Raw genomic sequence first — 103,062 nt, 5'->3', positions numbered from 1 at the left:
CAGGCCTCCTGGAAGAGGGGATGCACAGAGAGAGGGAGGGAGGTTATTCCCTCCTGCTGCTGCATGTCAAGCTGCCACCTTGGATTTCACGCTTGCAAAAGCATGAGACAAACAGCTCCCCAGCAGCGGCCGACGACAGGCACTGCACATCCCCGCACTGCTGCGGATGAGCATCCTCCGCTCTGTGGTGGCCAGAGAGGACAGGAGGGTGGGCATCACATGGGCATCCCTCGCTCTCTGCTGCATCTCAGTCTGGAGACTGGTCCAAGTGCTGCAGCAGTGGTCAAAGGATGGTGAGGTGTTTGGAGAAGATCAGTGTGTGAACACCTCTGCCATCCCAGGGGAGGATCTCTAGCACATGTGAATGAGTAACGTTTGTGGAAGCAGCCAGTAAAGTCTACTTTTTACTGATAAACGCTAGTTAGCAATGAGGTGTCAATATGATCCCACATCCTATAGCAATCTGCACCTGCTTCCCAGCCTGCGAACCAACCCCGGCAGCTATGCCGTAGGCAAAATTCCCATTCAAGTCAGCAGGACTGAGGCTCTGGGTTCTGCTCATGAATAACTCAGCTATCCCCGGCCTGTGCCAGAAACCTTACTCCAGCCCCAGTCTCTGCAGGCATTTCTGTGCCAGCCACAGAGGGAAATGCCCAGAGCAGCAACAGAACACACTCGGGCTCTGCTGGAGGTGTTTGCTGAGATGAACCGGGGCACGTGTCAGGCTACAGCCTCTGGGTCCCTTCAGACTCTGCCCACGTGGGTAGCTCTGCGGGTGACCCCATCCGTGCCAGAAGATGCTCCTGGGCAGGGGTTTACTAGGAGGTAGGGTTGAGGTTACCACCAGTCTACATGCTCTGCTATCCTGATTTAGCTGCTCCAGGGACAGCCAGAAGCTTCTGGGACCACCCAAAGTGGGCATTGCCTGGGCTGCAATGGGGCTGCAGACCAGCCCCAGTCACCACAGCTTGGACATGAGTCCTCTTTGCTCAGCTGGGTCACACCATTTCTCCCGGCCATGTGAAAGCTGGTGGTCCTGAGGCCATCCTAGATAATGATGGCAAAGGCACTCACCCCGTTTAACCTCCTAGTGCCTGGGATGGACTCTGATGCAAACTGTGTCTGGGGTGCCCTGAGGTGGGGAGGCACCAAGTCACCAGCACATCCATCCCATGGGGCCCCCACTCCTCTCACCCCCTCTGGCTAGGAACTCCTTGCTCCCTGGGGCATAAAGAAATAATTTGGTAAATAATAATTATTTTCTCTTGAGCGAGGAGCCTCTGGCCAAAAGGCAGCCCCATGACATGAGCTGCAGGAGGGATCCCCAAAATGTGACTTTTCCCCAGGCAGGCAGCTCCCCAGGCATCGGGAGGCTGGGCCGTTCACAGCCTCGTGGCTCCCAGATTGCTTCATTGATTTGGACTTTTTCTCATGCTTCCACTATATCAAGGACTTGCCAAGTCAGAAGGAAGATGGTGTTTGGGTTTGCCTCACACACACATGCAAATGAGGAGATTTGGGAAATGATTCCACTTGTGCAACTTGGCTGGTTTGTTTGTGTCTTGCCAGCGAAGCCACACTGAAAACCCTGTCAAATGTAACAGCTCTGAGGATGCCAACAAGCCTTGACGGCCCCAACCAGACTTACCTGGGACCCCCACCAACACCCACGGGCCCAGGACAGCTATTTAAGCTTGGCCCCAGGCTTTTACTCTTTTCCTGAGCTGTGCTGGAGGAGCTGGTCTCCAGCTCAGCCCCAGCTTCTGCCTGGCTATGGAGCCCTTTGATGGGGACCTGAATTTGTAGGTTGACTTTGTCATTATGGATCTGCCTGATGCTCCTCACCCATGGACTGACTTCCCAGCTTGACATTGGACCTGCCTCATCACTGTGGTATTGCCTTACGATCTGGACTCTGGGTTGGACCTGGCCACCACCTCTGTGTCTGCCCTTCTTCCCTTGCTTGGGTAACGTGGGGCCAGGTCCTGATGAGTCTGGGATCCCCCTTGGCTCACCTTCCTGAAGGGAGCAGCCCTGCTGTCACTGCGTACAAAAGTCCTCTGCCAGGAGCATCAAACAAGAAGAAATGCCTGAAAAAAATGAGGTAGGTTGATGCATGGAGCATGTTCTTTTATGAAAGTGCTTGACATCTTCTGTAAAGACAAAAAGCGTTCCATTGAATGAAACAAGGTTTTTGTCCAGAGTAAGGCAGAAAAAATAAATGCAACCAGCCACACCTCCTGCTTTCTCATTAACTTTCCAGCTACATCCCAGCTCTCCCTCCTTGGCTAGATGCTTAGACATTAGTATGATTAGCTGGGTGGAAATAGTAGCTTGCAGCCACTACCAAGGAAATCTCTTTTGGGATGTTATGAACACTGTTATCTTTCAGCTACATACTAAAATGCTTTGATTTCTGGACATCTGAAGTCCTCTTTTTGTTGCAGAATATATAGGGTATGGCTTATCATATTTATGAACCCCACTATGGCAGGGGCCTGCTCTGTCATAAGAGGTAAGGGCTGGCCTCTTAGGGACCATCCAGACTCTTATGTCTCACTGGAAGGATATTTTTTATTAACAGGTAACAACAGACAAAGTGTTTCATGTTATCCACTGCTCTCCTCTCCCAACCACTGCTGAGCTAGAGGAGGAACCAAAGACTTCAGTCCTTGCCAAATCCCTTGAGCTCTCTTCAGCAACTAGGATGTATCAACCCATTAATGAATATAGATAGAATTTTATGAAAAATGCATGATGAATGTGCATCTCATGTCACAAAAGAGAATGTACAACTCTTTCAAGCCTGGAAATGCATGAGAACCTTGAGGAAGGTACCTGAAGTTTACCTGAATGACCTTGTAAATACAGAGAAATTATTCTGCTCATACAGCTAAGGACTTGAGTTTGCTTTGCCATATCTGGCTTACACAGTCAAGAAGTAGAATCATCATCATAAAATGGTTTGGGTTGAAAGGGACTGAAAGCCCATCTAGTTCCAACCTCCTGCCATGGGCAGGGACCCCTCCCCCCAGCCCAGGCTGCTCCCAGCCCCGTCCAGCCTGGCCTTGGGCACTGCCAGGGATGGGGCACCCACAGCTGCTCTGGGCAGCCTGGGTCAGTGTCTCACCACCCTCACGGTGAAGAATTTCTGCCTTGTATCTAATCCAAACTGACCCTCTTTCAGTTTAAAGCCGTTCCCCCTTGTCCTGCCACTACAGGCCCTTGTAAAAAGTCCCTCCCCAGCTTTCTTGGCAGCCCCTTTATGTACTGGCAGGCTGCTCTATGGTCTGCCTGGAGCCTTCTCCTCTCCAGTCTGAACCACCCCAGCTCCCTCAGCCTGTCTTCCTGGGAGAGGTGCTCCAGCCCTCTGATCACCTTCATGGCCTCCTCTGGACTCGCTCCAACAGGTCTGTGTCCTTCTCATGTTGGGGGCCCCAGAGCTGGATGCAGCCCTGCAGGTGGGGTCTCAGGAGAGCAGAGCAGAGGGTGGAGAATCACCTCCTCACCCTGCTGGCCACGCTGCTTTTGATGCAGCCCAAGATCCGGCTGGCTTTCTGAGCTGCAAGCACACATTGCTTGTCATGTTGAGCTTCTTGTCAACCAACATCCCCAAGTCCTTCTCAGAGTTGCTCTCAATCCATTCTCCATCCAACCTGTATTCATGCTTGGAATTGCCCTAACCCACGTGTAGGACCTTGCACTTGGCCTTGTTGAACTTCATGAGGTCCACACGGGCCCATCTCCAGCCTTTCAAGGTCCCTCTGGATGGCATCCCTACCCTCCAGAGGGTTGATTGCACCACTCAGGTTTGTGTCATTGGAAAACTTGCTGAGGGTGTGCTCAACCCCACTGTCTGTGTCACCAACAAAGATGTTAAACAACACTGGTCCCAGTACTGACCCCTGAAGAACACCACTCATCACTAGTTTCCACATGGACATTGAGCTGTTGATGGCAACTCTCACAGTGTGACCATCCCGCCAATTCCTTATCTACATCCATGCCTCTCCAATTTAGACACAAGGATGCTTTGCACAAGTCTAGGTAGATGATGCCAGTTGCTCTCCCTTTACCTACCAATGCTGTAAAATGCATAGTGTTGTCTTGCGAGCATCTCCAATTTCAGGGGCACATCTAAGCCCTTCTGTAATAAAGGTGGTGGTAGGAAAGGCAGAGTCACTTCCATTCAAGGGTGGAGTCACGCTCTTGGCACCTTACTGTCTTTTCTGGAGGCAGAGCCTTTGCCCTTGTGGGGAGGGACTCCTGGGTATGAGCTTGAGAAACTGGACTCTACCTGGAGACCAGCAGCAAGTGGAATACTTCAAAGGTCTGTCCTAGTCAATGCCTTTAATAACCTGGAGGGGATGGAATACTTGCTTAAGGTTTGCAGGTGACATTAAATTGGGAGGAGCTATGGATATGCTCAAGGGCAGCATTATAGTGACTGAGCATCTCAGTCTGTTCCTTTCTTGGGAAGTTCCTGAGCCCTGGAAATTAAAATAATCAGGAAAGCTGATCCTGCAGCCACAGACTGTATAATAAAACGCTGTGTACGCCCTGAGATGTGCACAAGTAGGTATTTTCTCCTCTTTTCTGATTGTTTGGAAAATGTCAGGATCCTGGCTTTCTGTGGTAGAAGTCGTCCAGCCGGCTGGCAGTGCTGGGGGAGGAGGGCAGGAGCTTTGCCATGGACCTGCTGAACAAAGCCAGCAGCGCAGGCTGGGGAGATGGCACAAGGGCTGCAAGCTTCACACTGAGTCTCTCTATTATACGCTGGTCAATGGCTTATTGCTTCATTGACCAAGGTGATGGCCGGGTGTGAATCACAAAGCCAAGCAGGCAGGGACAAATCAATATGCTGTAACTCCTCCCTTCCTGCCTCTGCAGAGCACATAGGAACGTGGTGCAGTTGGCGCTGATGCTGGCAGTGAGGGAAGCATGGGAAAGGGACACTTGCTCCCTGGGAGGTCTCTGGCTGCGGGTCAGTGGTGCCTCCACATCACAGCTGCTGCATTGCTTACTTGACTGTGCCAAGAGCTACATATAGCCTTAACCCCTCGGGTATTCCGTGCTACTGAACTTGGTCTCAATGACTTACCATTTTAAGGCCGACCTTGAGCAGCTCACTCCATGCAGGTTGTTTAGATATTCCCACAGCAGGTATCAGCCTGCAGTCAGCGCTAGCTGGTGGCTGGCTGTAGCTTACATGGCACGTTTGGTCAGCCACTTCTGTGCTCCTGGCTACACAGTTCATCCCTGGATTTAATTCCCCTCAGATTCTTAATATAATCATACTTCAGACATTAATTCATTTCAGGGCTGGAGCACTTGTATGCGCAGAGGACAGTTGTCCTTTTGTTGCAGGAGCATCTTCAGGCCATCCTGCCTCCCCTGGGGGTGGCAAGGCACTGGCAGACCCTCTGTCCTAGAGCTACACTGGGGCCAAACATGTGCTTCTGCTGCCCAGAGCTGTTAAAGAGCTCAGTCCTGCAGCTGAATTGATCTACAATGCATCTAATTGAGTTGTAGGAGGCACTGTTTGCTTCAAATCCCACAAGTGTCTCCGGCTCTTCTCTCCATCCTGAATTTCAATAGACTACTGATCTACTATCTGTCTTGCTTGCTGTGATTCTGGATGGCCTCATCTGAAGGCCATCTGTTGAAAAGAGAGTCCCCCCCTGCCCCCACCCCCTACCCCCCACGCCGCCAACCGTGGATCTTCCAACCAGTAAGCAAGCATTGCACGCCTTCCTAACATCACCAGGTAAGAGCCAGGCTGATCTTGTTCCATGACATCTTTTTTGCACTTCTAAGAGGGAGAATTATCCTGCAAAGGATTGCTTGAGCATCCAGTCGCTTAAATACCTTTGTTAGCTTAGTAACATATCAAGAATGGTCCTGGCTTTCTATTGCGTTTCTCTCATGAAAGATAACAGGTGAACATTTGCATATTCTTATTCAGGTTTTTGTTTGGTCCTGAGACTGCTCTGTGTATTGCTGCTCCTGCCCAGGGCACTAGGTCCCCAGAAGGAAGTCATTCAGAGGTCCCCACAAACCGATTCTTTTAACTGACAAATAAACATACACGTTTCTCACTTTTTAAAAGAAAACCTCGAGAAAATTAACTTTTTTTTTGCCTGCCTGGCTAAGTCAACAAAACTTGTCACCGCGCTAGCCACCTGTATCTCTCTGTCAATCATTCCCTGCCTCAAAGAGCACCCAAACCAGAGCACTACTTTCACCCGGTTTGAGTAGAGGTGCAGAAGACTTGAGGACAGTCAGGCTCTTACCTGCCTCATGCAAAACAGTAGGTTAGAGTGTTTGATCCACCTGGTTGTCCTAATATGTTTTTTCCCCCTCCAGATTTTACTGGGGTAAGAAAGGCTTCTAACAGTGAAAAATGTCATAGGCTGGGTTTAGTTTTCTGCAAAAGTTTAAGACAAATGTTCCATTTCTGCACCAGCTCTAATCAATAAATAAGACTTAAAGCCTCAGACTTAGCTAGAAGTGTTATTAATAACTGGGAAATCTCAGGGTTTTTCCTGCTCACTCTTGCTGAGAGAAACAAATCTCAGTTTCCAATAGAAAAACAGCAAAGCTAATGCATATCCACTGCCAGCCCAAGCCAGAAGGGTAAACTTTTTGGCCGTGGGACTTCGGATGAAGCTGTCCCTGTGGCTCCTGTCTTTGCGGGAGGTGAGTTTCATTCAGACCCTTCTGTGTGGTTCTGCTCCATTTCTTAGCTCTGTTCTTTACTCTGACAGTTGGAGCAGGTCTATAGTGCAAGAGATAAGGCAGGGTGTTAGAGTGATTTCTAACAGTCTGGGAGCCCAAACAGGGAATTCATTACTTTCCTGTCATAAATTCAATACTACTGCCGCAAAACCAGCAATACTACTGCTTACATCCCAAGAGGTGGACAGTGGGGCTATCTTCATGACATCCACTTCAGGCTGCATCAGGCATCTAACACAGGATGCTGCAACACTCTTGGCTGAAGCACCAGCTTTCTGCATGACCTTCATGGTGGCTTTGGCTGCCTGACCTGTCCACATCCACTTGATTGGATTTTAGTATTTTGCTTCTCTCAGGTGATGGCAGGGCTCCTGCTGGCAGCCCCACTGCTGCTGGGTCTGGTCTTAGGAGAGGGGGTACTACCTCAGAAGTGCTACTGCCCTGTAATGGCACTAAGGGCTGCTCATATACCCTCTGCAGCTTCAGCTGTTATTTCATCTTGCTCCAAAAGGGGAGGCTTTTTGTAGGAGCTTTTGTGCCAGGTCACCATTTCCCACTTCCACGGCTGCGAGAGGAGATGGGGTTTCACCCACAATCTGGAGCTGAACAGAGGGATTCTGCTCAAGAGGAACTGGCTGCTGAGGCAATGCAGCTCTCAGCTGACACTTTCATCCACCCATTCATCCCTCACAGTCTTCAAGGTGGATTAGGTTAAATTCCAGGCCAATATGGATTATTTCCACCAACAGAAGCATGGAACAAGCTTTTTATGCATCATACATGGGATTGCTGTGCACAATGACTGCACCAATGACTTTGGGCTTGAGGAGAAAGCCGTTTCCTGCAGCTAACTCACCTCTTGTTCTTCCTCTTGGAGTGTAGGGAGAGAGAGAGGAAGGACATATGGAAAATTCTGGACAGGACATCTTTTAATGTCATGCAAACTAGCAGTACTTCGAAGCCTGGCTGTACTAACCCAGCAGAAGGGGGAACTGGCTGAGGTTTAAGGACTCTTCCCTTGCTGATGCAGCCAAAACAGCCTTCACCCTCCAGCGGGCAGCATCCACGTGTGTAGTCCCAGGAACCAGGATCCCTGCCTGGGACACTGCCAGAACAACCTTTGTCTTTGGACAAAGCATAAGCCAGCTGGGAAATGAAAGCTGGTGGGTCACAAGTCATCTTCAGTGGGATGGTTTTCCTGTTGAGCAGGAAAATAGGGCAAAACTACAGCAACACAGTAAGGAAAAGAAAAAGCTCCATCTTTGTGGGGCAGGCTATAAAGATCAACAGGCTTCAAAGTCTGGCTGCTTCCACCTATTCATAAATCAGCAGCACTAAAGTCAGCAGCCACCTCTGGCAGAGAAACTGGAAGGTGACTTTATGAAATCAGGCTTTCGAGAGACCCTCATCTGAGTCGAGAAGCCTGCTCCCTGCCTGCCGCATACATTAGCATTGAAAAGGCCTCTGCTGAAGTGCAGGGCGACCTTTGCAGCCGCTGATTGCTTTTATAATTCACCAGGGCTGCAAAAACCAGCCACTTTCATCCATGGCTGTGATGCACAGCTCGGGCAAGGGAGCGCCCTGCCTGTGCAGAGCCTCCACCTCGCTGCTGGCATCCCTGTTTGTGTTCCCAGGCCAAGTGTCCTGGGAGCCAGAGGCACAGGACGCTCGTGTAAGCCATTCCCTGGGCTGCCAGACCAATGTAGAAAACGAAAAGGTTGCTTTAAAATATGTGTAATTTTAATGTGTGCTCTACCATCTCCACAAAATCAGATGTTCTGCAATGGAACTCTCCTGGTACCCCATCGACGTGCAGGTTAAAATGTACATGTCTGGGGTTTGGATTCTAAATTTCACTCATTTTGAGTGGGAGATGGTGATGATTGTTGGCGAAGTGACTGGCTCAGGACCCAGAATTGAAGATGCTCTGAAAAAACCACCATCAGGATGAGGATTAACGAAGGAGGAAAAGGCAGGCTGGAGCAGACCCCTATGTGTATGATCCTCTGCAAGGGAGTTCTTGAGGGCTAATTTGTTTCATAGCCTGTTGAAGGAGCTTGCGCCAAGCAGCTGTAGCCCAGGGCCAGATCTGCAGGAGCTTTAATTCATGTTGTTCTGCTCTGGAGGAAGAGTTGGGTGGTCATTTGCTGTTCACCACTGCATTGAATGACTCTCCCTCCTGCAAAACATGTAGTTACAAATCAAGATAGCCTATGGAATGAAATTGTTAAAACACTGGAAGTCTTCACCCAATTCCTGACCACCCAGGGAGGTTGGAGAAGAATCTGAGCTGGGATGACAAGAGCCAGGATGTGGCTGATGGACCTGGCTACGTCAAAGAGAAACAGAAGATACAGCTTTTTCATCCTAAAGAAGTTTTAAAGAGAAACCAGAAAATGCTGAAAATGTGGAGGAAAAAAGTGAATAGGCAACTGGAGACCCTTTGGGTGAGCTGTTGGCTTTCCTTGCTTCTTGAAACCTCACCTCCAGTCACCTAGAGCCTCCAGTCACAACTATTTAATCAGGGAAGAGCAATCCATCCCTTCCACAAGCCCTTGGAGAGAGGATGAAGGTAGAGGACCCTTGGGAGACTGCTGCAGAAGAGGTATCTGCTCCCATCAGCAGCACTGGGTGGGACTAGTCTCTGCTAGCACCTTTCATCGTCAAAAATGAAGCCTTTATTGAACCCTTGTAACCAATAGCCAGTGATCTGGTTTTCTGGAACATGAGCATACATGGCAAAGATTTAACTTGGTATTCGCAAAAGCACCACTGGAAGTGCCAGTAGCCTGGCCTGGGCCAGCAGACCGCATGCATCAGCCTGGAGAACATGAGAATTGATCTGAAGACTCAGCGTTGCCATCAACAACCCCCGGGGATTCATTCTGGGGTCTCCTCTGCTGACCACTGTTTTCAGCAGGTTACAGTGCTCAGAGGAAAGGCTGTTGGTGAGGCCCAGTAACACCTAATTAAAAGTATATAATCCAAGAGGACAGTCCCACAGCTTGTGGCATTTGAGACCACAACAGACAAGGAAGCTGAAGCAGGGAGAGCCAGCATTGCTGGTGCCCACCATATCTTGCTCCATAGCACTTGCTGCAGCAGCAGAGGTTGATGTCTCCAGTGTCAGCTTTGAAAGAAGGCCGCTACCCCTGCCATGAAAGGTCAGCAAAGACCCAAATGGGGTTACTGGGAATCACAGACTGGGAAGACAGGAGCTGCCAGGGCAGGCTGCTCTGAGGGCTGACATAAAACTGAGATTTTGGCAGGAGGTCTGTCTCTGTGACAGCCTGACCCAGGAGAGGTGACAGAGCAGCGGCAGGGTGCACCTGACAGGGCTGTAGCAGGAAGAGGCTGTGTCTGAGCACAAGCGACAACCAAAGCCTGATGCATCCAGCTGGAGAACTGCCTCGTACAGCTCCAGCCTGACGCCCTCGCTGGTTCTCGTAGGGGCTACTGCAGGAGCAGCGCTGCCGTGGGCAGACACCCAGGCAGCTTGCTCCAGCCTGGTGCCTTTCCTTGGCTGCTGGGGGGGGCACAGTGCTGGGGGGTGAGCTGGAGAGTGTCACTGAGAATGACCTCAACTCACACAACATACTGAAATGTCTTCTCCTTTCTTTCAAAGACTTCACTCATGCATAAAACAAGAAGCTGGGCATGATGGTTTTATGCTTATGAGGCTCTCGGGAGGGAAGCCTGGGAGCCTGAGGTTGGGGATAAGGGAGGAAGGACGAGACCCAAGCTAGCAGCAGAGGTGGAAGAGTGGTGACAAGTCATGGCTCTGCAAGATGGGTTTCTGCCAGCAGTAAGAGGAGCAGGGGAAAATGTCGAGGAGTTTTTCTTGGAGGGTCACTCGGTAGCTTGTGTTAGTCTCTTCTATTTCTGCTTCAGTTGTTTTTTTATTTTCTTTTCACTTAGAGAATTGACTCTCCCCACCCTCAATTGCCCTGCTCAGGCAGTTGTTTCCTAGAAAGCTGAGGAAATTGGGTAAAATTGAAGTTTTGGCTGTGCTTCTGTAATCAAGCAATGCAGAAAACACTGTGACTGGGGGCAGGAGTGCTGGTTTGGAAAAATCACAGCTGAGCCCCAGAGCAGTTAAAAACACCCTCCAGAAAACTCTGCTTCCTTCTTCCTCCCCGGCAGCAGAAGAATGGGTCCTCCTCCTCCTCCTCCTTTTCCTCCTCCCAGCTTGCTTGGTTTCAGATTTAAGTCTGTGTTCTCAATTGTACCCCTTTACGGCTGGCTAAGAGTGTTTACCCTATTATAAAAAAATTGAGAAATAAATTCAACCACCAAGGAGTTTCTTTGCTGTTTTTTTTAATCCCTGCAAAATTCCCCAGCTTGGTTGGTCTTGAGCTTCATTATGTCATTTCTGGCTCACCAAAAGATGAAAGTGAAGTGATGAATACCCCTGAGGAGACATGAAGCCACCATGCTGCTACCTTCACAAAGCTACATCCAGTGTAGGCTCATGGGGATAACACTAAGATGAAGACGGTCCTTGGGGCTTCCCAGGAACATCTCTCCCATGTTATCCCTCTGGCCAGAGAAGCTGTCAGACACCAGGAATAATGTGTGTTTGTGTGTGTGCAGGGAGATGTACTTCTTGCAAGGCTTTCCTGCCTGTTGATGCCTCCGAGACTGCTCTGTGCATGCCATTAGGCCAAGCTGTGAAAGCAGCTCTGTCTTCCTCAGGCTTTGCCCAAGAGGATGGAGAGTGTTAATGCGGCACTGGAAACCTCGTGTTCTTGTCAAACCCCCGGTGATTAGTGTTCCCAGATTAATAGATACAGCTCTACTTAAAACCAGATCAATAGTTTTCACTCACTTTTTTGGTCCCGTTCCCTGGAGCTGAGGCATTAAGTGATCGCTCCTGGAGATATATTGCACGAGGTGCAGTTCTGTATGGAAATGAGCTTCCCGAGGAGAGCAAATGTTCAGATAATAGCTCATGCCTTTGACCATGCCTTTATGGATGGCAACTGCCCGATCAGAGGTATGTATTATTTCAGGGCTGTGAATAATTTCTAACTTCATTCAGCAACTGATGTAACTAGAAAAGTTTCTTTCTGGGGACACAACTAAGTGTTGGTGAATAAAGGAATGTGTATCACTTGCTGTTCACAAATACAGGGACTTTAATCATCCTGTCCAGAGATAAGCATGGTGCACGTCAGGTGCAATCAGGGGTGTTCTGCTGTTGTCCATCCCCCTCACATCCATTTTAGACACAGATTTGTCTCCCTGAGACACCCTTTGCCCAGGCACCAGCTCACTGCAGCAGCCTTGCGAGCAAACTCAGAGCACAGGAGTCGTCTGGCTTTTCCTGCAGTTTGGTGACAAACCTGGGCTGTGTGGCATCCTGTACCTCTCAAATTCGAAGATGAAATACCCTTTGTACAAGCACATCTGGGTAGCAAAGAGGGTTGTTGTGTTTCTGTGTTTTCCCAGGCAGGAATAATGCCAGATAGAGACCATTGTCACAGGAGAATGGGTCCCCCGCTGATGCATCAGCACCAAGGCAAAGCTGAGACACTTATTTTCCAAGCAGGAGATGCTCATCTTGTGACAGAGCTTCTTGTCTAATGACACTAAATGATTGATGCCACAGATGCAATCATTTGCTTCGTTGGACATTGCAGGAGCTGCGGCGATATACACCAAAACCCATTACTGAACTGCTCCGTCCTCATCGTCTCTCTCGCACGACAGGACTCCTGCCTTGAACAGGCATCACCCCATCTATAAAACAACTCATCCAAAATGCATCTTGAGTCAGTATCGAGAGGGTACCTGACTGACTAAGCTTTATTTTATCTTTTAAAATGCTCCACTGGTCTGCTTCTCTTCTTTTTGCAGGGTGGCAATGTGTCCCTTGGAAGATCTTGCACTCAAAGCAAGATGGTGGGAACTCCAAAATAACAGGCTTGTGCATGGGGACTGCTCCTTGTGCAGAAGCATTGCACAAAACAATAAAACCTTCCTGCCCTGGGGGAGCAAAAAGCCCCCCAAAACTAATTTCTGCCGTGTAAATGTTGACAGAATGGGGGTTTTCCCTCTGTTTGGCTATGATGGTCTCTTTTTGGAGGACGTAAACTTTGAATCTGTGTAGATTTGCATATGTTGAAGGGCTTGTTTTCTGTAGGGAACGGCTTGGTTCTGACTGGACTCCAGACCTGCCCTGTCCTCACAAAGATGCCCAACGCCCTTGGCTGGGGGCTGCCTACCCTGCAGAGCGTTAACAGCATGTAATAATGCTAGAGAAGCAGGCAAGGGACTGGATATATATTTGTTATAGCAACACTGCAGCAGGGCAATCTGGTTTTAGACTTGCTTAAACACTGCGTGTCGGGAAGCAGGCAGGAGTTTTGGCAAATTATGGGGGGTTTGAGTCTTTTCTCCCCATGGGTGCTGCTGTGATGCTGCTTTGGATAAGGACCCTGCAGGAGCCAGTGAGGCTCACATGCTCGTGTAGTGGGGTGCAAGGTGCTCCACACATCCCTGGATGCAGTCATGGGGATGCTGGGCTCAGTCCTATGTCTTCAGGTGCTTTTCCCTCCCTGTGAACCTCTCTGCAGGGGATACATCAGCAATGGAAGGAGGGAGGGAGGCCAGGACAACTTCCATCCAAACCCCTGCACCCAAGCCTCGCCAAGAGGCTGCACGGCCCTTCCCCTTGCCCTGGAGTGGTCTCTGTGCCCACAGAAACACAGACCCATTGCCGAAGCCTGGCAGCCCTTCCTCCTTCTCCTTCCTCCACCCTTCTGGAGATGACAGATCACAGCCTGGGGCACAGGTACAAGCAAACAGCTGAGGCAACCCCTGGTCAAGGCTCAAAGCTCTGAGTTTCTTGAGGGCAGCAGGCAGTGAGGTGTCAGACTGGCCAGCCCTCTGTACCCCTGTTCTCTGCCCTACTCAGCACCCAGACACATTGGCAGCTCTAATCCCCCAGCAGCTGAACGTCCTGCCTGGAGCTGTACAGCTGTGCCTTGCTCCCTCCATCCCTGATTTGGTAGCCCCAGCCATGAGGTGGCACTGGGTGTGCTGAGCCTGCAGGAAGGAATGGGCTCTCGGAGGATGTCTGAGCACACAAAACAATGAAAGAAAACAGAATATCCCCCTGAGCTAGCAACCCTTTGCATTGAGGTGCACTGGGCTATTTGGTGCCTGCCCGAGATCACAGGTTTAATGGGTCTGAGAGATAAGGATGGACCTCAGAGGCTTTGGGCTTGGTCTCCAGCCCACAGCTGCTCAGGATGAGCTAGTCTGTCCATTCAAACCCCACCAAGCACCTCTGACAATATTCCAGAGCTAGAGCAGAGGCAGGTAATAAATACGATGTCTCACGTGAGCCTGGGTCCATAAAGCCTCTGTTCAGTTGTCACTTTCTGCACTCCTCCTCCCATTTTTGCTGCCACGTCTGGAGAAGCATTAAACTATCACAAGGAAAGCTGAGAGCTGGAAGCTGCCCTGCCAGGGGTAGGGCTGTGGCTTCATTTAGACGAGCACCATCTGCTGCACAGAGCGCAGAGGGCTGAAATGGGCTCATGGATTTGCTGATGACAGAAGAGCTCTTGGTACTTTGTCTGCTAGAGGAAGCACTGGGAAGAGGGGCTTCAAGAGCTGTGGCATCCTTGCTTTGCCTCTTCCCTTAGCCAGAGACATGGGAAGTGCTGGAGGTTTGGCTGATGCAGAAATCCCATTTACTGTGAAAAAAAAATCCTTGGAATCTGCATTTCCACCTAGTATTTCTGGAATTGCTTTTTATTATTTCCAGTAAGCACAAATTATATTTTTAATATAACACAAGCCACGCACTGCCATCGGCACAGCACTGCACTCCCGTCAATACCAGCTAACTGGGGAAGCAACTTCCCCTGATAAAACAGCGCAGGCTGAGACATGCTGCAGTTCTTATGCAATGGGCCAAACTTTTTGCATTGCCATTTAAAGTGATCAATGAGCCTGACGCATCCTCGTAATTAGATTTGGTTGCTGATATCTAAGCTTATACTAAATTAGACTAATCTCTTGCTTTCAGAAGCAGATGCGAGTTATCTACCATTGACGGCTCCTGAGTGCAGGAGGAACCAGTGGTTCCCAGAATGTTGATCTTGTGGTGCTTGTTTTGACGGAGTGATTCCCCGCAGGGAGCCGCCTCCCTGGGGTCTTGCAGTGTTTCTCTTTCCCCTGAAAACTCACAGATTTACAGTTCATGTGGTGCACAGCAAAGTACCAAGTACTCTGGGGGAGTTGCCAGCGGACCTGGCCAAAGGTGGCACGGCATGGTGTTCTTCCCCTCTAGCTGTCTCAGCTGAGATCCAGCCCCTGGGTGTCCAGGGCTTGGGAAATTGCATTTTTGCTGTGGCTGTAGGTGCAGCATCCTGGAGATGCAGGTTAGTGACAGGTCAGTGATAAAGAGGGTTAACGGATTGCTGAGTGATCTTGCCATTGAGTTATTCTGAGAGTATCAAGTTTTATCTCCCTCTACTTTGGGGCTTATCCCTGCAGCAGTGCATGGGTGTTATCACCCACCAGCTCTCACCACATGCTTTCTGCTCTGCAGCAGATGTGATGCTTTCTTCCGTGGGGTTATTGCTGTGGGGTTGCTCTTTTTGGTCTCTCTGCTCTAGCCACCTCTTTACAGCAGGCTCCAAGAAACTGGGAACTCCAGGGAAGAAACTCTGCCAGAGGCTAGAGGACCTGCAGCCAGAGATGGGAAAGGCACAACAGAAATCATCTTTCAGGATGGAGCTGAGGGTGGGCTCATAGTCTGCACCTCTGCTTGTAAGTAAATCAGCCGGGGTTCACCCCCGAGCCCTGGGGTCCTTGCCTGGGGCAGCGTTTGCATCTTCTGCTGGCTCCCCCCAGACAGGGTATCCTCAGCCACACTGACTTTTGGGAAGACACCCTGTTGGGATACGGGCTATCCTTTGGGAACGTGTCTTGCTGGGATAGCAGTCCCCAGAAAGGTGGCACAGCTCTGATCTGCCCCAGAGCGAACAAAACCAGCTCAGGTTCCAGAGGCAGGCAGGGAGGGGTGGCCATCAGCAGCAACATTCATTGCTATGTGTTTCAAGGTGTGTTATGTGATTTCCACAAACAAAAGCAGAACCCGGAATGGTTTAGAGAACAAAATAACATCTTCCTAGAGCAGTCAGAATTTCCCCTGCTGCGCTGTAAAGCAAACAATGTTTGGGTCGCAGCATTCACTCTCCGCTAGCTTCATCTGTCAAAGGAAGAATCTTTTCTGACCCGGAGGCAATAACAAAAGGAAAAAGCCTTGGGGAGAGTTTACAAAATGTTTTGGAATAGCAGGAGAAAGGGCTGAGCTGGAAAGCCTCCCCAAGTCCTGCCAGCTCCATCTGGAGATGGGAGCCTGGTGAAGGGGACCAGAAGCTGGCCTGGGTGCCTAGCCCAGGACCAGGAGCTGGGGACACGCAGCTGGCTCCCAGCTGGATTTGGTGCTCCTCAGGGATGGGTGATGCCTCTGGCTGCTGGAAATTTTCTCCAAAAAGGAAGAGGAGGGAAAGAGACTGCAAACTGAGGTCAAATCTGACAAATAGCTCCAGTGCAAAACATGAGGGGAACCTTTCTGAAAGTGTCAGGACATCTTTTGTTGACGTTTCTTTAAGTGTTTCCATTTGATCTCTTAATGATACTTCATGATTTCTTGGCTTCAGGGCAACATTTTCTTCCTTTAAAATGACATCTGCTCTTTTTTCTTTTTTAAGAGCTCCATAAAGCGCAGAACTCCAGTAACCTCAGCACAGTGCTTTGCTTTGGGCCACGTGAAGGGCTCTGGGATGACACAGTGGTTTCCTCCTCCTGCTGTTGCCAAACAACACCACTCCCTAAATTCTGCTTGATCGACCCAAGCCTTCTCTCTTTCCTTGTGCCTTGGCTGAGGGGTCATGCTACTGCAAACTGAGGCTTTCCAGGGGGTGGGCAGGGTGTGAAAGCTGGACCACCTTCCCTCTGAAGTGATGTACTGCTTCCCATCACGGCACAGCCAGGGCATTCCCAGCAGCTTTCCCTTGCCCTGGTTTGCCAAGCCTGGGGATTTAATTATGAACCTGGAGCTGCTTTCAAGCACAGCTGGAAGCTTGTTTGGTTCCTGCAGCTCATCACGGTTTGCATGGTCTGTGGGGCTGAGGGAGCCCAGGGGTCCTAACCCGGCAGCTCCTCTCCCTCAGGGTGTGCACAGCAGGTCTCCTCCGGCAGAGTATTGCCTGCTCTCGGTGTGTAGCCAGAGATAAAAAAAGTGAGAGGGAAGGAAAAGGGGGATGCGAACTGCAGGATCGTGGAGAGGCAGGATCGTGGAGAGGCAGGATCATCCCAGCATCCCTGCCAAAAGCAGGGTCAGGAGAAACCACAAACCATCTCTGTGATTGCAACAGGGAGAAGGGGAAATACCCCAGATAATGTTCCTTCCCTGGATACATCATCCCAGCGCAGAGTTGGGGAGGTGCAAGCAGGAATGGTGAAGTTCCACCAGCGGCACACATCCCCCTTCCACAGTCTCACCCATGGGTGCTGTGGGGTGCTGGGTTGCTCCCCACGGGCAGCAATCCCTTTCTGCTTGTTTAACTGAAAACAGATCACCAAATTTGACCCAAATCTTCCTTCTCAGAAATGCAGGTATTTGTGCCTGGAAGCACTTTGCCCTCCTTGCTCCCTCTTACAGCCCCATCCTGCCTCCCCATCTGCGGTGACCGCTCATTGCAGGGTCCCCAGCATCCTCGTTAGCACCCTGGTGCATGCTGACCCACCTCCCCTGCGCACAGAGACCTCGAGAAAAGCCACCTTAATGATGCTGCTGCTGCTTTCCCCAGCAGACTCAGCCTCCACACTCTCGGGCTCCCGGGGGAGCTCCCACCTGCAGGTGCCCTGGGCAGGGTTAATTGCAGCAGGAGCCCCGGCAGCTTTCCGAGGAGGCCTTTCCAGCAGGGTGTCAGCACAGTGGAAATCAAAACCTTTCCCTGTCTTGGTTGCTTTCCATAGAGCTCAATTATTCACAGGACGGCTGCCCTGCTGTTCCTGCAGCACGGATGGATGAGGTACCATGCAGCAGACACTGCTGCAAAAAACAGTTTAGTGTTTAATTGAATTTACAATTTCCAGCCTGGATGGGTCTGTGCAAAAAGCTCCTTTCACAGCATTTCTTTGTAAAAAGAAGTGCAGGGCAGGTGAAAGGATAAGTATTGTATATACTTGGATGATGACAAGGGACCAGAACAGGGAAGAGCCTTTTCTCCTGCCTCAATTAGACAATTCAGGTCACAGAAAACTGTCTCATTTCAGGACATGCTACATGGATGCTCTTGGTCCTCAGAGAACATGCCCACCCTTCCCAGCTCAGCAAAACTGCACCAAATGGGGAAAAGAGGGTCCCTTAAGCCTGAGGGTGCTTGAATATTTCAGTCTCCAGGACATCTGCAGAGATACATGGAGTTTGTCCAGACCTCTTGTCCTAAATTTCTCTTTTGTGGCCAGACACTCCCAAAGGAGCTGACACCCTCCCTCACCCAGCTCTGTCTGCATCATGGGAAGAACACTGTTATTTTATCAGCACATAGGTGATATCACGTTAAGTTAGAGAAATATTGGCTAAGGGAAAGGCTGGCAATGTGTCCAGTGCTGTCAGAGATCTAGGAAAGATACGGACCACCGCAGGTGTGCCCTGGGGTTAACTGGTATTCCTTGAAGTTATTAAATCTGAAAAAATACCTGTCAGGTGGCGTGTTGTGATTAGAGCTCTGCCCTCCTGGGGCGATAGGGATCTGTCAAGTGCTTATAGATTTGGAAATTCAAGAGCTTCTTCTGCTTCAGTTTAAAGCAGTCATGTACAGGTTCATCAGCAGAAGCTGTCTCCACCAGCACTGCCAGAAGTGGAGGTGCAGGTGAGCGGGGTAAGGGTGCTGGGCACGACTCCCTGTGCCAGGCAGAAGGTGAAGGCGCAGTGCAATGTGGCATTTCCCAGTCGAGAAGTTGAGGTTTTGGATGAATAGCAGCAGCAGGTAGGGGACAGGAGGTGCCGAAATGCTCCGGGACCAAAGCCAAGCCGGGCAAGGGCTCTGCATCATTCCCCAGCAGCGCACCGGGCTGGGGGAGCCATAAATGCCACTTGTGCGAGCCGCAGTCCCTGATTTATGAACCTCACATCCCTTCTTCCAAGCGACTCTCCTTTTTGCACAAGAAAGCAGCCGCCTGGCCACCCGGGAAGGCAGTGGCTGGGTGCCACTGCTCCCACCGGCTCGACTCAGGGGACCCTCACCCAGCTGGGTCCTGCCTGCCCCTCGCTGCTGCCAGGGTCCCCGAGCAGCAGGTCTGGCTCCGTGCTGCATCCCAGACACGCTGTCCGGCCGCGGGGATTAGGCAGAGTGGCCCCGTGGGTACCCCGACTGACCCCTCCACCTCCAGCCTCAGGCACGCTGCCAGCGCAGCTGACCGCCCCCACTGAGGACAAGCCCTAATGACTGCTCGTACCAAATCGTTTATTATTTATTACACTAGTAGCATCCTAAAATGCATGAGCAGCACCTTGCGGCTCTGCTCCGGACCAAGAGCCAATTGAGACTGCACCGCCCAGCTCTGCTTTATATAGAAATCTTCTCAGGCGTGTTTATTCAATGAGGCTGAATGGTATCTGCTCCTGGGGCATTTAATTTGTCCCTGTTTAACGGCAATCGTCCTGGGCTCTTTCTTGCTTTCAGGGCTGTTCTTGCTGAGTAACCCTGCCGGATAGGCTGGCTGAGCTCTGCAAATGCTGTCCTGCCTTGGCGTTTTCTGAGTGAGTGCAGAGAGCAATGCAACAGCGCGTTGCAGTGCAGATAAGAGCAAGCTACCTGCAAGCTGGTGCAGGGGACTCTGCCCTTTATTTCCTACAGGCCAGCAAACAGAGACAGACTCCCCCCTGCCACCCCCCTCTTTCTTTTTTTTTTTTTTTTATATGCAGTCTGCAAGTTATGTCTCAATAAATACCAGGCAAGTGACAGTGGCTGTGGTTCAACTTAAAGAGAGCAAAGGTTTCTAACTACTGTGGGGACACAACTGCTCTGCAGGGAGCTGTCTGAGTCCCCGTGTGATGCCAGCAGCCTCTCACGGCAGATGTGATACACCCCGGTGTCAGCAGTTCATGGGGAGAAGGGAGCTGGAGCTGGTGCAGTTGAAATATTGGGATGAAGAAGCAAAATGTATTCCCAGGACCGCAGTCCCATTCGACCCAGAGAAGTAATGCTCCCTTCCCGGGCACATGGGAAGAGAAACACGTGGTCCTGCCCACCAGTGCGATAGGTCTTAGATGCATCATGTGGGGAGAATTCACAAGACAACCTGTGAGTCAGCCCAGGGTAAGGCTCCTCTAAAAACAGCACCTGCACCTTTGTCCTGCTCCAGTTAGCTGAGGAAGGAGACCACCTCTTCAGGTTTCCCATACATTAACCCCTCCCAGACTCTCGTAGCAGGTCTGCAAGGGAAGATGCCAGGCTGCACCAGGGCAGCACGTTGACTGTGATGTGCATGAATGGGAGCAGATGCTGCAGCACAGGAACACACACCCGAGAAGTAACGTCACTGCTCAGCTGCCTCGGGAGAGCTCTGGCACGTCCCTGCAGCCGGCAGCATCGCAAGGCAGGCTGTGGAAGCAACCCTAGCTTCATCTCCTCGTGGTGGCTTCTGCCTGCTGACACCAGCAGCTTAGAGAGGGAGGTCAGCCACACTCCTTGGCCCCGCACAGCCACGGCCAGGTGGGAGCAGGTACCAGCAGATGTGGAGAACAGGCAGAGTGACCTGGAAATCCCAGCCTTTCATTTGCAACAGCAGCACCCCAAAGAGGAACCACACAGTCCCAGTGCCTCAGCTCTGCCTTCCCTCCCTGCTGGAGCTGTTGGAAGGACCAGAACACCCGTAACACGCTGCAGGCGGGGACAGGACTGCTGGCCAGCATCAGAGGAGATACCACATGGTGCCAGCCATGATGCAGCATGTCCTTCACAGGGTTACGGTCAAAATAACTCTTGCCAGCAAGGCCTGGTTGCATCGTTCCGGTCATCTCATGCAAATGCTTCTCCTTGCAGCGTGATCACATGAAGCACAGATCTTCCTGGGACCACCACAAGCCACTGCCCATCCCTCCAACCTGCTGCAGTGCTGCCAGGCAGCTCTTGGAGCTGTTGGAAAGGGGAGGACAGGGCAGGATGGGGGCAGCCAGGAGGAATATATGGATGCCTTGCCCACCTTGCCCTCTCCATCTCAACCAAGAGGTCCTCCAGGCTAGTGCTTTCTGAAGCACCATCTGCAGAACAGCACAGCTCCGTGAAACAGGTCTCCAAACCCAAAGGTGTCTGAGTTTAGCAGGACAAGGCAGAAAAGGGGGTGGCTGCTGACCCCACAGACCTTCTGTTCTCAAGGCTGAGCACAGCAAGTGATGGATGGCTTGCTGGGTGCTGCTGGGGAGAAGCAGAGGGTGGAGGAAGGGTGAAGATGATTTCCATCACCCTGCAAGCAGTCTGCAAGGAGCTCGCCAGGATCTGAGATGTTGGGGGTGGGGATGGAAAGTTATTTATTTGTTGCTTTCTTCCTCTCCACAAATCTAAAAATAAATCAATTGAAACAAATAGCAGGAGCAGATCAAGGCCAGCACAGGCTCCCAACACCTCTGAAGAGCAGCAGGAGTGAGCAGCTGATTTGGATGCAAAGCAGCCTGGCGGAGCTGGCATTTTACTGCCAACGGCCTTTCGCCCAGGATGTAAAGGTGACAGCATCTGCTGCTGCTTTGTCTGCCCACCCCTCTTCCCCCTGCCTGCTGGGATGAAGGCTCGCAGGCAGGCTTTGATCTTTCAGCATTTCAAGCTGAAACCTCAAGTGTCTCCTCTTGGATGTGAACCCCTCCAGGGGAAAGAGCTGCTGCAGGCACCCTTGTGCGGGAGATTGCAGCACCTCAAAGCTGCCACCGGCCCCCCTGCAGGCCTCCCAGCACTGTCCCAGTCACGGGGAGGTGCCTACATCATTCCCAAGCCTTTCTCAAATCCCCTCACCCGTTCCTGGCGCTGTAGCCACCCCTTGACCTGGAGCACTTGCTGCTTCAGTGCATGCTGAGGGTCTCCAGCCCACCCTTCCCATCCAGCTCCTCAGGGAAGCCCCCAGAGGTAAACTCATCTGTGATCCGTGGTCCGTTACAGCAAGGCTTGTGATGGACCTGGAGCCCAAGGAAAGGAGAAAGTGAGAATATTGTCTTTTCTCCTTGCATTTTGCATAGTTCACTGAAAGCTGAACTTTTCTGGGATTTTGGAGAAGAACTGGCACTTTGGGAGTTGATGGGACAATGCCTCCTGGCTGGTACATCTGCTCTTGGCTCCCAGAAGGCTTCTGCAAAGTGCATTGGCTCTACTGTCATTCCCCTTCCCCTGGTCAAACAGGGACCCAGGGATGCGATCCTTTGAGCACAGGTCCCTGGCATACAGATGACTGCAGGCAGCGGTGTGACAAACCCATGGTGCCTCCTCCAGCAAGGTCAAGGAGATGAGCGTTAGGGACAGCACAAGGCCCTGAAGACCAAAAATCCTGGGGATTAGTCCAAGATCTGGGGCTGAACTGTTGGCAAGCGCAACTACGAGTCCTTCTGCCACTTTCCCACTGGTAGAGAAAGGGTCTTGCTCCCTTTGTAGAAGACCGTTGCCACCTCTATAAATAGCAAAGGATCTTCTGATGAGCTTGTGCTAAGTGTCCTCCTTATGCCAAAGCTCTGTGACATTTAAACACTAATTCGCTACATGCCTTACATACATCGCTGCGTTCTCGTAGGGGAACCGCAGTCTGTTACAAGGCTCCTGCAAAATCCTCCTTTGCACAAGGTGATCTAGCTGCGAGATGGGGGTGTAGGTGCTCCAGAAGGATGGCAGGGTGGGTGCACAGCCCTGTACCACTGCCTCCCTGCAGGAATTCATTTGGATGCTCAAGACACAACTGAAGAGGTCCAGGGGCCTATTTTCCAAATCAGAACAAACACCTAGAAGCAGACACAAGAGATTTAGACCCCTTATTCCCTTGGCAGATGTGGATGGCAGGAGCTTCAGACTCAGAAGCAAGTCACTGGATTCAGATATTATGTCCCTCCTCTGCCCACAGCAGCACTAAACGATGCATGTTGCTCATCACCATTTTCAGAAGTGATTTTGTCATCTATCCATCCGCGACTAGCAGTCCCACAAAGCTCAGGGACTTGGGCCATGGCCAGGAGCCCCTCTGGGAAGAGGAACCAGTGCCTCTTAGGAGAGATGCTCCCCTCTTGCTTCAGGACTCTCAAAGCCGCTGCCTTACCTGGACCTCAAGACTTCTTCAGCCACTTTTCTTGCAGCCTCCAGATTTCTGCTGCGGGTGAGATTTCCCAGCACGGCAGTTCATGCCATGGAGAAAACTAAAAAAAGTGGGAAACTGCCTTTCGGTTTCCATTGCCAGCAGTCCTGGGCTAAGCCGATGGTCGAGCACGGAGGCTCCTCTGCCTTGCCGTGATGTGGGGGGCAGGAGGCTTGCCTGAGGCACGCAGCGTGCTCACCGTGCCTGCTCGCCGCTGCTCACTGCACGCCTGCTCTCCTCAATAACTCTCCAGTAACTCTCCCTGTCCTTCCCTGGCACTGTGATTTGTTCTGGGTGTCAGCGCAGCACTCCCTGGGAGCCATGAAGATGAATCTAATAAATATAAATACAACCTTGACAATTCCTCTGCCAGCCGAGGCTGGAAAGAAAAGAAAAAAAATACATTTATTTTACATTTCAGTAGCACGGAGGCCATGCAGCAAATGGCACTGCAGTCGCAGGTTTCAATAGGAAAGGTCCCTGCTGTCACTCAGCCAGACACCGCTCCCTGCAGTGAGGGTCACTTGCCCTGCTGGAAGTTAGGGGGGTCCCAGGCACCCCTCGTTATGATGGACCCCCTTAAGGCCCGCAGCAGCGACAGGGTGCAAGGGGGGCTGGTTGTGGCCATGGGATGCAGGGAGCACCACAGGGATGGTCCATTCCCATCCCATGGTGACCTGCAGCTGAAAGGGGTTTATAGAAAGTCCCCAGGCTTCTGCCAGCCCCCAGGAGCAGGACGGGTCTGTTGCTACACTGTGGGAAGAGCTGCCTGGGCTGGGGATGTTGCTAATTACAGTTCTACACAAAAAAAACAAAAACAAAAACAAGAAACCCAAAGTCTAAACCCATTCAGGACACGTGAAATACTTGGCTTTTTTACGTGAAATACTTGGCTTTTTTGTATGTTTTGACATCTACCACACTTAAAACCAGACTCAGATAGAAACACTGACATGTTTTCCTAAAAGTGCACTGAAGACCTTGAAGAGTTTTAGGGCGTTATTTCTCATGGGAGAAGGGTTGTTTCAGCCTCTTCTTGCCAACCTGAGATTGTCCCCCCTCCAGCCTCTGTGCACATCCACAGCTGGCCAGGCTGGTTTCAGTGGGACCACACAGTGGGGACACACTCTGAAAAATGTGTTGTTCTGGTCTGCATCATAAAAATGCATGGATTAATGATGGATGGATGGATGCATGGATGGAGAGACAGAAAGCCCCAAAAATGGCCCTTCTACAGAAAAAAGCATGCCTGGGTGGTATGAACATTGAGGAAGAAGGCTATCCCCATTTTGTTTGACCACATCTGGAATATGTTGTCCCGTTTTGGGCACCCAATACCAAGAAAGACATTGATAAACAGGAGTAACTTCAGCAGAGGACCGTGGAGATGCCCTGTGAAGGTGCTGCAGGACTGAGCCTTGCTCCGGCTGGAGAGGAGATGGCTCTGGGGGTCCTGACAGCAGACTTCTAGCCCCTGGGAGAAGAATTCCAGAAGATGGAGCCAGGCTATGACTGCAACATATGGCAGGAGAGGGAAAGACAACAGACACAAAAGAAACAAGAGGAGGAGACGCTGGATATAAAAGGCTTTTTCACAGTGAGGACCGTCAGGCAGTAGACCATGTCCCCAAAGGGGCTATGCTACCTGTTCCCCGGGAGGTTTCCAGGACCCAACTGGATCAAACCTTAAGCAGCCTGGTCAGACCTCACAGCCAACTGCCTAGGCCCTGAAGGCACTAATTGGCCTTAATGGCCCTCAGCTTTCCCCTCTGGTGCCTCCACCCATGCCCATGGTCCCAGGAGCCCATTTAAGCTCAGCTCAGGGCTGTCCCTCCTTCCCTGGGCAGTGCTGCAGGGGTGGTGCTCTACAGTTCTCCTCCAGCTGTGCCTGTCCTTGGACACTGATACTCCTGATCCAGGTCTTGACCCCATGGAGTGACTTCCCAGCTCAGCCTTGGACCTGCCTCACCACCATGAGCTTGTCTGTTGGGCTGGCTCCAGCTGATGTGCCTGTGGCTGCCCTGCCTGGAGATGGTGGGACTAGATCCCTGCCCTGCTGAGCTATCCTCGGGCAGATCTCCTGGGGGGTTCCAGAGGATTTTGTGCCTGAGACTTCTCCTTGCAGGAGACCCTGTCCTTGCTGCAGGAGGCAGAGCAGGTCCCTGGAGCTACACAGCATCTGCTCTAGCTTCTGGAACTGTCTCCAGAGACACAAACACAGGTGAGGAGAGGTACCACAGTGGGGGGTGTTGTGCTGCCCATGGTGGTGCTTCCAAAAGTGGAGAATATTTTAGACTGATGTTTGTGAGGTCTGGTTTTTGCTTTGCTAGGGTCACAAAGCTGCTGTAGAGGAGTTGGGGGGCGAAGGGAGTTTCACACTGGAGAGGGAAATGCAGAGCCCACTCAAGCAAGTGTGTGTTCAGAGAGACGATGGCAGCAGCCATGCCTGGTGGCTGAAGCTTTTCTGGCAGTCAGGGAGCACTTAAAGCAGTCCCACCACCTGCCAGGGAAGGGCTGAGTGCTGTGTGAGCTGTGCAGCCACTCTGGCCCCCTGGGGCTAAGGGCTGGATTGCTCTCTCCCCTGATGGCTGTAGTAATTAATACCACCAGGGAGGCAGTACACAGATATTAGTGTTTGATAGTGATTAATGGGTCTAATAGGATTCTAGCAGCCAGTCATTTTTGTTTTTTCACTGTGTCTTTCTGAGCCTGGCCAATATAATAAAAACTCTGAAGAAAAGACCATATTACTTTAATATTTCAGTGCTGTTATTGAAAACCATTAGCTGAGGCTTCTTGCCACTGTGGAGTCGTGCGCTAATGCAGCTCACCTCCCTGCGCTTGAGGGATCAGTATTTTCCCGTCCTGCAGAGCCAGGAGTTGCTCCCACGTGTGCATGGCCAAACCGCGGTGGTCCCTTTGATGTGAGCAGGGTTTGTGTCCCTGAGGCCAGAGGACCAAAGGGTACCTGCAAACTCAGGTCTATGAACCTGCCCTTCTGCAGAAATTCCTCCTTCTTCAGAAACTCTAAAGATCTTCACTTCCCCCCCAAAGCATATGTTAATCTAATTTAATTGTACCTAGTGATACTGAACATTAAGTCCTTGCTGAATTCCCACAGTGATTCTCTTTAGCAGTGCAGCAGCAGGGCTGCTCTGCTGAGCAACTCTAATTTCTCTGCTGGAGGCAGTCACCTGCTGCAAGTAAAACAGTTCATTTAATGCATAGCTCTGGGCTGCGTAGAGCTCTTGGCAAGAGCTGGTCTCTGGTAAACACCACAGAAGCTGGAACCAGGGCGGTGTGGGAGTCTGTGCCTGCACAGCAGTGTTGCATGCTAAACACCTCCTGCTGAAGCACCTGGTGGTTCCGGAGATCATGTTGGTAAGTGGGAACTTGATGCTCTGTGCAGGAAGACCACCCTGGGCCAGCAGTTCTGCAGTGAAAGTACAGACTGGCCCTCTGGGGTCTGCATCATGCTGGAGAGTGATGCTTCCTCCCTCAATTTCTGTTGCAGTCTGGGTTTTGCATCGCTTGTCCCTAAATGCATCATCTGGCTCTTTCCAAGCTATTCAAGAGGAATGTGGACACATCAGCTCCAAAACTGACCTTCCCAAACTGGGACTGGGGGTTCCTGCAGGTGATGCCCATCACCACTCCACCATGGCAGCTTGCTGCAGAAGGGGTTAACAGTAACCAGCTGCTGACAGCAACTCCTTGCCCATATTTCAAAGCTGTCCGTGTCCTCCCCTAAATGCCATCCAGCTAAGACGCAGCCTAATTGATTCTTTCTCCAGCCCCTGTTTTGTTCCTTGCTGATGAGTGTTATTAATTGTAGTCTGCTCTCCCTGTGGGTACATTCCACAGTGGTGCCCTTCGCTCCATGGCAGAGCCTTGTGAATCTTCTTGAAGGAGAAATGGGAAAGCCCTGGAGTACCACGAAATGAGCTTCAAAGAGAAGTTCAGGATGTTTTGCAAAACCTCCTATAGCCTTGGCGTGACCTTAAAGCAGTGGGGTGGGACTGGGATGGGAGCGGGAGCCTTGCATGCGCAAAGGAGACTAAAGCATCTGAAAGATGGGATGTACATGGAGTCCTTTCCCCATCCTGCCGTTGGACAGTGAGCTTATCTTCAGAGCCTCCCCTATTAGTACATCTCATGCAAGCTGCTGTTGTTTTCTCCTGGTGCTGGTCTTGGCAGGACTGTAAGTGCTATTTGTTTTAGAAGGGAAGTAAAACACATCCCTCAGCCCAAGAGATACAATCTGCTGAGGACTCCCCGCTGTCTGCTGACCCCATGCAGCGCTTCCCTGCTCGCCCCCACAGCCACGCAGAGCCTGCCGGGCTTCCCATGCTCGTCCTGCACCGAGCGATGGCTTGGGAATGCCTCAGGATCTGGCACTGGAGTCACCCAGGTGGCTCTCATAAGCGCATCAACCTAGTTAATCTCTTTTGGGTTCAGCCTTGAGTGCCACATGCCCGCTTGCAGCAGAGCTTTGCTGCACCCTCTGCATGTCCAGGCTGACACATTTCTGAGACCCCCCTCATCATATCAAGGTGGGCTCTGAAGCTGCTTGTGGGATGCTGGTGCAGGTGGTCTGGGGAGGTCTCTGGAAGCCCCTCTCCAAGCAAAACAGATCTTCAGTTCTCTTCCAGCAAATGTGTGAAAGTTCTGGAAAGAAGATCAATCAGCTCTGAAAGGATTATCCATGGGGCTTCGTGTTCAATTAATGCCCCAGATCTAACGACAGAGCTATTTTTCAAATGGGACGCCCCCTGCCTTAGGAGTAATGCAATAGCTGGTACAACCTAATCACACTTCCCGATGAGCCCTGTCGCTGCTGGTGATGGATAGTGTTAATTACAGCATGCCCTACAGCAGCCATGGCCCAGCCCAGGCGAGGGGTCCTCCCAGCACTCAGCAAGCCACTAAGCAAGGATATAAATGCTTCTTGCCAAAAAAACCTGAAGCCATCAGCATCAGGAAGAGTTGGCCTTGCATTGGCTGTGTGTGGTCTTTGTGGCAAGCTCTTGTTTGATGGGCGACTTTGGGATGTTTTGTTCTGCAGCTCTGAGGCTTCCAGTGTGAGGCAGGGCTTGTTCCTGTGCGTGAACTGGGGACATTTGCTGTGTCTCTGCAGTAAATGTCTGATACATGGTGGAAGAGGCTAGAGATTGCTCTTCTGCCCAGAAGCCTGTTACTTGACACAGTTGCTAATGTCTAAGAAAGTTTATCCATATTCGTGGCATCTCACTGAAATGAGGCATTTTGAGTGGCAGCATCTAACTTTGATGAGATCTCACAACAGACTTTTTCTGCTCGCTTTTAAAGCGACTCTTCAAACCCAAACTCTATCTGCTGTAGATAAGAAAACCAATAAATCAGCTTTTCCTTCCACAGGAGCGCTGCTGGCTCTAGGAAAGCAAGACCTTCCTCCACCTGAAATTCTAACTGGGTTGCAAGGAGTCGCAGCCCCCCATCTGAGCCAGAGCTGTCCCCTGCTACTGTTTTCCTCCACACGTTGCAGTGTTCTGCCCCAGACTCGCCTGTCTGGCCAGATCCCAGCCTGTTTGCCCTGGGAACAGGGATGGGAAGCGCACTCTGCCCTGGCACGTGCTGCCGGTGTCTGGCTGGAGCCGGGAGCTCTGCTTCAGTCCTCCGTGGTGGAGGGATGCACATGGGCTGTTTTCTGGTGGTGCACGCAGCAAATGCAGACCTTTGGAGCGGTCTGCATTTTTTTTTTTTTTTTTAAAGCAGATTCAATTATGAGAGCACAATGATGTTCCCTTATTAAGTGTTGCTCTCCAGGCAGCTTCTGGAAGCAGCCAAGCAATGGCACTAGCAGCTCTTCCTTTTTTTCCTGGCCCTCCTGGGTGGATACACGTACCCAGCGCTACCACAGCGTGGGGAGGGCTGGACTTGCAGTGTCCTGTCCGGCCCTGCCAGAGGGGACCCGACCTGCTGTCCCCTTCCCCCAGCTGGAAAGGGCTGTGGGGTAGAAATTGCCCCATAAGTGGGGTTATTCTGCCGCCGCTGGCCTGGGATATGTAAAATTAGAGTCTTGCCGGGGTATTGCAGGGGGCTGTGCTGGTGTCCCCAGCTCTAGAGGGATTTTCCCACTCAGGGAGCGGGGCCAGCATCCCACTAGGTGGCACAGCAGGACAACTGGGGCCACCGCCTCCTCCCTGGCTGCCAGCCCCCGGCAGCACTGGGGGGGTGAGGCCAGGGCAGCCTCCAGACCCCCTAACTGCTCCAGCCCCCAGTTTCCCTAGCTGGGAAACAAGGAAGGAATAGATCCCAGCCCCTCTGCATAAAGCTCTTCACTCTGCCAGGAGCCTGAGCAAACCTGCCAGCATGGATGGGCACTGCTGGTGCTATCCATCTCCAAGGTGATGCTTTAAATGACCGCACTGACCATGATTTGAGCCCCTGGCACAGCCAGGACCTCTTTCCACTTTGTATTCCTCCTTTTCCAGCATTGCATATTTATGCAATTTATACTTCTGACTGCTCTCCCACCCGGAGCAGCTGTGGGAGCCCGGGCAATGGGCTTTGAACATGGGGCTGAGTCCCTGATCTTGCTGGGGCTCTTCCTGCTGAAGCTGCAACTCATGGCGCTGCTTTCTGTGATGATGCTGCCCCGGCGCTTGTCCGAGCATCCTCCTGCAGAGCTCTTGCTGCATATAGACCCAACTGGAAAACATTGCCCACCGTCCTGCCACTTTCCACACCTCGCTCAGAGCCGGGCGGAGAGGAAGAGGAGCTCCTCGGGCAGGTATCGCCCCTGCTGTCCCCACTGCACGAGTTCCCCCTGAGCTGGCCCAGCTCCCCGGACTACGGCTGAAGCTCCAACCGAGAGCAGGGTTCTGCTGCCCCAAGCGCTGCACAGACGAACGGCATCGGCAGCCCGAGCCGGGAGAGCCACAGGCAAAGCGGGGGAGTTTGGGGAAGCTGAAGGAGCTGGGGTGAAGGTCTGGCTTCTGGCTCATCCTTGCCCCGGGCCAGCCAGAGATGTGGGAGGGAGACAGATCGCCTCTGCTTGTCCTCCCACCGTCACTACCGGCAGACGCATGCGTCCTGAGCGCAGAGACCTGTCATGGCAAAGGGGCTGGCATCACCCCCAGAAAGGACACCCCCTCCCAAAATGTACAGGCATCGAGCGAGGATGTCACCCCTTCCTCCGGCACCGTGAAACCGCAGCCCCTGGGCTCCGTCTCACCGGGACGGGCTGGAGGATGTGCAGCCCCATGGCCGGTTTGTTTGATCAGGGTGATCAGGGCACATTTGGCTCTGTGTCCCCTCCCGCGAGGCGTGCTGGCTCTGCCGCAGTGCCTGTTTGCTTAGGCCTCCCCCTCCGTGGCAGCTCTGGGCACTGCTGTGCCCAGGCACTCCGCATCTCCACGCCGGAGCTGTGCCAGCATCCCTGCCCTCGCGCCCAGCCCTTGTCTCTTTTGCAGGTTCCTTCCCCAAACATCAGCCCAGGTCATCTGCGGCCCCAGTACAGAATGAGGAACCAGGAGAGACAGAGATTACTGTGACCACTGGAAAAATTTGATTCACCAGTGCAATGAGTTGCAAGGTCTCTGCTGAACTGGTGTCTGGTGGAAGGTGGACATAGCTGTGGGTGCCCAGGATGGGCTTCAGGGGCTGAAGTGCCCTATTGCCCTGGTGAGTCAAAGAAGATGGGGGGAGTTAAAAAGGAGGGTCCTGTGCAGGGGGATGAACCCTTGCTCATACAAACTGTCAGGCAGTTTGCTCTCCTCTCCCTGAGCCCTTGGCAGTCACCGGAGAAAGCCTGGGGTGTTCAGAAGGCGAATGGTATGGCAAGGGGTTGAATCATCCTCTCCTGGCACATGTCCCCTCTGGGCTATGCAGGGACTCTCAGGGACGAACCTGGGCTCAATGTGCTGCTCTGCGTGGCTGTAGGGAAGCAAATGACACCCTGAATGTTTTGCATCCTCTGATGATCTCCAGCAAAGGGGTGTGTGTCCCCCTTTGCCATCTTTCTGGTGCTTGAAACAGCTCTGATATTCAGCAGGGCAGTTCTCCATCTGGTTTAGAGAACTCACAATCTTCCTGTTGCTAGCAGGGATTTCTTTTTCACCAAAATCTTACCCAGTTTGATTGCACCCAGCCACATCTCTCCCCAACCCACCCACAGTGGGGTTCAGGCAGAGCAGACCTCCCACCCTGGCAGATCAAGGTCCCCATTTTCTTCAAACCAAAGCCAGCCCCAGGGGACACCCCCCACCCTTGTGGGGCCAGAAAGACACCCTGGAGGAAGGTGCTTTGGTAAGCGGGGATGGTTAAACGCTGCTGATGCCTGGGCCAGGGGAATCAGTATGGGAATGGGTTGCGAAGCAGGAGGATGGGGTGGGCTGCAAGGAGGGTGATGGGGCTGTTTGCTGAAGCATCTCCTCTTTGGAGGAGCAGAGCAGCCATCTCTCTGGTCCTGCCCCCAGCCCTGCTCTGTCCAGCAGGAGCCTTTGAGGTGAGACAAAAAGTGACCCGCCTTGGCGGGGATGTTGGGAACCAGTTATCCTGCTCCAGGGGCCGTCTGCTTCCCACAGTGCCAGGTAATGCTCAGATCTCCTTGGTGATGGATTATGGGATTAGAGGGTTCAGGTGAGCCCTCCTGCACAGATTCGGTTACTCCCGGGAATGGCATAATTTCAGCGTGCTGTGGGAAGCCTCCCCGCTGTTGTCGTGCGCCCAGGAGGGACCATGCACCAGCCGAGGGAAGGACCAGGGCAGTGAAGGATCCGTCCCACTGCCTGATGCTGCGGTCATGGGTGCTGGGTGCTTGGGTCATGTCAGGTTGGGTCATGTCATCTTCAGGCCATGCACTGAAGAGCATAGGGCTGTCTCTGCCCTTCCCCACCTCTTCCACCCTGGAGCACACAGTCATGCCCCTGTGGAGGTTAGGGATGGAGGGATGTACTCGTGGGGCTGCAAAAGCCACCCACAAGGCTGGGGCTTCCCAGTCACTCCCTTCCCATTGCACTGGCTGCTCGCAGCAAGCCAAAACCAGTGTGAAATCAGTGCTCCCAGTACTTCCCTGCACTGGAGATGATCCAGGCCAAGCACCCACAGGGATGCGTCTCCATCACTGCAGGCAGCAGCCCCACTGTTCCTGCACCCCCAGATTCACTGTCTTGGGGGGCTTTGCCTGGATGGTGGCTCTGGATGGGGCTGTGGGTCTATGGGCAGGGACAGTGCATCCATGCATTGGGTCACACACCAGCAGAGCTCAGTGCCTTCAGTGCCTTCCCACCACCCTGGCATGTCTCTCCCAGTCAGACTCTGTCCCCCGGTGCCTCAGTGCTGGCCCTGCAGCCTGGGTGTTGCTGCCTACCTGCTGCCTGAGCCTTGCATCTCATCAAAAGCCACCTGCTTCACCAGGTCCACATCCTTTACAAGGCTTTCACAGACTGCCTTCATCCTGCTGCATCCCATCACCACTCTTCATCATCCTTCCTGAAGACCTTGGACACTTTCCTTTCTCTTCTGCTCTCCATGGTTTTCCCAAGGTCCTCCCAGAGCTGCCTGTGGGTTCCCCATTGGGATCCTCCTCCAAACCTCGCCCCGGGGCTCAGGCTGTGCAGACTGCCCTGTCTCCTCACAACATCCCCACCAGTCCGTACAGCCACTGCCACAGCAACGACACTGAGACCGCAGCATGTCTGTGTGCTACTCGAATTTCAGCAGGGGGACCTGGGATCATTTTTATCCCAAACCAAGTGACCGTAGTGGCTGTGAGAAGGGTCCCTTTCTCATCTCAGCTAGCAGGTTCCCCTGCCTTACAGCAGTGACTTGCATGGGGTCTACTCTGGGGAGAAGGGAGAGAAAGAAATGGTCTTGGGAGTGGAGAAAAAGGATTTATGGAGAAAAAGCAGTGACTGGTCTGGGGCAGAGTTGGGACTGGGGATCCCTCTGCTTTGGGGATATTCAGCTTCAGAGCTGAAGATGGGTGATGCCCCTCTGTGACCCAGGGAAAGGTCTGGATGTGGATATTCCCTACCCTGGCTCCTTCTTCTACCTGATACCTGCATGGATGTTGGGCGTAGGGAGTGGGACGTGCAGCCATCCAGGTGGAGATAACATGTGGTTGGAGATACAGCGTGGGTGTGTGCGTCAAAGGAGAAAATGTCTGGAAAGGGAAGATTTCTCCCCAAAGTTGCCCAATGACAAAGAGAGAGGGGAGAGCTTCTAGGGACCTGCCCTCCCACCAGTACAAGACAAACCCCCTGTACAGGGCTCCCCATGTGCTGGGGGGACACTAAGGTGTCCCAGCCGCTTGGCTGCAGCTCAGCAGCCATCGTGGTCAGGGCTCTCCCATCCCACCTCCCTGCAGCACTGTTTGCCATCTGTTATTTAAGCATTCATCTTGTTTAAGCACCACTTTAGCGCTGCGGGGCTAGTGATATCTTGTAGAAAAGAAACAAGAGCCTTCCTCCTCCCCTCCCTCACTTTCCCCCGGGGGCCTGTATTACCCCAAATAAACACTCACTTTGGGTAATAGTTAACTTTAATGGCTCAGTGCTGGCTTCGGCTGCATGATAGGGCACCATGGGGACACTCGAGGGGTTGATAGCCCTCAGGATAAAGCAGATAAGGTCTGGGTTTGAAGGGCAGCACTCGGGGCTCCTGTCACGGCAAGCATGGCCATTCCCACAGCGGTGGGCGCAGCCACCGGCACACTCACCTCTCCATCACCCTCCCCAAAATCCAGCCTGCCTTTGGCACTCCCTTCCCAGCCTTTGTGTTCTCCAGGCGATCGGAGCGAGGGAAGATGGCAGCACCTCGGGAGCTGGTTCCCTTGTCTCCCAGCTGCCAGGCACCATCCCAGCCCTGGGTGCCATCGGAGGCTTTGCCATGCCCATCGGCAGCCACATCTCTGGCCCACACCACGATCCTCTGCTGAGTTGCAGAGATACCTGAATAACCCGCCTGGCAGCTCTTTCTCTCCTAATTGTGTTTTCCCCAAGTCAATGGATAACTTTACAGCCCGGGCCATGAAAACATCAAACAGAATAACCTTGGGGAGACAGCTATCTGCCGCGGGGGAGATGCATGGGTTAGTCACTTGCAGGGGAAGGGACAATAAAGTTCAAAAATAAACCCATCCTGAAAGTCATTGCCGTGGCCAGCAGGCGCCCACGGGCAGCCGGCGCTGGGCTCGCTGCAAGGCCAGCGCCGCTTGGCCAGGCTGGGGACACAAGGTGGGCATCTACGGCATCTCCTCCAGATCCCAGGGGAAGCTGAGTTAAGTTTTCTCCCATCCCGTCCCACCCGACCTTGGGCATAGGGTGCTGCTGTGCAGGCACTTGGCTATCCCGTAGCAGTGGGACCTTCCAGCTTTCCCCTCCAAAATCACTCTGGAGGACAGAGGGAGACCAGACCCTCACTGAGCCTCTCCCAGCGAGCCTCGCATCTCCACCAAGCCCAGCAGACCCTCTGCCACGGCAACTCCCCTTGCTTGCTGGGTGCTAGGCACGGCATGGTGGCATCAGCATTGTTTCTGGATGCCAAGCTAAAAAAAACAAGAGGACCCTCGGCTCCTCTCCAGTTGGTGCCTTCACCTCCTGGCCATGCCACACGAGACCATGTGGCAGGACCCCCTCCAGGATTTCACCTCTGTTTTTTATCCCCCCTCTGCCTCCTCCTTCTCTCCCTGTCCTTGACCAGCTGCGATCTTGGCATTCCTGCACCTTTAACAGCCCCATAACTGCGCAGGAACAGTCAATGCGATCGAACCAAGGTTTTACAGCAGCATTGCTTCATCACCGGAGCACAAACAAGGCAAAGACAGTACTGGTGGCTGGGGGAACACAGCAGGCAGTGAAAGTCATGGGGTGAGTAACGGGGGTCCTCTCCCTGGCCAGGTCTGCAGAGAGAAGGGCTTTTAGCAGGATGAGGTCCTGCTCTGCTGAGGACCCTTTGGGGGATGAGCCTGAACTTCCGGCTCCACTTTGAGCTGTGTCCCAGATTTGCCACTGGTTGGAGAAAGAAGATTTATTTTTAATTGCTGCCTTCTCCTCTGTGTTTTGGGGAAAGAGCTGATCCAAAGGGACCTGAGCAGGGTCTTGCATCTCCCCCTCAGGGATGCCCAACACAAAACAGCTCCCCAGCACCCAAAGGGACTGTGTCCTCCCAGGACATCCCAGCCTGACTTTGAGATGGACTCATCACCCCGGGTCAGCAGGTGACCTTCAGAGTGGAGCAGGCCTTTCTCAGGTCCGTGATGCCATGTGGTGAAACAGAGCATCATCACCCCCAGGATAAAGGACCAGGGCTGGGAAAGGGTCAGGATGGGGAACCAGGGGATACGCAGCCCTGTGCTCCAACAGTGACAGTCCATGGCCACCACCACCACGCTCCAGCCAGCCCATACCTCAAAGCTGGGGATGGCACAAATCACTTTTGGCAATGGAGGTGGGGACAGGTGAGCACACAGCAGCGGGTGGGCTCAGCAGGCTGTTTTCCAAAAAAAGGTGGTTTGGAAATCTGACTGGGACTTTCCTGAAGGAGCATTTTAGCTTGAGTGACCCAAAGGGTGAGCCTCTCCCACCACCCCCTGAGTTATGTGTCCCCCCAATTCCACACACACATGCACTGTGGCCCATGGCTACAGGAAGCCCTTCTGGGACAGGAATGTCCCCATCCCACATGACAGCAGTGCCACCAAGGAGAAGCAGCCATGGCAGCCCCATCTACGCTCTCCTCTGATGCCCTCTCTGGAGTTTCCCCTGATGTAGCTCTGTTGAGGAAGGACATTTTAGTTTCACATGCAATAAAAGAGCCACTCTCTGGACTTTCCTGACGTCATGGCAGATCTCTCCCGTTATTCGCTATCTCAGTGATCTCGCCAGGAACAGCTTGGCCAGAGCAAAGTCCAGAGCACAACAGCGTGCCAAAGGACATGCTGGGTGGAAACAGAGGGTTCAAAGAGGTGTTCAGGTGTTCCATGGGAATGTGTTTAGCAAAGATGTATAGCATCCTGGCCTCATCTATACTGGCCAGCATGAAACCAAACATTACACACAAGTTTCCACAAATATGTGCAGGGCAGGAGATGGCCTCAAAGGAAGCATGTTGTAGCTAGCAGTCAGTCCACGATGGGTCCATGGTGATCTCAGCCCGCAGACCTCCCTAGCAGCTCCAGCCAGCAGCCCACGTCTTCCTAACACCTTGCTCTGCAAAGTACCCATCCCTTTTCCAGTCCCAGACCTCCCTCCCTGGCTGCAGGTGGCTCTGACATCCCCATGCACAAGGATGGGGGTCCCCGCCAGCATCCCCTTCCTCCACCACCTCCACTTCTGACATTATTTGCAAGCAGAAAAAATTGCAAAGGTAAAACTGAGGCTGTTCAGGAGTTGAACTCAACAAATAACTACAGGTCTCTTCTCCCCTTTGCCAGCTGTGCAGGGAAGGATCGGTTCCTGGTGCTGGTTTCTCTGACCTCCCCTGCCTATGGGATGCCCAGGTTTGCTGCAGCACCCAGCATCAAACACGCCATGGAGCGCTGCGGCCGCATCCTGCCCAGGCACGCCGCACTGCCCAGCGCTCCCTCTGGCTCTGCACGGGCGATCTGCAGCAAAACTCTGCGACTGCGGGGAGGTGACCCCAAGAGAAGGTGTCCTCAACGTCCTGCCCTGCCTGCCCCCCTAACCTTAATTAGGTCACGTTCCCCCAGTTATTTTTTGAAGTGATGGTGAAATCTGGAAACAGCCAAGTGAGGAGAAAGACTTGGAGAGTAAACCAGTGCGGTGCCTGGGGACTGCTAGCAGGTCTAAAAGCCACAGGAGAAGGATGTAAAACAACTTGCCTCAGCATCACAATGCAGTTCGACCTAAGAGAACCTAATCAGTAGGGAAAGAGGATTTTCTTTATGAAAAATGTAGCTGAAATGCAAAACCTTTGGAAAACAATAGGGAGTTGTTGATTTTAACATGGAGTAAAACTCACAATCCTGCAGGCATAACCAGGCCAGGAGGGGACTGCGGGAAGTGGTCACCAAGAAGATGCTGGAGAAAGCAGGTGGGATCCTGCCAGGAACAGCTTACAAAGAGCTGTTCAGTTCAGTCTGTATAGAGAGGGGGGGATGGGGGTGTTGGTAGGTGTTTGCGTATGTGCGGGCAGGCGTGTGCATGCAAAAGGCTTGAGCTCAACAGCCCTCACTGAACCCCTGCTGCCTGTTTGCCTACGTACAAATGTGTGTCCGTACACACTAGGGCACCCAGCAGGGATCCTGCGCGCTGTGTCCCCAGCCCAGCATTCCCTCCTGTCCCCCACTTCGCTTCCCCTCTGCCTGGCCCGGGGAGGGATGAGGCTCCCACCACCAGTGCCCCCTTCTCCCCTCACAGGGCAAAAAATGGGAGCACATAGTAAAGGCAGAGAGGATTAAAACCCAGACGTGTCCTGCCCCTCCTTTTTCTCTGCACGGCATTGCACCGTGGGTTTGAGAACGGGCTCGCCGGTCCTCCAAAGCACCAGCTTAGGCCATGAAACAACACTAATAGCATTGCCTGGCACTCCAGGCTTATGCCATGTACAGATCCTTGCTCAGATACCCATTTTCCTAATCCAACCTAATAAAAAAGCTTTTTTTTCCCCTTTCTTAAGCCTGTAAAATCAACACACGCACAGGTAGCAGTGGGTAAAGGCAAAAAGAGCATTTACAATGGGAGGGAACAGACGAAAGGCCACATCTCCATGTGATAAAATTTTATTACAAAATATGAGATGGATTAATAGTTGTAGGGGAGGTTCGGGGGCAGGGGGGGGGTTTATGTAACAAACAAAAGCATCACTGGAAAAATAAATCTTCCACCCAAGTTTTCCAGGTCCCAATTTTTTTTCACATTGTGTTCATCTCGGACAGTAAACAATCACTTTCAATCCACGCAGACCCGCGAAGCGATACAGTGCTCTTTTCCTATTTACAGCAATTTATTTTTTCCCCCCCACACTACGATACAGGTGCAGCAGACTGGCATTTGTTCTGCACCTAGCACAGGCTTGCAAAAGCTCCCGGGTTTGCAATCCTTGTCCAATGTCTCTGTCACCTAAGTGTCCCAGGGGACTGGGGGTGGAGGGACCTTCATTCGGCTGGGGTTCACACAGCCCAGCTATGTCGCTCAGCTCCAAGCCATCCCTCCTGTAGCAAAGAGGGGCTTTGCTCCACCAGCATCACTCCCTGTCTCCTGGGGAATAGCTGCCCTCGGCCACTGAGAGCTGCAGTGAAATGCAAGGCACTTCTGTACACACAAAAACTGAGAAACAAAAGCCAAGGCTTGTTGTGGTTTTCCTTCAGTCTTTTTTTTTTTTTTTAAAGTGTTGCCTTTGCACTAGTAAAACATTTGCATGTCAGCATTTTGCATACAGACCAGTGGTGCTGCTTGGGAAGCAGTACTGGATTGGAGTGTTTTTTTTGTTAAGACACTTCCTCCTCAGCCCCCCCATCAAATGAAAAAAAATAATATATATATATATATATACACACATATACACACACACACGTAGTCTATGTGAGGATGAGCAGATCTGTAGTGAAAAAAAAAATCATCAGGAAAATTATTTAAAATTCTCCTAAGATTTAAAGCTGCCTGTTGGTTGTTTTGGCTTTGTACTTTTTTCAGCAAACAGGATTTGGGCCCCATCGGCACAGCAGGGGAGGGAGAACTGGGGGGTGGGGGGCGGGGGGGCAACAAGGGAGGTTTCCTTCTCCACAAAAATGAAGGGGAGGTCATGAGAGCCCTCTAAGAGCGCCCTGGGGGAGGGCTAACCCCATGACCAGCTTGATGGCCCACACAGTGGCTGAGTCAACCCTCTGGCCTGTAGCTTGGCTCACACATTTAGGAGGTTCAACCACAACAGACACCCCCAAAAAAAACCATCTTCCCACACGGCGGGTGCAGTCACAGCCATTGGGGGCTACTGGGTCCCAGGGGGCTTGGGGACGGTGGTGCCACAGGCTCGCCGTGCCAGGGGCCACCCCGCAGAGGAGCTGAAGGGCTGCCAGTGGAGCGGGGTGGAGCCCAGCAGGTCCCAGCATGGCTGTGTTGGGTCCCCACCAGCCCCACCAAGCCAGCCTGAGCTTCCTGGAGACACTGGCGGAGACTGGCTGAAGCATCTCCACACTATTCTGAAATTCCTTTGACGTGAGCTCAACCCGCCCGCGCCGGCAGACACGCACGCTCCTACACCCTGCACCACCGCCGTTCTCCAGGGGGATTTTCCATAATCAGAGCCCTTCCCTGAGGCTCTCCAGACCCATCTCTAAGTAGAAGCAAGAAGTCAAACTGCTTCAGGCCGTGCACTACTCATACCCTCCCATATTTCCAGGGGGAGATGGCACTGCACACCCTTCTCACTCATATGGCTCAACCAACCTCCAAGGTGAGGTGGGAAAAAGAAGGAGCCCAGGTCACAGTGGTGGCATTGGCAAGGTCCTGCTCTGTGCCCTGAAGAGGAGCCAGACCCCACAGTCATCAAGGCAGATGGCAAACAAGCCCATTTGCTCCAGCACCTGCCGATCCCCAGCGAGCTGTGATGACAGGCAATGAAAGAGCTGGAAAACAGGCGTGGAGCACATGCACATGGTCAGAAAAAGCTGATTTGTAAGCCAGACTCTCCAATCCTCACTTCAACATGGTGTCAGGAGGGTGCCATCATCAAACCCTCCAGCCAGGCCAAGGCCCTAGTGCTGAGGTCTGGAAAGCCCTTCCCATACACCATTGGGGAAAGCCACCCAAGCCAGCTCCCAGCAGTTCAGCGGCCCAATTTCACCCTTCCATTCCCACCCTCCCTGGTGGCATGCAGAGAGGAGGAGGCTTCTTGCCAAAAAGCCACACAAAGGGTTCACTGCAGCACTGTACCACCAGCCCCAGGCACGTTATCCATTCCAAAGCCTACGCCACACCATGTGCCCCCCCAACCCCCTTCCTGCCCTCCTCTCCTGCCCACGTGTGCTGCAGGTGTGACCATTTTTATTTATCCAAGGAAAAGGACAACGAGGAACCCAGCTGCAGTTTTCAGCTAATGCGCAGTTTGGTAATAGCAGGGAGGGGTGGCCGTCAAATTTCCACCACCTCAAGGTGCCCTGGTTCAGCGTGGCCTTTCGTTTCTTGCTGCAGACACACGTCAGTCTGCGCATTACTTAAATTTGTTCAAGAATAAAAGAGGATGACGACGTAGAGGAAATCAATATTCTGTTGAAGGCACTGGGCCCATTATTTGTTCCTGATTTATTTATTACCTGCACGGCTGCTGTTTAAACTGGCATGGCCTGGTTCTTGTTCTGCCTAAGTTTAACCCCCGGTAGCCTTTGAAGAATGGCTGATGTGCCTCACGCGTCACGGCACCCCACAGAAGAAGAGGGAAAGTGCCTTACGGAGCCCAAGGTGGTGAACCTGTGAGGTAGGTAACATGAGTACAATCTGAACAGCAGGATTTATTGGAATTTGTTTCAAAGATGCTTTTTTCTTTTCTGCCTGAACGTGATGAAATGGCAACAGCAAAGGGCTGGTGTGATTGCTGATGGCTGATTCCTTGTGTGCATGTTCAAGGCTTGAGCAGAGCCTGCCCAGTGCTTTTTGAGAAAGGCACAGCATATTATGGCAAACCAGAGCTTTACCAGCAGCTTTTTTGCAGTCCCCTGGGTGGTTTTAAGACTGATGCTGGTTCACCCAGAGACGTCTGAAGTCAAAATTCATCTAGGAAGCAGAAATGCTAAGGACACAACCAAAAAACCTGGCCAAGCAGGGCAGATATTTGCAGCTCCGAGCGAGCTGGCTGCCAGAAAGCCACAGTTGGGCTCAACAGGACACAGATGATGGCTTTTGTCATCTGCTTTTGTGCTGTCCCTTGCTCGGAGGCTTGTCAGGTGAGTACGTCAAAGGCTCTTTCTTCTATGCCCCCATGGAGACTGGGATTGTCAACCCAAACAGCCCCAGGCATGTGCTGTTCCCACATGTCAGAGGTGCCACAGCCACGCTGTGGGGCAAGGTGCCACATCACGGCCATGCCGTGGGGCAGTCCAAGAGGCTTGCACTGACAGTTTGAAGTGGGACCTCTCACACACAGCCAGGCTACCAACCCATCACAGCCCTCCTCAGGCTCACCGAAGAGACCGCCCTGAAAAGGGGTAGAAAAAATCCCGAAGAGCTTGAGATACGAAGGACAGTTGCTCCTGAGTGACAAATAAATAGCAGGTTTGCTGGAAGAAAGCCCTTTGGAATCCAAGGTCCATCGCTCCAGTGCCGCCGGGAGCCTCGTCATGAGATCAGTCTGTAATTATAACTCTTTTTTAATGAGATTTCTTTTAAAACCAGAAACAGCTGGGGACAGGGCTTGCAGAGGGGGCTTGCTTCGCCACCCCTGCCGGTTGATCACAGCATGGGTTTGTTCCTATGTACGAGAAGAGGAGAGGCCCGTTGGAAAAGGAAAAGAGTTTCAGCTGCTCTTGGAGAAGTGGCAAACGTAGGCGGCTCTTAGTTCTGGTGCCGCTTCATGTGGAGAGCCAGATGGTCGGAGCGGGAGAAGCAGCGGCCGCAGGCTAGGCACTTGAAGGGTTTGGCACCCGTGTGCTTCCGGTAGTGCCGGGTCAGCTCGTCGGAGCGGGCAAAGCGCCAGTCGCAGCCTTCCCAGGTGCACTTGTAGGGCTTCTCACCTGCGGAGGAAGAGCCACAGGTCACGGGCACAGCACAGCCCCGCCACGCCACAGCCTACACGGACACGCGCCTGCCCTGCCTCCCAGACACCCCGTCCTCCAGCAGGACCCGGGGGGACACCCAGGGCTGCCCTGCCCTGAACAGGGCTGGTGGCCACGCTGATGCTTCCCGCTCCCAGGGTGTGCTTGCTGAGCACAGCCCATAGCCACCACGGGACCATCATCAGTCACAGAGCTGCAGTAAACCAGGGCTTGTCCGTGTGCCCCTCCCCCACCCCCGCTTTGCTTTCTAGGCTTGGTTCCTAGTACTGTTCAAGTTCCTGTTGGATTTTGGAGCATTTCTGGCTAAAAAAAAATCTATAAAAAAAAACCCAAAAAGCTAAGAATTATATTTATTTATATATATATAAAATATATTAAAAAAACAAAGGAAAGTGTTGCTGCTCATACAGGTGTGGGGAGCATCAGGAGGAAGAAAGGGGGTTGCGCCATATAGATTTTCCTCAAAACCTCGCATCTTTGAAAGCACCTTCTAACCCTCTCTGCCTCAAAGTTCAGCCCTGCAGCAGCTCACACAAAACACTGTTTTCTACAGGACATTTAGGTGACATCATGCCTCTGCCCTCTCCTCCCTCCCATCCATACACACCTATTCCCGAACTGAAATCAATTAAATTGTGCAACTTCTTGGCCAGCTGGGAATTGGGCTGGAAAAGCCCGTGCCTTCTTCCAACTGCCTGTGTGCCCAGGTTGTGGGGCTGAACCCTGGCTGCAGCCCTCTCCGTGCCTGGGTGTGGTGCTCTCAAATATTAGCCCTCACTCTTAACAGCCTGAACAAGCAGGCAGAGTTCAGGGAATGTGCTGACTTTCCCGACCTCAAATATTTACCATTTCATCGGCCAATTGCTGAGCACACCATCACGGCATGAATGCACGTACACATGCAGCATGCGTGCACAGGCATGTATGTCGTGCTCTGACACGTTTCCCAGTGAACGGCTGTTCCTCCCTGCAGCCTGTGTGCTAGGCAGGCGGTGCATTTGGCCAGGAAAATGAAAATATTCAGCCACAGAAACACCTACAGTGTCTTGCAGGCACCAGACAAAATATGAAAGCACAGACACATGACCCTGGAGGAGCCAGGGCACCAAGATCATCTCCAGCTCCTCAAAAAAACCCTGGGCTCTGCACCACAGGAAGGGGAGAGATGTGGTTTTTTATGGCTCAGGTAAATGGGGAACTTAAAGTCAATTTATGAGCAGCACACTGGATGTTTTACAGCATGCTGGGGATCTCGGGGTTTGTGTTAGCATGCTAAGACAAAGACGGGATTTGCACTGTGCAGCCACAGACATTGTCCCAGCCAGGTCACCTGGCTGGGTCAACCCTACCAAGGCCCTTTAGTTTCAAACAATAACAGGTTGATCTCCAGGATAGAAACAAAATGCTTTCCATTGTCCCACGAGCTGGCTCCATCTCCCAGGACAGCACGGCAGGGCAAGCTCAAACAAAGGACCCAAACTGGCATTCCCACCCCCGGGAGGCGGGTGAGCAGCCACCGGGTTATATATTTAATCTCACAATGGCACCCAGGAAATGAATGGTGTCTCCAGGAGATGAATACAGCCCAGCCCATAGCAACGGGCAAACCACAAGAAAAGATCTTGGAGATCATGTACTTCTCAGCCCAGCTGCCATCAGGCGAGGAATCGAGAGAAAGGGCATTATTAACCCTTCAAGTGATGGGGCTGAAGCAGCATCGACCTTACTCAGCTGGCAGGAGTTGGGATGGCCCTGCTGTTCCAGCTCCGGTGCTGTGCTCAGCGAGGTCGAGGCCTCAAAAGCAAAATGCAAAGCTTCAAAAACTGGACACAGACACCCCAAGCCTGCCTGTGTATGGCTCTCCATTTTGGGTTTCCTTCTTTTTACCCGCCCCACAACGCTACCAGTTTTCTTGCCTACTCGGGTCACGTCCTCCTTCACCGCTCTGCCCTCCCCTCTTATAGCAAGTGAAGTGGAAGGAGGCAAACACACTTGGATTTCCAGCCCAATTACTGGGAAACCTAGAAAAATGACTGCATTTTATTGGGTTCAAAAACTGCCCAAGTTTGCCTGCATACATCTTCATATCATGACTTGAAAGGACGTTGCCTGTCTCAGATGGGTCACGTCCCCAGGCACAGAGCTAAGCCCTGTGCTCCGAACAGGAGAAAAGAGATATTCAATTTTAAAGCGAGAGCCCTGCCATAGCCCTGAATACAAATTGCTGTTGTGACAAATGCTTATCACCACCAGCTCTCAGAGCTGGGACAATGTCCTTCCTGTTCCTCTCTTCCACCCCTTCCGTGTCGCCCTCCAGCCTGCTCCTACCCAGGCCCTGCCAAAAAAATATTGTACCTCATGCACAAAGAAAAATTCTTTGCTGGCTTGTTCGAAGGACTGATAAGATGAAAACGGAACAGAGCCAAGTGCAAGAACTGATTCCCAGCCTCAGGATGGGTTTTGTTCGTTGTTAATAAAAAAGAAAAGTGAACTCTGGGCCAGCTTAATTGCTTTCAGTAAAGATCAGCCCTTCTATAAAAGAGATTTATGAGGGCACTGATGGTTCCTGGACTACCTGGGGATCTGATAAAGTTTCAGGTATAATAAATGCCTTAATGAGAAGACCCGTGCTTGAATGCACGAGTGCCACTGAGCTAGGTTTACCCCAGGGAAGCTGGCTGTGGTGAGAGTGGTGGGAGCTCCCCTGTGCTAGTGACCCTGTTTACACCAGCAAGGGCAGCCCATGGCACCTTCGCCCTCAGGGATGAGGGCACAGCCCTTCTGTACATGTATTCAGAGCCCTCCTGTTACGTGTATTCAGAGTCCTGTACCTGTACTGGTGTATTCGGCAGCCCCAGCGATACACCACTGGCAGCTGCCAAGGGGACAACCACTAGGTGCGAGTGGTGTACGTGGCTGGTACACAAGGAGAAGCCAGGGGTTCCTTCCTCTCCCTGGGAACCACAGCAGCCCTTGACGCAAAAGAGACAGCCTTTGTCTCCTCAGAGGTCATATGTATGCACCACGTGCCTTGATGGAATCTTTCTGTAGGCTAAGCAGGAACAGACCTGGCTAGGATTTGAGAGATCTCAAAGGAAGAGCTCAGAGTAATAGAGGTTCTGAGGACACCTCCTCCCAATACATAGACTCGAGAGCCTCCAAGAGTTCTCCTAAATTTTAGACCACCCCTCCAGAAGGCAAGCAAGTGCACGCAGCAGTGTACACTCGCTATAAACCAGTGCAGCCATTGGACTTTTTTTAACATTAACATCAGTAGACTTAACCACGCTCCTTACCCCAATAACCACCCTAGATTAAGTTAATCAGCTATGTTATCACCCCTGTTAACAGGCACAGTATAAGACATGTAGGCTGGCAGTTTCCCCGATGATGTGGTGCTCGTTCTTACCTGTGTGAGTCCTCTGATGTGCCTTCAGGTGGGAGCTCTTGGTATAAACTTTTGAGCATCCTGCAAAACCAGAAAAGACAATTTCCCTGTGAGAAAGGGGCCCATGCTCGAACAAATCCAGAATATTTATATTCAAAGTTAGGGACAGAGCAGGCCTGAAAAGCACTCCAGGCACCTATGCAAATAAGCCTGGCTACGCCCGTTTTGTTTCAGCAGTAACTCAAGGGCATTTGTCCTCCAGGACAGACAGACCTTTACAACACACCATCTTTTGCCACGCAATCCTGACACCCATGAGCATGGGTGCTGGGAATTGGGAGGGAGGGGGAAAGATTCAGGCACAGACTTTCAAATCCCCCCTTCCTCAACCATGTCTTCAAGGCAGGATGAAAGCATTAAATTCACCACTGTTAGCTGCTAGCTTTTTGCTGCTATTTGTCTTTTCTGGATTCCAGACAAGACGTAAGTGATACTACTACCACAGGGCTGGAGGAAAGATGTATTTTGTAATCGTTTCAGCCCCAGCAGAAGTGGTAGAAACATTCCGGGAAGTGGGAAATGCCAGGTACGCTGTGGAGCCAGAGCCTGGCTTTCAGGATCCAGAATAAAGCCAGTGGGCAGTATTTTCAGAAGGTCAGCAACAAGAGGTTTAATCAAAGAAAGGCTCTTACAGAAACACCGTGACTTTGGCAGAAGTTTCAATAACAGGCGTCTTAAAATTAATCACTGCAAGTTCCTCATTTCAGTTAGATAGTTTCGAAAAGCTTCTCATGCTGCCTTTATGGCCCTGCTGCATTGTGTTTTGACAAGTACATTAAAATATGAATTTGAATTTTTATGACCTGCATAAGCAACATAGTCGTATTTTTCATTCCGGTGTTCCCACATGGCCTAAAGAAGCTTCTTGCAGGAGGTCAGCTCTCCGTCCTGTCCTACTCAGAGGTGCAGGAGCAGCCTGCTGCCTTGCCCCTCCCCGCGGCAGGAGGGGTGAGGGCTGGTGACCCAGCTCAATTTTGCTTCTGATGCTCTGAAGCCTTGGAGGTCCCTTACACTCAGAAGAGAGAGAAGTATGGATGAGCCCAAGGACTGCCCCCTTGCTGGCCATGGAAGCGCAGCCAGCTGAGCACCCAGAGCAGTTCCCAAAGCTAGAAGGAGCAGCAGAAAAGAAGCCAGAGCAGGGCATGGCTGGGCTTCCTTTCCCCATGAGCACGCAGAGGAAAAAGTGCTGAGCCCACCACCTGGAAACCCGGATTGGGGCTTTGCAAACAGGTCTCCCCTGTTCATCCGGTTACCGGTGTGAATTTGGCATGCCTCCTGTCGCTTCCTCAGGCAGACCACGTCAGTAAGACCTGCTGCCCCTGCCATCAGTCCCGACTGGTTTCACCTCTAGCTGAACCTCACTGTGAAGTATTAGAAGAAGCCTTCCTCTGTCTCTGCACGTACACACTATCGAGCCACCCGGTGTTTATTCAGCACAGGTTGTTGGGGGGGATTTTTGCACCACAGATGTGTTCCTGCCTTTCCACGCAGGCCAAAATCCTGCCGCAAACAGGCGAGCTTTGCTGTGGTAGTGCATCCTGCAGGACGAGACTCTTGCTCTGACCAGTTCTGACAAGAGCAGAGGGGTCTGTCTCAGAGCACTGGTCTGCTTACAGCCTTCGTCTGGCTCCCACCACAACCAGCAGAAGGTAAAAAATTCAGCGCGAGCTGTTAACCACAAGTACATGGATGCAGGTTCTGGCTCAGAAAATCCCTAATCTGCAGCTTGCCAGAGAGCTGGAAGGTGCGAGCACAGAAGGATGTCCCTAACATCTCATATTCTTGTATACTTCCTTGGGTCACTGCTGGAGACAGGATCTGGGCTAGACAGGCCTCTGGGCTGACCTACGACAGCCACTCCTGTGCCAGGGAAAGAGCACATCAATCTTGCAGGAGGCAGTTAGGAAATTACTTTCCTCAGTTCACACCCCCCCATGGGAAAACTGTTTGCTGATCCCCAGCAGCTTGATGGCTGGGGCTCCGTCCAGGAGGCCGGAGGTGTGTGTCCCTGCACGAGGGCTGGTGATTTTCAAGCCCTCACGCTGCTGGCACTGGAGTCACCAGAGGGACACGATTGCTTCTCTCCCGTGTGGCATGAACGAGCGTTTGCAGCTGTGGGTCCCACAAGCTCTCTGTGCACAGTGCAGGGAACCCTGCGAGATCTCCTCCCGCCAAGGTATCCCAGGTCTTTAGATGGACACGCTCATGCAATGAGGTGACACACAGGGAACAGCCTCAGCTCTGGGCTGATCATTACCCTGAAATGCCTTTGGGAGATCCACATCTATACCGGATCTACAATTAAGATATCACAGTGTTTTTCCTTTATGTTTTTTAACTGAGTTATACTGCTATGAAGTTAAACGTTACATAGCTACATAAATACAGTTGGACTTGATGTTCTTAAAGGTTTTTTCCAACCTAAATGATTCTATGAAGCCACTGAAGGATATGACAGAGACACTCAGCTTATTGACTCTTTGGAAGAAGGAATTGGGGCTACAGAGGGGGACCGTAAAGGCTGTTTACGGAAATTACTGGATGGTTTGCCATCCATTATGGGAGAGTGGGAAAGGAAAGGTTGGTGAGAAAGCCAGCATGGTTTCACCTGCAGAGAGCATGTGGCAGCTCAGGGTTAGGCAAGATCAGAGTGAAATAGGCAGCAGATTTCCAGGAGCATCCCTGTGCATTGCAGGAGCTCTCTGCCTCGCAGTTAGGCTTGCTTTTGCCAGAGTGCAAAGGGGAAAGGGAAGGGGAGAAAAAAGGCATCAGCTAGTGCAGACAGGATCGACATCTTCTGCTCCCTTGGTGGTGGTAGCAGCTCCACTTCTCTGGGCCTCTCCACCCAGCTCCATAGCTCCCTTCATCATGCAGACAAAGTGATTTCAGATTAAATTCCTGCAGAGGCCCAGGGCAGCCCCCAGCCTCAGCATGTCAAGAAGAGACCCCTGCCAAAGCCAAGTCAATACATCAACGATAAGCATACCTGGGTAATCGCAGTGATGGATTCTCCTTTTCTCCAGCTCAGGGTTGTTGCGTCTGTTGTATTTGGGGGTCTGCATGACGATGTGCCCTTGGGAGAGGGTCCCAAGGCCATTGGGGACTGGAGGGACCTGGGATGACTGGACTAGCTTCAGTCCAAAAGTGGCTTCATAGGATGGTGGGGGAGAGATGGTGTTGATGAGCTCGGGTTGATTTTCTGGGCTGCCAGGCTGTGAGTTGGGGGGTGAAGGGGGGAGGTTCACCCCTGGAGCAGGGTAGAACTGCCCTGAGATGTTGAAATTTCCCTGTCCCTGGGAGACATGTGGGTACTGCTTAACTGGCCCTCCTGGCTGGACAGGTCTGTGGACCACACTGGACATGGTGTTACCTGTGGACATGGTAATGCCACTGAGACTGTTGATGGCTGTGGTGCTGTTGGAGGAAGATGTCAGAGTGGTAATGTCAGCGCTTCCGTTGCCAAGAGGCATCTGGTAAAGCTGGGATTGCTGTGGATTGGTGGATAAGGGGATCTCAGAGGGCATCTCCTGCTTGATGAAGATGTTGTTCACTGCCACTGACTGGGGCATGCTGAAGACACTGGTGAAGTCGGGCAGGGTCTGCGTGGAGCCCGAGGCAGAAGAGCAGGGCTGGGCAAAGCTGGTGCCAGGCTCTGTTTTGATCTGTGGGAATGGCGTCATGGGTTTGGGTGGCCGGTAAAGTCCAGTGCGCAAGTGTGTCGTGTCTGGCAGAATCACGTTGATGTTGACGCTGTACGGCGTGGAAGTGGGCTTCTCTGTGGAGAAGTACTCATCCACCACCGAGGCGCTCTCCCGGCGGTACTTCTTGTCTGGTATCATCGGGATGGGTGGCACCTCATTTGAAAGGTACTTATCCATTTCGGACCGTGCCTATGGCAAAAAACACAGACAAGAGAACTTGTGAAGAGTGCCCTTGACACACTGGTGGTGGGAGTCCAGCATTCAACAAGTGCTTCAGCCAGCAGGAAACAGAGAGCCGAGAGTCACAGGCTGCAGTGATTTAGCTTCAGTCTCTGACTCAGCCAGACTCCCCAGGAGTGAATCACTGTCCTTTGTCCCACCTTCCTCCTACCTGTCTGCACTGATAACAAAGGGTAAGCTAGGCAGAGGATGCAGTTAGGAGAGAAATACAGCCTGATAAAGAAGAGACAAGGTTTAGGTATAGAGCTTTGGTCACACAAACAAGAGAATTTAACACTAGAAATGGGATGAAATCAGAAACTCTGCTCCAGTCAGCCTCACACATTGGGTGTGTTGGATCTGCAGCCCACCTTAGACATGGTGACTCTGGTCTCCTTTAAACTCAACAGCCTGAGATGTACTGCACCTTATTCTAGGGCAATACTTTTAATTAGCCGAGAATATTCTAGGACAATATCTTTAGTTACTTGAGAATTTCTGGCTGTAGCCCCAGAAATCTCAGTGAAGTTGCCACTAATTCAGTGGACTGTGAGCCTAAAATGGAAACTGCCAGGCATATTATCACTGTCTTGGTAAAGTGACTCAGCCCTCACCCACCCTTTGGTTTAGTTCTAGATTTGTAACGCTGTTTTTACAGGTCTGGGTCCTCCAAGCTAAAAGGACCTCTAGCTCAGACAACCACCACTTGCCAGGTTTCTTACCCTCCTGGTTCATGTCTGGTGTGGCATCCCACTGGATCCAGGCTCAATCATTCAGCAACCTGATAGAGCAATCCACTAGGAAATTCATCCTGTGGCATTTGAGGACTCAAGTTCTGCTCTCTGTGGTTAAGGATACCAGTGCTAATGCTCTTCTATAAAGCTAACAGCCTTTAATTATGTGGTTACCCATGTGTCAAGCTCATTGCAAAGCCCTTGTAGACTCATTCATATGTAGAGGAGTTGGCAAAATCACCAGGTTTCCCTGGCAGAGCCTACAGCGCACTTCAGGAGAGCAAGCTGATCTCACCCCACACCCTGCATGCTTGAGCCGAGGGTTTTACAGCTCTGAACTATGTCACTGGAGTGCAATGGGCCAAAGTCATCCCTGCTGCAACTTCATTGCTCTTAACAAAGCTGGACGGGATCCAAGAGATTTCCTTGCCCTTTCCAGCGAAACACACCACCTGCGCTTCCAGCTAATTCAAAGAGCCTTTGCACCTCTGCAAGCCACACTGGCAACGCACGGGTAAGCTGGCTTCCACCCAAATACAGGTACGTGCCACAAATACACCCTCTTTTACACAGGTAGAAGTTTGGAGAAGCTGGACTTGGAAGTGCTACGCTGCACTGGAACTGAGCATGCTGCACTGGGACTGTGTTTTCTACGCTGTGCTCGCTGTACTGGTGTGTGTGTACACACTGTGCTGTAAATCCCACCCATCACCATATGTGCAGGCCCTGAAAAGTACCTGCCCTCATTCAAGGAAGCTACCTGTTGACACTACAAGCTCACTTTGTGTCACACCCTCATCTAACCGCCTTTTCTCAAGGCAACCCAGCAACCCCCACCACCACGCTCCAGTGAAGAAACCTGTGCTCAGGCATACCCTAAAGCTAAGGCATCAGCAGGAGCAGGGAGAAGAATCGGAGACCCTCCACTCAGTCCTTGAAGGCTCATCCAAAACCCTGATGTATCTCTCTGCTCCCCCCTGCAGCATCCAGCCTGGGTTCCTGCCTGAGGGAGAACCAAGCCGGAGCTCTGGAGCTGAACCCTGCGCACCCATGCTGGCACACTGCTGCTACCCTTGGGAGTCAGCTTGCTCTAGGCAGTACCAGAGACTCGGAATGCCGTACATACCTGAGCAATGAAGTGACCCACTTGCCAGGAGTGGGGGCAGGGGAAAGTTGTTGGATGCCTTTTACTTCTACACTTCCCTTATCTCTGGCATTTAACTTTCTCACCTTCAGTTCCCAAGGGAAGGTCTCCCCTCCACAACTCCAGTGGGTCCTTATACGGCAGGCAACCAGGCAGGTATATTAAATGTAGAAAGGCATGGAGGGCCCTAATTCCTGAGCCAAAACCTGCATTCTCAGCCACAGTCCCCCTGTCCGCTGCCTTTCCCCCTTCGCTGTCTCCCAGCCTCCTTTTCTCTCACAACCACCCCTACCTGCAGAGCAAAGTCTTCTTCCTAGCATTCCACTAAAGCCTGATAAATCCACTTCTCAGCCGTACCAGCCCCGGGGTCCTGGGGAAGGGGGGTGTTAAGGGGCAACTTGTCAGCAGAGCGAAAGCAATGTGTTTGCACCAGACAGGGAAGGACACCAGCCCTGTCCACAGCTGCAGCCCCACCGGGGTACGCAGGACTGGGAAGGCGAGGGCCCCCCACGCTGGCACCCAGCCTGCGCTAACACGGGTCCTACAGGGCCGAGGGGCCCAGCATCCTTTGAAGAGGGACAGAGGAGCACTTTGTGTGTTTGTGGGCCAGAAACGCCCAGCAATCCTAGCCCCCGGTGCTGGCACCTAACGCCCTGAGCACCCCCAGCCCGTCCTCTATCCAACACCAGCTCCTAGGCCCACGCACAGCACAACCAGGACGACTCGGTGCCGACGTGGCTGGGTGGGATCCAGCTCGAGTGTCCCGAATGCAGGTGTCTCTGGCTGCCACTCATGGCTCCTTTCTGGAGCCAGTTAATGGAGACACACAAGCCACAAAGGAGATGGCTGCACCGGGGGCGGGCTGGCTTGCACAGGTGGAGACACCACCAGCGGGAGGAACGCGGCCCGGGTGCCGCCATGTCCTTGCCCGTGGATCTGGGGGGCCCGCACTGGGGCCGGGTGAATCCTGGCTCAGTGTTTCAGGGGCTTTAGCGGTACCTCTCACCAAAGGGGGCAGAAGCATGTGGAGGAAGGAATGAGAAAAGTGCTTCACCTCAAGAATGAGCGGTGGCATCCGCTGTTCCATCCTCATCGGGTGCAGCTGTGGGACAGACAGAGCTGTGTTAGTGGGGCAGCCCCCCCAGCCTCCTCAACCACCCCCCGGCCATGGAGGGCCTCACCCCCCGGCTCCCCAGCCCCTCACAGCCCTGGGGCCTCCAGCTGTCAGCGGCCGGTCCCCGCCACCCGCCCTGCTCCCTGACATGGAGGCAGGGGGACCGTTGCCCACGCCGGTTGGCAGCGCGTGGCCAGAGCACCCTGCCTCCGCCTCACACCAGCAGGCAGCAGGGCCCACGGCGAGGGGGTAGAGCCCTGACCCATTGCGGCAGCCATGCTTGCCCCAGGGCACCTGGAAGGACCCCCCAGCCCCCTGCCCCGGCCTGGGGGGACACTGCCCACCCCCAGGCTTTGTGTGTGATGATGGGACCCAGAGGCCACAGGAGGAGCAGGCGAGGGCTCAGCTGGCCCAACCTGTGCAGGGATCGCCTCCATTTTCCTCCTGCCCTCAGGTGGGAGCAGCACCCCATCTTCAGCATCACCACTCTGTTCATTGACAGGGATACTTTTTTCTTTTATTTTTTTGTTTTCCTTTCCTGTTTAACACCACCTGTCCCACAGCGGGGTGGGAGGAGGGACAGAGCAGCCCGCTGCAGGGATGAGCCGGGACTCGCCCCCGGCTCACAGAGCCAGTTTCTGGTTTTACGTCTTAATCCCCACCGAGAGGCAGAGTGGGATCTGCCGCGGTGTTTGGAGCTTGCCCAAGGAGGACGGCCTCTCGGTGAATGCGGGCAGAGCTCGGCCTGGCTGTAAGGTTTGCTGAACTCCGGGCTTCTCACGGGGAGAGAAGGGATAGCTGAGAAACACAGAGCTCTCCAGAGGAGGCTTTGAGGCACGGCACAAAGACCTTCAGAGATTTCTTAGCCCAGTCAAATCAATAAGTTCTCCCAGTTCCCATGGGGCTCCCATCCACAAAGGTTACCATAGGGTGAGGCAGAAACATTCATGCTGTGTCCTGGGAACAGGCTGGAAACCACCAGAGCAGGTGTCAAGGGCTGAGCACGCAACATTCACCCACCCAAGTCATGTACAGGGGGTTTTCTTGGTGCAGACCTGGGGCTGTGGCAAGCCCGGGCACCCACCGCCTGGAACAGGCACCCATCACAAGGTGCTGTGATAGCCAGGAGACACCGTGCTCAGTTGCATGCCCAGGGCCTCAGGCACAACTCCTCTACCCAACGTCTAACAAGCTCCCTGTGTCACAGCATCTGCAAGAGCAAGGGTATGAGAAGCATTCCCCAGGAAGAGCCTCAGCCACACAACCTGGGCTCAGATGAACCACGGCAGATGTGTGGCAGCACGACAAGCTAGATCCAGCCCCTCAGAGGTGAAACTCTCAACATCACCCCACTGACAGGCTCCTACAAACTTGGGGGAATCCCACCTCATCAGGCACAGAAGCAGGCAGCCCAGCCACCCCTGGCAGTGGGGTCCCCAGGGACCTGTTCGGCAGTTGGCCTTCAGCTAGGCCATTCCTGTGCTTCGCAATCTCCAACATGGGAAGACTCTGCCAGAATTTAAATCTCTTTTATCGTTCCTCACATCCACTACAGCGTGCTTGCAAACATCCTGCACACCTCTCCTCTCCTGCCTCAGTTCCCCCCAGCTTTCCACAGAGGGCTGATGGCTCTTCTCAGATCTCTCACCCAGACTTGGACTCTTTCTCCAAGGCCAGTGCTCAAAATAGGCTACAGTACTCCAGCACCAAGTAAAGGGGAAGAGTTATCTCCAAACCCCAAAACAGTAATTATCTGCTTTCTGTGGGTTCAGCGTCAGCCTGTGCCCCATTCTCATTCCACATCCTTCTGCTCGCTTCCAGTTTGCCCATTTTCTCCTCCACAACCACTAGTTATCACCCTAACCTCTACCATTTATTTTGTTCAACAAGACTGTGGTAAAGCCTTTTCTCGCCCTCTCAGTTTGGGGTCATGCACATATTGTCAGGCTGGTCAGTCAGACCACCAAGGGCTAGAAACCAGCACAGGTTTCCCTCTTGCTCACAGAAAACCAGCAAAACCAACTCAGTGGGCTCAGATTTCCCATATTTGGGGTGTTTGTATTTCTGGAAGTTGCATCTAAATGGAGGATGTTCCTTGCAAGGCCATGATAGACCACAGAGCCACATGGCCTTGAAAGGACAGATGCCAAACAGGCTGGGGATGCTGACAGCCGCCATCCCTGGAGAGCCACTGTTCTCCATGTGGTCTTCATGCCTGGAAGCATGAGATGCTTAAATATGAAATTGCCAGGTCAGAGCTACAAGGGCATTGGGGTTGAAAGCTATGTCCCATCACTCCCGCCAACTGGAATAAACAGCTTCAGAAGCACCCATATACTTCAGACAAGCTCCTTTGCAGGTAATGCTTGAGCCTGCAAGTGGTGGTCCAGCCACTGGATCCCTCATGTTGAGATCAGCCACACCAGGAGACCAACAAAATGCTCTACATTTCCAGCAGTCTGCATTCAAGACCTGCCATGGTAAGCAGCACAAATACAAAAGAAGCGACGGAGGGCGAAGCGGGCCCCGCCAGGAGGAAGCCCTATGGACACAGGGTTTCTGCAGGCTCCTGGGCCAGCCCCAGGCAGGTCCTGGCAGCAGGCTGCAGCCCTGTCTGGGGCAGCTCTTGAGAGGGCAGCTGAGGACACTGTGGTGGGCTTACACAAGACAGCAATGACCTGGAACAATCAGCCCATCCCTTCCACCCTGTCTGACAGCCACAGGCAGGTTATTAACCATTTTTTTGCTTTTTTGCAGAGGACTGAACTTACCACATAGCCAGGGAGCTCAGTTTATCTCAATACCACAAGAGATACCCACCATGCCTTGATGCAGAAAGCCTCTGGGACCTTCTAGCTGAAGAGCCACTGGATCTTCAGTGGGTTCAGCGACCAAGTTTCCCCTGTACTCACTAGCAATGCCATCATTGCAATCACCAGAGACAAGGGTGAGATTCAAGGTCTGGAGACTCCGCTAACTGCATCAACAAGGGCTCCAGCAGCCATCATAGGAGTCATACATCAGTAGCTTAAAAGTGAGCAAAGCAGAAATACAGGCAAAGCAGACATCAACAAAACTTCTGTAGTTTAGAGGTGTCCAAACTGGGATCTTTGGTTTGGCCAGGAAGGGAAAGCCAATAAGATGCTGTCCCATTGAATAGCCTGTCATACAATAAAAGCACTGAACTCCTGTGGTGTTTTCCCCTCAAAGTCATAGTACCTATTTCTGACTATGGAGGAGGGTCTTTTCAACTTGCCATAGAAAAGAAAGCCAAACAAAAAAAAAACTAATCAGGGAAAGGTTAGAATAAGCACTGTATCCACTCCAGACAAGGCCACTGGACACCAGTTTGTGTTACTGGACCAGCAGGACCATGTTACACTCAGCACTGGCACATCTGAACAGGGACCTGGTGACCAAAATCCCCTGGAGGGCAACTTGCTGAGGGCAAACCTCAGCAGCCTCGGAGAGCTGTGTGTTGAAAAGCACCCAGCACGGTGAGATCAGTAAAAACTGAGCCAGTTGCTCTACAAAGAAAGCAGACGATGAAGCCCTGCTTCCCCCAGCTTCCTCCAGAGTGGCTTCTCCCATGGCTAATAGGCATTGACATGAGTCTTCCCCCTCTACCATCTGCCAATTTTCATAAATCCTACAGGAACCTCCTGCCTTGGAGACCTCTATCTATCTTTCAGATATTGTCAAAGACAGGGGAGGCATTATCAGGACATGGATCAGTACACGTAGAGTTCAAGACAAACATTTCTTGGGAGGAAACAGAAAAAAATGGTGCTTGAGCCAACCATGCCATTTTGCCAGTGATTCACCACGAGCATCGTTAGAAGAGTGCTAGGCACTGCAGGCTGTCAAGGCAGGAGGTGGGACGTGTCTTTCCCATGATTAAACACTTTCTAATCTGAAGTTGATAAATAGCAAACCGCCATAGAAACATCAGATGTTGTCACCACACAGGCAGCAGCAGAGAACAAGGAGAGAAATCAATGTTTGCTAAACAGGCAACGAGCTTGTAAAGTTGGCAGAGGGAGTGGCTGTGGGGGAAAGGGCTCAGGACAGGAGAGGAGTTTCTCCAGTTCTTGGCAGCCTTGAGCCCTGCGCTAGCCCCTGCCTGGGCGCAGCCCCCGTATCCTGCTCTGCAGTGCCGGGAGGCATCAAGCCCACTTCTCCCCTTCCCCAGCTGGGTCTCAGGCTCTCGCTCACAGCCAGCCCCAGCTGCAATGCTGTGCTGCTTGGAGATGCAAAGAGCTTTCAGGAGAGGGGTGCAAGAAAATAGCCAGCTTTGCGCAGGGAAGGTCAGCCAGCAGCACAACCCTGGGGCGTGGGGGTTCAAGGGACAGGGGAACGGCAGGAGCCCCCCACCTCGGGGCAAGGAACCCTCCCCGAGCACAGGCATGTGCGGGACAACGGTTGTGCCTCCTGTCAGGGTGCTGGGATTACGCAGTACAGCCTGCTTTCTCATACACGCACCTGCATGAAACTCCAGCCTCCAAGGGAATCAGCAAACAATGGGGAGGATAATCATCAATCAAACCCCATGGCAAGTACCTGGCAGTACCCCTTTAAAGGCACACATTATAAATAGACCATATTTATATACAGATTTGGTTCAATATCAGCATTTATTGTCTCCTAGTTAAATATTGACCTGAGTAAATATTTGTTTCTCTGATCATTTGGGTTTGATACTGACCTCGATCGACGTTATTTTCTGTTTGTTCCTCAAGTCTTCTGGAACTCTCTGCAAAACGGGATTAGCAAAGAAACCCCCAGGACTCTTCCTTTCAAGTACACACAGGGCCAAATATTTAACTGCTGTAAATAACAAGGCACCGTTGCAGGCAGCAGGGCCAAACTCTGTGCTTACGCAGGTGGGTGCTGGGCTGCAGAAGGCCCAGGATGGACTCCTCTCCTTGCTCTGTCTGAAAGAGCTTGGGAGCAATGCCAAGAAACTAGTGCTGCTCTCTGAGCATTCAGCTGTGTCTGCATCACCGGCAGGGGCAAGAGTCATCATCACTAGCTTTGGCCACCTGGGAAGTGGGCATCTACACAGAAGTCTCTGTGCAAGCTCTCTCTGGAGTCTTGGAAGTCTCTGGAGTGAGGAAGACCACCAGAGGCGATCTATCCCAGCAGCTTTCCATCTTGAAGCTGTCACACCTTTCCACCTACAAAAGCAGCTCCTGGAGCAGGACAAAGATACACCCTTTCTCCAGGTTTCTGCCTGGAGCTCGCGGGTGGCCCAGGAGCTGAGCCACGCTGCTCTGAAGGGTTGTTGCTCTACTCTTTTCTGCCCTTGTGTTTGAATTACCCAAGGTAATTGTCACCTCTCAGAAACACAGAATTTCCTTGAGACCTAAAGCCACGATCAAGGCAGATGTGGCCAGCTGGGAGCCTGGCTGGCCTTCTGGCTCAGCCAGTAGGCAGCAACATTTCCAGCAGACTTGCTGACTCTGTTTGCTATTCCTTTCCTCGGACAACTGATAAAGGCTCACTCAAAGGCAATCTACCTTGGTTATTTATCACAGAAATCATGCCACTACAGTCAGCAATCCCAAAGGCCAAAGAAACCAGGAAAAACACCCTCATCCAACTCCAAGGTCAAGTGCCTGGAAGAAGAGCAGTTTGGAACAGCCAGGCTCCGGTGGGCTTTAAGAAAGCAAGCAGAAACCTTTATAAAAATAAACCCATAAATGGACTGAAAAATAACTAGCAGGGTAGACCTTGGAGACACGGAGCTTGCAGAAAGCCCTGGCCCAGCCTACTATCTCCAGGCCTCACTGAACACAGGGGCCATTCTGCCCATCCAGCCTCAGGCAGGTCCAGATGAGGGTGGGGGGTCCCAGTTTGATATTAGAGTAGCTCCGCACTGGTTTCCCCTACAAGCCCAACCTCGGCACTGGATGGAGCCCGAAGGCAGGTGGAGAAATGGGGACAGCAGCCTCTCCTCACCCATTGCTCCCCACTCTGCCCTGGCAGGAGGGAAGCTCTCAAAGTGTGGGAGAGGAAGACATGAGGACTTAAAGGAGTCAGGTCTTCGTACACAGCTTTCTATTTCTGAGCTGCTCTTGCTCGACAAAGGCTGTGGTCAAGCCCATCAAAGCCAACTGGAGGTTTTCTGTCAAGCCAAATGTGCACCCACTGTTGGAGGCAGGAGGCTGATCTGGGTGGACTTTTGGCATGAGCTGGTACAGCGATTTGGATGTTTTTTCTAGAAAGATGAAATGATCCAATGTTCTTTCAAATCCTGCAAGATCAAGAGGCTTGGAGCTACCACAGCCCCCACCAAACCATGCAGGAACTCAAGCGTTCCCCAGTTTATGCATACATATAATCAACAGTTGAATTTGGCTAGCTGTGCAGCCCCTGCTGGTACCACCAACTAGAAGCAGGCCCACCTGCAGCTCCACTTCTCCTCGGCTGCAGCATCTGCTCCAGCACACCCCTTCCCCTGAATCTGAGAAGACGGAGGCTCTCAGATGTCACCATTCCTCCCCAGGATAACCTGGACCAATTTATCCACCTGTTCCTAGCGTTGCCATGGCCGTAGGACTCTGGGGTTGTTTGTCCTTGAGTCTTCTGGCTCCCCTCTGGTTACACATCCGTGCCACAAGTCCTGAACCAAGCGTGACATGGGAGAGGCTGTTAGAGCTCACAGGGAGCCTCCCCAGCTGGGTTATGGGTGGGATTCATTCTGCCTCATTCAAACCATCTAAAAGCTTACACTCGTCACCTCACCGCCTCTGATCAGAAGAAAAGCAGCACATTCCCTGGGCAGGGTCTGACAAAGGCAGAGTGAGTCATCCGCTGCTTGCTGGGGCTTGTGAAGTCCTCCTGGCATTCAGCACGCCATAAAACAGACCAAAAAGCCTGTTCTTCCCAGTACGAGGTGCAAGGCAGACCCAATACCCCATGCACGTCCGGGAAAAGCAAGGTCAGGTTTCACGTGCGGACAGCAAATCCCACCGTCCTTGTGGCCCTCGACTGTCTCACCAAACCAGTTAGCAGAACAAAACAAAACAAACCAAACCCTAAGGCAGGTGAAAACATTGTGTTTGAACGAGTAGGGTTTTGAGCCAGCTCCTTTATTCCAAGCTTGCACAGCACCTAGCGCGGTATGAGGCCAAGAAGATACTGCCAGTATCAGGGACGGAGCGGGGCATCGGAGCAGGTCCGCCTGGTGCAGCCCCTTCTGCTGTGATGCGACCCCACGCATTCCCTAGCACCTGTGCTGCCAGGAGGGTCCTTCTGTCAGCCTGAGAGCAGAAAGCCTCAAAGAGTTTCCTCAAGATCCATTCAGTTTAAACTCCCTCTTTCCACATTTTCACTGTATATAAATGAATTGCCAATTGCCGTTAATTAAGGGAGACCGATTATGGCAGAGGCCAATAAAGGCAAATGACAGTTCCTGTGGAGAAGGCACCAAGCCCTGGCAAAGCTCCAGCCAGAGAATTTTGGAGCCTGGGGTTTGCCAGCCCCTGGGAAACACGAGGGCTGTGACACTTGTCGTGTCCCAGAGGTGAAGTCAGTCAGCCAAGCTAATCGTTCTGAGCTCTCCCAAAAGCATGATGCAGAACCACAATAACACCAAATACTGAAAGTTGCTCAAAATGAAATGTTAGGTCCCAAAAAACAACAGGGTTTTGAATGATCAGTTGGGAAGGGGAGATGCCCCAGGTTTTCCATTCAATTTAACAAACCTGGGTCATTTCCACATTTTAGAGAACACCATCAAACCTCCTATTCATTGTGGGAAGGATTGTCATTTGAATATATTCAGCCACCCCTGCATTCAGCTCCCTGAACTGTCCTTGAGGAGCAGCAAAATGATAAATGTTGTACTGGCAGCATTAAAATGATGGGCTGGATTCACTGGTGAGTAGGTACCCACATATCTCTGCCCTCTCCAGGATGGGTTCACATTCACTAAATTGCCTTAGACGTGACAGAAGTGATAACAGATGGATAATATTATTTTCTCCTGCAAGTGATAAGTATCAGTGTTTTCAGACCAGCTATACTGGGACCAGTTCTTGCCATTCTCTCCTCCTACTTGTACTGGAAATACTACAAAGAGTTAGGTCATTATATGCATTTTAGTACTTGCAAATCCTATCCTCAGTAGAAACTCGAAGGTTCTTATCACATTAAAAAAAATTTAAAAATAATAATTTTCAAAGAATTCTCCAAGCATTTCTGAACTTAATGAAAGATTCTTTGTTTGAGTTTCAATCTGAGCTTGAAAGGGGCTGAACCTCTTTGATGTGGTAAACAGCCCATGGGGTTTTTTTGAGAGTTTTCATGCTAGCTCAAGTTCTGAGAACATCTGAATTGTAAACATTAGTTCTCCAATCCCTGAGCACCAACTGTACCCTGTGACTCATGTAACTCACCAATGGAGCACAAGAAGAGCAAATATTCTAATCAAGGGGCTCAGCTAACAAGACGGTGGTAAGTGTGATTATTTGCAGTGGATGGGTTAGATAAAAGAACTCACTGGACCAGGGAACGAGAACAAAATAGCGTCGGTAGCTGACCAAACAGGTTTGAGAGGGGAAAATTCACAGTGGATGATGCACCGGCCAGAAATGCATTACCCTAGACCTTCGTGAGTAATTTCAGATGACTGTGTTTGCTTCCCACACACCGTTCAGGAAGAGCGATAAAGGGAAATCCGTTGCATTTACTATGGAGTCGGAGTCCCCTGCTCATTTCCTCCCTTAAATACTTGCATTTTCAGTATTCAAAAAAAACCAACCAAACCAAACAAAAACCCATCACCCCAAAACATGCTTTTCTAGCTAGTTTGCAACCTCTCCCATGTTGGCAAGTGGAAACCAGGTTCCAGGGAGGGCTGCACAGGAGGACAAGGAACAGCACTCCTGTAATCTTTCTTTCTCGGCACTGTCCCTTTCTCTCGCTCCCCACCTTGCTGAGCCAAACTTCCCCCAAGCAGAACAATCAGCCTTTGTACCACCTGGACAAAGCCATTGTGCACCAGCGAGCTCAAAGTTCGGCCAAGCAGTTTCATCCTACACCTTGTCTGCTTCCAGCAACGCTTGCGTGCGAACCCACACACACATGGGGAAGTCTGTGGGTTTGGGGGATTAAGAATAATGAAAAAACAAACATGGTGGCTGAGATCCCCCAGATTTCCCAGTCTCTGGCTCACCGGTAACCGGTTTTGTCCAAAGCCTGCTGAGCTCCACACTGACTTTGGACCCACTCCCACAACAGGATCTGATCTGCAATGAGACCCACCACCCTGACACGGCTGCGGCAGATGGGCATCCTGCCTGCGCGCTCTCCCTGAGGGTCTTCCTGCAAGAGCAGAGGAACACATTCATCCTTTCTGGAGCCTCTAGTTTAATTTCCCTCGGCCATGCAGACACCTGCCAGACAGAAAGCCCATCTGACTTGCAAATCTGCGGGCTGGTCCTGAAGGCATCAGGCTTCAGCTGATCCCAAAGCAAAACAGCCCCAGAGGATCCTTCCCTCCCAAGATCCCTCTAGCCAGAGGCCACACAGCGCTCAGACACACCAACTGCCAACCCACCATCTTGGCTTCTGCTGAGAATACTCAAGTGAGCCTGTTCCTCCTTGCCCAGCCTTTAACTTGACTTCTCTGTATCCCCAGTCTTGTCCTGCACACTTCTCGAGCCTGCACAGGGTGCTGGCACCCTTTGAAAATTAATTTTGCACAATTCCGCAGAACACAAGGACATTTTTGAACCCTTCTGCAAAGCCAGGAGGATCCCAGAGGGCAGAACATCCCAGCCATGCAAAGGAGAGTGAAGAACCATGACTTCACACTGCCCACAGAAGCACATTACATGGACCGGGCAGCTCAGAAGGAAGAAGAAGGGAGCGAGCCACTGAATCCTCAGCAGATCATGCCAGCCTGCTCCATCTCCACGCCTTGCACAGCTGTAAATGGGGATGCTGGCAGAGGCCTGAGCTCAGCTCCCTGCTCAGCTGGTGGAGTAAAGGATGGGAGCGGATGGAAGGCAGCACACTGCTCCTGCCAGCGTTGTGAATCACAGCTTGCCTGACACGTGGCAGTGCAAAGCCTGCGCGGCTCCCTTGCATCGTCACGATGCAGCAGAGAGAAGGGAATACCTTCACATTGCAACACCATGAGCTCAAAGCCTGTCCTCAAACACGGGCACAACCTTCAAAACTGGCACTACCCTACTGGGCTCGTGTCTGTGGGCCAGGTTCAGCAGCGTGACAGAGTGCTGGCACAGGCTGCCCGGAGAGGCTGTGGGGCCTTCGTCTCTGGAGACATTCACAACCTGCCTGGACGCGATTCTGTGCAACCTGCTCTGGGTGAACCTGCTTTATCAAGGGGTTGGACTGGGGGATCTCCAGAGGTCCCTTCCAACCCCCACCACTCTGTAATTCTGTGACCTTCTTCTCCTGAGCGTGCTGGGCACAACAAGGACCCCAGGAGTGAACACAATATTTTCAGTCCCCTCCCAGCATCCAAGGAGTGACATTAAACTCCAGAAAGATGCCCAGGCTCAGCTACCCCCAGCCACAATGAGCTGTCAACATCTCATTATAGGCCAAGAGCAAAACTCCAAAGCTACCATCTACCCTCTCCCAGCAGAAAAGCTGAATTAATTCATTGCATGCAACTCCTGACAGCCCAAGGAAATCAATCACTCCTTGACAGCTGTGCTGTGGACTTCTGCATCTCTAGTAATAAATAAAGTGGAGCAGGACTCCTTCCTGGCCCTGATGCAAACCATATCTGTACGAGCCAGAGCCATCACCCTGGTTCCAGCTGGGTCGTCAAGATGCTGGACCACTGGGGAGCAGGAAACCCATTCCTGGTCCAAGAGAAAGCCACCACCCAGTCGTCAGCCCAGCACAGCCACAGTCATGACAAGGATGTGGCCAGAGGGGCTCAGACCAATGAGATGCAGGACACAGGGCCCTGCAGGGACAGAGCAGGATTGAAACAGCTCCTGCATTGCCCTGAAAGCTGAAGCATGCCGAAAAATGCTTGGTCCAGCTTCTCCTGTGACACTGGGAGGAAAATCTCTGCCAGAATAAAGTCAGAGAAACATCACAGCACCTACATCCACCCCAATAAAAGGGTCTGGGAAATGCTGTTCATGGTACTAAGAATCCAAAGTGCCAGGAAAAGCTCTTGGGGGAACTGCACCATCCTGATACCATCTCATCTGTTCCAGCACCTCCCAGATGCTGGAGCTGTTTTCTTCCTATGCAAGCCCCCCACCCAGCCCTCGGGCAGGGCAGAAGGGAGTTGTGCCAAGCACAGTGGTGAGAAACTGCCTGTGGGGTAGGAACTGGGCTTAGAGGACACAAGGGGAGACTTTCACTGCTGTTTTTCAGCTTGCAGCAGCATAGCCCACCCAAGGAAAGCAAGGCAAGAAAGGACAAGCTGGCCTGGGGCTACCCCCAGCCACACTCACCAGGGTCACCCTCACCACCCATGACAGCCTCTGTCCCCACTGGGTGCTCACCGGCCTGACACAACTGCCCATGGGGCTCCTGATACAGGTAGGCAATGGGTTAAACCAGGGTCTTTACTCCATCTCTCCTCCCTAACAGCTTCTTCACCAGGTGCTGACCTCACCCAGTGGTGCTGCAAACCCAAGTGACCCTCCAGCATCAGACAACAGCTCTGAATTCATGGCAGGCACAACCCATCAAGACAGGCACTGCCTTGCCTGAACCCTCGAGGGCAGGGCTGACACTCTCAGTAGCCCCCATTCTCCTCCCCACCCCTTAACTGTAACATGGAGACGAGCACAGGCCGCCCCTTCCACCACCTCACCAGCACCTTGAGCTCATCACAACTGCAGGAAAGCCCACCAGGAGCCAGCTCCTGTCCTGCGCGTATTGGGAAGGGAGCAGTGGCCATGCCATCTCCTTCCCGACCATGCTGGCAACCTTCCTTTAGAAACAGCCCCAGGATCATGGAAACCTAGGTCTGTTCTCACCATCTCGCTTTCCATCCCCGCCGCCGTCTGCCCAGGGGCAGCTCGCACAAGAAGGCAGGGATCGGGCCGAGGACCACACTCACACCCAAGGGAGACCATGGCATAAAGCTACGGGTGGCTTCAGGAGCAAGGGGGTGGCTCACAGGATTTGGCAGTGGGGTGGCTCATATACCATGAGCTCCAGCCCAGCCCAGAGGGACAGTCTCCCATCTGACAAGCAGCAGATGGTCCCAGGAGGGTTCCCCAGCCTCAGGTAACAACAGGGTGCCCGGGAGCTGCTTTGGCTCACCAGACCTGGAGCAAAGGGCAACAAGGTGGGAGCAGATGAGCCCCGGTGCCCCCCCAGCCCCCTGACAACCATGCAAAGGAACCATCTCCTCCTTTCCAGAAATGCCTTGCTGTATTGCTTTTCCTTCTGTTTATTATTGGTTTTCCATCTAGCATCAGCCTCTTGGGATTTAAAGGGGAAAATTGTGCTTCTGGCCAATCTGACTCAAATCAGAAAGGAAAAGTGCTTTTCTGTCACAAGCCTCTCCTTTTTTCTCTTTTTGTTTGTGTTTGTTTTGTTGTTTTTTTTTTTAATTTGGGGCAGGGCAGCTGGAAAGGCAGAGAAAAGGGAAAAACTGATCATAAACTCCACAAAGGAACTACTTCCACCTGACTCAGACTGAACAAAATTTTCGACAGCAAACAGCTGCCACCTTCCACTCTTGTTTGAAAAGTGATTTGGGGAGGGCAGGAGGGGCTTTGCAACCAGCGAGATAAAGAGTTTGCTCTTTTCTTTGCCCAAGATCAGGCAGACAGCAGTCAGGAGAGCTGGAGCAGCAGGAAATGCCCTGTGGGCGATAGCCGGTGCCGGAGCTCTGACAGGTCACAGCCTTTTCCATAAGTCTTGTCAAACTGCTCTGATAAACACCCTCCTGGAGCAAAGGGTTTCCCAGACGTGCAGCCATCCAGCTTTTCCACCCTCCAGCTACGGCAGCTTCTTCAGCATCTCTTCTACAGCGACCACAGCCTTTGGCATTCGTTAAGAGAAAAGGGGCCAATGTATGGAAAACTCCTCCCCGGGAGATGTGGGGTCCAGCCCTGGGCTGTCGGGGTTTTGCCACCCATAACGCTTCACCCTGGGTGGGTTTGCAAAGAAGTCCCGGCGCAGCTGCTGGGGGCTGAGCCACAGAGTGTGGGTGAGCTGGTACTCAGCTCCAGCCGGCTTTCCAGCCTCCATCCCCCATACGTCCATAAAGGGACACGGGGCTCTTATTGGCAAAGGGGGGACATCTCTGATCGGCCACCCTGAGGCCCACCCTCAGCTACCTCTGGGTGGGCAGTGGGTTGGCACTGCCCCAGGGCCCAAAACTGGGGTGAAGGACCCCTCTTCCCTTTGAAGGGCAGCAAGGATGGCATGGTGGAATGAAGGTGTTTCTGACCGCAGGTGGGCTCTGCATCCCCACAAGGAGGACAAGAGGTGGCACAGGGTCCATGGCTGAGGCATGGGGCGAGCACCAGCCCTGCTGCCTAATCCCACCCAGCAGCCAGGGCTACAAAGGGGGAGAGAAAGCAAACCTCGTCCTTCCCCCAGACCAAACAGGGAGCTGCTGCCCTTTCCCACTGGGCACGGGCCCCAGAGATAACCCACATCTTTCTGAAAAGCAACCACCTGACCCTCCGACTTCAGATAACCCACCCGAACCCGGTGTGGAGGGGCACGGGCTCTGGCAGCCCGGCATTACGGGAGAGGCGCTGAGCCAGGACCACCACAGGGGAAGGAGTAGAAGGGTTGCATGGCCCTCTCCCCCCATTCTGAGCCCCACAGCCACCGCTCACAGCCCCTGTGGATGTTGGATCACCAGGGAAATACGGCAACAGAGACACTACCTTCATCTTGCCACCTCCCTTTGAAGGGCAGAGCCCCAGAACCGGCCCTTGGGGCATCGGTGGTGCCAGCAGAGGGAAAGCGGGCAGCAGATATGCAGCCCCAACCCCTGCTCCGTGCAGAATCGTTGCTGCCCACCATAGGGACGCCCTCCCAGCGGTCCCCAGAGGAACGGCAGCTGGGACGAGGGTATCCCTGTGGGGCGGCTGCGGAGCGAGGGGCCGGAGCCACCCTCCCACCTTGATCAAAATGGCGCTGGGGACGTGGGGCGCAGGGTTAATCATTAGCCGTTGGCAGCGCTGGGCACCCCACGGCCCAGCTCGCTCCATTTCTCCAGGGGGGAAAAGGTGCCAAAACCTTGGCAGCAGGATGGGGGCCAGCCTGGCTCACCCCTTTTCCCACCAGGAAGAGCAGCTGAAGGCCTTTCATGGTGGGATGAGGGGTCCATCACCCAAAACACCATCGAGGAGCCTTGCCCCCTCGCCTGTGACAGGCAGCAGGGCTTGAACACGCTTCTGCCATGGCCCAGGACAGGGGGGTGGGCATGCAAGAGGGGTGGGCGTGCAGCAACAGACCAAGGTGGCTTATCCAGGTCTTTATCTCCAGTGCACGGCGGGGACGCCGCTGGGGAATTTCAAGGAGCATTCCTTACCCACCATGGCGGCAGAAAAAAATAAATATAATAAAATAAAATGGAAAATAAGCTCCCATTTCCCCCCCCCACCATCACGCACAGACACAGCGATCCCGTTGCCCACGTCTCTCCCAGCGAGCCGGCCTGGCGCAGAGTCCCTCGGCACCCCCTCACCTGCTGGCCCTGGGGAGCAGGATCAAGCCCCGGCTCTGGGGAGTGAGCAAAACCCAGGCTCTCCTCCAAAACAAGGCGTTTTGAAGAAAGGCAGGAGAAGGAAAAAAAAAAAAAAAAAAAAAATGAAACCCAACACGCCCAAGAGAAAATCCGGCGGAGGGGGAAGCACGAGCATACAAAGCGACGGAGGTGTTTTAGCAGAGTGGAAAAACAAAGCAGAATTAAGTCTAAATCCCGCAAATACTAGCAGCCTCCGTGCACCTGAGTGGGCGAAGCTTGGCCCCTTCCCACTGCCCCACAGCAAACTGCCGGCCTCCGCCTTACCTGCGCCAGGTCGGGTGGGTTATCCAGGGGCCGGCTGGGGGGTTTGCTGTCCTCAAAGACGGGGGCGTCTTCGCTGTGTTCCCCCGACATGGTGACGGGCTTCAGCGGCGTAAACACCGAGGTGTCCTCGGGGAGCGGGGTGCGCAGCACCAGCCCGCTGCTCATTCCTCCCGCACCCCTCGTGCCCACTTCCCCAGGGGGAAAACAAATCTTATTTTAAAATAATACTTTAAAAAGGAGGGGGGGGGAAAGTGAGGAAAAAAAAAAAAGGAAGGGGAGGGGAAAGGGAAAAATAAAAAAAACCTGAAGGCAGAGGCGAGCTGGAGCGAGTTGCTAATCCTGGGAGGCCAGGTGCCGGGTCACGGGAAGGCTTTACCTGGGCTGCGGGAGGAGGAACGCCAGCCCGGGAGCCGCGGCGAGGCCGTGCCGAGCCAATCAGGCTCCCGCCGGCGGCCCCACCGGCAGCTCCACCGGCCACCGGCAGATAAAAGCTGCTGGGAGCGAGCGGGTGGCCGGGAGCGTCGCCATCAGCCATGCCCTGCCATCAGCCATGCCCTGCCATCAGCCATGCCCTGCCGCGGCGCTTTGGCTCTCGCCACGACGGAGGGACTCGGTGCCACCCCAACCCTGGCTGGAGCCCACCTGCGGGGCTGGGGAAGGGCCGAAACAAGCCACAGCAGGGAAACGATCTCCCAGATCAAGTCCCCCCCACCAAAACATGGGGTTTATTTTAGTTTTTAAAAGCAACGGCTTTTTATTTTTTCAATGAGAAAATGCGTTTTCCAATGAATGGCTGAATTTTGCACGAAAACTGATTTTTAGAGACAACAAGATTCCTGCTTGCTCGCATTTCTCATTCCCAGGGGAGAAAAGGGGAAGGATCAAAAATAAATAAAGGGGGAAAGGTATAAACCTTGGGGGAAAAAAAACCAAAACCCAGCACCCAACAACAAAGGAAAAGCTTACAAGGTACAGATAGGAGGGCACAGTGCTTTCCAGCTTGGCTCCTATGGAGAAACCAAGCAACTGTGTTTGGTTTTCTCTTTTTGAGACAGGAGGAAAAAAAGGAGTGTCACAAGGCAGAGAATAAAAATCACCTTTCAAGGCGGGTCAGGGGGAACAAAAAAAAAAAAAAAAAATTTACATAATAAAATTTCCTCCAGACACATCCATCCCCAGCACCTTTCCGAGGAGCTGTACTGTGTCAGGCTGAGTAAAAGCCTGGTCTTCTCCCCTCTCCACACTCGCCCACCCCAGAGCAGCCCCGAGCCCCCCCTTCCCCACCTCCTGGTGCCTCCTGGGCAGGATCCTGCACAGGCTGCACCCTCGCAGGGGGGCTGCTGCTGCCACCCCCTCCCGGGACATCCCCAGCACCTTCAGGGGGCTCGGGGACCACAGAACTAGGGTGAGGTGGGGGGTAAAACTGCTCCGCACACCCCGGCCAAAGGGAAGGGAGCTTGGCTCCCACCAGGAGATGAGAAAGCCTGTCCCCATGGGGTTGCTGATCCCCCACCCCCAGTGAGCACGCGGGAGCCACGGGGACTTCACACCAGCCACATGCTTGGTCAAGGCCCATGATCTTTCGAACGATGCCAGGAGCCATGGCTGGAGAGTTTTGGCATTGTGCCGCTGGTGGTCCTCCACGGCGCATCCAAGCCAGGGTCTAAAAAGCATCAGGTGGGGGGCTGAGCATCCCAGAGAGCGGGGCAAGGGGCACTGGCTCCCAAACACTGCTCGGGAAACACCTTCCCCGAGGGCACCAGGTCTATATGGCTGGCATAAAACATCCTCCAGTTGTGAGAAAACTTTGCCCTGAGCAGGATGAGGCCCTTGATAAACACAGGATAGCGGCGTGGGACAGGGACCAGCCATGTTTTAACAGCCCCCGGCTTCTGGCAGCACAAACACGCCACAAACACAGGCAGTTTCTGTCCACACAAGACTTTGGACTGACGTCCAGGTCCTCCTGAAGAGCTGCTCGTGCTGAGCAAGGGGAAGTTCAGCTCTCATGGCAGGGGGCCAGGACAGCCAGAAAAATGGAGCCCTTGGAAAAGCAAACAAGGGGGAGCAGCTCATGCCACACCAGGAGCATCTTCCCCGCATGGCTTTTCTTTCCAAGGCAGCCGTGCTGCTGCCGGACCAGACACCAGGGTGAGGGTGGGCCCCTAGGTGATGCCATGGAGATGGGGGACACCTCCAGCAAGCCTTGCAGAACCACGCGTGGGAAGTGAGACCCAGAACCCAACGAAAGCTTGATGCCTTCGTTTGCAACGAAAAGCTGAGGGTGGGGGTCTGGGGGTGTGAGGGGCACAGGGCTGCGCCGTGCAAGGGCACGTCTGGGGCTGGCCCTGCAGCACCATCTTTGGAGGAGCTGGTGACAGCAACTGAAGCTCTTCTCGGAAAGCAGCTAGACAACGATCAATATCACACCCTTCATCACCCAGCCCTGAGGAACACTCCGGTGTGTTATTAAGAATATAAGAACTTTGGGTAGAAAATACTAGAGTTAATGCCTGATGGGAGCCTGGCTGCTGAACTTACTCGGTACTCAGATGCACATCTAGGCATTAGGCTCAGGAGACAATTTTTGTTCTGTTTATCTTGCTTAGAACTTGGGGACAATTGTGTTATTGAATTTGTAATATCCTATGGAACATGGGTAAAAACTCCTGCTGCATATAGACCACCGAACGCATCCGTTCTTTCATCCTCACCCGAGCACCACCACAGACCAAGAAGACGATGACCTATTCCATCTCGATCTCCTAGAAGAAGCAATTGTTCAAATTCCCTATGCAGAGGATTTTCATTCTCTGAAAAGTGACCAACGTCCACCTTACACATCCTTAAGGACTGTGATTCACAATCCTGAATCAAAATTTAACAAGAACTGGAAAATTTCTCAGTTTCCTTCCTGTCACCTATAGAGGACTGCAGGCCACCTGTGCCAGACAGAGGGCAGGCCCTGCTGCTACCTGCATGCTTACACGTACCAAGCGCACCTTATATGCCAATTTTTTTGTGCCATTAAAAATAAATAAGAGGCATCATTATTCATCCGGTCACACGTGCTGACTACCTGTATAATCTTTTTGAGTCTGGTATTGTTTATGGGAAAGGCAGCAACAAGTCCTGGGGTGCTGGGGAAGTGCTGCCCTGTGGAGCGCAGCTCAGTGCCCGCGGACGGGAGGTGTGACAGGGCTATCAGCCCCCAGCAGCAGACAGCAAAAACTGGTATCCACATCAACAAGGATACCAAGGAACCATTCCTGAGATTCCACCTCAGGAATGGGAACAAGACAGAAGATGGTATCTCAGGGATAATGGATACCTGATAAATCCCGTGAACGTGGACTTGACTGGGGCAAGGACCCAGTTGATACGAGGCCCTCACTGGACTAAAGAAGAAAGAACCCCCTCCAGCACCACCGCAAGTACCTGTGACGCATCACCCCCATGCGCAGGGAATTGCCTGGGAAGGGGGTGGTTGTATGAATGCAAACCCACCACAATGCACTGGCACAAGAACTGGAGCCGGGGCTCTCAAGATTCTTTACAGGTGCCAGAGCCAGCAGCGTTCCAGAAACTGAAGCAAGAAACGGGAGATACAAGAAACAAGGAAGAATTTCAAGCAGCCATCAACAGAGCAAATGTAGCATGAGGACAGTAAAACAGACACCCCCAAGGAGCTTCCAGTCACAAAACAAATTTGTAAGGCCTGCTGTGACATCCAGGAATGATTTATCCTTACCGGCCTCTGGAGCAGCATGCCAGTTCCACAGGGACATCCTTGGCAATATCACAACAGGGGAGTGCGTCTGCACGTATAGAACATACACCTATCACAGTACAGCGAGAAGCGTCCCCATGGCCGGTCATATTATTAAATGGGGTTACCAGGGGCTGCTTTCTTGTGGACAAAACTCCTAGAAACACTCCAGAAGCCAGATTGGTGGTGGGTTTTCCTCAGTTTTCAAGGAAACCCCATAAAGCCTAAGTTTGCTTGCCCAAATCTCAGGGCATTGCTCCATGGATTGTCCTGGGCATCGCTGGATGTCTCTGCAGCTTTTTATCATGTTCCTTTTAATCCGAATGCAAGTCACTTTGTTACTGTTGGGTACCTGGATTGCAAGGGTTTCATACCCGCACGTCCCCCTGTACTAGATGGGGATTGTCCAGAGAACTGCACCTCAAAGCAGCGCTGCAAGAAAACCCTGTGTAGGAACAGCAAACCTTGCTGCTGCCACAGAACTACGCATGGGACCGACTCGTGGTAGTGTTGCACCCCACAGTGATGGGCTTCAGGAATATTCCTGAGAGGATTTGCCTTAGCCCATTTCTCTCGTCTTTATTATCTGCGTTACTGGTTCAGTATCATAGGAAGCAATCTGACCGTATTTTTACTTTTGCTTACATGGATGATTTGGTGGTGGGGTGTAAACCCCTATTCATCTTCCTGCAGGGGTCCATGGTATTTTTCATCCTTCATTGTCACTAGGAATAAGTATAAATAGAGATAAAAGAAAATTTTCAGGGAAATACTTGTATTTCCTTGGTTACCAACTTGGAAGCTGTGGAATTTTACCTTGCAATGGTAAACTATATAAATCAAAAAAATTACTTTTCTCTGTATCCCGTCACCACAGCGTGGGCTTGCTGCAACAGGGACAGACCCCGCTCCTGGCAGCGGGGTGCACACCAGGCTGCCCCTGCCCGGTGCAGATCAGCCACGCAACAGTTCCCCAAGGCGGAGCAGCTTTTGCATCGGGGACAGGCCAAAGCCATCCGCAGCACCCTTATCTGCCACCGGCCCTGCGGGAAGGGAAACAGCCTTGAGTCTATCAACACCACCAGGCACTTTGCTCCGTACACCACTGCTGCAGCCTCCAAGGAGCCAGGAGAATCCCAACAGGCACTGGGCTAAGGTCCCCTTATGTCCCCACGTGCCACACAACGCCAAGGACAGCATGTCTTGCTAGAGCGAGGCGCAGCGATAACGGCAGCTCCCCCGTGACCCAGCTACGCAGCCCACTTCCATCCTCCCTCGGGTACAGGGTCCCCTTCTGCGGGGGAAGGCTGACACCCAGGTGCTGAAGGGGGCTTGGGGAAGGCAGACCCTGGGAAGCAGGTGAAGGCGGGTCCATGGTGGAGCTGACTGGGGCTCTGAAACCCAGGGCTGTAGCCAAAGCCTCCTCTTTGCAATGCAAAGGGAGGGGGATGGGCCTTGCTGGTGGTTGGTGGGGGGAGAACTGAGGAGCCAGATCCTGACCCCCCCTCCCAGCATCAGGCAGGGATCGAGCATGCAGGGTTCATGGGAATGGCGAGGAAGGACACCCACGTCCTCCTCTCACTGGCAAGCAGACGGTGCAGGAGCCTGGAGGTGAAGCCCTGGGCTGAGTTACCGAGACTAGAGCCAAAAGGCAAGAAAGGCTCCGAACTTTGAGAAAACCTGGATGAGACTGGGAAACAAATCTCAGCTCCCACCTCCCAGACCACCCCAGCACTGCTGGCTGCCAGCAGTGCCCCCAGGCAGTCCCCAGCAGCATGGGCTGAGCCCCAGGGGCTCACACCCATCCCCAGACCTCGCCAGTTGATGGGGACAAGCCACCATAGGTTGGGTCACCAGGGAGCCCGAGGAGCCACCCTGCAAGGGTGACAGGTCAGGGTCACACAGCCCTAGCCCCAGCCCAGCTCAGAGTCCCACAGCACATCCCACCAAGGAGGCCGTGACAGGCACATGGGGCAGGGGAAGGGGGGCCAGACCCTGGCTGGGGGGTCAATGAGCCTTCCTCTCCTCCTGCAGCAGCTTGTCCTCACCCTTCTGCAGCCCCCAAGGTCGCCCATCCAAAGCCAGAGCAGCAGCTGCAGCACCCACCTCTCGCTGTACCATGGTGGACATCTCCAAGTCCTCTCTGAATCTGCCTCCCTGGTGCGAGGCCACGCCGGACTGGGCTGAGGGGCTCCCTGTTCAGCCTCCGTGCTGCTCAGGAGCCTTGTGGGAGGCACACGCTGGCCAGGGAAGGGGAACCCCTCACCCCCCCCCCCCCCCAGCCCCAGCTTGCCTTTCACTGCAACCAGGAGACAAAGGTCTGCAAAGCTGCCGGAGCAACCCGCTGCTTCGCTCCCCCACCGAAACCCAAAACCACCTATTTTTGTCTTTTCCTTTCGCCTCCTCGGGAGGTTTCCAGCCATCAAATCCTTCCTGGGAGCCCTTCAAAGGAAAAGCGGCCACCACATCCACTTGCCAAACCAGTCTGAGCAGTGCCGGGCTGGCAGCGGGAGAGGCCCCCGGCACCCCCCTGCCTGGCGCAAGCTGGGACCAGGAAAGGACCGAGAAACCAGCTGGGGGGACCTCGGGTGACCCTGGGGCAAGGAGTCCGACCAGCATCACATGCCATCGGGCACCCCAGGGAGGTGGGGATGCCCCCAGCCGAGCAGGGACCCCCTGGCAGGCTGCAGTCCCCCACACGGCCATTGCTCTTCCACAGCGGGGAAGCAATTCTTGGATTGCTAAATTTTTCACTTGGCTGCGGTGTGAGGAGAGGCCAGGGAAAAGGGCAGCTGGGTGATGGGCAAGAGCCCCGGACACCTCCAGTGTCCCCAGGCGGGCGGTGCTGGAGCACAGGGAGGAGCGCGGGGACATCAGCAGCTGCCCCAGGCTTTCCTGGGAGAGGAAGAGGGCGGTGAGGAAGCAGAAGGGCCTGAGGCTGAGGTTTTTCCTCGACAAATGGCAGGGTGGGAGGAAAGGAAAATCTGCCTTCCTCCACCCCTGCTAAAAACCCAGCCTTGGGCCTTTGCCAAAGGTGGAAAACAACCAAGGGGGGTTTCCCCGTGCTCCCACCTGGGCTGCAGGGATGGACCTGGGGGGTCCTGCAGCAGGGACCAGCCCCACACGATAAACCCAGCACAGAGACATGATTTACCCTGAGGGGTTTTAACTACCTGCCCTCCCCAAGCCCCACCTGGAGAAGCGATGCCCCAAAAAAATTAAGCCAAGACCAAGAGCTGTGGCAAAGCCTGGGCCACCCAAAGGCGCTTGTGCTCCCAGCCGAGCTCCAGCCGAGGTCCATGCCCAGCCCTCCTGGGACACGGGGGCCCTGCCATCGCAGCAGCCAGCCCCCAGCTCAGCACTTAAACGCCCCACACATCGCCCCACCGACCCCAGTGCCCCCCAGTCCAACCCCATTTGAGCTGTCGCTGCCTGTGCCAGGAACACCACCTGCGCACAGGGAAACCCCCCCAACACCCACGGAGTGAAAAGCCAAGCTACAAACGCAACCCCACCCAGCCACTGGAGAATCCACGTGGAAAACATGGTGCTGGAGGCCACCTTCATGCCACAGCATCTGGCAACTCCAGCGCTGAGGGGCTTTGCTGAAGCTCAGGGACCACTTGCCCCAAGGAAGGGGGTGCCACTGACTTTTCTGGGCTTCACCTTAATTTTGGCCTGAGCACGAGCAGAGGCTAGAGACTTCTTTGTGGCGTTTGGCCATCAGGAAGGTGTTAGAGGCTCACAGTCATACGGGAAAGCCACCTGGGGGTGTCACAGGGTCAAGGTTCAGCTCCGCTGTCTCCAAAACAGGTCCCGAGTGGCTTGAGGGTCAGGAAGCTTTGCCCACTGCTGCCTGCAGTCCCACCGCGGAGGTCACGGATGCACATCCCAGTGTGTGGGGCATAGTGAGGACCAGCAGCTGCCATGGGAGTGACAACCTGGCCAGCAGGCCCAGACCCACAGGGATGAGTCAAGGCCAAGGCCAAGCTGGAGAGCCAGCAAGGTCCATGGCTGTAGTGGGGCTGAGGCAGCTGCAGCACAGCTTAGGGAGAAGCTGGAGCCCCCAGGCTGAGCTTAAAGGGTCTGCTGGGCCCACGGGTGTGGGGTGGAGGTCTTAGGCGGGGCTTCTTAGAGCAATTAAGGCCAATTGATTAGTGCCCTCAGGGTTTTACACAGGAGAGCAAGCTAGGAGAAGGCAGAGCCTGGACCTCATGAGATGGTGGTATCAACCCTTGCCCTGATGCCTTTCTGCCAGGACCTCAGTATCTTCTTCACCCACAGGGTGATGCCTATGCTGGAGAGGTGTCCCTTTGCTACATGTGTGTGACACAGGACCCTGTGTGACCCACACACATGTGACTCTGTGCCTCTTCCCAAGACCTGAGGGCTTCATCCCACCTTCCCACTGCCCACCCCAGCCTATGCTGACCATCCATACGGCCGTGCCCTGTGAAGCTGAGCTCCCCCAAGGCAGGGGAAAAACCAACATGGGGGTCCCATGATGGGGGTGCTGCTCCAAGCGCTTCCCAAGCTCTTCCCTCCACGGCAGCGAGGTGAGGGAGGCTGGGCAGGAGGGCTGTTTGCTCGGGGGCTGGAGCGTGTGCCTCCCTCACAGCCACGCTGGGGCTGCCACGCGGAAGCAAAGCAGGACGGGCAGCCCAACCGAGGGTGGCTCACTCAGCGGCGGTGTGAGCCTAGGGCTGGCTTGTCTGGGTCCAAAAGCATCGCCCCAGATATCACAGGGTGTCCCCAGGCCATGGTGGGCTGCAGGAAGCAGTTCTGCATGATTTGGGGTGAAGGTCACTGCCTGCAGAGACACCCCCTGTCTTCCCCCCTTCACCAGGGTAAACACAGCTGCCAGGGCTCGGCAGCAGCACCTCCTCTGCACGGGGACATTCCAAAACCCAGAGCACATTTGCATGGAGGTGTAGCAGGTCTGGGCCCCCTTCATTAGCCTCCTCCTCCCCCAGTGAGCATCCATCACCCCACGGGGCCCCCAGCATTGGAAAAACAGGTGGGAATGGGGCCAGACAGGGGAAAAACAGGAGAAAAGGCACTTTGCCCCAAAACAGTGTCCCCACTGGCATGAGCTCAGCCAGCACTGGCACCTGAGAAGAGCAGCTGACAGAGTTCTCCTCTCTGGGGGCAAGACAAAGCCACGCTCAGCAGCTGGGAGGGGTGACATGGGGACACACGGCTGCCACGTGCCGCTCAGTTGCAGCCGGAGATGTCTCAGTCATTGATGCAGCGAGTTCTCCCTGCCTCCAGTCCTCAGCACTCCCCTGGGTGCGGCCCCAGCTCCCTGCACAGGGTCACAGCGTCTTCTCCTCTTTCTGTGGTTAAGCTGGGAGAGAAAACACACGCGGATGGCTTCAGGGGGGCCTGTCTCCCTGGCAGCCACAGATCTCGCCATGCAGGATGCTGGGGATCTGAAGCCGAGGGCTTCCAGGCCAGCTCCTGACGGAGAGCTTCCATGCACATGGAGGTGCTTTCCCTGGGGAAACAGCGCCTCGGCACAGCCCATGCCGTGCCACCTGCACCCCCCATCGCCCCTCGCCCAGCCTGCGGCCACCTCCCAGGGCCACCTCCAGGCTGGCCACAAGGAGCTCAGGGTTTGACTCGCAAAGGTCCAAGCCTCGTGCCCCACCGTGGCCTTGGGCTTTTTCTCAGCCAAGAAAACGCCTCTTCGTGTCACCATCCGACGGCACATGGAGCAGCACATCTGTCCCAGCACTTCCACAGCAGCTCTGGAGCAACGTGTCTCCCTGGAAAACCACTGCCTGCACCCAGGAATGTAGGGGATATTCAGCCAAGCTGCTTTAAAAGTCATTTTTGCTTTAAAAGTAATTTCTGCCTTTCAAAAATTCCTTTTAAACAAGATGCTGAGCCAGCGGATCACGGCAGGAGGGGGGAACGTCAGGGGGGTTCAGCACCTCTCCCTGCCCAGGGTGCGGTGGGGGACTGCCAGCCCTCTTCACTGCCACCCCAGAGGGGTTTGCATCCCCCTTCTCCGCCTCGGGGGTTCGGGGAGCGGACAGGGGGTGCCGCAGTGGTGGATGAGGGACGTGACTCAAGGGGAGGCCCCATCACACAGGTTGCTGCTGAAGCCAAAGGCAGGCCGAGGTGCTGGTGCGCATTTTGCTGGAGATGTTTAAAAGGAAATGCCACATTTTTCCGTGACTCTGAAAATTCTTCAGTTCCTGGGAAAAGGGAGATAATCAAACGATAAAAACGCTGCTTTGGCCAGCTCAGCCCCCATCCTCCTGACCCAGCAGAGGCAGGAGCGCTCCCACTGTCCACGCTTTGCCCTGGCCCCAGCCCCTCTCCCTGCCCCACCACTGTGGCAAAGCAAGACACACACGGAGGAAACGCATCTACTTTCAATATTATTCCTGTGTAGAAAAACCGTCAAAGTTTTGTATAAATATCACAGCTCCAGAGTTTAAAATTGTATGTTGGGTTGTTGGTTGGGTGGGTTTTTTTCTTAACAACAAAACAGAAAAGAGAAATGCACACACACCCCTGCCCTGGGGCTTGGAAAACAGGAGAGGGGCAGGATGGAGTCCCCAGCTACGGGGGTCCCACGGGGCTGCCAGCAGTGCTGACCCCAGAGCCTCGGAGGCACAGCGCAGCCCCCAAGGCCCAGGGGGTATCACAGCCTCTCCCCGTGGGGGTTCTCGCCATTGCTTCCCGGGAGGATCAGGGCCATGCTGGGGGAAGGAAGGACATGGGGGCACAGCCCTGGGAGAAGCCGCATCAGCTGGCGAGCACGGCTTTGGAGAGGGGATGTGCGGCAGAACGGGGGGACACACACAGATCTTGCAAAAATCACGGAATCACTTTGGTAGGAAAAGACCTTTGAGATCATCAAGCCCAGCTGTTACCCAGCACTGCCAAGCCCACCACTAACCCTTGTCCCCAAGCACCACATCTATGCGTTCTTTAAACACCCCCAGGGATGGTGACCACCACTTCCCTGGGCAGCCTGTCGCGGTGCCGGGCAGCCCTGTCGGTGAAGACATTTTTCCCAATATCCAACAGAAACCTGCCCTGCTGCAACTTGAGGCCATTTGCTCTTGTCCTGTCGCTTGTTCCTTGGGAGAAGAGACCGACCCCCACCTCACTGCACCCCCCTGTCAGGCAGCTGTAGGGAGCGAGAAGGTCCCCCCTGAGCCTCCTTTTCTCCAGGCTGAACCCCCCCAGCTCCCCCAGCCGCTCCCCACAGGACTTGTGCTCCAGCCCCCACCCCAGCCCCTGCCCGGCGCTGGACACGCTCCAGCCCCCCAGTGCCCCCCCTGCCCTGAGGGGCCCAAACCTGCCCCCAGGGCTCCAGGGGCGGCCGCACCATCGCCGAGGGACGGTCACTGCCCTGCTCCTGCTGGCCACGCTGTTTCGGCTACCAGCCAGGGTGCTGCTGGCCTTGGCCACCTGGGCACCCTGCGGGTCACATCCAGCCGCCCCCCCAGGCCCTTTCCCGCCGGGCAGTTCCCAGCCCCCAGCTGCCTGGGGCTGGTGTCCCCCCGGGCATGGAGCGGTGCTGAGCCTCACACCACCGGCCTCAGCCATCGCCCCTCAGCCCAGCGCCCCGGCAGCCCCTGCCCCCCAGCCAGGTGGCACCACGTGCAGGGGGCCCTCAGCTCGGTCCCCTCGCCCAGATCACTGATAAAAGATATTGAGCAGGGACACCAGTGTGCCTGGCCACCAGCTGGACTCTCCCTCCAGCTGTGCCCAGACCCAGGAGGGCCAGGGGCCACCGCAGGACCAGGGACAAGCTCTGTCCCATGGAGCACCTTGGCCAGCAGATGGAAAGCAGAGAGGAAAAGCAGCTTCCCAAGCATCTGCCAGAGTAATTTTCAAGGCCACAGATCTCTGCCCCCCACCCCCGCACCAGGCCCTCCCCGCACCAGCCTGCCTGTCTCCAAGCAGCCCAACATCCCCCAAGCCAAAGGGAAGCTCCCCTCCACCCACAGGTACTGGTTGGGGGTGGTGGTGCTGTCAGTGTCACAGCCCTCCCATCACCCAACAGCCCTAAGGCTCCAACCCCAAATCCTGCCACCCTCCCAGGAGAGTGGGGATGCCCCCACAGCAATGGGGAGGGGGCTTTGGCTGGGTGGGGGGCACCCCACCAAAATAATAATTACAATTAAAAAGAAAAGCATGTGGCCACAGTCTGCCTTTTTAACTTAGAAATGGTTCCACTGTCCCATAGTCTTCAAAAAAACCCGAGAGCTGGCAGCCCCAGCCCTCCCCACCCCATCCTACCCCCTCTTTAAACTTCATAAAATCACAGTTCCACGTTCCGCAAAGTTTCCCTTTTTTTTTTTTTTTTTTTTGATGGTGGTCATCTTGTTTGTGGGTTGCTGCTGGGTTTTTCTGCTCTTTCTTGCTCTTTCTTTTCCTCCTGGCCCTCCTGCGTGCCCCTGGCACCTCCTGCAAAGCCCAGCACTTGCCCAGTGATGCAGAGAGGTGATGTGCCAGGGTCCCTTCTCCTGCTGCGACAGGGACACGCAGTGGCTGGAGATGGGAGAGGCAGTGGCTTTCTGGAGAGGAGAGCCCAACAGCTATTGCACGGGGGCAATGGCAGAGCCCCCCCCCCCAGCCTCTGTCCTTGCCATGGCTCCTGGATTTTGCCACGAGGGCTGGGAGGGGAGCCAGGGACAGTGATCACACAAGGTGGAGATAGGCAAGAGGCTGAAGAGGCCAACACGCAGGTCTGGAGGCAGCTACTGGGTGAATCCTGGGTGAGGAATGGAGAAGGAGCCTCTGGACATCGAGTGGGGAGGAAAAGCCCAGGAAAAGGAAGAAATGGGAGCAAGAGAGAAGTCCAGAAACTATCTTTTTACATCTTGTGCCGGTGAGGCTCCTGGAGCAGCCACAGTTCACTTGCCATCAGGCAGAGCTCAGCTTCTCCGCTCCCACAGTCCCTTCACCGCACATGGAGAAGTGGAGGGGGATGCTGCCCCCCCATTTTCCACCGCTGTCCTTCCCATTGCAGCCAGGCGCCACAGGGACGTCAGCCCCTTCACATCATGACGTGCCGCCGGCGGTGAAGGGCCAGGTGGTCAGAGCGGGAGAAGCTGCGGTCGCAGTCCGAGCAGCGGAAGGGCTTGATGCCCGTGTGCTTGCGGAAGTGCCGGGTCAGCTCGTCGGAGCGGGCGAACTTCCAGGTGCAGCCTTCCCAGGTGCATTTGTAGGGCTTCTCGCCTGCGCAGGGGGAGCAGAGAGGGGTCAGCTCTGCAAAAATTACTGCCACATGCCTTACAGGGCAGGGGGAGGGAAAAAAAAGGCAGTTTTTTGGTGACAGCGGGGTCGCCACGGCCAAGCAACCCCCTCAGCATCCCTGCACTTGCCCGCACGCACCTCGGCGCTCACCCAGCGCGGTCCGTTGGCGCCACCGGGTGCACGAGCGTTGCTGTAAGGCATAACACAGCGCCGCGCCCGCGTCACCAGCCAGACCCGAGATGGTATATTGGGGTGTGCACACACCCCCGACCTGCAGCATCGCCAGGTCACCCCTCGCGGGACAGCAAGGGGCACCCCGCGAGGTTCATTACAGCACCCCCATGCATGGGTGGCAGAGGGGTGCCCACCCCCTGTGACACCCTGCCACGGGCAGGGTGTGAGTGTAGTGGCAGCACCCCACTGTCCTCCCCGGGGCCTGCCACGGTGGCACCCCACGGCGGAGCCTGGGGTCCCAGGCGCACAATGGGGCCACCAGGAGCCCTCCTCCCAAGCAGAGGGACCACAGGGCACTGAGGGGGTGCTGAGGAGGGGGAGAGCCACCCGAGGGAGTGCCCCATAATGAGGCTGGGGGGCAGGAGGGTCCTAAGGGCATGGCCTTGGGTACCAGCACAGAGCCCAAGTGCCCCCAAAGGCCCCTAAGGGGGTCACCCCGAACCCTGGCATAGGGTGCCAGCATCCTCTAAGAGCACCCCTAAGCCCTGACACAGGGTGCCAGTACTCTGAGCCCCCAAAGGGAGTCCCTAGTTTCAGGCAGAGGGTGCCAGCACCCCCATAAAGCCTGCCCGAGCCCCTGAAGTGCCCCCAGCCCTGACACAGGGTGCTGGCACCCCCAAAGGGCCCCCCCGAGCCCAGGGACAGACTATCATCACCCCCAAGCCCATGGACAGGCTACCATCACCCCTCCAGACCCATCCCTGCGTGCCTCCAGCCCAGCAGGAGCTGGGGGCACTGATCCTGACCCTCCCAGGCAGGGGGGCGCATGGCACTGGCCCCTACCCGTGTGTATCCGCCGGTGAGCTTTGAGGTGGGAGCTTTTGGTGTAGACCTTATTGCAGCCCTCGAAGTCGCACTGGTGGATACGCCGTTTCTTGAGGTCAGGGGAATCAGCTCGCTGCCCCCGTGCTGCCGGCCTGCCAGGAGAAGCAAGGGATGGAGGGCACGGTCCCCACACCCATGGACACCATGGGGCACCTGGGGACACAGGTGGCCAAGGCTGGGGGACATACAGGGAGACTTACTCTCTCTGGAGGTCCTGGAAAGGCGCTGGGCCACTCTCAGAGGCACTGTCCTCACTGTCGCTGTTCATGTCCATGGGGTACATGGAGCCCGGGTCAATTTTCACTGGTGGAGGGCGGGAAAGAAAAGCTATTGAGAAACAAGGAGGAAGAAGGTGAGGCTTGTGAGCAGAGAACAGACACACACCCGCAAAAAAACCTCACCCCTGCACCAGAAGGGCAACCCCCCCCTGGTCTTGCAGCACCCCAAATTCTGTCCCCCCAAAAAAAAACCCAGTAAGATCAGGTTAGGGAGATGAAAAGCCCCCCGTCCTGGGGCACAGGCATCGGGGGCAGCCCTTTCAGTTGCCTGCTCCTGCCTGGACGAAGGGAGGTCCAGGACCCCCACCCCGGGTAGGGTAGGAAGCTGGGAACGTCCTGGCGAAGGGGCTGGAGGGGCCCGGGAGGGGCAGCTGAACTGAAATCAGAGCCGCTGGCAGCCCGTGGGAAGGGCAGGCAGGCTGCCAGCAGCGGGTTGGGTGGCAGGCAGGCAGCACCATGCCCAGAGCGTTCCCTGCCCTCCCCATGTCCCCTGGGGGGCACAGGCTGGGGGCTGAAGGCCCAGGGTGGGGGTGGGGGAAGTGCTTTGATGAATGTGGCATATGTGGGGAGGCAGTCGGTGGGTGGGGGGACACCCCAGGGTGGAGAAATCAAATCCCCTTCAGGGGTGCCGCTCCACGAGGTGGGAAAACCACCCCCAAAACATCAGGGTTCCTCCCTCCACGCACCCTTACCAGATCCAGCATTCTTTCCGTCCCCCCCGATGAGGGGCACAGTAATGGCAGTGACACCATCGGTGGGCATGGTAGTGTAGACGACGGGGAGGGACTGAACCACCACGGGGATGGTCTGGAGGTTGCCCATCTTGCTGGGCAGGTTGACGGAGGGGATGGTGTGGATGACGTGGAGGATCTGCTGCCCGCCGCTGCCCTGCGTGGAGGCCAGGATGGAGCCGGGTGAGAGGACAGCCGGGATGGCCGAGGTGGAGCTGAGGCCGGAGGGCGAGATGGAGACGGTGGCGGGAGCGGGGAGGGGGGGAGCCACCAGCAACGGGGAGGACTGCACGGCCACGGGGGGCGGCGGCGGGGGGGCCGAGGCCGCCGTCGCCTTGGACTTGTTGAGGGAAAGATCGACGGGCTCGGCTTGGGGCTGGCCACAGTCGCTGGCCAGCAGCTCCTCGGGGGGCTCCGTCTTGATGTCTGCCAGCAGCACCGGCGGGTCGAGGGGGCCCTCAGCCAGCAGCGCCGACGAGCTCATGGCGGGTGTCGCCTTCCCTTGGCCCTGTGAGAGACCCGCGGCCCGTGAGGAGACGAGGAAACTGAGGCACAGGGCGGCGGAGGGGCCTGCCCGGCCCTCCCCTGGCCAGCGGGCGCCCGGGGCAGGGCTGCTGACCGGGGGGGCCGCGGCAGGCGGCCACGGGCGGGCGGCTGCCCCGGTGCCTCCAGCCCCCGGCCCCTCAGGCGGGAGGCGGCCGAAGGCGGGAAGGGCAGCGCCCGCCCCCCGCGCGCCTTTGTGCCGCCGCCCGGCCCCACCCTCCGCTTCCCCGCGGGCGGGGCGGGGTGGGCGGGGCGCGGCGGGGGTGGGCGGGGCGCGGAAGGCGGGGTCCCCGCGGGGCGGCGGCGGGCCCCGCCACGCTCCCCTCCCCCGCGCCTTAAAGGGGCCGGGGCAGCGCTGCGCGTAACCCGCGGTGAGGAGGGGGGGTGGGAAGAGGCGACGGGTGACTCACCCACGGGGGGCTCCTCCGCGGGTGCGGCGCGCTCATCCCCTCCGCGGGCAGGATCATGCTCCCCGCCGCGCTCCGCCGGCCGCGCCGCGCCGGGCCGGGCCGGGCCGAGCGAGAGGTGTGAACGGCCCCGGGCTCCACCCTGGCTCGTCCCGGGGTGGAGCTCCTTAAAGGGGCCCGGCCCTCGCGGGAGGCACCGGGGCAGAGCCCCACCCGCGACACCCCCCCCCCCCGGAGCGCTGCGCACACGCGGTACCCCAACACGCGCGGAACTGCCCCCCGCAACAGGGACCCCCACACAGCCCCTCGCCGGGGACCCCCGAGACGCGGGCACGCGTGGGGCAAGCAGCAGGCAAGCGCCGCGCGGGGGACCCCCCCCTCCCCCTAGCAGCACGGCATCCCCCCAGCGCGGGCACCCCTCGCCCCTCCCCCCCCCCCCCCCAGGGACCCCCGGCACGTACCTGCCTGTGCCCACTGCCCTTCCCCCGAGACGGGCCCACGCGCCCCACGGACACGCGCACGGGCACACGGCCGGCCCCGCCCCGGGGCACACCCAGCGCACACACCCGCGCGGCACACCCGTGCGGAGGCACACGCGCAAATGGGGGGGTGGGGGGGGCGCTAAAACCCGGCCAGTGACCCCTCCCCAAAACCAACACAGCCCCACACCAGGGACCCCCCGACACGCCCAGCCACCACCAGGGACCCCCCAAGCCACAGACACTCACCCGGTACACACGTATCCAGCTGGGGAGCCCCCCATACACACTTAGCCAGCCCCCCACCAACCCCCACTGCCGACCAAGACCCCCCCACAAGACCCCCCCACAAAGCCAGAGACCTCCAAACTCACACACACACACTCAGGCATCACCAGGACCCCCCAAAACACCCCCCCAAGCAGAGACACCCCCAAACACGCCCACTCTCAGCCAGAGGCACCCCTCAACAAACCCACTCACACAGCAACAGGATCCCCAAAACACACACACACCCCCAAACACACCCACATCCAGGTACCCCCCCAGCCAGCCATGCAACTGCCCCCGCCAGGGGACCCCAACCCCAGCACACCCCCTGGAGTCCCCCCAGACCCACCCCACCTCCTCACGCCCGGGGGGGTCCCCACAACCAGGTCCTTTTGGGGTGTGGGGCACAAAGGGGCCACCTGCCTCCCCAGGAACCCTCCCCAGCCCATTTGGGGGGGCAGGGAGGCTTGCACCCCAAAGCTCCACGGGGCTGGGGAGTGAGGGATATGGCAGCCAGGTGGGCAGGGGGCCTTGCTGTCCCCCCCCGGGAGCCCTTGCCCAACCCAGGATTTCATCAGTGAGCTGAACTCCCCCATTCTCAGCCCCAGCACACCCGAAACCCACCCAGGCGGGGGGGTGGGGGGCAGGGAACACACACCCCATGCAGCCCCTGCAAAGCCCCACGTCGGGGAGCTGCTGTGCACCCCCCCGGGAATAAATAGCGACACCCCCCTTTTTTGCCATCAAGTACCTGAGGGATGTGGGGCAACCCCAAACTATGGGATGACCTTTGAAGAGGGGGGGGGGGAAGGGGGAGAAAATGCCTTCCGTCCCTCCCTGCCTGGTCCCTGTGCCCACCCACCCCCACCCCAGTCCGTGTCCCCCACCCGTGGGCGTGGGGGGGCACACCCCGTCGCCGTCACACCCCCCCGAGGAATTTCCTCCCCGCTCCACCCTCTGGCAGCCGCCCGGGATGCTGGGGGGGGGCAGGGGGGGGCAGGGACCCAGCGGGGGGGTCCCCCGGGGGGCGGCTCCGCCCCGCTTCCCACGGCTGGGGGGGCCTCCGGGTGAATGGATTTTTGGGGACACCCCTCCAAGAAAATATAAATATCATATATAGCCCTGCCCCACGGCAGGGTCCCCCAGGGGCATGGGGCAGCCCGGGGGGGTCCCCGAGGAGCACCCCCACACCCCACAGTTTGGGGGTGCGGGGTGGATCCCCAAAGCCAAGGTCGTGCGTGTGTCCCCATACACGTGTCCCGTCCCCCCCTACACACCCCACATGCCCCATACACACCCACTGGGGCAGAGCAGGGGGCAACATGCGAACGGGTCTGCTCCCGCCTGCCCGGCCTGGGGGTGGCCTGGGGATGGGCAGGGGGCGGGCAGGGGGCCTGGGGGCAGGCAGGGGGCCTGGGGGCAGGCAGGGTACAGGCAGGGTCCTGGGTGCAAGCAGGGGGCGGCAGCTGCACCCCGGTGCGGGCGGCGCTGGGGCAGCGGGGACACGGCCGGGTCACCTCGAAACCGTCTTTTTATAGCGCGGGCAGCGGCGCAGGCAGGGGCGGGCAGCGGGGGTGGGGTGCGGGGGGAGGGAAGGGCACCGAGTCCCGCCAACGCCATCTGCTCCGGGGCCCCCACCCCCCAGCGCGGGGGGGCCCTGCCGGCCCCATCGCTGCCCTCAGCCCCACGCGAGCAGCGCAGGGCAGGGGGGGCCGCCCGAACGAGGAGGCGCTGGCCCTTTAAGAGCAAAGGGCGTGGGAGGGGGGGGAGGGAGGGAAGGGCGGGGCGGGGCGCGCCGCGACGTCGCCCCTCGGTCGCACACACACACACCCCCACCCCCCCCGCCGTGACCTCCGAAGCGCGCGGGGGCGCCCTCCCCGGAAGCGGCCACGGTGTGGGGGGGCCACGCGGAGCCCGGCGGGGGGGGGGGGTGGGGGGGAAGGGCGGGAGGGGCGGTTCCCGCCCCCCCCCCCCCGCCCTTCCCTCCCCCCTCCCCAACCCCCCGCCAGGCCCCGCTGTACCCAAATGCCCCCCCCGCAGGTCCGCTGCCACCCGCGGGCGCTGCCCCTTTAAGAAGCCCCGGGGGTGGCACCGGCCGCGCTCCCCAGCCCGGTTCCCCCCGGCCGGGCCCGACACTCACGTTCCCCCGCGCCTCCGAGTGCATCCCCGCCGCCGACGCCGCTGCCCCGGGGCGGTGCCGGGTGGGGCGGGTGGGGCCCCACGGGCGGGGAGGGGCGGGGCCGCGCGGGGCGGAGCTCCCCTCCCCCACCCAGTTTTGGGTGGGGGCACACCTACCCCACCCCACCCCCCACCCCCCAAAAAATTAAATAATTAAGGGGTGCCCCGCCCTGCGGTGACATCACCAGCAGCCAATGGGCGGCTCCCCGCGCATCCGGCGTTGCCATGGAAACAGATACAGGCTTTGGGGAGGGGGGCTCCCCCACCTGACACACCCCCACCCCCTCAAATCGGGGCGGGGGCGGCACGTTGCTGGAGGGGCTGAGGCCTGGCCAACTCATGTCAGCGATGGTTGGGAGGGGCAGAGACACCCTCCCCAGCTGGGGCCGTGCATCCGCCCCCACGCAGGAGCATTCCCCTGCACCCCCCACCCCCCACCCCCCCACAGGGGCATGGAGCGCCCCCAGACCCGGGGCTGAGCACCCATGGGTGCCCCAGGGGGAGATTCCCACGGGGGGGAAGGGGCGGGGCTGCCTGCGACCCTGCCTGCAGTCATGCCCACACAGCCCTGCCACCCACATACAGCCCCCCCCCCCCAAAACGTCTGGGCTGCCTGGAGCCCCCCACCCCAGCTAGGGTGGCACCGGGCTGGCTTGGGGGGCAGGCTGGGTCCCGGGGGAGTCAGGACCCTGGTAGCGTCTCTCCGAGGGGCTCAGGGGGATGGCAGGTGTGAGGGGGGTCTGGGGGTTCCCCAGCCCTGGCTCCTTCTTGGGTGTCTTGGGGAGCCCCCAGCCCCAGCTGCCGGGTGGGGATTTCGGGGGGGTGGGATGTGTCACTCCCGTGGGAACATGTGGCAGGGCCAGACCTCTCGTGGGGGCTGCTCCTCCCCCCCCCCCCCCCCGCCTGCAAGAGGTCACACCAGAGCCCCCAGACCCTCAACTGGGCCACCCACTCCTCCATGCCCAGGGATCCCAGCCTAGAGGTGCCCCCGTGGGTCCCACCCCTGCCCTGCTGTGATCCCCCCAGTCAACCCACCCACCGGCGCAGGGGGCAGCGGTCACAGCCCCCCTGTAGGACACGCTGGGGACAGCCACCGCTCCCCACTCGTGTCAGTGTGACTCAAGGGGCTGGACGGGGCCACCCCAGCGGGGACCCGGCCTGGGGAGAAGCTGCCCTGTGTCACCCGGGGGGGCAAGGGCAGGGACCCCTGGTGACATCCCGCAATTCTGCCCCCCTAGGAAAGACGGGAGGGGGGCACCTGGCTGAGCTGAGGACCCCCCCTCGCCTCCATGGGCCCCCCCTTGGCCGTACCCCAGAGCTGTGACACTTTTGGGGACTGAAAGAGCTTTTTGGGCATGGAGCCCAGAGGGACCCCTACCCCGACATCCCCAGGCTGAAGGACATGCTGCAAGCCCCACCTTGAAGGTGACACGCTGAGTCACCACCCCAAAAAAGGGGGAGGAAAAAGGGGTCACTTCCGCTCCCCCCCCCCCCCCGAAACCCCAAACCACAGGGCTGGGGGAGCTGGGGGGGGTGGGACTCTGAGCACCAGTGCTGGGGGGTCCCACAGCACCGGTGCCACCGCTCTGTCCGCAGGCTGGTGCTGGAGGGGAGAAGGGCTGGGGATTCCCCATGGATTCCCCGAGCTACCCCTCCCCCCACATCCCCCTCTCCCCCAAGAAAGCAGCAAAAGAACTTGGGGCTGTGCTGCAGCCACGGAGAGCGGCAGAGCCAAAAAGTCATTTATTTGCCTCGAGAAGAGCCAAAGTGCTCAGCCCTGCTGGGGCAGAGGAGCGGGAAAGGGGGGACAGACCCCCAGGAAGGGCCCTGCTGGGGCGAGGGGGCTGGGGGGGGAAAGGGGGGGCAGCCCCCCTGGGAAGGGACCACCCATGCTCCCACCCACCGCCCAGTAAAGCCCCGAGGGTGGCGGGTCCAGCCATGGGGCTGGGGCTGAGGGACGCAGCCCACCCGCAGCAGGGCAGGGGGCTGGCTGAGGGGGGGCAGCAGAACGAGCCCGAACGAGCGATAGATCATGGACGTGACGATGGATGATGGACACGCTGCCAGTGCCAAGGGCCACCAGCACCCTGACATCTCCGGAGCGGAACAGCTGCCCGATGACACAAGTGGCACGCGCTGTCCTTGCCCACCCTTGGAGCAGGGTGTGTGTGTGTGTGTATAAATGCAAGGACCCCCGAAATGGGGGCATGCGGCTGCTGGCCCACCGCCCCGAGGCAAATAAAAATGTGTTGAACAAGACCAGCGCAGCACCGCACCTCCGCCGCCACCGTTAACTGCCAGCCCCTTGACCACACACGGCACCTGCCCGCCAGCACCGAGCACACCGAGCCGTTTGTGCAAACCGTCGTCACCGGGCAGGGGGATGGTGCACCCCCAGGAGCGGAGCCCCTCCGGCACAGCCCCAGCACCTGCTGCTTGCTTGATTAACCGCATCCCTCGTGGGGGTCTCGGCCCCTCCCAGCCCAGCCGACCCCAGGCCACTTTGTCCTCGATGCACCAAACACTTGAGCAACCACAAACACCGACTCAGCCTTCAGGAGCAATGCACGGAAAGGTGGATGCTGAGGTGGAATATTGAACTGTCGGACTCAGAGGGTTGTGATGGGCGCCAGGAAGTCCCCATGGTTATAGAAGAGGGGACCGTTCCACGCTCTCCAGCTTTTTGGAGACCACAGCAGGACCTTGTGTCGTCTGGGGCTCCCTAGTACAAGGGAAATGCGCGTGGAGATGCTGGAGCATCCAGCAGGCACAGGGAGAGGCAGAGGGAACTGGGTAGCTCAGCTGCTGCCCCCAAGCACTTGCCGCGGGGACAGGGAAGCGCCGGAGATGGATGGTGACAGAACAAACAGCGACAGTTCAAGTTGCACCATGGCAAGCTCCAATACACATATTTTTACTAATAATTTCAAAATCATGAGGATGATCACACAATGGAGTAGAGCCCTTGGATAGGAACGCCCACCCTGGGGATGCTCAAGCCCCAGTTGGGCCAGTCCCTGAGCCGCCTCCCCCCGCCGGGCTGATGGAGATGGGGCCTGGCCAACGTAGCTCTGTGCCGACCACCGACTGAGCGCACAGCGGCACCCCCAGACCAGCCCACCTCCCCGGGCTGGGGACCTGCCCCCAGGGCGCACAGCAGCTCCCAGAAGAAGGGCAGCCTGTGCACAGGAACAGGGCTGAGCAGGGGAGGTTATTCAGCACCTTAATGCCAGGCGGTGGGAAGGTTTTACTGGTTTCACAGTTGAGTCCTCGAGGATGGAGCTCTGCAGCTTCATCAAGACTGTGCAGTTTGGCTTTCTGGGGTCAGACCCGTGCGCCAGCCCGTTTGTAAGAACAACGTCTGGAGCAGGCACCGACCTTTGTTTTATATAGCAAGAGCTGCCAGAGTAAGGGGGAAGAATCTTCCAGAAGTTTGGGTGAGGGTGCTGGAGCCCGATGCACCAAACCTCGCGGCTGGGCGATGCCCAGGGAGCGTGGCTGCTTGCTGGAGGGCCCTGCCCAGCGCTGCTCAGCACCAGCCTCTGCTGGCAGCGACCGACCCTGCGGTCTGAAAAAAGCCCTTGGGTTTGGTGGTGGGAGAGGCAGACAAAATACAACAGGGGCTGCCCAAAGAGGCAGGACAGCGTCCTCAGATCAACCCACCTGCGTGTCTGTGTCCACGCTGCGGGTGTTGCTCACCAGCACGCGCAGAGCAGCACTAGCACCATCTCTGCCAGAGAGCAGAAGGGAAATGTGGATTTCAAGAGAGCCCCCAAAACACCGTGTGCTGTAGGAAAACAGATCACAGCAGCGAGAGTGAACGGCAGAACTGCAGCCACCACCGCACTGCTGGCCACGGGGAGGCCGCAGCAGGCCAAGGCGCCTGCACGCTGGCGTGGGCTCGCCCGCAGCTGCCAGGCCACAGCGCCTTCATAGCGCTGTTATCTGCTCCCCCGGCCCACGCTTCCCCCCTTCACCTTATCACTTCCACACACTGTTTACCCCTTGAGGAAACCCAGTGGCAACTCCTTGTAACCATGGGAATAGGGCAGCGCTTCCCGCTTCCCGCTGTCCTTTCCCGGCTCTGGGAACCGCTGCCTGCCGCGAACGCCTGCCCGCAGCAGCCAGTGCTTTGCCCTGCGCTGGGACCCGGGCCGTAAGCCTGGAGCCACGACTGCCTCTCCTGCAAGCAGAGCCCATCCCAGCCATCCCTCGGAGGCAACATTCGCGATCGGCAGCGACTCATCCTCTTGCTCCGCAGGCCGGGTTTGGGTGCAGAGCCGTGAGGCTCCTCCAGTGACCGAAGGAAAGGCAGGGACTGACTGTGCCCGAGCCACGCGGCAGCGGCCGGGCACAGCAGCTGGTCACGCAGCCTGCTCCACCCCGGCGTCAGGCAAAGGCGACTGCAGGCGAGGTTTGCTGCTCCCGCTCCAGGCCCTGCATAGAATTCCATGCCTGCAAACACCAAAGACAAACGGACCCCCGCTGCCGCGCCCCCAGCCCGTTCCCAAGCTCTCCAGCAGCTCAGGCACCGGAATTAACTGGAATCTCAGTTAAGTTCCTCTCCTACAGGGACGCTGACTTGATTCTCACTGAAATCACACCCAGGCTGACAGGGCACTGCCGAGCGGGCGCTGCAAGGCCGTAAGGACCGAGAATCGATGGGAGGTTCTGCGCGGAGCCCCCCTCAGCTCCCCAGCCCAGAAGCGCCCTTCAGCCACCCGCTCTACGTAACACCCTGTCACTGCCCCGCAGCGCGTGTGTGGGCACAGACACAGGGGGAGGCATGATTTTGAGAATACAAAGTGGAGAGCCAGGCTCAGTCACCACACCCTTTTTTATACAGTAATTCGATGCAGCAGGAAAAAGAAAAAAAAAGAAAGGGATGCTGACAAGAATCAGCTCCCACCCAGCACGCCAGAGATCCCCCTAACTCACAGTGCTTTTGTTGTTCCTACGTTTAATGGAAATGCACACAAAAAATTCATTAAAAAATAGACAGTAATGTCAAGTTAACATCGGTGCCAAACACTGCCCAACCGGCTCGTCGCAAACATAGCTAATACAGCTCATGCACACACCACACACCACCACCGCGCTCCAGGGCTGCCCCGTGCCCGCACCGGCCCCCCCTGGCTCACCAGGACCAAGACCAGGCACACCAGGACTGTATCGCTGCTTGGTCAGTTCATATCCTTGGCCCCCTGTTATTTACCGTGGCCTTTCCATTGCTTTGGCAAGTGTAAAAAGGCCAAGGCCAGCCTGGCTGCTTCATCCGCTGAGTGAATTTTACCTCCACGTGTCGGGGAATCCTCTTAAACGAAGCTCTGGGATGGCCTCCAGCAACACTCCCCCAAATAACGCGAAAGGAGAAACGCAGCTATTACATGCCTGCTTGCCAAAGCTGCCCTAGGTTTTAGAAGAGAGAAACCCCCACTTTCCAAACCTCTAGGGTCTGAAATCCCTGGTAGCAAAAAATTTATTTTCATGACTGAAGACAAGGAGAAATGTATAAACATATTCTAGCAACCAACCAATAAAACAGTAAATATTCCATTCCTGTGACTTGTATGATCACCCGGGAGCAAAAACATCCAAAAAATGGCTCTGCCATGTGCCACTATGACAACCAGGAGTATGAGACCACGTGCACATCACCTGTCCTTACTTCTTCCCAACCCCACGTACGCCAGGGAAGTCTTTTTTGAAGGTCCGCAGTGTATCCAGCCATCCTCGGAGTGACTAGTGTCCAACGTTAAAAGGAGAAAAAATAAAGCAGCACACTCATTTCAAAGCCCAACAAAGACATCGACATTGTTAGATTCTCCTAAAAATAAGTAGTTCCAATTCATTTTTTCTCCCCCCAAAGGCCACGTGCCTTGGCCAACGTTCAGCGCATAAGCAGGCTGTGCTTTGGTCCATCCACTCTCTCCAGCTTCTCAAAGTGTTTTCTGGCATTGCGGATGTTGATCAGCGTAGCTGCAGAAGCTGGGACGGGAAAGGAACAGGGGAGATAAAAGAAAAAAAAAAAAGTTAAAAGGGATGGGAGTAACTAAGTCCTCAGAAGTTCAGTGCCGCCTAAAAGCGATGTCCTGTCAGCATGCTTATTGCCACCCTGCAGCTCCCTGGCTGCGCAGAACCGAGTGCTGGAAGGTCGGGGCCGCTGGCTGATCCTGGCGCAACACCCAGGGAGTGGGAGCACACCGCGCTCGAGCGGCTCGCTCCCAGGGCCGGCTGCCCCAGCCACCGCGCTGCCTGTTCACGGCACCTCAGGCACCATATCGCAGCGGCTGCCAGCTCAGGGCTTACACGGGTTTTCCCTAATTCAGTAAAACCTCTGAGGAGGACGGAAGCATCCGCACCGCAAGCCCCAAGGCTGTCCTGGCCAGCATCTTGAGCACCTCAAATCCTAACAGAAGTGGTTTCAAGTGGAGCTGTGTAAACAGTTAAATGGTCACACTGCACCTGTAAGGGCTGGCACTGCCGGCTGCAGTTTCTTCTTTAAGATAAATAGATGCTGCTATAATTAGAGTCCTCGCCCACCAAAACAGTTCAGGCAGCAAGAGCAGAAACCCAAATGTGATCCGTCTTCTGCTTCCTCTCCGAAAAATCACTGGGGCTGCCAGCTCAGAACAGCCCAAAATAGGTTGTTAGACATGACCCACGAAGTCGGGTCACATCTGTTTCAGTGGTTCCCCACCGCTGCCACGATCCTCCACCCGACAGCAGCGAACAGCTCGGCTGCCAAAGGCACACGGCTCTGGCCCACCGCAAAGCCAGGCACTTTCTAACCACCTTCCCCCACCCTCTGCTCAGACAGGGCAAACCCGCAGGACAGTAGATCCCTCTCTCTATTTAATTACAATCAGTTTCATTGCTTTCCGTGGCGTCTGTCATTTTTCAAAAGAAAAATCGTTTAAACTAGACTCATTTGGCTTTTTGTCCCTGCAAACAAAAGCAGGCCAGCAGCTTATCTTGGCGTCAACTTACGTATTGAAGGGTCTGACATGACCACCATCACATATGTATTTGATGTAAAGATGTCAATGAAAGCAGCAAAGTTAGAGTTCCTGACCTCCATACTCTGGAAAGAAGCTGCCAGCTTACTAAGAGGAGAGAAAAAAAAAAAAAAAAAAGAAAAAAAGAAAAAAACAAGGAAAAAAACAAGGTTACTGGAACATTGCTCTAACAGCTTTTGTGCCTACCCAGCCAACATCCCATTATTTGAGCTGATAGTAACAAAGAAGTGTTTGAGTCCTCACTTGGCAAGCAACACCAGGTACAACTACAAGTTTGGTTGGTTGTGGTTTTTTTGTTTGGGTTTTTTTTTTTTTTTTTAAAGAAAAAAGTCTTTAGCTTTAGGCTAAAATATAAAACGATTTGTGCACTGAATGGTGAAGGCAATTCAAGAGACAACCCTGTGGAGTCTGCTATACCCAAGCAGTCAACGTCACTTCCCCCACGGATGCCACAGCTCAGCCATTTAGAAAGGCAGGTGAACACTGTGGATAACCAGCAGAAATAAGTATAAAACTGAAACATCTGGAGACAGGTCCATAAACCACCCCGCCAGCTCTCCATCCTACCTAGGCTCCAAACACTTGTAGATATTACCAACAGACTGCGGAACCTGGAGGCTGTTCAAAAGCTGAGCTGCTCCCAAGCAAGCTTTCCGCTTTTCCATTCAAAATAACGACAAACAGCGCCTGCAAGCCTCTTGCTCCCAAACCAGCACCGCAGTACAGGGTCTGAATCAAAGCTCTCCACCTGACAGCAGCACTGTTGACTCTCACTAATTTATCAGTTTCATCCTGAAGCTCTCCTACCTTGCCCAGGAGAAAACGGTTGTTTCAAAACAAGCCTCCTTCCACCATCAGCAAAGGAGGAAGTTACAAAAGGTAACTATTAATTCAGTTGTGTTTAAGCGTGGTGCAATTTAGAGTACAGCATCTCTGCTTGCTGAGGAGTCAGAGAACTAGCAGGAATTTGGGGAGCCTTTGTGCTTCTGGATGAAGCTGAAGTGCCTGCTGAGGTATCTTCCCCACCTAATGATTAAATCATCTCACCTGCAACTCAGCTTGAATTGTTTAATAATGTTGCTGATTTTCTCAAATCTGTGGACATCCCGCTGTTCTTTGCATTGATAGTGAGAAATGACCTGGAAGGCAGAAGGACAGTACAAGCTGGTTATTTGTTTCAGCACAGGTTTCTCAGCCTCGACAGCAGCTATGGGGAACAGGTAGCAAGGACAGATTCCTTTTGCGTTTTGCCGACTGAACTTGGAAACTATTTGCAACAATACTTGTGGTGCTTTCATGATAAAGCAAGACTCAGTTATACAATTACCAGAGAGCCTTCCACAAGGGCAGATGCAAGTATGTTAAGATATGCAAGAGATGCTATTGTCCATCTGAGGTGTGAATACTCCCAACATAGCAATTTAAATCTTGATTTCAAAAAAGAAAGTGCACAGAGAGGAAAAAAATGCAAGACCATCACTGCAGGTAGGGGAAACACACACTTGACAAAGGCTGGAATAGCTTTTCCTTCCTAAGTCTATCGCGCCACAGGTTCTCAAGGACCGAACCAGGGCAGTTTCCCGTTCTGCAACAGGTGGGCTGCACAAGCACCGCTCTCAAAGCCCGGCGCGCCGTTCCTCCCCAAGACAAGCAGAACAAAGGCAGCCGGTTCCTAGGGAGTTCTCTCCCCATCAGTTCACTGAGTCAGACCAAGAAGTGCTAAGCTGCCTGCATTCAGATGGGCTCCCCTCCTCTTCCTCCCACGTAGCGATCCATCAGCAGCACAGACCTCAGTGCCTGGCTGCCAATATTCAGAGGATCAAAAGGTTTTTTGGAATCCTGGCAGCGTGACCCACAGCTCTCTCTCCCTGACCATTTTCACAAGGCTGGTAGCCTATAGACCTCCTCTCCTCAGCCAAATCAGCTAACGGGCCGAGAACTGCCTTTACTGCATCAGGGGAATGGCACACAACCAAACAGTTACATCATCTTCGTTCCCACAGCAAACCAAAAAGGAATATTTTTAAAACCTTAGCTGTGTGCTTCAAGCTCTTAAGAACCATTACACGGACTGCTACTGGAAGTGTCAGACGCCCTGGTTCAAGGATGTTAAATCTTACTTTTCTACCTACACAATCACATTTAACAGATGTGTAAGAACTAAGCTTTCTGGTTGGTTTCCTCCCCCCCCTCACCTCAAGCACCTTAAAATGATCATGTACTTTCGACTTTTTAAACCTGCCTGATTATTCATACAAGTACAGGTTTAGCCAGATTCAAGGACTGCATTCGTACCAAAGCCTTCATTGTATGCAAGTTTGTTCCTTAACTTTCCAGATCGGTTTTTCTCTTACTGTGATTTGAATACAATCTCAGAGCAAGATTTCACTTCAGGAGAAAGAAGTCCTGGGGGAAGTTTAAATACACAAAAAAAAAGTGAGAAGAAAGAGTCTTTTTAAAGAGAAGTTACCATTACACTAAAAAATAAGCATAGAATTTTTGTAGAAAAGATTACTCTTTTTCAGTAAAAAAAAAGTACTTATAACAAAATTACATACCACCACGGTGGAACCATTTATTATCTACAAAAGGTTAAAAAGCAGAACTTGCCAGAAAAGGCGTGTGTTTACTTCTGATAGTTTAAGAAATGAGAAAAGCTAACAGCTCCTTTTCCACATTCCCTCCATCATTTCCAAGTCAGACATCTAGCCATCAAGGAAAGCACTCAAAAAAACATCAAACCCAAACTTCCTTCAAGAGTTATGGCGCAAAGTCTGAAGAGACCAATCCAGAAACCAAGAGTACAAATGGACAAGCAGCAACGGTGGGTTTAACCAAAACATTTTATCCTGCAGAGACAACAGATCAGAGCACAGCTACCGTGCAGCCGGTAACTTCGAAAGCCATCACAAACCAACCGCTTGTGATCCTCTATCCATACTCTGGGTTTGTAGAGCATCAGACCAAAAATAAAAAAAAAACCAAAACAGAAGAAAAAAGAAATCAGTCCCAGATAAAATGCTAGGCCAGGAGGAACTGAAAAGACTTATTTCAAGCTAAAGAAGGTTCTTGCCCAGGGTAGAAAGGAATTCTCAGAAAAGTCCCACAGCTGACAACAGAATGGGGATATGAAACCCTCTCATAGCTTGGAAGAGGGAAATACTGATCAAGCCCTCAGCTCAACTGCTAGAAGTGGAAATTTTGGGAAGGTCCCTGTGATCCACGGAGTCACGTCAACTCCGCCTAGTATCACAAGGCCTGGATCAATGCGTTCCGCCATCTGGCACCTCTCTTTGGGCTCCTGCCACAACAGCACTTTCCACCCAGGGAACTCCGTCCTAGGCTGGGCAGAGGAACCCGAGGGGCAGCACTGCTGTATTCACCAGGAAAGTGGCTCTCTCAAACAGAAGCACTTCATCTGCCTCGATGATCTGAGCAAAGTTCCTCAGGTTCATTTCCAGCTGCTGGACGTTGGGGATCAGCTGATAGACTATACTGGACCAGGCCTGTCAGTAAAGAAAGACACAACATAAAGGCTGCGTTAGCACTTCCCTGCCTCACCCTCGTTAAGCAGCGTGCTCAAAAACTGATTATTTGCAGTTCTGGGTGCCGCTAGCCTAGGTGAGACTGAGAAGCTTCTCCCACCTCCATGTCCAGGTATCTCCACTACAGCAGAGACTACAAGGGGCACCCCAGACCTGAGCAAACTCTTCGCTAGGGCAAGTTCTTCTCCACATCACTCCCAGAGAACCTACAATACTACTAAAAAGACTTAAACCATCCTAATTTTAAGCTGGCAGTGCTTCTACCTGCTGCTTCCAGATAAACCCGCTCAGGTTTTCAGAGGTTTTTTTTTTAATCTTGAGTAAGGTCGACATGAAGATGGATACCTGGCAGCTCACCACTGACCCAAACAGAATGCTCTACTCCAACCCAATGAATCGGGCCCAGGCGGGGTTGGGGATGCTGTAATGGGCATCTGTCCTCGTTCAGACTCAGGTCTTCTAAGCTCAGCTTCACCTCGCTGCCTACCTACCGCCCCAGGTTTGTGTCAGTGCCTGCCCACGCGCTTCCCCCCAGGAGTCGGGGTGGATACTTGTCTCCCCTATTCACCAAGTAACTAATAGACCCTAAACACTTCTGCCACCCCACTGGCCAAGTGCAAAGTCAAAAGCCTAAGCCATGAGTACAAGCTCTGAGGAGCTCCAGCAGGGCTGTCTAGAACAGCCCAGGTGCATCAGCCACTCAAACAAAGTCACCAGCGTAACTGATGACCATCAGGGACACCTGCAGGAAGACAGGGCATGCTTTGGAAGGCTGATATCTAGAGGCAGGTGGGTATGTGCTGTGTGAAGAGCCATGTCTGGCGTATGGTACCATGTCAGCCTCAGCCAAACACAGCACACACTGAAGGCAGAGGAATTTGCAACAGCATTGGATGGATTTGCCAGGATGGTGAAATCTGCCATCCAAAGTCCCACTGAAGTCAGAAGAAAGGCCCAAATGGTCCTCACCTTCCGACAAGCAACCCGGCCACTACACTACCACCGCTGCTTATTAGCATTTGCTGGCAATTATACCAATCATTTGCTATCAGCGTAGCCCTGATAGCACTCACCGCTCCCACACCTGGAAGACCTCCGACTGCAGTCAAGACTGACTGATAGCAGAGAAACCCCATCATCTCCCAAAAGAAAAGCAAATTCCCAGAAGGATAAATGCTCATGTTGCAACAGTGCTACAGAGAAACACAGGAAACAACTCCTTGCTGGATAAATATGACTAAAAAAACCCATGCAGTAGCTCTTTCTAAAGCACCCAGGCACAGTATTCAAGCAGTATTAGCGTACTGACACCATGACTCCAACATGGGGAGAGGTTTTACTTTCCCTAATTAAAATCCAGATGCTCTAATGCCATTTACAGTAGCTAACCTCCAGAAGTAGCTGCTGGAGAACCAAAAGGGCCAGTCACTAACAAACGAGTAACAACTAACCACTCTCCCTCCTCGTGCTCTTACGTTCAGATGGGACAGGGGAAGCCAAATACAGAGAGGAAACTGTACAAACCTTGTAAAGCGTTTCATCCCAGATGGAAGTTCTAAAACACACACATTCCAAGGGACGGGAAAGGCGCTTCAAGTCTTCCTCACGCTCTTTAAAAATCTGGTGGGAAAAAAATGATTAGCAGCTGAGTGTAAGTATTTCTGCCTTTGGTGCAGTTGCTGTGCTGCATTTACAGCAAGCATTTCAAACAAATCTCAAGTCCCTACAGCACCGGAGAAAAGACAGCAGCAGAGCATGCCGGCCAGGACAGGCCAGCAGAAACCCCTTTCACTGGAGCAGCAGGGACTTGCAGACCACAGCTGTCTTGCAATAGATCTGACTAGGACTCAAAACTGAAATAACTATGGGCATTGTGGAGTGGGAATGGAAGTGGACACACACGAGTGTCTCCGAGGACCTACATTTTGACAACTCCCTGGTCACAGGCAAGAAGCTCCATCGCTGAGGACAGGACAGGAAGAAAGCACTCGAGGTTCATCAATATGAGGAGCTCTGAGGCATGTACTTGTACAGTCTTGTCTTCTCTTCTCACACCATCCTCTGCCCTTAGAAGTTATGGTTACAAAAAAAGGGGAGCAGAGGGAACAGCAGAGACCAGACAGCCTTGTGCCAGGCTCTGACAGACCTGCTAGAAATGCAGGACAGCCAGCATCATGCCTCTGCAGAGGGAGACACAACGACCACCTTCACCTCAGCTTACTGTTTTTAGGAACACAGGAGAACATTAACCCATCCCCAGGAAACGCTGCACAGGCCAGCACTTACCATCTGGGTCCTGGGATACCTAAGGCTTCAGTAAGATTTTACTGAGACGGAGATTTGGCCCAGTATTTGCATGTTCTTCTGAGTAGCAGAATCAAAACAGCTCTCGATGGGTGTGCAATGATACATGTCGAAAGCATATCTGAAATAAGGCCCCTCTTCTGTCCACCCCTCGCTTCAGGGCCTCACTAGAGTCTGCCCCACCGTGTAAAACCAGAATTTGTGTCCACTAGTCCCAAAACAAATCAGGACAGGACAGCATCAAGCAGATTTTAAGAGTCATGCTTCAGCCTGGAGGGAAGGCAGATGGAAGTAAGGAAAAGCTCCTTGAGTCAACCCTACGAAACCAGCTTGAGCTATTTCTGCACTGAGCTGGAGGGTAGAACCAGAACCAGCAGAGAAGGATCACCACTCCGAGACAGCACGAGTGATCTGAAGCCAGCCTGCTATGTGGAAGAAGTCTGCCTGTGCCGGGAGGTCAGGGTGTGGTTTCAGCCACAGGACCTCGCACAGCCTCCTCCGCAGCTGCCCAGGCACGTACTCACCAGGAATCAGAAGAAATTAATAAGACTTCTTACTTCAGACAAAAGCAGACAGCCTAAAGGGGTCTCCAAACATGCTGCAAGCCAGGGAGTGGCCAAGCAGCCAGGGATGTGCTTGTCTACCCCATAAAGCTCATTTTCCTTTTGGTATCAGGAGTTAGTTGCTTTTCAGTCCAAGGTGGTAGGAACTCAGCATCTTTAACCTCCCTGCCACCTTTCAAGAGCTCCAAAAAGAACAGAAGAACTCCAGACATCTCTTAAAGGTTGATCTCCAGGCTCTGCAGGATGCCTTCTGGGGCAGAGGAGTGCTTATGAGGTGATCTCTGGGCAGGCAGGCCCAACTGACAGAACAGAATCCACTGACAAACCACCTTCTAGTTAACGGGGGAAGTTTCAACTGCCACCGCCACCATCTGCAAAGCCAGCCACATGGTGAGCAGCAAGATTAAGGTCACTGGTTTTCTTTCAGTTCTACCTCCCTTCTGGAGCCAACGTCTGGTGAAAGTGCTAGAATCAGCGCTATAAAAGAAAAGGCTTAGAGTAGGTGTCACTGAAAATAGGTAGTTCTGTTCTCAAATAGATTATATGCAAGAGATAGCGATGACATACAGTTTAGAAAAGGCAGAAAAAGCTTAGAGGGCTCTGACAATTCCTAACATCTGAGAAACCCTTCTAGGAGCAGTGCTGATGGGGCTGTATTTGAAGTATGAAATCGCAATGCATCAGCACAGCCAAAAGATGTTCTGTTTGAAAGCATTTCTATGGCAACTATCAGGTTCTCACCAAATCCCGCTGATCCTCCTGCACCAAGTCCATCTTGTGCACTAGACAAAAGATCTTTGCATCAGGAGAGTTCTGAAGAATTGCCTCCAAGCATGACTGGTAGTAGTGCATGTCCTTCTCCAGTTCACGGCTCTCTACATCAAAGACATAGATGAGGACTTCCACGTTGCGGAAGATGTTGTCCCGCTGACTGGTGAAGTAGTTCTCCATGAAGGTGTCCTGTCTGAGAAGGAGCAGAGTGACAAAGCAAGGAGATCCCTGTTAGAGCAACCAGGTCTTGATTAGCATTGTCAGGAAAGGTGCTACGTGTAAAATACCTCCTGCTAGACAGGCAAGGCTCACATTTGGAGCTAGAGACCCCCCCTCACGGGAGTCCAGGCAAAAGCCCCAGGGTGGCTATATTCCCCGTGACACATGGCTCCCTAAAGCATTTCCAAGCAAGCAGAGCTGGATGCTGCTGAAGAGCATCTGCTCACCAGTCTCACAAGAAGCCACAGCTTCCCTCACGTCACAGCCAGCTGCAAACAGAGCTACACTGCTTCTGGGCCCAGGCTGGCTTTCAGAGAGTTGCAAATAGAAAAGCCACAGCAGCAGAAGCTAAAACATAACCAAAACCATCGGTGCAGACGGCAGGATTTAAATCTCCTTTAAGTTTTCCTGAAGGTGGCTCAGGCAATGCATGAGAACTTGAGAGCTGATGGAAGATTCAAGTTGGACAGCTCTGCTGAGGCTCTGCCAGCGGGAGAGCATCCTTCAAAAAGCTGCTTCCAGGAGCCAGAGGATCAGTGTCAGCCTTCAGCACCGCTTCCCAGCATGCACCCCCTTTGGATCAAGCTGGTGATGAACAATTCCAAAACCAGCACCACCTCCCACCACCTGAGGAGAAAGTCCCAGTGAAGGACTCAGGCTTTTTGCCATCAGAAGAAAGCAGGCAGTGAGGGAAGGGCAGACCTATGCACCGCACCTTTTATGCGGGGATAACTCAAGAGACAGTATAACTGTGCCAACCCCTTCCACTCACAAGCCTAAGATGCGAATCCATTCTTTCCAGAGTTGTCTCACAAGTTTTACAGTGCACACGTGAAGCCTGTTCTATTCCCTTCATACACAACACCAGCATCCTCATCCCTCTGGGGCAGGAGGACCTCTGTTTTGCTACATCCCAGCCTTATTCCCCAGAGCCATCCCCCAACGGTTTCAAAAGCAAAAGAATAAACAGTACCTACCCTCCACAGTCCCAGAGGTTTAATACCAGGTTTCCTAGAAATCTAACATGGGAGTGCTCCACATCAACTGGAAAGAGACAACAGGAGTTTACCAACTGCACCACACTCCCAGACCAGAGCTACCTCTTCGGGCAGCCAAAAATGCCATTCTTTGCAACGCAGCCCACAGTTTGTAAAATCCCATCTAAAGAACACCCTTGTACGCAGATGTGTAGATGAAGGCGCCACGGAAACAGACAGTTCCCAGAATAACTCAGGCCTTCCTACTCTCTACCCAGGACACTATTCTCCTGAGAAGCGTAGTGGGAGGTTCCCCTTTAACATGTTCTCTCATCTCTGTGATATTTTAAGAACGGTATTAGTTCCAGTGCAGTCTGCAAGGCCTTCAGCAAGCCTTAAAAGAATAAATCAGTAACACAAAGAATGTAAACTTTATGAACAGGCCAAGTTCATGGCAAAGAGGAAACGTACACCAAAAACGGCATTAAGTCCTCACAGGTGCTTCCCAGCGAGGAACATTAGAACCTGACAATTGACAGCCCGGTTTCAGAGGAATCACTTATTGCTTTTTGAGATCCATGGCTTTGGAGGGGAAAAAAACCAAAAAGGTACACGACACCAACTGAGCCTAGTGCATCACCCTGCCAAAACTACAGGTGCATAGCAAGATCGCTGCGCCTCCAGCTGCGCTGGCGATCAGCTGGCTAACAACAGGAAGGCCTCAGCAACAAGGACCACCACGAGAAGACTCTGAAAAGCCCTCCAGTAAGAGGTGTAGCTGCAGCAAAGGCCGCTTCCTGACCAAAATAAAAATTAAGGATGTCAGTTCAACAGTAAAGCAGCAAAACTGAACCCAGTACTGCCTTCCCTTTCAGTTCAGCCTCCTACATGCCCTCAGCTGAGCTCAGGAGTGAAGCTCCCTGTGAGGTGTGGCACCTGGGAGGATCAGCAGACACCCATCTACCCCAGAGGAGAGGCAGGGATTGCTGGAGGTAACAGCCTCACCCTTTTAATGAAGGCGATTTGAGCCTTGAGAACTTGTGGTTCGAACAAGAGAAGTCTTACTTGTGGCACCCAGGCGCCGTGTGTCCCTGGCGATGTAGTTTGCAAAGATAATGGACCTCATGCTGGTCTTCCCAGACCCACTTTTACCCATCAGCAGCACCTAGGAAGACAAAAAAAAAAGGAAAGGATTAGTTGCCACAGGGCACAGAGTCCTTCACAGCTCCCTTGGGATTAACACCTTACTGCCGAATAAACAGCCACCAAAATAAAGGACAAATGTAATTCAGACGTGAATACATCACGAGACCGAGGCAAAGAAGAGTACCATGCCCGGGAAAGCAGGAGACAGACATGCTTCCCTCCTTGCTATGCATGGTCACCAAACCGTGGTCAGACTGAAACCCTTCCCTCTTGTTTGCATTCTCAAACTATGGCCACCCCACCCCCCTCAGGAACCTCTGCCCTTCCAGGCACCACACACCCGTTCCCTCAGCCGGCTGCCTACCCCCCAGAAAGCACAGCCAGCCCACAGCCACTATCCTCCAAAGCCCCTTCTCCCAACGCA

General features: G+C 54.2%; 3 protein-coding genes across 11 annotated transcripts in view; all 3 read right to left on the bottom strand.

Annotated features, from left to right (window-relative positions):
* Positions 1-24,487: 24,487 nt before the first annotated feature.
* Positions 24,488-75,376, bottom strand: LOC308053663 (Krueppel-like factor 5). Of its 5 annotated transcripts, none has more exons than XM_080365195.1 (6): positions 73,031-75,376; positions 67,156-71,967; positions 52,107-52,154; positions 48,241-49,144; positions 45,216-45,275; positions 24,488-41,764 (listed from the first exon to the last, which is right to left on the bottom strand). In XM_080365195.1, exons 2-6 carry the CDS (start codon positions 67,318-67,320, stop codon positions 41,586-41,588), a joined length of 1,356 nt encoding a protein of 451 aa, XP_080221321.1. In that variant the 5' UTR covers positions 67,321-71,967; positions 73,031-75,376; the 3' UTR covers positions 24,488-41,585. The 5 variants fall into 5 exon arrangements, with proteins under 5 accessions (XP_080221321.1, XP_080221322.1, XP_080221324.1 ...); XM_080365196.1 differs by having other exon boundaries at positions 67,156-67,343; XM_080365198.1 differs by lacking the exon at positions 67,156-71,967.
* A 2,823-nt stretch (positions 75,377-78,199) lies between these two features.
* KLF8 (KLF transcription factor 8) lies at positions 78,200-86,517 on the bottom strand. Of its 4 annotated transcripts, none has more exons than XM_080366189.1 (5): positions 86,057-86,517; positions 82,173-82,725; positions 81,409-81,535; positions 81,167-81,300; positions 78,200-80,131 (listed from the first exon to the last, which is right to left on the bottom strand). In XM_080366189.1, exons 1-5 carry the CDS (start codon positions 86,078-86,080, stop codon positions 79,950-79,952), a joined length of 1,020 nt encoding a protein of 339 aa, XP_080222315.1. In that variant the 5' UTR covers positions 86,081-86,517; the 3' UTR covers positions 78,200-79,949. The 4 variants fall into 4 exon arrangements, with proteins under 4 accessions (XP_080222315.1, XP_080222312.1, XP_080222314.1 ...); XM_080366186.1 differs by lacking the exon at positions 86,057-86,517 and adding an exon at positions 83,171-83,537 and having other exon boundaries at positions 78,201-80,131; XM_080366188.1 differs by lacking the exon at positions 86,057-86,517 and adding an exon at positions 83,171-83,537 and having other exon boundaries at positions 78,201-80,131; positions 81,409-81,511; positions 82,179-82,725.
* A 5,026-nt stretch (positions 86,518-91,543) lies between these two features.
* Positions 91,544-103,062, bottom strand: part of LOC308054044 (ras-related GTP-binding protein A) — a 14,054-nt gene continuing 2,535 nt past the window's right edge. The window contains exons 3-10 of one of the 2 annotated variants that reach the window (XM_080366198.1): positions 102,558-102,657; positions 101,493-101,559; positions 100,267-100,489; positions 98,183-98,278; positions 96,497-96,619; positions 94,161-94,252; positions 93,085-93,200; positions 91,544-92,082 (exon numbers count right to left, since the gene is read on the bottom strand). In XM_080366198.1, the coding sequence (XP_080222324.1) occupies positions 91,985-92,082; positions 93,085-93,200; positions 94,161-94,252; positions 96,497-96,619; positions 98,183-98,278; positions 100,267-100,489; positions 101,493-101,559; positions 102,558-102,657 (915 nt within the window). In that variant the 3' untranslated portion in view covers positions 91,544-91,984. The remainder of the gene's footprint in view (positions 92,083-93,084; positions 93,201-94,160; positions 94,253-96,496; positions 96,620-98,182; positions 98,279-100,266; positions 100,490-101,492; positions 101,560-102,557; positions 102,658-103,062) is intronic. The other variant, XM_080366197.1, reaches the window with a different exon arrangement.

Source organism: Falco punctatus (genome assembly GCF_963210335.1).
Source record: "Falco punctatus genome assembly, chromosome: 15".
Taxonomy (NCBI): Eukaryota; Metazoa; Chordata; class Aves; order Falconiformes; family Falconidae; genus Falco; species Falco punctatus.
This window is presented reverse-complemented; position numbering and strand designations above follow the sequence as displayed.

Coding starts and splice junctions, on each gene's coding strand:
- KLF8 (XM_080366186.1), bottom strand. CDS start 83,227: ATGATCCTGCCCGCGGAGGGGATGAGCGCGCCGCACCCGCGGAGGAGC. Junction 81,536..82,172: donor GAATGCTGGATCTGGTAAGG/GTGCGTGGAGGG, acceptor GTTTCTCAATAG/CTTTTCTTTCCCGCCCTCCA. Junction 80,132..81,166: donor TCACCGGCGGATACACACGG/GTAGGGGCCAGT, acceptor CCCCCTGCGCAG/GCGAGAAGCCCTACAAATGC.
- LOC308053663 (XM_080365195.1), bottom strand. CDS start 67,320: ATGAGCAGCGGGCTGGTGCTGCGCACCCCGCTCCCCGAGGACACCTCG. Junction 52,155..67,155: donor ACCCACCCGACCTGGCGCAG/GTAAGGCGGAGG, acceptor TCTGTCCCACAG/CTGCACCCGATGAGGATGGA. Junction 45,276..48,240: donor CCATCACTGCGATTACCCAG/GTATGCTTATCG, acceptor CTGGTTTTGCAG/GATGCTCAAAAGTTTATACC.